The sequence below is a fragment of the Peromyscus californicus genome, unplaced genomic scaffold (genome assembly GCF_007827085.1).
Source record: "Peromyscus californicus insignis strain IS unplaced genomic scaffold, ASM782708v3 Scaffold_23__1_contigs__length_62951481, whole genome shotgun sequence".
Lineage (NCBI taxonomy): Eukaryota > Metazoa > Chordata > Mammalia > Rodentia > Cricetidae > Peromyscus > Peromyscus californicus.
The window spans coordinates 3,481,993-3,615,729 of record NW_026294534.1 but is presented as its reverse complement, the minus strand read 5'-3'; the positions used below and the strand labels follow the sequence as shown (position 1 = coordinate 3,615,729).

Sequence of the window (133,737 nt, the reverse complement as noted above, 5' to 3'; positions counted from 1 at the left end):
TTCTGAGACTCAAAGCAATCTCTTAATTATCACCCCCTGTGAAATCAAAAGGCAAATTACATACTTTCAACATGAAGTGGCACAGAATCTACATTATTGTTCCAAAAGGGAGGAATGGGGGCATTATGAAGAAATACTGGACCAAAGCAAGGCAAAAACCCAGCAGTCAAATCCCAAATCCTGTAGCTCCGTGTCTGATGTCAAAAGGCTTAGATGGCTCTCCCTTAGGCTAGTTCCTTAACAGACGTCCCACAGCTCTCCAGGGCATCACAGGTTTCACTTTCACAGCCTCATGCAATGGCCTCTCAGCACCTCTTGCTCTCAGGTTTTCATACAAGGACACCACTGCCATATCCGTCTTGTCATTGGCAGCCCTCTGAAGCCATGGGGAAAGATCCCATGACCCCTTCTCTTTTATGACTCTAAAACTAGCACCATGTGGACAAAACTGCTGGATTCAGCTACCAATTTGGGATGGACCCAGGCTCCTTTGAATCACGTTAGCATCAGCTTTGGATGGCGGCTGCTTTTCAGGAGCAGAAAATGCCTTCTGCTGTCTTTCAAGAGCTCAGCTAGGTGGGATCTTCCCCTGAGGGTGCCTTCCCTTCTATTCTTATGTAGATCAGTACTTTGTTTATGGGTGACAATATTCTCACAGTCACAGTCTCTCCTTCAACGCAAGCTTCCCTGTAACACCAAGCTTGCCAGTGTTCTTTCCTTCAAAACTGTCTGTATGTTTTCATTTCTTTCTGCCCCAATTGTACTTTTTCATTGTAGACCTGCATAAGAGCGATCACTAATAAACACATAGCAAAGTCCCTATTACGGCATCTTAGGATCTCTTCTGCCAAAGATATTAGTCCATTACTTTTAATTTTTTAAGAAAGGGTCTATTTCATTCTAGGAGTATGGGTGTTTTGTATGTATGTGTGTATATGTGTGTGCCTGTTGCCAGTTGGAGGTCAGAGGAAGGTGTTGAGTCCCCTAGGACTGGAATTACGGTTCCCATGTAGGTGCTGGGAACTGAATCCAGTTTTGAATCTCTGTAGAGACAAGTGCTTTTAAGTGCTGAGCCATCTCCCCAGCCCCTAGTTCAATATCATTACATTTAGCCTCAGGTAAGTTCTTAGGACATGAGTGGAAAGCAGCCACAATCTTTGTCAAAAATACCACAGAACGGGTCTCTAACACACTTGCTAGCTGATATTGCTTCTCTCTGAACCCTCTTGAGCGGAGTCTCCACAGTCAGAATTGTCCTAGGCACTCACTCCCAGGCTTCCATTAGGATGTCCCATTAAGTCCTGCTTTCCTAGTCCAAAGACCCAAAGTCTTCCCCATTCCCAAGTCAAAAGCAGCACAGCCAGGTCTGTCACCACAACAGTTCCACTCCTGCTACCAACTTCTGTCTTAGTTACTTTTTGTTGATCCACAACCAAGGCGACTTAGAGAAGGAAAGGCTGATTTGGGATGCAGCTGCAGAGGATCAGAGTCTACAAATGGTGGAACAAGACACGGCAGCGGGAACGGGCTAAGGTGAGGGCTCACTCCTTGAACCACAGGCAGGAGAGTGAACTGGGAATGGTGCATGTCTCTAAACTCTCAAGGTCCAGTGACACACTTCCTTCAGCAAGGCCACACCTCTTAAGACTTCCCATGCAAGAGCACTAACTATTGACCAAATGTTTACATGCCTAAGACTATGGGCACGTAACTACCCACAAGCCGTCAAACAGATTTTGAAAATAATGCTCAAATTTACCCTCATCGAGAAAATATACAACTAGGTTGAGCCATCTGATGTCTCACTCATCTACTCAGGGGAAAAAAAAATCCAAGTTGGACAACCTGCTGCTCAGACCAGCTGTGGGAAGGGTGGTATGGTCTTGGGCTGGCTGGAGTGTCTAACCGTATTCCAAAGTGAAGTTGCCAGCTTGCACATCTACCAGATCTGCTGCAGGTACATCATCTGACTATCAGTGAGTCCTAGCAGTTCACAAGCACAAGGGCAGCTTTGACAGAAGAAAGCAAGAAAGATACGCAGTTAACGTTGGGAGGTTTAGCAAACAAAGCTGCAGGATTCCTAGTTAGTTTGAACCTCAGATAAATAACACAATGTTTTGGTATAAATATGTCTCATATATTGTTTAGACTCAATACAGTACTTGCAACATGATTACACTAGAAATAAATCATTGTTAATCTGGAGTCAAAATTGAGTGTTCTATAGTTTACCTGCGAAGTCTGTAAATGCCTAGAGCTGCCAAAAAGCATGGAGTCATGTAGCGGAGCATTATCATCCTGACAGCTTGATTTCAGGAAACCGATTACTTAGCAACTGCACGCTTTTTTTTTTTTTTTTTCCTCTATGTGATTCTGTGCACACTACCTGGAAAGTCCAGCTATTCGCGAAGAATAAATGGAAGAATTAAATGTCAGATTTTCCTTCCTGGACTTTGTTTACATGAGTGGGTGTGTCTGCACTCACAGGTTCTCACATGGCTTGTCACCTTCTGTGAATGCAGTGGTCTGGGTGACTTCCCTATAACCAAGCCCCAGGTCAGCAGAAGCCCAGAGGAATAACAGCAGGCCTTGTTTGTTCTGGCTGGTGAGATCCTTGATCACAGTCACCAGAACACAGAAAGAGCGAGCTTTGGTGGGGTCAAGAGCCCCCAAGCTTCCTCCGAGCCCAACCAAGTAGGTTGCCTTACTTAGGTTTTAAATCCTATGTTGAAAAGTCTGCTTTGTGGTGAGCACAGTGGCTTGCAGCCAAAAGTAGGCTCTGTCTTTGTTGTTTTTGTGGTTTTCTTCTCCTTTATTTGTCTATTTGGGCACAAGTGAGTCAGACTAGACTCAGCCCTGGTTCAAACACTGGTGAACTGTGAGCAAAACCTGTCTGTTCTATGTTGAGTTTTAATACACTATGCACGCTTCTATTGAATGGAAAAAATACCATTCACTTACCCAAGCAGAGTAAGGCAGGTGTGATGGCAGTATTGTGATGGGTGTAGTGACTCCAGGCAGTAGGGTCTGCAGCAGAGAGAGAGGGCTTAACTTCAGGCGCAGCAAGGAAAAGTGGGGGGACTGTGAGTCAAGAAGATAGGCGTAGGAAGAAAAGTAGAAAATGCTGTAGCAAAACCTCCTAAACGTGGAGGGCAACATGAGCAAGGTGCAAAATATGCACATGAAAATGTAACAGTAAAACCTCTCTTTTGTATAATTTCTACAAAAACAAACAAACAAGCCTCAAGGGAGCGCAGGCTCTCCTTTGCCACACGAGGAGGACACAGCCTAAGTCACCATCTCTGATGCCTGTTCTCAACAGACATTGCATCTGCCGGTCCCTTGATCCTGGACTCCCCAGCCCCCACAACAGTGAGCAAAACACTTTTAGTACTGATAATTCCTATTTGAGGCAGGGCGCACTGTGTGGCCCTGACTAGCCTGGAACTCAGTGTGGAGACCACACGTGCCTCAAACCCACAGAGATCTGTCTGCCTCTACCTCCCAAGCATTGGAGTAAAGATGTGAACCACCACATTTGGCAGATAAGTATTTCAAAGGACAGAGATCTGTACCTAAGGAGCAGAGTAAAGGTTAATGGGGAGAAAATGACCAAGACAAGGCTTGAGAGGCAGGGGGATGCAGCTAGATCTGTGTGACAGGATTCATGCTAAAGGCAGGCTACCTGGCCTATAGTCCAAGGGGAGGACTATATCTCCTCAAATGCTCTCTTAGTCAGGGTTTCTGTTGCTGTGAAGAGACACCATGACCACAATAACTCTTACAAAAGAAAATATTTAACTGGAGCTGGCTTACAGTTCAGAGGTTTAGTCCATTATCATCATGGCAGGAAGCATGGAGGCATGAAGCATTTATCTAAATTTTTTATTATTAATAAAAACGCGGGAGTCAAATATCGGGGCAAAAGCCTGATTGACCAGAGAAGCGGCAAAGAAGTGACCAGTGACCTCTTCTCACCTTCATTGATCCAAAAGGGCCCAAAAATATTTCTAAACTCCTCCCTACTACTTCCTGTGTCTCTCTACACATATCCTGGGTCCTCCAAAATCTCTATGGCTAATTCTGATCTACTACTTGCCAATGCTGCCCACTGATTTCGGTGGTTTGAAAGGAAATGGCCTAGCAAGGGAGTGGCACTATTAGGAGATGTGGCCTTGTTGGAGGAAGTGTGTCACTGAAGGGGCTGGCTGTGAGGTTTCTTTTTCTCAAGCTTTCCTCAGTGTGATTGTCAGTCGACTTCCTAATGCCACTGAGTCAAGATGTAAGCACTCTCAGCTCCAGCGCTACATCTGCTTGCATGCTGCCATGTTCCCCGCCATGATGATAATTGACTGAGCCTCTGAAACTGTAAGCAAGCCACACAGATGAAATTCTAAACCGTTTTATTAAATAAGAAACACAGAGACAAATACAGATTTAAAAGCCCAAGAGGTCAGAGCACTAGCGAATAGCCTTTAGCTTACCACTCGCTGCCACCCTTTCCCTGAGAGAGAGAGACCTTCTCCCTGTGACCTGTCTTTTTATTGCCTTTCTGTTCTACCTTCTCATTGGCTTTAAACCCAACCACATGATTTCCTCGTCACTGCCTGTCTATACAGACCTCAAGGTCTCTATGGTTCGTACTGAGATTAAAGGTTCAGGTCACCGCTTGGCTATGTCCTTCAACACACAGCCATTCTGCCTGCCATGTGATCGGATTAAAGGCATATGCCACCACCAATGCCGGACTTCTGCTAAATGGCTTGCTTTTAGTTCTGACTCCCAGGCAACTTTATTTATTAACATGCAAATAATATCACATTTCAGCACAAATAAAATATCACCATATTTCCCCCTTCTATTCTAATAAAAAGAAAAAAGAAAAAAAGTTATAACTAATATAAGAAAAACTATATACAATAAGTATAATAACTATATACAATATATATAAGCAATAAATACTTAAACAATGTCTAGTCCACTTGCATTTGACAAACTCAGAGAAAATAATTCCATTATCTATCCTATTTTGGTAAGTCCAAAATGTACCTAATTCACTTTCTATCCTAACTTATATTACTAACAGAGAACTATCTTACAATGTCTTTCAAATTTATACACTTTATACCTCTTTAGTGAGTTTCTTTTCTGAAATTCTTAACAAGGAAAACTATAACTATCTAATCTTTAACTATAACTGTAACTATAACTATCTAATCTTCAACTCCCTGAGAGACCCAAGAAGCAAATAATATTACCTAAAAAAAAAAAAAATTGGACGTGCACGCAAGTGACTTCCAAAAAAATTGTGAGTTGACAGAAACAGCCAGCTGCCTGGACAGTCACCTGAGTTTCTCTTCAACGTTGGGGCATCATCTTCAGCCTATAGGCTTAGCGTATCCAACAGACTCATTTGTGAAGTAGGATGTACACAAGGCCAACAGTTTGACTTCACATTTGGTGAGAGCAGTCCAGAAACACCTGAATTCCACCAGTGTCCTGTCATGATTCAGGGTTTTAAATTCTAGAAATTATTGATGTTTTTTAATTCAGCTGCCCTTTCTTCTTGGCTTGTAGGTGGCTTCATCTCTTTTATTAAATGCCAGTCTACCATTGACAGGTTAGACTCTGTCAGCTTAGTTACTCTTTCAAAAATAACTGTTTCAGCTGCTGTTCAGCTGAGATAACTCCAACTACAAAGCCACCTCAATTAAATGTTTATAAGAGTTGCTGTGGTCATGATGTCTCCTCACAGCAATAGTAAACCCTGACTATGACATTAATTCAAGGTTAAACTTTATTAACAATCTCTCAGTGTCACTGTTCAATCAAATTTCCTGCAACTGTGGCATGCAGGCAGACATGGTGCTGGACAGGAAGTTGAGAGTTCTACATCCAGATGGGCAGGCAGCAGGAAGAGAGTGAGACACTGGGCCTAGCTTGAGCATCTGAAACTTCAAAGTCTACCCCCAGTTGCACACTTCCTCCAACAAGGTCACACCTCTTAATAGAGCTACTCCCTGTTGGGGAATATTTTTTTTTTTTTTTGAGACAAGGTTTCTCCGTGTAGTTTTAGTGCCTGTCCTAGATCTCGTTCTGAAGACCAGGCTGGCCTCAAACTCACAGAGATCCGCCTGGCTCTGCCTCCCGAGTGCTGGAATTAAAGGCATGTGCCACCGCCACCTGGCTGCGGAATATTATTCTAAAGTGTGTTACTTTTGCTTATGTTGCATTTGTTTAACTCTGTGAAGCTGGGTTACTGTGCGTGTCTAGAACATCTGATGGTCTAATAAAGAGCTGAATAGTATCGAGGCAGGAGAAAGGATGGGCAGGGCTGCCTAGAAAGCATTAGTAGAAGGAAAAAACTGGGAAAAGAGAGATCTAGGAGCAGGAGGAGGAGGATATCAGGGGCCAGGCACTCAGCTACACAGCAAGCCATGGAGTAAGAAACAAAGAAAGATATACAGGAATAGAAAGAGATAAGAGCCCAGAGGCCAAAGACAAATGGGATAATTTAAGGAAAGCTGGCTAGAAATAAGCCAAGCTAAGGCTGGGCATTAATAATTAAGAATAAGCCTCTGTGTGTGATATATTTGAGAGCTGGGTGGACCCCACCCAAAAGAGTAATAAACAACAACAACAACTCCCTATGGGCCTGTGGGGGCCATTTTCATGCAAACCACCACAGATACCCAGGGTGACCGAATAATAAAGGGTGGGGCTACTAGGGCTAAGCTGACTTGTCAGCATTGGAAAATGTAGAAAATAATGCAAAGGCCCCAAAATCAAGTCCCCAGTATGAAAGAACAGTCCAGAAGAGCTTGTTGAAGTTGGCTTAGGCTAGGAAAGGATCTTTATCCACACACTCATCCCATTCGGAGGTCCTTATAAAGGCAGATCTTTCTTTAGTTTAGTGTTTGATTGATTAATTGGTTAAGACAACAGCTCCTTATATAGCCCAGACTGACTCCTAACTTGCCATTCTCCTGACTCCCTATAAGGTATGTCTACGTTGAGACTGTCCTACCCACATCATCTTTGCTGTGTAGGAACATATCTGAACTCAGTCACAAAGCACATAAATACACAAAACAAGGCCCGAAGACTCAGATTCAATGACAAGCTGTTTAGAGTCTGGTAGGGAAATGGAAGATTGTAATGAGAAGAGAGAGCAGGCAATAACCACAAATTACCAAGCCACTACCTTTGTGGGCAGCTGGGACCTCATACTGCAAGAGGGACTAGGAAGTAACAAAACTTACCTGGGAGTCACCCACCCGAGGGAGGCAGGGAAGAGCAACAAGCTTGGAGCCCAGCATGCTTGTAGGACAGGGCTCTTCCCAAGCTGAGGATGTCATCCTGGCAGGATAGTAGAGTGTGGGCTGAGACACAGAGGCTGTATTTAGAGACCACTGGGCCTCAGTGAAGAACCTTGGATTAAAGAGAGCTGGCCGCTAGGGAGGGCTTCATAAATAAGGAATAATGTCCCATTCTAGGATGGAAAGAGAGAGCATGGAGAGAAATCAAGGGGGAAAATCAGTTTAAAGAAAGAACAAACAGGTTCAGGGCCACTTATGAGTACAGATTTTGGTTGAAAATAACCAAAGACATGACTCAAAATGCTTCATATGGCACACATATGCACAGACATTTGTCATAAGGTCTCAGGGTTGTGGTAGCATTTATGTTCACACAGTGGCTGAGTCAGTGGTTCAGCAATGCGATCAGAGACGAAGGGACAGGGGCAGGGGCAGGCCCATGGAACCTTGTGTTCAAAAGGCCGGCACTTGTCTTAAAGCTCATGAGCTCATCCAAGCTTAGTGACGCATTCCTTTAATTACAGCACTCAGGAGGCAGAGTCAGACAGATCCCTGTGAATTTAAGAGCAGCCTGGTCTACATAGTGAGTTCCAGGCTGGCCAAGGCTGCACAGTGAGACCCTGTCTCAAAAACACTAACAAGCAAATACTGCATGTGCTTCCCTCCTGATAGTGTTCTTTGGGGGTGTTGGGGGGGGGGGGGGAGACGAAAAAACAGCGTTTCTCTATGTGGCCCTGGCTATCCTGGAATTACCTTTGTAGTCCACGTTGGCCTCAAACTCAGAGCGCACCTCTGCCTCCTGGGATTAGAGTGGGGGGCAGAGGCAGAAGGACCCATTCATTGTTCATGACCAGCCAGGATCACAACAGCCAGATGCCAGAACACCATCACCGCCATACAAGGTTAGCCCTGTGAGCATGGACAGCAGAGGAGACTAAGAAATAGCATCAGTGTTCTTAATGAATGACAGCTATGTAGCATTTTAATAATAGTGAGACAGAACATAATCGAAGGATTGAGACTGCATGCGTTTTTACTTCACTCTGTCCTAGGTGGCTGTGTGTGCCACAAAAACTTCCTCTCAGATACCTGTTGGTTGTAAATCCAGTCTAGAATCCCTAACATTTTGATTGGCACATTTGCAGGAAGAAACAAAAATCATAGTTCTGTAAAGGCCTTGGGGAGCCCACCGAGGACAACCCTTCATCTTGCAGTTGAGGAAATTAAGGGCTCCAGAGGTGTAACACCTCAGTCAGAACCCCAGGCTGGGTGCTGCAAGGCCTGTCTATCATCTCAGTGTTCAGGAGACACATGCAGGATGGTTCTGCTTTTGAGGCCAGCCTACATACCAAGTTTGAGATCAGTCTAGGTGCCACCCAGGGCTCCACAGTGACACCCTGTCTCAAAAAAGAAAAACAAAAACAAAAACAATAAAGGGGCTGGCGAGGCAGCTTAGCAGTTAAGAGCACTGGCTACTTTCCAGAAGACCTGAGTTCGATTCCCAGAAACCACCCTCTCTAAGTCCTGGCCTCTCAGAGTATGTGGGGCACAGACATACATGCAAGCAGACACTCTTACGTATAAAATAAGAATAAATAAATGCTTTAGTTAGGGTTTTTTTTTCTGTGAAGAGACACCATGACCACAGCAACTCTTATAAAGGAAAACATTTCACGGGGTTCAGAGGGTTTTGTTGTTGCTGTTTTTATTAAGTAATTAATTTCTTCCCAGTCCAATCACAGTTTCTCCTTCCTTCCTTCTCTCCTCTCAGCACCTCTCCCTGGCAGTGCCCCTCCCACCACACCCCATCCACTCCTTCTCCTTTCCCTTCAGAGAAAAGCAGCCCTCCCATGGGTATCAGACAGCCATGGCATGTCAAGTTGCAGTAAGACCAGGCTCCTCCTCTCCTATTAAGGCTGGATGAGGCAACCCAGCAGGAGAAAGGGTCCCCAAAGCAGGTAACAGAGTCTGAGACAGCCCCTGCTCCCTCTGTTAAGTCCCACGAGAGGACCGAGCCTCACAACTAGAACATACGTACAGAGGGCCTACCTAGGTCAGCCCCATGCAGGTTCTCTGATTGGCAGAGTCTCTGTGAGGCCAGGTTGGTTGATTCTGTGGGTTTTCTTGTGGTGTCCTTGGTCCCTCTGTCTCTACAATCCTTGCCCCCTGTCTTGGTTAGGGTTTCTAATGCTGTGAATGGACACCATGACCACGGCAATTCTTATAAAGGAAAACATTTAATTGAGGTTAACAGAGGTTCAGTCCATTATCATCATGACAGGGAGCATGGCAACATGCAGGCAGACATGGTGCTCACGACATCTTGATCAGAAGGCAACAGGAAGTGGACTGTCTCAATGGGAGTAGCTACAGCATAGGAGACCTCGAAGCCCACACTCACAGTGACACACTTCCTCCAACAAAGCCACACCTCCTAATAGTGTCACTCCCCTTGGGGGCCACTTTCTTTCCAACTATCACTTTCAAACTCCCTGTTCCACAGGATTCCCTGAGGTCCACCTAATGTTTGGCTGTGGGTCTCTGCATCTGTTTCCATCAGTTGCTGGGTGAAACCTCTCTGATGACAATTGGGCTGGGCAACCATCTGTGAGTATAGCAGAATATCGTTACTAGTCATTTAATTACCTTTTTTCTTTTTTACCAGTCGTGTTTGGTTCTATCTCAGGTCTCTGGGCTGTCCAGCCTCTGGGTCCTGGCCCTCTAGGCAGTGTCAGGAATGGGCTCCCTCTAATGGTCTGGGTCTCAAGCTGGACCAGTCATTGGTTGGCCACTCCCATAATTTCTCTGCCACCTTTGTTCCAGCGTTTCTTGTAGGCAGGGCAAATTGTACGTCTGAAGTTTTGTGGCTAGGTTGGAGTCCCAATCCCTCTTTTAGAAGTCTTGCCAAGTTACATGAGATGGCTGGTTCAGGCTCCATATCCCTCCTTGCTAGGAGTGTTATCTAAGGTCACCCTCATTGATTCCTGGGAGTTTCCACTGCACTAGAGCTCATCCCAGAGATTCCCCCATTCCAGTTGTCTTTCCCAGGACTCTCCCTCCATCCTCCTGCTACCTGATCCCTCCTGTTCCCATGCCCACCCCTCAATCCAGACCTCTCCTCTCATCCACCTGTGATGTCCATTCTATTTTCCCTTCACGGTGAGATTCATGTGTCCCCCCTTGAGCCCTCCTTGTTACTTAGTTTCTCTGGGTCTGTGGATTGTAGCCTGGTTATCCTTTACTATATGGCTAATATCCACCTGTAAGTGAGTACATACCATTTTATCTTTCTGGGTCTAGGTTACTTTGCTCTAAGTCTAGTTCCATCCATTTGCCAGCAAATTTCATGATGTCATTGTTTTTAACAGATGAGTAATACTCCATTGTATATACAGTTCAGAGGTTTAGTTCATTATTGTCATGGCAGGAAGCATGCTGGCATGCAGGCAGACATGGTGGTGGAGAGTAGCTGAGAGTCCTACATCTTGATCCTCCAGCAGCAGGAAGTGAACTATGAGCCACTAGGCATGGCTTGAGCATTTTAGACCTCAAAGCCTAGTGATACACTTCCTCCGACAAAACCACACCTACTTCAACAAGGCCACACCTCCTAATAAGTATCACTCCCTACGGACCAAGTATTCAAACACATGAGTCTATGGGGGACATTCCTTTTCACACCACCACAATAAACAAAGTTAAAGGCCACCTGCAGGTACAGCTGATAAACACAGCTGGAATTTTAGACGGTGTAGACTGCCAGACATATGGCTGAAAACACCAGCAACTGGTCAAGGTACCCTGCCCCTTCTGCTTCCTGCCATCTGGTTTCCCCAGCTGAGCCCCAGACACTGTAGGGCAGAGGCCAGCCCCTCAAACTATGATCTGCCTGAATACCTGCCCCACATCCTGCATAATGAAATGACTGTTCTCTGCCAATCAGTTTTGTGATGACTTTCAATTCCGAAGTAGGAACAGGAAGTGATTTGTATTTCTTCCTATTTCAGACTTTTGGATGGTGAGCTAGCAAGAAAAATCCATTCCCAGTCTTATTTTATCCTCACTCAAGGCCAAGGAGTGCCCAAATTCTGTGTTTGATTTGAAAAAAAGAAACGAAATAAAACCCGGTTCTGAGTTTTAAACGGCTGCAGCACAGGCTCTTTGAGCAGCAAACACTTGGCAACCTCAGCAGGATTTGTTAAATGTCATAAAGTTTCAGAGGATGATAAACACTTGCTTAGTAACACAGTTCCTCAGTGAAAATCTTGGTAATTAATCACACTCATCTCTTCTTTCTGCCTCATATACAACATTTTCCCCCTTAGAGGACAATTTTTTGTTGTTGTTGTTAAAAATTCAAATATGACCAAAAAAAACGTTATGTATAAAAATGCTAATATTTTTAAGTTCTTTTAAAAATAAAAGTAAGTCATGTGTTTCTCTAAAGACCAACATGGTTAGTTCACTTTCAGGGTGTCTTAGCTCTGCACTACACCCCCAGCCTTACAGTTTAGATGTAGAATGTCCCCCAGGGGCCCTTGTGTTGAAGGCTTCCTCCCAAGATTGATGTACCTAAGAGATGGTGGAAGCTTTAGGAGGTGGGGTCTAGCAAAAGGCATTAAGATCATTAGGGGGTGCACCCTCGGGGGATTATGTGACCCATGCACCTCCTCCTCCTCACTGTATGGTCCTAAGTTGAGCAGTTTCTCTGTTATGTACCCTGCACTGATGTTTGTGAGTCCCATCTTACCCAAGCAACAGGACTAACAACCATGGGCTACAACCTCTAACACACATTTTCTCTGTAAACTGATTCTCTCTCGGGTACTTGCTATAACCATGGGAAGCTCGCTGTCATAGTTAGGGTGACCATTGCTGCAATGAAACACCATGACCAAAATCACAGTTCCATATAAGAGTTCATCATCAAAAAGCAGCAAGGTCATAAACTCACACAGGGCAGAACCTGGGGGCAGGAGCTGATGCAGAGGCCATGGAGGGGTGCTGCTTACTGGCGTGCTCCTCATGGCTTGCTCACCCTGTTTTCTTAAGGAACCCAGGATCACCAACCCAGCAGAGGCACCACCCACATGGGCTGGGCCCTCCCCTGGCCATCACTAATTAAGAAAACGCCCTGCAGGCTTGCCTACAGCCCAGTTTTATGGAGACCTTTTCTTTTTTCTTTCTTTCTTTCTCTCTCTCTCTTTTTTTTTTTTTACTGGAACTCACTTTGTAGACCAGGCTTGTGGTGATATTGTGTTCCCCAAAATATTGTGCACCCTAATAAACTTATCTGGGGTCAGAGAACAGAACAGCCACTAGATACAGTGGCCAGAAAATGGTGGCACACACGCCTTTAATCCTAGCATTCCAGAGACAGAAATCCATCTGGATCTCTGTGAGTTCAAGGTCACATTGGAAACAGCCAGGCATGTGACACACGCCTTTAATCCCAGAAAGTGATGGCAGGAAGCAGAAAGGAATTTAAGGCGTGAGGACAAGGAACTAGTGCTGGTTAAGTTTTTAGGCTTTTGAGCAGCAGTTCAGCTGAGATTCATTCTGGATGAGGACTCAGAGGCTGCCAGTCTGAGGAAACAGGACCAGCTGAGGAACTGGCAAGGTGAGGTGGCTGTGGCTTGTTCTGCTTCTCTGATCTTCTAGAGTTGACCCTAGTACCTGGCTCTGGGTTTGTTTTTTATTAATAAGAACTTCTAAGATTCATGCTACACAGGCTTGCCTTGAACTCACAGAGCTCTGCCTGCCTACTGGGATTACCAGTGTGAACCACAAGTGCCAGGTTTGGAGACATTTTCTTAATTGAGGTTCCCTCTTCTCAGATGACTTTAGCTAGTGTCAAGTTGACATAAACTATCATAGTAAACATTATTGCTACTTTTAAAAACTTATTTTGTGTATGGGTGTTTTTCCTGCATGTATATCTGTCTGTATCTGTCTTCTTGGTGCCCAAAGAAGCCAGATGGAATTGGATCTCCTGGAACTGGAGTTACAGACAGTTGTGAGCTGCCATGTCGGTGCTGGGAATTGAACTCGGGTCCTCTGGAAGAGTAGCCAGTGCTCTTATCCACTGAGCCATCTCTCTCTCCAGGCCTGATGTTATTATCACCAGCATCATTTTATCTAATGGCTCATAAGCCCAACAGCAAGGTGGGATGAAGGCTGGCTTTAACCTGAAGTGATCTGGTCTATTAATAAGTGGGCTGACCTCACAAACAGAAACAGACAAAACCTCTCCCCGGGGTTCCATGTTAAATGGCTTCATTCATTTCCTGGCGTTTCTATGACATGTTTCCTCAAATTCAAAACAAATGTAATTGATTATATGTATCATCTCAGCCATGGATGGTAGAAATCCTAACCCCAGGTGTCTGTGGAGTCAGGCTTTCTCCTGTGGTTCCTGGCTCCTTCATTGTCCTGGCCAGATTCTGGTGCTGGCCAGCAGTCTCAATGGGCTTTGGCTGGCTTGTAGCTGACTCATCCCAATCCACCTCAGTCCCCACGTGGTACTTCCCTCCATACGTGTCTGTGTCTCTTTCCTATATGGATGCCTGCCATGTTGGAGAAGAATCTCTATTCAGTTATGACTCAACAGTTTAACTTGACAGGATCTCTATCTCAAAAGACTTTGTTTCCATATAAGAATACATTCATGAATACCAAAGGTTAGCACATCTTTCTGGGAGGCAAAAGTCACAAGATGATAAACAGAGGTCTAAATTAAAGTTTATGGTTTGGGAGAGGAGACAGTAAGCATCCCCAGAGCATGCTCTCTGCTTCCTCCTGTGTAATCTTGAAAGTGCAGATTTCACTAGTGACTAATTGGGACTCAGGGTCAGCCTCTTCTGTAGATGAAATTCTAAACTGTCTTATTAAATAAAAAACACAGAGCCAAATACAGAGTTAAAAGCCCAAGAGATCAGAGCACTATCGAATAGCCTTGAGCTTATCACTCACTGCTGTGCTTCCCCTCAGAAAGAGACCTCCTGTGTGACCTTTTTATTGTCTTTCTGTTCTACCTTCTCATTGGCTCTAAACCCAACCACATGATTTCCTGGTCACTGCCTGTCTATACAGACCTCCAGGTCTCTATGGTTCGTACTGGGATTAAATGTTTGGGTCACCCTTGCCTGTGTCCTTGACCACACAGAGACTCTGCCTGCCATGTTTAAGGGCGTGTGCCACCACTGATGCCAGACTTCTGCTAAATGGCTCACTTTTAGCTCTGACCCCCAGGCAACTTTATTTATTAACATACAAATAAAATCACATTTCAGCACAAATAAAATATCACCATAGGACAAGGTCAATATGACAAAAAGCCTACAGAATGGGAAAAGACCTTCACCAACCCCACATCTGACAGAGGGCTGATCTCCAAAGTATATAAAGAACTCAAGAAACTAGACTTCAAAATACCGAACAATCCAATTAAAAAATGGATTCTCAACAGAAGAATCTCAAATGGTTGAAAGACATTTAAAGAAATGCTCAACATCCTTAGTCATCAGAGAAATGCAAATCAAAACAACTCTGAGATATCACCTTACACCTGTCAGAATGGCTATGATCAAAAACACTAATGACAGTCTATGTTGGAGAGGATGTGGAGCAAAGGGAACACTCCTCCACTCTTGGTGGGAATGCAAACTTGTACAACCACTGTGGAAATCAGTATGGCGGTTTCTCAGAAAATTGGGAATTGATCTACCTCAAGACCCAGCCATACCACTCTTGGGCATATACCCAAGGAATGCTCAATCATACCACAAAGATACATGTTCAACTATGTTCATAGCAGCACTATTTGTAATAGCCAGAACCTGGAAACAACCTAGATTCCCATCAACTGAAGAATGGATTAAGAAAGACAATGTGGTACATATATACAATGGAGTACTACTCAGCAGAGAAAAATAATAACATCATGAAATTTGCAGGCAAATGGATGGAACTAGAAAATATCACCCTGAGTGAGGTAACCCAAACCCAGAAGGACAAACATGGAATGTACTCACTCATAAGTGGACACTAGGTATAAAGCAAAGGACAATCAGACTGCAACCCACAGATCCAGGGAGGCTACCTAGCAGGGGAGACCCTAGGATGACTGTGGCTTATAATAAGTTTTGGTTTTGCCCAATCACTGGGCAAGCTTTAGTGAAACATTTCACTATTAGGATAAGAATTTTTACTGTATCAAGCTGATGAAAGAAAATGCTGGCTGACTTTTAGGAGGGAGGCTAAAATATTTTTAGATTATGGATTAGCCTATAGAAAAATGTCTGTTGAAGATCAAACAGTGAAGGGGAAGATTGAATCTCACTTACACAACTTATGTAAAACACAGCTCTCTGAACAGAGGAAGATAGGTTTCTTCTGTATCCCAGAATCCAATCCATATTTATATGTATAATTCAGCTATCATTTGGCTTAAAAGGGCTTATTGGGAAATGTTATCATTTTTACTATTTTCTATAGAGAAAATATTTTCCAGTTTCAAATAACTCTGGACTTTGGAATTATAATCTGTTTTTATGTTAAAAAAAATTTAAGTGGAAAATGCTGAAGGACCACTTAACTCGATGTTGTATTTACATATCTATATCTGTATAAAATAATCATTATAAATGTTTGTTTAAAAAGGTGAAATGCAAGCCGGGCGGTGGTGGCGCACGCCTTTAATCCTAGCACTCGGGAGGCAGAGGCAGGAGGATCTCTGTGAGTTCCGAGGCCAGCCACAAAGTGAGTTCCAGGAAAGGCGCAAAACTACAGAGAAACCCTGTCTCGAAAAACCAAAAAAAAAAAAAAAAAAAAAAAAAAAAAAAAAAGGTGAAATGCAAATATGAATTTAACAAGGAGTTGTAAATTTTCAACACTGTACACAAACTTCTTTGTTACAATATTTATGCTTCATTAAAAAAAAAGAGAAAGAAAAAGGTGGTCCTTTGGAGACGGCTCAATGGGTTAAAAAAATGTGGGACCTTAGCCCACTTCAATCCCAGCACTCAGGAGGCAGGGGCAGGCAGAGCTCTGAGTTTGAGGTCAACCTGGAGTTCAGGACTGTTTTGGAGAGAAACTGTGTCTCAAAAATCCAAAAGAAGGAGTGGGGCCGGGGTGGCTTTTCGGAAGAAATTAAGGGGGGGGGGGGCTTCAAAAATGGGATTAGTTCTTAAGGTGTTGCTGGGGAATGCTTGTCTTTAAAGTCCGTTCACTCCTCCTAAGGCTACAGCTCTATGGTCTCCTGTTGGAAGCCCATGCAGACCCACTACTCAACAGAGTACTTCTCAGCCTCCAAAAGTGTGGGAAACAACTTTCTTCTGGGTATAAAATAACGAGTTATTGATATCTTGTTGAAGAGCTCAAAAGCTAAAAGACCCTCATGAGACAAGTCTTTACTTTCCCTTGTCTTTCCCTAGTCCCCTGGGGCTAGGCCTGCAGCTCACTATGGCGCCCCGGCTGGCCATGAAGTTTTTGAAAATCCACAGTAAGGTAACCTTTTAAATAAAACTTTAAAGTATTTAATTAGCTCTAACACATACATCCCGAGGGTAATTTGGGACCTCCTCCGGGAATTGCTCTAATTTTGTGGTTGGCATATATATGCTATGCATATATGCATAGTCTTTATGCGTGTGTATAAATACGTGTATTAAGTATGTATCCCCAGCTGGCCTCCAATTTACTACATAGACAAGGCTGACCTTGAACTGCTGATCCTCAGGCCTCCACCTTCCGAGGGGAACGATTATGTGCTTGTACCACCACCCACCACATTGGGTAGCAATGGGTAAACTCTCAGTGTTGACTAAGGAAACAACACGCGTGTCCCACTTACACCGGCCTTATTCTGCCTTTCAGGCAAGGCTCATCGTAAGTATTTTTTTTCTTTTTTTCGAGACAGGGTTTCTCTGTAGTTTGGGTGCCTGTCCTGGATCTCACTCTGTAGCCCAGACTGGCCTCGAACTCACAGAGATCTGCCTGGCTCTGCCTCCCAGTGCAGGGATAAAAGGCGTGCACCACCACTGTCCGGGATAAAAGGCGTGCGCCGCCACCGCTAACTCTTCAGTTTCCTTGTGAATCTTGCTGAGGTGGTAGTCGAGGAAAAACCTAAAGGTGGCCCGGAACTACCGGCTCTTGCTTACCGCGCAGTGGCGGAAGGAGCCGAGCGCGCTCGGCAGCACTCGCAGGCCCGCCTCGGCGACGTCGCCGGGGGGGCGGGGCTCACGCAGGCACGCTCGGCGCAGGGCATTGTGGGCAAGGCGGCCGGTGCTTGCCGCAGCTGCCATCTTAGGGACTCCGGGCCGGGCCTGGTAGGCCTTCCCGGCGGCGGCGGCCGTGTGCGCGGCGGGTGCGCTCAGGGGCGAGGCGGAGGGTCCGTGGGCGGGGGGCCGAGCGTCCCGGCGGCGAAGGGCGGCCTGCGGCGGGCAGCGGGTGACAGGCGGCGGGCGCCGCGCGGCGCGAGGATGGGCCGGTCGCGGAGCCGGAGCTCGTCCCGCTCCAAGCACACCAAGAGCTCCAAGCACAACAAGAAGCGCAGCCGCTCGCGCTCGCGCTCGCGGGACAAGGAGCGGGTGCGGAAGCGCTCCAAGTCCCGGGAGAGCAAACGGAACCGGCGGCGGGAGTCGCGCTCGCGCTCGCGCTCCACCAACGCGGCGGCGTCCCGGCGCGAGCGGGAGCGCGCCTCGTCCCCGCCCGACCGCATCGACATCTTCGGGCGCACGGTGAGCAAGCGCAGCAGCCTGGACGAGAAGCAGAAGCGGGAGGAGGAGGAGAAGAAGGCGGAGTTCGAGCGGCAGCGAAAAATGTGAGCGGGCCCGCCGGCGCGCGGCCGGGAGGCGCGGGGACGCGCGGGGGCGGCGGGGCCGGGAGGACCGGGGGCGGGGGGAGCGGAGGGAGAAGCCGCGGGGCGGGAGCGCCGGCCCGGAAGTCGGAGCGGAGGAGGGCGCGAGGCGGGAGGTTGGCGGGGCCGCGCACCGCCGGGCCCGAGGCGTTGGAGCGGAGGGCACCTGAGTGCGGGTCCTTCCGCCTCCGTGACCGAGCCGTAGGAGGACAGACGGACGCACAGACCTTCCCGCCAACGCCCGGGTCGCCGCGGTCCCCTCTCCTCTTTTTTTTTTGGTCCTGGCCTCAGCCCCTCTGAGTGAGCATGCTTGAACCTGCTCTTCCCCGCCTCAATGTTGGGCTGTCCCAGTTCTCCGGACCGAGTTTTCACGCAGAGTGAAGTCGGTTACCGTCAGGGGACTTAACTTGAAATTGGGCAGAGATCATGTGGTTTTGAGGCAGGCGCCTCTGGATGTAAAAAAAAAAAAAAAAAAAGTAGGTGTGGATCATCCAGCCAGGGTGAACTTTATGTACGACGCGTGTACTTTTAAAAGGTGTGCTCATCCCCCCCACCACCCTCCAACCACGTGGAACAATAGTGCTGAGCGTACGCGTGTGTGCTCCGAGTTTAGCCAGCCATCTTTTCAGAGTTCTTCGTGAAGACTGGAGACGTGTTAGGAAGCAGGAACTTTGGGTAGTTTTTGTACGCGGGCTTGTGTAGGGGTTTCTGTTTTCTGCGTGTGAGTTCGTGTTAGGCAGATTTTTCCAGAAGCAGTCCTTGGGAGGTAATGCTGTCGGTGGAACTGCCTTGGGCTGTCAGATTGTGTCTCAGTACACCTTGGCCACGTGGAATCTTGTTAGGGTGTGGAACCAGCCGGTAGCCTTGAAGATGTAGCTCTGACAACTCCCAGTAGGACATAGGAAAGTTACCTGTGACAATTGAGGTAATTCTCCATGTGAAAGCAGAGGAACCTTGATATGCTAATTAAAATCATTAGTACTCTCCACATGGGCAACCCAGGGTGAAATGATGGGCATAGAGCATTTGAGAAGGGACGGGGCTGGCAGCCACCTTATATGAAATTCTGTGTATATTAGACAGTTCTCTAGTGTGTCCTAGTCTTGCAGAGAGTACACCGAACATAGGTGATGGAGCCTTGGGAGTGAGGGAAGTAGTTGGTCTGTTTACAGATGCCTGTTAGCTTGTTTATTGAGCTAGCTGCTAGTATTTATTGAGCCTTTAATACGTGCCAGGAGCTGTGGTAGGTGCTGTTGATAGAAAGATGATTGGCTCCTTCTGAGATCTTGATGTAGCTCAGACAGATGATAGGTAATAATAAAGTAGTGTACCACCAGGAGTGGAGGGTAGGAGATGGTAAGACTCTCAGGCTACATACAGAGCGTATGTGGACCACAGGAGTAAGCTGTCTTCCTGAATCCCTGAGAGAAGAGAATGGAGAGGAGTCTTAAAGTTATTCACGGTGGTGTTGGCTCTAGGAGTGACTAGAGAGGTGACTAGAGGCTGGGGATTATAGATGGGCTCTTGTATGCATATGATTTAATCCATCTAGGATCAGGAAGTTCTGAGAAGGGAAATGCAATGGCACCCTTTAAAAGACCACTTATTGTTGAAAAGGATGCTTTGTAGGATGTCCACTAAGCAGCAGATAGGGTCAGGAGAGGGAGTGGGAGAGAGCAGTTAGAGTGGAAGAGGAACCGATAGCAGCGGTCGGTGTCTAGGGTGCATGCAGCTGAAAGTAGGACATGGAAAGACGGCATTGGCTGTTGTTTGGAGTGCCATCACTACAACTTGGCACTCCTAGGGTCTGGTTGTGTATAACTCAGCTGAGCTCACTAAGGTCGGTGATAGGACTTTACTTGTGTCTCTAAAACCTGGGGAATAGAAAGAATGCCCTGGGGACTGTGTAAAGAGCGACGAGCAGTTGGTTCCAAGGATTGAAAACCCCCAGGGAATGTGTATTTGCAGTAAAAAGCCCAAGGTGGAACAAGATGCTGCTAAAAGTACATGGGTGTGCAGTGTGTTTCATGGGGTCTGGGGTTAGCCGAGTGGAGACCAGTTAAGTCTGATAATTGAGACCGATTGCTTTCCTCTTTAAAATCTGAGGCCTTAAATCATCTGTGTATGTGAAATGGAGGTCCATTTTATTGTGAAGATTGGAGATGCTATCAAGTACTTAGTGTTTGGCCATAGAGTGTGTCAGTAAATGTTACTGAGTATAACTTAACATGCTTCCGGGCACAGCCTGCTGAATAACTTAGAGAGGAGTCCGGTAATTATTTTAATTCATTACAATAATTCAAAAAATGATGAAAAGGTAGGCCTTTACATTTATTCACATTTTTAAAGAGCTAATTTACATGGCTCCAAATTGAATCAGATCTCCTTGTGCTTGGGTCCCAGGCATGTCATGTGATTCCTCATCCCTGAATTGTACCAATATTAACATTCCTTAGGTATTCTTTTAAGTTGTATTAACTGCTGAAAAAAAATAGGTAGCTGGAACAACCTGTAGCAAGTCATATCATTGGCCTAGTAACTTCCTCCAGGCAGTGACATCTGAGATTTTATATCTTAGTGTTAACTGCATTACAAATCAGGAGCCTAAGAGTATCCAATATGAATTGGAATTCATATAAGTGATTCTTAGAAAAATAAATAGAGCTCATAGTGAGGGTAAAGAGCTTCATGACTGAATTTGCTCTGCAGAACTGTGTATTTCTGGAGCTTTAAGACAGTGGTGGATCGAGCACAAAGACCTGCAGTTGCTGAGAGTGTACTTTTTCAGTCACTTTGGTACTGGTTCTGTCCCCATCCTTTGTCCTGGAGAAACTGCAGAGTAGCAGGAGATTTAAGGCCATTAGCTTCAGGGTCTGTCAAAGGGTCATTCCTTCACTGCAGCATTCACTGTGGCCCAGTGTTTAGCACTTTTAGGTATAAAGTAATTAGTGTTTACTAGTAATTACTAAGCAATTCCTAGAAGTTCCACGAAGTGAGTTCCCTTGTTTTAAGGATGGATGTTTTAAACTATGGCATCAGCTTTGTATAGCAAGCCATGTCCTCACTGCACCCTCCCTGGTTTGTGTAGCCAGTTACCGTGGGCTCAGCAGAGAAAATGAGACAAACGAGATAGAGCCATGTCCCGTGTCCCCCCCCCCCCCCGCCCGCCCCCCCCCCATGTATTTAGGCTTAGATTTAAGAAGCTAGAGCCTTCTATCCCAGGGTGGCTCAGGAACCTGTAAGCAGGACATCCTGGCACTCACCCGAGAGAGAATTCTGTGTGATTCTTAAGATGATGACCAGAAGTGATTTGGTTCCCTCTTGAAGAAAGTTCATTGTTTTTAATGGAAGGGTTGGCCATGGTGTTGTTATTGGTTTCCTGTTAACTTTGGCCATCAGGGAAGGTGTACTGGTGCTTAAATCAGTAGTTGTCTATGTGCCTGTTGGTTTTCTGAATTGTATGTGGAAGGGGGACAAGATGACATGGTTGGGCCTCAAGGTTTTTGCTACAGATTGTAGAAACAGATTAAAAAATTGTCCCTGGATCCTGAAGATACCTTTTTAATAGTATTGAGAATAACAACCAAAATGATGTTCCTGTAAGGCTTGTAATAGTACAGCTGTGTGCCCAGATCTTGCCTGCCCCTCACTTAGGGTGCATAAATAAGGCTATTGGAGGCATCCTGGGCTGCCCTGCTGTTCTTCCAGGAGCAGAGGGAGATGATACGGGGCAGGCTGGGTCTCGTCCTGGAGTCTCTGCCTCACCTCTTCTCTCCCTTAGACTGCAAACCCCTGAGCTGCAGTTAGACACTTTACTCCTGTCATCTTCTCTTGGGTTGGTGTCACCACTGGGGTGAAGACTGCCAGAGCGGACAGTTAAGGCTGGTTTCTCTGGCTGTAGTAAGTAGAAAGATGAATTGGTTTGGCTCATTTCCCCGTTACTGTCTAAGTCTGTGGGTGACACTGCTGGCTAGCTGTTGCTATATTGATGGCTCGACTGCCTGACCCAAATCCTGAGTACTATGAGTCTCTTTCACTTTACTGGGTACCTCAAGTGAGAGCTTTGCTGCTGACTGATGAGCTTTCCTAGGGTCTTTTCTTATTTCCCTCCCTTTCTACTCACAGGAAGTCTCATTATCTCTTTTGTACTTAATGCTCTGTTCTGTCTGACACTGATAATTAAAAGTTAAGTTTTTGAAAATGTAAATGCTGAGTTTCTTGGGTGTTGCTGTATCTAACTGATTTTCCTAAAAAAAAATAGCTGAAAATTTCCCTTTGGGTGGATAGAAAACCATTCTGTATATAATTGCCATTGAATGGAGTTATCTGTTCAGTGTTGTCATGTTCATGGTAGGTAGTTTATCACTTTGGAGGTATCTGCTGTGTCTTACTAAGTGGCTGTTGACAAAGGCCTACTCTTTATTTGATGGGAATTTGGAAAGAAAGGGATGTGTTGAGTCTTAAGCTCTCATATACTGTTGGAACATTGTAGTTGGGAAGGAAGTATTAAAGATGCAGACAAGTCCTCACAGCATTGGAAATAGCTAGAACCTTGAGAAAAACCAAATTTACTGCCCTGTCTTTTGCCGTTTTGGTAGAAAGAAGTCAAGGATAAGTGTAGAAATGGAAACACAGATTGAGCTGAAAGTGAAAGCCCCTGGGTGGGAATTGAGTTGAAATGTCTTAGAGTGGTTAAAGGTCACACCAAACTAGAAGGTCTTTACTAAGCAAACCAGTTGATTGACCATAGATTCTAAAGATAAAAGTTACAGGTTTTGTTAATTTGATAGTTTGGGAGGAAGTATTAATAAATTGGCCTCTTTGAATTTAAATAAAGAACTTTTGAATTCATTCATTCTGCAGAAAATAATGCTTAGCCTGCTGCTAGGTAGAAACGTAATATGAGTGAAATGTACATCAATACTTTCTAGTACCAATATTTAAAGACCAGTGTAGTCTATCCAAAATACTGTCATTTAACATTTAACCAAATAAAATGAAAGAACATTTTAGGTTGGTAGCACTTTGATAAATGTTCTTAGACAAAATTTTGTTTCCAGTCAAAAAACTAATTGTGTCAATGAGATTAAAATGAGAACAGTAACATGCTTCGTTCAGCCTTGATAATACAATATAGTTTTAACTTTCTATCCTGTCAAATCTAGAACAACTTTTAAATAAAATCAAATATTAAACGGAGGGAAAGGGGGAGCTGGAGAGATGGCTCAGCAGTTAAGAGCACTGACTGTCTTCCAGTGGACCCAGGTTCAATTCCCAGCACCCACATGACTGCTCACAACTGTCTGTAACTCCAAGATCTGACACACTTTTGCACAGACATACATGCAGACAAAACACCAATGCACATAAAATAGAAATAAATTATTAAAAAATAAAAGGAGGAAAAGACACAACAGGATAAGTTCAGAACCCAGAGTAAAGCCAACAAAGCAACAGCGCCGTTGTCTGTTCTTTACTTGAGGAGGGAGGAGGTGAATGCACTTGTGCACCTCAGCCTTGGACAGCATGACTAAGTGCCTCACCAACTGGGTAACAGAAGTAGATTCCTGTTCATGTTGACAGTTCCTAAATAAACCTAATGAATTAGGTTCTTGTTACACACCAGCTTTGTGTATTGAGAGTGCATGTGCCCCCCCTTAAAGATTTCATATTCATTTGAATTTCTGTATTACTATCCTGACTGCTGTTCTTTGCTGAATGTGATGTGAGAGTACGCTATAAAATTAACGGATATAAGGAATCATACTTACTAAGTAGGCTTAAATTAATTTTAATTCTTAGGTTAAAATGTTGTCTTTTCTACTTTTATTTGCTAGTCGGCAGCAGGAAATAGAAGAAAAACTCATTGAGGAAGAAACAGCACGAAGAGTGGAAGAATTGGTAGCAAAGAGGGTAGAAGAAGAATTGGAGAAAAGGAAGGATGAAATTGAGCGAGAAGTCCTCCGAAGGGTGGAAGAGGCCAAACGCATCATGGAAAAGCAGTTGCTCGAAGAACTCGAGCGACAGAGACAAGCTGAGCTTGCAGCACAAAAAGCCAGAGAGGTAACGCTCGGTCGTTTGGAAAGTAGAGACAGTCCATGGCAAAACTTTCAGTGTCGGGTGTGCCTCCTGCTCAGTCCAGAACGAGATGGAATGCGACTACCTAGTCCTTTCTCATCTAAACATACGTGGCTGCGAAAGATAATTTTTTAGCCAGAAGTGCTGACTGGTACTTAAAAGTTACTTTCTTAAAACTTATTCAAGGATATTTTTTTTGATCTAACGGAACTGGCTTATGTATTTGAGAAGTGTTTGAAACTTTTGCCATGGCTGCAGGACTACATTCTTTTTTGGGAGGGTAGGGGGAAGCCAGGGAGTGGAAGAGGGAAAAGGCTAAAAAATCCACCGGCGGTTGCATCTTCTCTGCTGTTACCTCTCTGTTACCTAGACTGTGAGAGGCTTTTGCCTTCAGTCAGATAAAGAGCAGGGCCTGACGTGAGTGACAGCGCCTGCTTTTGATACATAGGTTTTCTCGCTCCTCTTTTTTTCCTTCTGTTCTCCCTCATCCCCTCCCTAAATCCTTTCAACACAGTGGACTAATTCTAGCATTTTGATTATAAGGCCCTCCATTTTCGTAATGTGTTTCAAGGAATCTTTTAAGGAAAAAATGTCCAGATTGTTCATCCTTTTTTTTTTCTTTCTTTTTTTTTTTTTTAAAGTACCTACTAACAACTCCTTTTTTTCTCTAGAGAGTTATGAAGGAACAGGTTGTCCTTGTCTGGAGTCAAGCTAAACACATGATTTGTTTTATCAGCAGCTGGAGCAGAAGTTGAAAATGTCTTTCTGTGAGACAGTAATTTGCTACTGAAGCTTTATGGCTTGTTTGCACTGATTACTCCAGGATCGTAAAGTGTGGCCAAAGTCACAGAAACACTCAAGGCAAACTGCTGCACAGCACTGAGTGTCCATCCACAGTTTGATAATGAACAAATGAATCCCATTGTGTGACACGGGAAATCTGTAGTTACATTTTCTTGAACATAAATTTATAACTATTCGGCTTCAATCATGACTTGCTGTCATTTCTCATCCTGGCGTTACTGTGGACAAGTTGACGTTGTGTTAAGTCTGCTTTCTAGTGAGCTTTGCTTGTACGGTGCACTCCCCATGTCCTGTCCTAACGACATAGACCATCTGTTGGTAGTTGGTTCACAGACTAAAATTCAGTGTATGGTATTTTTATTTATATCAGTGCCTTTAATAATGGAGATATTTTTGGAGTAATTGTGCTATCTTGTAGCGAGTTATTAATCATAGCAAGATTTTTTTCTCTTCATTTGCTTTTTGTTTCATATTAACATTTTTTTTTTAACACGGACACAATCCTCTGACAGTCTTTCCAAATACTAAAATCATTTGAGTATGTGTGCTGTGATCTGAACACTGCCCAAACCCATCAAGCAATCTTCATATAGTTTGCATTATAAAACTTCATTAAATTCTCCAAGAAAAAAAATGACAGAACTTTATTTCCTGACTGTGCATCCCCCGGATTCCTGAATTTCAGTGCAGATTGTAGATGACAATATAAGCTGCCTTTAGTGATTGTCAACATCTGATGTTAAGTCCATGCCCCATGGAAGCAGTCCTTAGTATGGATTACCATTTGTATTTTTCACTAACAGTAAATGTATTTTTCTTATTAATTGTTTGCCTTAGGAATGATGAATTACATTTTTTGTTCCTTCTTACCATAAACATCTGCATTCCTCAGCTCAGCCTTCCTTGTATGTTGTTTCTTTATAAATGGTTGAGCTGCTGATGCAGGTATTGCCAAGCTAACAGTACAAATCATTTTAAAGAGGAAGCTGGCGCGTATGGCAGCCGAGGAGCACACTCTGCAGGACACTGGACAAGACAGTAAATACTCAACTTTTAATGCTGATTAAAGGAGTATAGGTAAAGAATACGTAGGTATCCATAATTGGTGAGACAAATATTCACTTTATTTATATTTTATATATATTTTTAATTTGGTAAATACTATCCAGTTTTGTAGTTGTCCTTGTTGATTTGTGTGATATTAAAGTATTAGTAATAATTGCCAGGAGACTATTAGGGAGGGTTTAGTCGGTTGCTGTTTTGGACTGGGAGGGATGATTTAAATCTAGTGTTAGAAACCAATTTTTTAGTGGCTGCACAGTTTATCATTTGTCAGACAGAAAGGTAGCTGTACAGCTGCCCTGTAAGTCAGATCCAACAGAGTTGAGAGGAAGATTAGTAAATATTTGCTGGTAGAGCTAAACACTTTATTTTTCTAACGTCGTAACATGTCCTCCCCTTTAGGAGGAAGAGCGAGCAAAGCGTGAGGAACTGGAGCGGATATTAGAAGAAAATAACCGGAAAATCGCAGAAGCACAGGCCAAACTGGTGAGTGCTGTGTATTTGGGAGGCATCATGCAGGGTCTTCCAGATTGTGTGGATTTGTGCTGAGTAATTGGACTTTGAGGAGATTCTCAAGGCTACTTTAAGGATCTTGAGGTTGAGGTAAAAGTGGTAGAATTATAAAATTTTCAGTGGTTTAGAACATTTCCTAGGGGAGGTATACTTTCTCCTGTGTGTAGCGTCTTTAGTCTTGACCATACTCACATTTCTTAGGCCTGGAAATAACACCAGGGAAAAGGCAGAACACCCAACTTCTTCAGATAGCTGACACAGTAGCACCCCATTCCTAGACAGAAGGAAGACTCTACATTTGAGCAGTCTCCTGGGTCCCCTCCCCCACTCCCACCATAGATCTCGTATAACCTAGGCTGGCCTTGAGTTCCTGATCCTCCTGCCTCTACTTTCTCTATGCTGGAATTGCAGGTATACTCCATGGCAGCTCACACATTTATCTCTTATTTCTAACTTACAATCTAAACAGAAGTACAGAGACTAAACTAATTGTATCATAGAGCTGTGAAAGGTATAGGTCAGTTAAAAATATAGTCAGCCAACATAAGGAGAGACTATGACTATAAGTAGTTCAAGACCCCCAGACAGTAACCCATGCGTGTAGACAACCGGGAGAGGGTCTAAGAGAGTCTGATTTGATTGCAGTAGCAGTATCAAGACAGGAAAAGTATTTGATGCTAAGACTTGCTGTTTAGGAGGAAGAGCAAGTTGTGTCACTTAATTTCTCCTTAAAAACTGACTACTCAGAAGAACACAGAGGGTAGTTGGTCTTAGAGCATGGGTGGGTTAAGTGTATGTCCCACTGCAGGTAGAAGAAAGACAATCTAATTCAGGTTCGGAGGATTGAACTTTGAAAGGTAAATACAGTTTGTGATAGACAAACATTTCAGAAGAGAATATGACTGTGAACTAGGTCTATAAGGACACGGTAAAAGGATCGGATGGATGGCTGCGTTAGGTTTGACTTGTGGGTGCCTTGATACTCCTCACGTCGGTGTGGCTCTACCCATATCAGTTACTAGTTTACCCATATGAAGAGTACAGTTTTCTCTTTTGTGGGGGTGGGAGGCGGAAAGATGGTGATCACAATATAGAGGGACATTTCTCAAGCAGTGGTTAATGGCCAGCTTTTGTTTTTTATCCTGTTTTCCTCTCACCTCTACTTTGTAAAATGCTATTACATGAGTTGTAAGAAAATGAGGTCAGTTTTATGTAAGCCCTCTAGTGCTTTGTTTTTTTTAAAAAAAGCCTGGATATATGTATCCCATTTGTGGTCATTGCAGTAAAGTTGGGATCTTAAGACATGGCTGGTGTTGAAGAAAATGTTGTTTGTGGAAAGTGGAATGTCCTTTGTGAGTGAGTCAGAAGATTACTTGTATATGCAGATGATGGCTCTTTTGATGTTGTTGTTCCTCTCCCTTGCTCTTTGGTTTGAGTGCTGCTCTTCGTTTACTGAGAAATCTGATATAAAACATTGAAATTCAGTCAAATTAAGGACTAGTACAAGGGAAAGAGAAGCGATAGTATATTGTAGACACCACAATTTGCCCAGGTGCTGTGGTGCTTGCCTGGCTGAACCAGCAGTTGTATGTGCTGGATATTGTAATGAATATGTTTGTTCATAAGCTGTAGAAAACAAGAAATAGGGAACATTTTCCATGAGGAGTGGCCAAAGGTAACCATGCAACAAAATCTGTGTTGACAAAAGTCATTTAGAAAGTAGGTAAAGAATTATATTCTTGTAAATAATTTAACGTATTTATTGTATAGACTTGGATGATTCCAAGAAAAGTTAATAATATAGGAATGTTGAAGTGGTGTGGATGTTAGGGTATAATTGACCTAATTGTGATTGAGTGGGTACAAAGGCCTTCCAAGAGATGGCTCTTTGAATTAGGCCTCAGATAGAAGGCACATGAGAGTATGAAGAAATGAAATGGCCAAGGCCTTGAGGTGAGTTAGGGAACAGCGTGCATGTGGAATCGAGCCTCTGGGGCACTGGGGAAATACTAGTGGTGAGCGAACCTGGTGCATGGCAAGAAAGATGTGTTGGAGAGCAGAGACAGGCCAAGAGAGATGCCCTGAGGACATGGTGCGCCTGCTCCTTACAGTTCTCAAAGAATAGCAACAGAGAGTTGATAAATACCAGCTTCCGGATGAGAGCCCCGAAACATACGGAATTCTTGACATATGGCATGATAAATAGCTACTGTAATATAATGGAAAATAGGTCCTAACTTCTGTAGAAATCATTTTTCCCTCCCATTGAGGTCCAGTTCCAGTTAGTTTTCCATTCTTCAGGAAGTACCTGTGTTGAGAAAGACACAGTGTGATGAAAGCACTCCCGTGTGGTCCTGCGGAGTCAGATGGGAGTAGCAAGTTTCAGAAACTATCTGTGTAGACCCTGTACCTTAAATTCTGCTTCTGCAAATGTATTTTATACAATCTACTCATGTGAAACTCCCATTTGCACAGCATACTTTCTCTTACAGTCACTTAAGAGTGACAGCTGTCCAGCCAGGGGAGTTTTTTGCAGACCAAGAACTTCTGAACAGGAGACATGATGAACAAAATAGCCAGATAAAAACTGTTGTCCATTAGAGGTGGACATTTACTCACCTTATAAGTCAGTGAGTTAAAAATCATTATCTTTAGCTAGTATTTCCAGTATAACTTTACACCTTTCTTCAGTGTATACGTGGTTTATAAGGGTGGATGCTACATTCCGTTTTTATGGCCGTGTAAAGAAAGCCAGCAAAGCTGGGCACTGAAGTCGTCCTCTGACTCACTCACTTCAGTGGCCCTGTCAGGATAACAGCTAAACACGGAGCCGAGTGCGGACTGACAAGGAAGATCGGGTCAGTGAGAGTGTGTGAAGGTCACTGTTAACTCTGTGCATAGCTCTTGCTCATATCTGTTCCAAATGATGTGTCAAGATATGTTTCTCTCTAAGATGACCGAACAGTTAACACATACAAATTTGATTGTAAAATCACATAAGCCACATGTGGCCTGGCTTCATTGAGAAGATACACTCCTAGTTTTTAAACTTGAATTGACAACCAAGTGCCTTAAAATAGTTGAAGAATTACTAATGCAGAATTTTAGTTTCCTCTTCGTTGTGTTTGTGATGTGTATGCACATGTGCTGGCCTATGTGTGCACACACATGGGGGACCTCAAGTTGGTGTCCAGTGTTTCCCTCAGTCACTTTCACTCTTTTTTTTTTTTTTGAGATGTAGTTTCACTGAACCTGGATAGCATTTCAGCAGACTGACTGGCTCTTGGGATCCACCTGTCTCCGCCCTCACTCTGTTTGAGTTCACAAGTTGCAGGTGTATGCATCCCAACAGGACCCACTTTTACATGGATACTAGAGATCTGGACTCCAGTCCTAATGCTGCCAGCCAGTACCTTACCACACTGAGCCCAGCCCATTTACTTGTTTTAAAGAAGCACTTAATTTTTGAGGGTGTTTTCTCCAGGTTTTGTATGCTGTGCCTTTGAAAATGTCAGGTATTGTGTAGAAGTATATGAATCATGAAAAGGAAGCAGAATTTTGTGTTTCGGTTTTGGTCATTTTGAGTTGGGTCTGGGCTTTGTAGTCCAGGCTTCCTTAGTACTCCTGGTAACCCTTCTGCTCTACCTCCCATATGCAGTGTTACAGGCATGTTGCCACCAGTAGAGTTTAGATAATGCTGTGGAGGGATGTGTTCTGACTAGTTACCAGTAAAAAGCACAGCCTCCACCTATGTCCTGCCTAGTGTCCATGCAGTGTAGAGATTCACCTGAGCCATCTCAAGATCACTGGAACTAGGAGTCATTATTAGGAGATGGATGGATTTTGAGTAGGTGGGTGTTCAAGGTGTGAAGGCAGTGCAAAGTGCAAGTTGACAGATACGTCTAATATTGAAATAGGTCACCACTTACATGTGAGTTTTATCACTGAGAGATTAAAAATGCCCCGTGTGAAAGTTAAAAGGTGCATACTTAAGTACAAATTAGTGGACAGTTTGCAGTGAAGAGATAGTTCTGAAAAGAGTTCTAAGGAAATTGTAGGGGGGTTGTTGTTTTTAAGTACACTTGGTGTAGTAGACTGAGCAGTTTACTCCCCCTGCCCCCAGTTCCTAGAATTTTCAGCTGTTGCTTTATATGGTCAAAAAAGTGAGGAGTGCTCTTTTGCAGGTATGATTGAGTTGTCTTGAGAAGGAGACTTTAATCTCATTTATCTGTTGTGTATCATCATTACATGTGTCCTTTTAAGAGTAAGATAGAGGGAGATTTTTCTTAACTTCATAACATAAATCAGAGAAGCTCAAGTAAGAACAGAGCAGAATGAGATTTCAAATGTTTGTTTCCCCAGGCATGGGGGTGTACATCTTTAATCCTAGCACGAGTGGAGGTTAGCCTGGTGTACATAGCACATTCCAGGACAGCCAGAACTGTGTATGAGAGAGACCTTGTCTCAAAGGGAAGATTGATTGTGGTCAGAAGACGCACTCCGTGGAGGCACCTGAAGCCAGCAGTATTCAAGGGAGCCGAGCCCTGCTACTGCGCTGAGTTCAGACTTTTAGGCTCCAGAATAAAGTTTTGCTTTGAGCTTCCTTAGTGATCATGGGTTTGAAATTGAGCAGAAACTGGAAGATGTTGAGGCACGTGACAGAAAATATATCGTTAAATACATAATTAAAACTTCAGGAATGTGGATTATTTTCGGGTGCTTCTTTAGCATTCAGAAGCACATTAAAACATGTTGTTTGAATGTGGAGGGAAGATGATCCATAGCTAGCCAAGTTCTGCCCTGCTGCTGTGTGAAAGGTAGGACTCAAGGATTCTAATCAAGTGTAGGACTTCTCAGTCTCTGTAATGAAACAGCAAAGAGGCTGAAGAATAAAATCAATTTAAAAGGAGCTAGCACACTTGGTTATTTAGATTGCAGAAGATAATCACAGAAGGGCCTGGAAGAGTTGGCTCGGTGGTTAAGAGCCCTTGCATTTGCAGAGATCTAGGTTCGGTTCCTGGCAGCTTCCAGTTCTCTGTCACTGCAATCCTAGGAGATCCCTCTCCGAGCTCTGGGTACCAAATACTTACGGCACACATACATTTGTGCTAACCAAACACTCATAGACATAAAACTATTGCATCTTGCAAAGACACAGAAGAACTTGATCTAAAATGAAGGTGTGGCATCTAGACATTTTTTTGAATGTAACACACAGGTCCCTGGCTACCTCAGCCTTGCTCAGGAATGAAAATTGTCTAGAAAAGGTGATGGGGAGGGTCCCAGTATGGTGATTTACATTGGAGACTATTGTTTGAATGCTTCTTTTCAGTGAAGCACTTCACAGATTGGCTCTGGTCTTGGCAGGTAGAAACTCTTAAGAAGTACTTAGGCCTTGAGGGCTCCCGCTTTGTACCACTTGTGAAAGGCTTGAGGTTGAGTCCATCTTATTCTCTCATAGCAAATGCTGCCATGCTGTGCAGTGTGTCCTTTGCTATTATGTAGTTGGGCCACTCACTAGATGGCCAGCATCTTGAATTGAGAAGTAAAATCCTTCTCTATGTGTACCCAGTCTTCATTGTCCTGCAGGAAGGGACTAGCATTCATAGTCTGAGGGAGGCCTGGACTGAAAAGGAAGATGAACAGATTTGATGATACTGGCCTTAAAGTCAGTGTTGTGTCCACGAGCCAGCCCTGGCAGCTCTGGAGTGGAACAGTCTCACTCTTGCCAGAGGCTCAAGACTTTCCAGCAGTCTTGATTTTGCCCAGGTGGTGCTGACTGAAGACCTGCCTTCACAGTATACTTCTTTAAACATACAGTCTGCGGTGGTTTTTTTTTTCTTTCAAAAATTTTTCTTACAGTAGGCACATGAAATTACAGTTGGAAAGAACACAGGGCACCCTTTAAGGAGTGAGTATATATAGGTTAAAATGTTCCAGTACTTAGAATAGGTAATAGTGCTGTAATACACATCTCAGGAGGTGACACCAGATGTGTAAGTAGTTTAGTGTGAAGTGACTAGGAAATCAGCATGAGGGATGGGTTTCCTCTGAGGGGTTGTTCCTTGTATGTTAGGGAAGAAAACACTGATTTGTGACCTTATATTACTGTATTTGGGAAAACAGTATAAAAAGCAGATGTTTGGCTCTTGCTCTCTGTGTTGACATTGCAGAGAGTGGCTTGAACAGAAACAAAACGTGAGAAGATGTGCTTGTATCCACAAAGTAGCAGTTAGATGCTTTAGAGAGGATTGATAAACTTGCTGAGTGGGGCATAGAGGGAGCAAGAAGGGGAAAGACCTTCTAAGTATGATTGTGCCAGGGAACCAGTGCCTGGGAGCTCTAGGCATTGAAGGAAACTGCAGCCATTCAAAGGGAAATGAATGAACAATACGTGCAAACATGTCCCCCCAAGAGAAAGAATTTGGGGCATAGAAGATCAAAAGCCTCATTCATGTGTGTGTGTAGTATAGTTTTTTTCTTTTTAAATGTGAAATTGTATCTTTTAATCTTTTATTTAGATTTGTTCATCTTTTGTATGCATGTGTCTGTGTGTACATGTGTGCTTGGTGTCTGGAGTCAAAAGAGGGTTTTAGATTCCCTCCCCAGAACTGACTTACCTTTATAAAGGGTTGAGAACCATCATGTGGGTGCTGGGAATCAAACCTGGTCCTCTACAAGAGTAACAAGCAAGTGCTCTTAACTGTTGAGCCATTTCTCCAGCCCTTAATTTGAAATTTTAGAACATAAAATCAGAAGGAAACCCTGAAGCTGTGAGACAGTGTTCCTTAAATCCGACACCTAACCCTCATTTTAGGCAGTACAAAATATCCTCAAGTATCTAAAATTGAAGTTTGAAAATGATTTAGGAGTTTTTAAATAATTAAAATTGAGAAGAAAAGGTAGTAAAAGCAATGGACATAAAATTCTCTTTAGATGATAATAAGTGATACTCTGTAGAGTAGATAGATTTGGTACATGTTTTCCTCAGGAAGATAAAGTTAGCATAACTTGGATACTTGTGTCTTCTTACCTTGTATGCAGGCTGGCTTTGAGCTTGCAATTCTGCAGTTTTACCTCAGCTTCCTAAATACTGGGATTATAAGTATGTGTCACCCAATACCCACTTGTGTTTTTTGTTTTGTCTTTTTTTTTTCCTTTAAATTTTGTACATGAAAACAAGAGAAAAGTATAATCAGGTTTGACCAGCACATTGACTTTTAAAACATCTTTAGTTTGTATGTTTTTGAGGCAGGGTCTAGTAGCTGAGGATGACCTTGCATTCATGATTCTCTTGTCTCTACCTCGTAAGTGCTAGGTGTGCCCTTCTGTGCATGGCACTAATTCCTTTTAAAACATTTCCTCCTTGTCAAGAATAAGGTCTGCATTAGTATATATGTTCCAGGAAGGAAAATAAATTAAGTCACTAGAGTTACAGGTGGTGGCAGAGCCAGTCAAAGCTTTGTGCCTTAGAGGGCTTAAAGTGGAGTCCACATCTGAGCAGTGGCATGGCGTCTGTTGGTGCCGTTCTCCATTTTCCCCTTGTCCTTTCAGTCACTGCCATAAAGTGTTTTCTTCCTCTCAGTTGTTAGAGTGTTCAGACAGTCCAAGGAGGAGAATGCTAATTATGTTGCAGTGGGCTCTGGTAAACAAGATGGAGCAGCCAGGCCCTACACTGAGAAAGACCTTTAGTTTTCTGATTCCTTTTCACCAGCCACTCTAGGCATGAGATGCTGAGTTCTAGACATAATGGCCAGAAGCAGTGGTCTTAATGACCTCACTGTAGTAGACACTAATCTTGTTGGCCTCTCAGGTGTCCACAGAATAACCCTTATGAATAAGGTGACTGTGGTGCTCTTCTCTTCCCCATGCAGATACTCGAGTTCTCATTACACGGGGCACAAGAAAAGGAGGGGACAAGTGGCCTCAACTGGGGAGGGAAGTCAGGGCTTAGGAAAGTACCTAGTAAGTGAGGGATTGGCATGGCACCAGGTTCAGATACACTAGATGACAAAACTCATCACTGGGGAGCCTGGGTATTAAAAGTGAGAGGTCACTGAAGTTTGTGTTTGAGGATTCCACTTGTGAAGAAGTGTGAAGCTAGCTGCACTAGCATAAAGAACAAATGGACGCATGGGTAGGGCCTTCGCCTGTTTGGCTTATGTGCTAATTCACTGAAAAGTCAAGGCTTGTCACTGTCTGCTTCTAGCGCTAGAGGTTAATCCCATTACTAGGTTATAGCAGAGACAGGGCAGCCCTTGTAGTGCAGCAGTTCCTGAGTGCGGCTTATGTATACTGTGAGTGAACTGCAGCTGAGACTTGAGCTCAGTGCAGCATTTGAAGCAGACTTTTGCTCCTGGATTTAAAGTCTTGTTTTGTTTGGTTATTAAGCAGAGCTAATTTCCTGTCTTACCTCATTTGTCTGCTTCCCATCCTCCACCTTCAAAGGAGACATTCGGTTATGGTTTTGTTTTTCCAGAGTTCTTGAGTTGCATGTTCAAGCATATATAAATATGTTGTGTTTTTGTTCTCCCCTGATCACACAGAAGTAAGACCCTCTGCTTACTATTTGCTAGTTTGCCTTTCCACCTAATATATATCGAAGAGTCCTGCTTCAGAATGTACTGGCCTTTTTTTTTCTTTCCCTGGATATTGTTTTTCTTTTTGGGGGGCGGGGGGAGCACGCTCGGAGCACACATGAATGCCAGAGGTAGACACTGGGTGTCGGTAAGTCTTTCCTATCATTTTGAGACAAGGTCACTTGGTAAACCTGGTGCTAACTATTTCAGATAGTCTGTGACTGCCCAGTGAACTTCAGAGATCTTTTAGCTCCTCTTCATGGTGCCCGCCGGATGTGGGCCAGTCACTGAAGCCAGCTTTTGAGAGGCTCCGACCCTGTGTTTGCACAGCAAGCACATTGCCCCAGAACCTCCTCCCGAGCTGTTTGTTGTTGCTTTTGAAAATAGTCTGTTTGTGTGATTATTTAATGCATGTCTGTACACCATATGGGTTGAGTGTGCAAGGAGAACAGAAGACTTATAGGTGGTTGTGAGTCACCATGTAGGCGCTGGGAATTGAACCTGGGTCCTCTGAAAAGTAGCCACTGCTCTAAACTAAGCCACCTTTCCAGCCACCTGTTTTGTTTTTTCATAAGTATGCAGTATTGTTTTACAGATCTTTATAGACTCTTTAGCCTTCATCACTTCCTTTTCCAAACTGTTACAGTAAATAGCCCCGTAGAACTATGAATCTGGGAGTCCAGGAAGATGGCTTAGTCAAACAAGAGCTTGCTGTGTAAGTGTGAAGACTTGAATGTTATCTGAAGCACACGTGTTCTGCAGCACAAGCTTGTAATCCCAGCCAGGGTAGATGGGTTTAAAGAGTGTCCTTGGGTCTGTTGGCTAGCCATGGTAGTCCAGCCTCTAGCTACAGGCACAGTGAGAGGCAGTTCCAAAAGCAAGGTGAAAAAGCAATTGAGGAGAGGATCATGGCTTACCTGGCTTGTACATACAGTAATTGTACATTTTGCATGTTTATAGTTGTATTTTTAAAGGAAATTCCAGAAACTGAAATTGTTGAGTAAATTTATTATAAAGGTAATTTTGATGAATTAAGCTGCTCTTCAGTAAGTATATGAATCAGACATTAATGGTATTGAAAATTATATCTGACTTTAATGACTTTTCATGTATGGGAGGCTGACCTTTTGACTTTCACTCAGAAGATCCCAATGGTTTACTAGGGTCAAGTAGGATAAGGTTTCCCAAGTGTGCATGCACTTTGGTTCAGTATCTAGTGCTGGCACCCCAGATCCGTGATTTGATGTAGATAGTTGGCATAAAGTTTTTTTTGTCTGTTTGGTGTTTTTTTTTTGTGTGTGTGTGTGTGTGTGTGTGTGTGTGTTTTCGAGATAGGGTTTCTCTGTGTAGCCCTGGCTGCCCTGAGAGACTCATTTTGGTAGACCAGACTGGCCTCAAACTTAAGGATCCACCTGCCTCTGCCTCACAAATGCTGGGATTAAAGGCGAGTACTACTGCCACACGGCTGGCTTATGGTTTTAAGGGTGATTAGTGTGTGTGTGTGTGTGTGTGTGCGCGCGCGCGCGCGCGCGCGCATGTACACAGGCTTGTACACATGTAAAGGTCAAGTTAACATGGGATGTCCTTTCAATCTCTTGACTTCACTCTGTGAACCAGGAGCTCACCGATTTTCACCTATTCAAGCTAGGCAGCTTGCAGCAGCGATTGCCTCCACACCTGCGTGGCATTTATGTGTGGGTTCAGATGATCTGAATTGCAATCCTTATCAAGGGTTTTTAATCTGTGGAGCCTCTGACCAGCCGCAGGCACATCATTCTCTCTGTGCTGTGATCACTAGTAAGGCTAGAGAAGATGGCAGGTTGAATGAATTCCTATGTGGGCAGGATTTTCGTGGCGGTCTCACCGCTTGCAGGGCACAGTCATTTTGGAAGTTCAGCTGGAATTTTCTTTTTCCGTAGAAATACTGGAAATTTGAAGGCAAAGGAGAGGTGTCTTAGTACAGTGCACAGTGGGAGCAGTCTACCAGTTTAGGTGTACATGAAGTGTGTAACCTTTACCAGGTGTGGTGACAGCAGATTTGAAAATGTTCTAAAAGCTGAAGAGAGAATAAAAGACCAGACAGCGTGGTCGTGAGCAGCTGATGGACTGTTTCAGGGGGAGAACAGGGCGGGACAGAGCTTAGGAGTGCTCCCAGCAGACTACCTGAGTTTGAGGTCAGGCTCTGCTATGGTGTGAGACTCTCAAGTAAATAGGAAAAAAAAAAGTGGCCAGAAGTTGGCTCAATGGGTTAAAGGTGCTTGCCTCAAGACTGATGCCCTGAGTTTGTCCATCTCTAGAACCGACATGATGGAAAGAAAAAACTGACTCCTTTAACTTGTCTTCTGGCTTCTACAATCATGCTGTTGTGTTCCTCCATCCACTAAATGAATGACTGAATGAATGAATGAATGAATGATTTTTAAGATTAGAAAAGGGAACAGAAGAACTTGGCCCTTAGAAAGGATGTACTTATTTTCAGAAAGGGGAGAATAATTTAAATCTAAAACCTGTACAGTTTGGAGTGCTGTTGGATCTTGTTAGTACATTTTTACCAGGCTGCTGCAAAGGTTGCTTAGAAAGAAGACAAAGAATGGGGTGGCCATCAGTGCTCTGGAGTTTTACCTGGCCCTCTGCCAGGGTGCTACTCAGTCCCTCCCAGTTCCCTCTTGGAGCCGGGCTTGCAGGGCTCTGGACTGTGCCACCACCTGTCTGCCTTTCTGTCCCAAGAGTTGTCCATTTTGATACCCACATGACCTAACTTCACATTTTGTGTCCTGTAACATTAATAATAGTCCATTACCTTTATCATCTTTGCCAAAGGCCTCCAGCCTAGCCACATTGCATTTTACTTTAAAAACCAATGAAAGGAGACCAGAGACGGGGTGATGGGTAGAGTGTTAACTGTTTGTGTGACTATGTGGAAGAGGACGTTAGAGACAGGAAGAAACAAAGTTGTATTCAAAAAACGGGATATCGCTGGTTTTATTCTTGATTACCGTCTTAAAAAGTTTTAAGTAAAATAAGGCAGAAGCAGTGACTTCAAATGTAGCTTTGAATGGGAAGGCAGCTCTTAGGACAAAGTGCAAACGTGGGAGACTGTGGTGACGGATGGAGACATGGAAGGGTTAAAGCAGCCTCTCTTACTCCTGACACTGTGGAGGTTGAGGGTGGATGGTTCTCTGCTGTCATGCTGTCTACCCTCTGGGTGCTGTTCCATTCTCATGTCCAGAGTCATCAGCTAATTGATGACTAATGTCCTTTAGGAGAAGGGCAAAGGTGACCCGTGAGAATTGAGGCGGTGAAAGTGGCCTTTGGAAAGTTAGGAGGAAAGTCCTGATGAAGGAGTTGTGAGAATAGCTTTACTTTTCATGGTACCAAGGGCTGTCTCCTCTGGAGAGGAAGTTATAATCAGTTGCTTAAGATTGAAGGTGTAAAAGGCACCTCGGGCCTTGACACTGTAGCTGATGTGAAATTAGATAGCATTTTATAATCAGGTCTAAACGTTTGCTACTTTTTTTCTCTCCAAGAAATTGGGTCTTAGAAAAATTCATTTTTAATTTTCTGAGACAGGGTTTCTCTGTGTAGTCCTGGCTATCCTGGTACTCACTCTGTAAACCAGGCTCACCTTGAACTCAGAGGTCCACCTGCCTTTGCCTCCTGAGTACTGGGATCACAGACATGCACCACTACACCCGGGTAAATTCTTGGTTACTTATTGAGTATATAGTATAGAGGCACAGTGGGAATGTTTAACTACAAGGCTTATGTATGTCTAATTATATTATAAATATAGTAATTGGGTAGATAAGATACTCTGGGACTAAGTCTGTGTCTTTGCTTTAGATAACTGTTAATCTTGATAATATAAAGATAGAACCGAGTCTATGCTCAACACATGAAGTCCATAAAATTCATTATTCATAAACTTGAAATAGAGAAAATATGTAGGTATAATTATAAGTAAAGAATTCTTTTCTCAATTATTTTTTCCTCTACTGATCTCTGTATGTTTTTGTAGGTTATCACTTGGTAGCCAAAAGATCCTGAGAGAAGGGAATAATGACAGATCTCATTCTTATTTAACTTTCAGGCTGAAGAACAGTTGAGAATTGTTGAAGAACAAAGAAAGATTCATGAGGAAAGGATGAAACTAGAACAAGAGCGACAGCGTCAACAAAAAGAAGAACAAAAAATTATCCTGGGCAAGGGGAAGTCCAGGCCAAAGCTGTCCTTCTCATTAAAGACCCAGGATTGAATGGCAAACTGAACTTTTTACAAAGAAAAATGAAAAACTTTGTATTGTAGCTTCATGTTGAAGTGGTTTTTTGTTTTTGTTTGTTTTTTTCTTTTTTTTTTTTTTAATTTGGAAAATCTGGAAAGTTAGCTTGTTCTAATAGGGGCTATGCTCTGCAATCCCTTTATTTTCCCCCTTTTCCTCCATGACATCGAATCCTTATCAGATCATTGCTGTCTTCTAGAAGTGGTGTATTTTTCACCTTTGGGATTCTGTACTGTTTGGTGGTCTGCTAAGAGCAGGTCACTTGGTGACTAGCTGGTCTGGTAAGGTGTTCACTGACCACTGTTTACTACGTCATAATGCTGGTTTTGCTGACTTTTTGTTTTTTTATACATTTATAAAAAAAGAAAAAGTTGGTGATTGCATTACAAAATTCCCAGGGTTTTGCTGGCCTGTGTGTGGTGTGTTGTTACAGCAGTGTCCTTGTGGCACTGTGGCCCTTGGTGTTCCCGAGAACAGGTAAGGATAACAGGTGGTTGCCTGCTACAGAAGCACCTGCAGTGCAGTACTGTCTCTGTTGGACTTTTGTTTCTTTATTGACAAAATCAAACCAGCATTCCCCACTGTAAATAAATGATTTTGCTGAATAAAGTAAAGTCTTAAATTCATATGTTTAAGCAATTTTTTTTTAAAGTTCTGTTAAATCTGAAGTGTGGTTTACTTTTAGAAGCCTTAGAACTGTACTAAATTTCCTCCGGTTTATATTTTCACAGGGTTTCTATGTACACTAACTCTACTTGTGAATTAGTACTACTAGCTATTTTTACAGACACTACTTTATGCTGATAAGAGTTAAAACATCAAGTATTATCTTTGAAAAAATTCTAAACCTGTGCCTCTGTTATAGAAAATAAGGATTATTGCCACAAATTATACTTACTAAACACTAGAAAGTATGTTTTTAAAATTTATGGAATATTAAGTCACTTTCAGAGAAGGTGGACCATCAGATAGAACTTGGCTTTGTTCAAAATGGCTAAAATAATCTTCATCTTTGCATGTTTATTTTTGGGATAAACATTTAAATTCAGTCAGTCTTTGGTTTGGGGGTTTTGTTTGGGTATTTTTGCATGTGGAAACTTAGAGATAACCATGGATTTTATACAGTAGAATCTGCCTCATTTAATCTTTTTATTTGTTGAAGTTTACTAATGTTAAAACACTCAAGAAAAGGCTATAAAATGGTATCGAAAGCGCATAGGCATGGCGTAGTGGAGAACCCGGTCCCTGGCTACAGAACAGTCATATCATTGTTTAACATTGAAAATGTTACTTGAGAAGATTAAATGATAGATTATTTTGTGTTTGCATGCTATGGAAAATGCTGCTGCTTTAGTTTCAACTCTTCGATATGATAAAGAAGAATGATAGAATTTTAAGTAGGCATGAGGTCTATATAGTGAGGTTTTAGTAAACAGGATAACCTAACACTCTGAATACACATTCACTTCTACCTGAATAGATATAATACTTAATCTCATAAGTTAGCTCAAATTATTTCCTGATTCCTATACTTTATTCCTTTGATGTAATTTTTCCATTCAGATTCATTGTCCTCGGTTGTATATAAAGGTTTTGGAAGTGTTCATTAAAAGTTGCTTTTGCTCTACTGGTGTTCTAAGCACTGTATCTGAAGAGTAACCTGGGCTTCTAATACTTGAGATCAGCCTTTTCGTGCCTTTTATTCCCGTCATTGAGTTTCTTCTGCTACATGTGAAAAGAAATCAATTGCTAAATGACACATCTCGGTGTCTACTGTTGGAGACTCCTAGATACTAAATTGTTCCCGTGCTTAGTAACTCATTACTGTTGTCCACTAGGCTATAGGAAAGAGGATGTCATTGTTAGTAATATGCACCCACCTTTTACTGTGCCACAACAATGCAGTAACTTGTTTTCCTCAGTTGTTCCACTGCTTTTGTGTACGTACTATAAGAGCTAAGAATCTTTTTCACAATCTATTAGCAGTTCAGATGTTCCCCTAATTTACTAAATATGCCTTTAATTCCCAGTTTTGTTTTCTTGAGTTATTTGAAATTTTTGATGCATTATAGAATTAATTATTGACTGTTTATTTTTATTACAGTATTTAAAGTTTGTAGTTATTGCCATTAATATTGTGGAGTTTGCAGAATTCTCGACTGTATAAACTAAACCTTTGAATTAGCTTGGTGTGAGGACTCTTTAATGCTTCAAGTAGGGGAAGGGAACCCCTAGGCAAGGACTGTAGTTTCCCTTAGGACGTAGCAAATGAGCCTGTTCCTGTGCCGAGTAACAACTCAATCACTTAATTGTACTAGTGTACGTCCCCAGCATGCCTCTGTGTGTGTGTGTGTCTGTCTGTCTGTCTGTGTGCCTGCATGCACACATGTGCTGTCCTGCCTGTGTCTGTGTGGTCACCTTTCCTAGATAAAGTAGGATCCTCAGTTTGTCACTTAATGAACATTTTCCATGCTGCAATTAGTTTGAGCTTCTGGTGTTCAGTTGTGTCAAATTCTGTTGCTTCTACCCAGAGCATCTGTGCACTTTGCATTACTGGCCATGAGACTGCTGACGATGGGAGTTACCACCTGCTACAGGAGTCACGTGAATACTTGATATTAGGTTTACTATCTGGAAAGGACCTGAAGGTATTGCTGAAGGCCAAAGACAGAGATATGGATAACGGTGTTCACCAATGGTAGACAGCTTAGCTTTCCATTTGTTGGACTGCCATTTAACTGGTCTTGATTCCTTTGCCATCTGTGACATGTGTTGATGGTTTTAGAAGTGAGCTGTCCTGGGGAGGGTCATAAGGACCCTAATGTCCGTTGCGTTGGCTGATGCACAGCACCATACATTGTGTAGCTAGTTGCCATTTGCTTGGCATGGTTGGGATGCTTTCCTTCTGGAAACCAGTGAGGTTATGGTGACGAGAATAAGTGGTTTGTGGAACAGCAACAGAGCTGGCTAGAGTCCAGAGGATTCACGGTGTGGTGAGAGCCTCTCCCTCCATTCTTTTTGACACAAATCCCAGTGCCTGTTTTCTATGTGTTGGAGTGCTCTGCAAATTAGAGGTACATCTATGCTCCAGTCCTTGTTAAATTGACAGACACTTTGAAAAGATCATTGCTCTTTCCCCAATCCTCAGGTCAAAAAACTCTTGTGATTGAAACCAGTGAATTGAAGAGCGATGCATGTTGATGATCCAGCAGTTTCACACAGCTGGATTGTTTACTTAAAAAGGTCAGTTTAGTACCTGCCAGATTAGAATGAAAGATGTTCTCTCATACATGTGACTGGTTATGGTTTTCATTCGGCAAATGGCCCTTCACTTTGGTTAGTTGACAGATAAGGAATTAAGAACTACGGGACTGGTTTGTTGTAGGTCTCGAGCTTTTTGTAACATGTAAGAGGGCAAAAGGATTTGTGAGCTAAAAGTAGAAGCTTTTATTACCTTGTCTCAGTGATTCCACTTGTCCATTTGACTGTTGATGTTCTTAACCAAATGTCTAATCAGTTCATGAAGCAGAGATCTTGTCTAGAGTAAGGCTAGCTGTGTATTTCCTTGTCTGTCGTAATACCTGGCCAGTTGGATGGATGGACCTCCACAGGTCCGTCAGGAAACAGGGTTCATTTCCTAGTATCTGCTGCTTACTGTCACCGCTGTTTCCCTCCATACCGACCCTTCGGTCAAGGATCAAGTTACAGAAGAGTCTGAAGACCAAACTGCTCAGCATTGGGTATAAGGCTTGGTGTGAGGTACATTTTTGCTGGCAAATGGATTGGTCACTGAAACTCAGCTTCTCTGCCTCCCTCTAAGGAATCATTTATATTTACTTTTATAATAGATTGCACTTTTAAAACCCCCAGGTCTTTATTGACTTTGAGAAACTTCCTTAGCTATGGAAATCAGTAACTTCCTCCGCTGAAGTACCTGTTCTTTGGCATAGAGTTGTATCATATTTTCAAAACAACCCAAGAATTTATTTGTAAAATGAGGTCCCAGGGCAGAGGCAATTACACTGATTGGTGTGGCCATGCTTTAGAATTTCTTTTGTACACAGTCCTATGGCATTTTTTGCCTGGGATTATGATAGATGTACCTACCATTAGATACAAATGGCTTAAGGTTATGTTTTAATTTCCAAAATGACTAGATAAGCAGTTGAGGACCCGAATGTTAAGTTTGCAATGACTGGGTCTTTGTGACCAAAGGTATCTATCTGCTCACCAAAGTTAAGTCCAAACCCTTGGAAAGCCACACAGTAGGACTGTTTCATGTGTGACTTTTTAAAAAAGTGTATTTACATTGTTCTCAAGGTGAACTGCTTTGGGTGTCAGAATATGTGGCTTACTGAAAATGGTATTTTTGGAAACTGGGTTATTTTCAGACATTACAAATTTCCTTTCTTTAGTTTACCCGAGAGAGGATGTAAGGGGAGCTAAGAGGTCACAACTTAAATTTCATAACACATACTGAACATCCGTTCAGACCATGACTTACAGCGTTAACTTCACACTAATTTCTATGAATTCCTTAAGTAAAATCTTGAAAACAAGTACTTTTTATCTCAAAGTTCAAATAGCAGCGCCTGCTAGTTTCTCAGTCTTGGGAATCATCAGGAAGTTAAACAATGACTCCCAGGGCGCTGAGTGGGTGAGTCCCTTGCCCAGCGTGCGTCCCTGGTTTCAGACCTCAGTACCCCACCCCCAGTCATTTTGCAGGCTTACTTAAAAATAGTAATTACAAAAAAGACTTTCTTAAAGCTGTATTTGGGAGAGTGAGCCCATTCCATACTTTGGGTGCTTTAGTGTTAGGCCAGTCTTTCCAAACCAACTCCAGTTGCGGTACACGTCTGTTGAGATTTTTGAAAGCACTTTTTAAAAGTTCCGAATTTGTAATGAAGGATGAAGTGTGTGTGTGTGTGTGGGGGGGGGGGGGGGTGGAGTGGATAGACGGTAACAAAACCAGGTATATGTAACTGAGTGGGAATTGTGTTAAATAGGTGTGAAAACTGGTTCCGTTTGCAGGGATTCTGGTATTGACAGCATTTAAGAGCACGTGGAACTGTGCCTTCTGCCTGCCCTGCTGAGGGGCACCTTAAGCAAGTGTTTTTGAGATGGGAAGTATCTCAATCCATTCCTTAGATACTGATCTTCAGCGGGTAGGCTTGTTCTTAAATACAGAGAGGCAAAAGTGGGCGCTAGTGGGCGCTGTGGCTCCGTGGAAGTCACCGACGTGCAGGTTCTCAAACCGGTCTTGGGCAAGCACCAGAGGCTCAAAGAACTGCTGCCACTTCTGCTCTGACTGATAGTCGTCTGGGTCACCCCTAACTTCCCGGCCACTGTGGGGTCGCGGGGTCTCCCTGGAGCTAGTGAAGGGAAATGCACTCAGACATCAGCAGCGGAGCTTTGGAGGCGCTGTTCTTGTGGGTGGTGGGCGGGAAGCGGGAAAGGGGAGCTGCAGGGAGAGAGGACCCGAAATGGGTAGCAGGCAAACGAAGATAGGCGCGGGACGCACACAGTAGGGCGCGGGGTCGGGATGCGCGGCAGACGGGCTCGCACTGCCGGTGGGCTGCGAAGGTTCGCGCTGCCTCGGGAGAGAGATCTGACTTGTGTCGGGCCGGGCCCGATCACTTGGTGCCAGAATCAAGCGAGGAGGCTTTCTCCAAGGGCCTCGGCGCCGCACGCCCGGGGCAGCGCCGCACGGAGGAACGCTTCGTTCACGGACCCTCGCTCTCCCAAGCTAGAGCAGGAAGCCAGAACTCGCCAGCCCAGGCGCGCTGCGGGGCGAGGCGACCCTGCGGGCGCGGGCACGACTGACTCGGAGGCGGCTGACCCTGCGCCCTGCGCCGCACGGGGCCACTCGTGCGCGGTCCGCGGCGCCCAGCGCGGCTCATCCCGGGGGCGGGGCTCACCTGTCAGCGGCGCCCCACCTCGCGGGGCCCAGGGTCGGGTGGGCGGCGGACGGACGGGCGCGCTGCCCAATCCGTGCGCGTTCGCAGAGCGGCGGGCCAATGGGCTGCGTGCGACTGGGCGGGGCCCCACGTTTATAGTGCTCTGACAGCGCGCCCGGCGCGCTGACTCTCCGCGGCAGGGACGGCGGCGCCGGTCGGATTGCGGAGCTGCGCGCATAGCGGGTCCCGGCGCCCTCCCCGCACACAAAGGCCCGCGCGCGTCCGGCGCCCGCGGGGGTCCCAGTGCCCTCCTTCCTGCCTGCTCGGCGGGCCGCGAGCTGCGAGGATTCAGGAGGCGCCCTCTCTTCTCTCTGCGCTCCGGGACATGGAACTGCGCCGACGCGGCGCCCACTTGCCCGGGCCGCTGCCCGCTGCCCTGGATCTATAGTCAAGCGGCCCCTCTCAGGGAGCAGCACCCGCCACCCCACGCCGACTCGCCTCTCCGCTGCGGGCCTTTGTCCCAGCCCTGCGCCCTCGCCGCGCCCGCCCTCCGCGGCTGGCCCGGCACCCTGGAGCCGCACGGGAGCCGGCCGTCCCAGCTGCGTCCGGCGCGGCGCCCCGGAGCCCCGAGTCCGCCGAGCCGCCGCGCCCCGCGCGTTCGACCCCACCCCGCGCGCTGAGGGCCGCGCAGGGCGAGCGCACCTGGCCTCCGCGACCGCTGGAGCGGTGCGGCGCGTCCACCCCGGAGGATTGGGGATCGCGGCCCGTGGCCGGTCCCATCGCGTCCCGGTGTGCGCAGAACTGGGAGCGGCTTGGCCATGGCCATGGCCCGGTCCAGGAGGGACTCCGTGTGGAAGTACTGTTGGGGACTTTTGATGGTTTTATGCAGAACTGCGATCTCCAGATCGATAGTTTTAGAGCCTATCTACTGGAATTCCTCGAACTCCAAGTAAGTGGCGTCCACGATCCCTTCCTCTTCCCCGGCGCCCGGGCCGATCCCCGGGGGTACGCCGTAAGGTCCGGGCGGGAGGCGGCCTCGGAGCCTGTTTCTAGAACCTGAGGCTCCTGTTCCCCAGCCCCCACCCCGCCACATTTCTCTAGGTGGGGACCGGCTGGACTTGCTTGCGAGCGCGGGCTCCAAGGGGCTCTTCCTGGGGTTCCAACCTCAAGTGCTCGAGGGTGCCCAAAGCCCTGGCGACTCGGGTGGCACGTCGGGAAAGGTGTCGGATGGCGCTACCCGGCCCTCCCTTCTTTTTTGGAGAACGGAGGACGTCGCCAGTAAAGGGGCTCCAGGCGCACAGCGACTGGCGGGCTCCGGAGACAGGCAGAGATGCTGCGCTCTCGAGGAGCGCGGGAGCCCCCGGCCGGGGCCCCGGCGGGAAGGCGGCAGAAATCGGGGGTCTGGGGCAGTGGAACGTCCCTTTGGGGAGGGGACACTGGGCCTGCAGCGTCCGGGAGCCGGCGTGGCTCCGAGTCGGCTTGCTAGCCCGAACGTGCGCGGGGAGCTCGCTGGCTGGGCCGGAGAACTCGGGCTGCCAGCCCTCGGCACGTCGGCCTCTCCCTTCGCGTCGGAACCGGTGGCCTAGCCCTGGTGCGGTCCGGGTAGCTGGCTCAATTTTAACGACGCTTTTTGGAAAAGCTCAGGGCCCTGCCCAGTCAACGCTGCAGCCTTTGCACTCGGGGAGTCGAGAGTCTCTTGATCAGACTTGCTTTTAGCAAAGCGCACAGCCGGGAGAAAGCCAGGCCTGATGAGACTAACTTTCAGGTCTGGGCTCCCAGGGTGCGCTCGGGGTTTAGAAAATGCAAGCCATCCTTTGGTATACGCGGCCGGCCATGGTCCCGGTAACCGCACCTGGGTGCTACCTATTACCTCATCTTCCAACTACGGCCAGAAAGTGCTGTGAGGAATTCTGGACTCAGCCCTGGAAGAGTGTGGAGACGCTGGCTGGCTCCTGGCTGGAGGCAGACCTTTGAGATTAGAAGCAAAATCAATGGCCTAATTGGAGTTGAGCGTATGAGTAAAGATGAACGAATTGATTTAGAAATTACCCCCATAAGCAAAGAATTGCATCTACTCTCTTGAAAGTGGTCAATTTCAAATTCACCAATATAACTGACCAAACAGGTTCCCCTTCGAAAGGGAAAAAAAAAAAAAAATCTCCGGTTGTAAATGACCCGAAGCAGACATTTTTTGCGTGTTTGCCAGGAGGCCCCCTTGTTTTAAAGTTATTGGGGCCGCCTTTGATGTAGTCTGGTCGGGTATAGAATTTTTTTTTTGTTTTGATTTTTAATGTAAGGTGTTGTATCTGCTCCCCCGGAGTTCCATGGTTGCAGCCACACGGGATCTGCAGGCACCTGGTGGTGCCGGAAGGCGCCTGGCTGGGACCTGAGCGCCGCCGCCGCCGCCGCTCGGACTGGGGCCCTGGTGGTGGCTGCTGCTGACGCTCGTTCGCGGTGCCTACAGAGGTCACCCTTCCCTGCCGAATGCTAGCGACGGGCGCGCCCCTCCCCCGCCTCCCCGGGCTGCCTGCCTCTTTCCACTTTGCGCTTTCACTCGCCGCCTCTTTCAGAGGCTGTCTTCCTCTTCTTCTCTCCCCACGCCCCACACCCCCGGTCTGGATTTAATATTTATATTTAAATCTAGCTTAAAGAAATTCCCACGAAACCCTTCAGAGCAACAGAGAGACCTAAGTGTTTTTTTGTGTGTGTTCGTAGTGACCACTAGACTTGGGTGTGCAGCAGGGAGGATCAGAAATACTGACTTGTATGGAAAAAAAAAAACCAGCATTATGCATGCTTAGCATCTGGAGAATCCTGTCTTCTGTTTGTTACGTGTTAGGGAGGGAGTGGTATCTTACATTTACTCACTATTTTGATCTTTAACAGTATAGTTTTCTGAGCTGCCGCCACAGAATTAGAGAGAGCTGCTAAGGGCCTGCATTTAGGAGGAGCAGGCCTCCCTGAGTGGCTGTTAGTGTGACTGCTCCCTGGCCTCCACGGTAAAATGTCTTACAGTTCGCCTGAGGATGGCTTGAAGTCTTTGGAAAGCATGTGGCGGAATGCTATCTGTGGGATCAGAAAGATCTCTTCCTCGAAGAGCAACACAAAAGGGCCTTTTAGTTTTTAGTGCCTGGGGTTGCCTCCCTTATTCACTTTTCCAGAGGAAAGTTTCAGTGGATAAGATGTGGCAGGCAGGTAATCAGAGGCTTGGAAGTTTCACTTCACTTTGCATGAACTGTGGGACAAGTCACTTGTCCTAAAACGGGCATCAGTAATTAGATTTGTTTCATGCGGGGGTCAGCCTTTTTAGCAGGTGGTCCACACAGGGAGCATGCAGCAGCTGTGTGCGCATAGGGCCCAGAAAATCCTTTGTAAACTGGAATCTCCATCACTACTTTAGTCACACTGCCTGCCATCTCGTCCTGGAGAGTTTATGTAATAATCAGAAGTTCTGTGTACTCAGAGATTAGTGGCCGCCCTCTTAGATTCGCCACATTGTATCTGTAGATGCTGGTACTGTTTAGGTCATTTTTCAACTATTTTTAAGTTCTGGAAAGAACAGCAAAGCAAGTCATTTCTAATTAACAGTTCAGTAGAATCCCCCTTTCCAGCATAGTGTTTTTTGCCAAAATAAAGTGGCGTCTGGTTTTTTCTGTTGTTGCTTGTTTTGATGAATAATAGTTTCACTTTAGGACTAACAATGCTACACTCGCATAGTATTCTAGAATAAATTACACCTTTGAAAATTTCATTCCAGTATTAATTTATGTCTGGAGGTTTTATTTATTACATACTAGTTACTTCACAAAGCATTGTGCTTTTCCCATGTAATTTTTCCTCCCATACGTAACACTGAATTCCTGAAATTGATTGGCTTGATACAAAAGAATGGCTGAATAATATCCAGATAACCTGAAACACACGGGCCTCCCCTCCAGGTCAGGCCCTGAATAAATACGGGCCTGTCAAATTGATAAACTAAACTACAATGGATAGAACTGTTTAAATAGCCGCTCAATAACACATACATGCCAGCCTACCTTCTATTGTGTCTGAAATTCCTATTTTTGTAGATAAACAAATGCAGATTCAGCCTTGACTGAATAGCACCTTGAACTATGCGTATGCTCCACAGTTTGCACGTTGTCAGTTTTAATAGAAAGAAAAAGCACTGGGGTGGAGTTGGTACTGTTTCATGTCCACGTTCCTCACATTTTTGTCAGGGTGATCAACTGTAGGTAGCGGGGTTGTCCCTGTTCCACAGCTGAGCCCGGCAGAGCACAAAGACAAACGTGGCAACCACTTCAGATGAGGGTCTGAGCGTCCCGGGACTGCACTTCTTAACCTCTGCACTTACAGCTGCCAGCCCCAGAAAAGAGGGCCAGGTTAGGATGGTTTGCTGGGCACTTGGTTCTGAAGCGTTCACGAAGCTTAGCTGTTGACACTTGTCCTACCCATGCAAAGACATGCAAATGGCCCCAGCATTCCACTTCGGTTCTGACTCGGTGGCCGGAGCTGTAGACAGGCAGAATTAGCCACCCCCTGGGACTACCTAAAAACCAGGCCTTGGAATGGTTTCCCTAGTCTGCTGGAGGAGAACTGGTGGATTTAATTAGCTTTCCTAGAACCTCTTCGCATTGACTGAGATGAACCCTGTTGGTGGGTCCACATGAAAACCTCCTTCAACCAGCGTGGGCCCTGGAGTAAACTAAATCTTTGCTGTCTAATCTTCAGCTGAAATATTTCGGGTTGCTCCCAAGGAACTTAATGTGTCACCTAACTTGGATCGGCATTTCAAAGCACATTCACAGAACGGGAGACTGTTCCCGATCCCAGCATGACTGCGGGGCAGCGTCATAGAAGTGGGAGTGGCAGAGGCCGGGAAAATATGGACTGTAGACCCTGGGGAAAGAATCATTTTAAGGGACAGTATTTCCTTGACGTTCCAATGCAAACTTTATTCTTAAAATATCTAACTGCAAACTGGATGCTAAGATGCCTCCCTTCTCCAAAAGATGATTAAAATGTCTCTCGTCACTGCCTGCCTTTGCTACAGACATAAAGAACCTGTTTTTCAGGTCACTTAAACATCTGCATAGATTTGCTTATGAGATCACCCTTTGTTAAAGAGAAGTGTTGGACTGTTTAAAATATTTTGATTAAAATATGCAGATCCTGTAGAACTGCAAGCTTCCTGAGAGGGGTTAGCTCTCTCTAGGTAGCGCCCCCCCCCCCCCCCCCCGCCCCGTAAAGGGGAGGATTAGAAGGGGGCCGGTGCGGAATAAGAACAACCGAAAAGGAAGGATAGCAAATGAGACATGTTCCGAACAGCTTGGAAAAACTCCTGTGGCTTCATTGTCTCCATAAAGCCGAAGAATACAAAAGCAAGCAGTCAGCCCTTCTCCCGTGATGGGAGATGCAAACCGTTGACATGGCTCCCCTGTTTAACTTGTTTAATTCTCGTTTTAAATTCGGCACTATAACAGCCGTGTGAACTCTGAAGATTTCTTTAGTAACCCATTTTGTAGTTCGGAGTCAGAAACAAAGTGGAAGGGGCCTGACACAATTTGCTTTTATTTTTAGGCAAATCAACCCTGGTCATAGTTAATAAGGGGATTACAACCCAGACTACGTCTTTACAGATGTAAAGTAAATCAAGGGCGGCGCATAAAGAAACTGATCCCTTTTGATTGAAGTATGGTAAAAAGGCATAGAGGAGCCAGCAGCAGTAATCTGATTGTATGGCAATAAAACCACCATTTTCTGTCTTTCAGATAAAAATAATGTGGTAAATCCATGCAGTTCGTAAGATGTAAAGGCAGATAAAGGAGAAGCCATGGCAACATATAGATTAGCTTGATGTTAGAAATGACACGTCCCTGAAAAGGGTGTAGGGCGAAGGCCCTTGCTCCAGGCTGTTGGGTATTATGTGAGAGCCACACAGACTTGGGAACTCGGATTAAGAATCATGAAAGCCCCACTTGTGGTCTGGGATGGCTGAAGCCGTGGAGGAAAGCTGTACAGTTCTTGCTCATTGGTGGAAGATAATATGGCCAAGGTAGCTTTCATTGACGGCCTTTTTATAGACTGGGATGGAGGCTGATTAAACGCACAGCTCTCTGCAGTCGTTAGGGCCTGGAAGCTTTTCCTGCTTAACTCTTGGCCTGACAGAGGCAGCCATTCTGTAGGATTAGCCGCCCTTCGCTGCCCTTGCCTTCATCTATTTGGGCTTCAGGCAGAGACCTGCTGGGCAGCGACGGAGACCAGAGGGAGATAGGTAGGGCCCGAATTATCTGAAAAGAAAACAGAGGCCTTTTGATTTCAGGCTTCCCCCAGGGCCCTTCACGTCCCGGTACTGCCTGTGGAAGAGGGGAAGGAAGGCTGGGGCTGTTGGCCCTTACCTGGGCCCCTAGCTCTTCTGTGAGGTTGGTCTTTCCTTCCCTGGGGAAATTTAAGAAAAAGGAAAAATAGCAGGTGACAATGTTGGAAAGAGGGGGATTTAGTTTAATTCAAATACTCCATCTGGTATGTCAAAACCCATGAACCTTGTGATTCCAGGGGCTCCTGGCTTTCCTGACCGCTGTGATTGGTAATCTTTGAGTTGGACGAGATGGGTTTCCCGGTGGAAATTACAGGATTCCAAAGTGATAGTGCTGACATACACTGAAGGCAAAAACAAAAACTCTTGGTGTTGCTGACTGGTTACTGCCCTCTGTCCCTGGGTAAGGGAACTGGAGTTCAGTGCTGGTCTTCCACACTTTCCATGTCAGTCATTAAACAGAGTGAGCCATTGACTCCATCCCGGGTTAGGTGCAGAGTGACACCCACAATTGGTTTAAGCCACCAGAAAGGAAATATTTTCTTTATTGTCATCTTTTGGAATTTTAGGCAAGTCTGACTGTTTCTTCAGGACAAGGGGCTTTCTTCATGGAGTGGGTCTTGGATGTATGTGGCGTACACAAGGGGCCTGGGAGCTCTTTTAATAGGAACAGGAGGGTGTCTAGTCTCTCCTGCTTCTGTACACAGATGATAAAGACATCATTAAGCCCTAAATGTTCTCTTTAGACCCATTTTCTTGACTTTCTTCCTAGTTCTCACGCTGGATCATAGTTTGGGGGCTGTAGACACGTCGCTTCTGTGATCTGTTTTTTTTCTCTGTACTGTGAGAATTATGAAAGACGGTACAGTTGCACACCGCTCCTCATGCCCAAACACCTGCCACTTTGTGCCTTCCTTTCCGTCTTAATTCTGAATCTATACCAAAATATCCATTTCATTTGTCGAGATTCATCAAAGAGGAGGGACACTCTCTCATTTACAGGCTGGTCACATCCTAACACCTTTCATTCCCCATTTGACAATGATTGCTAATGGCCCATTCAGCTAAAGTATTTGCTTGTTAACGGGGAACAGAGAATGATAAATGTCCAGCAAGCTTGCCGCCTCCTTCAGCTTTTCACACACAGACTGGCGCATATTTATGGCCGGCAAATGACAAAGGGAGACGCTGAATCGCCTTGGCCTCCAGCTTTCCGTTAGGAACAGGGTTAAAGTGATTCAAGAGCTATGCAAGAAAGCCCTGCATGTGTTTACTAACTGTCCAGTGGTGAGCTCTTCTTCGCGCCTTTTCTGGACCCTCCATTCCATGGAGCATATCTGGGCGATATATTTTAGAAACAGCCTCTGTTTCTAAAGGGGAGGGGGAGGAGTAGACAGTAACAAAACCAGGAAAGTCGTGAGGAGATGGTAATGGGTTACCAGGATTCCCAGTGTAGCAGCGTTCAAAGCAGACCTGCTTCTGGGGTTGCAACACGGAATCAGCAGTGGCTCATTCTCAAATAGTTTCCTTCAGTGTACAAATTCAAATACTTGCTGATTTCAGATTTTAAAACCACAGTGGCAAAAGGCTCTCTTAAAGAAAGTGGGTTCTGTCTGCCCAGAGTAATTCTCTAAACAAAACAGGAAGAGCAAATGGGTTCTAGTGAAGAAGGTAGAGTTCCATCCTCCACAGCGGGAGTAGGAACTACCCAGGGGGAGCACTTTCCAAATGCTGTGGATGGGCCACTGGTGATCTACACATTCAGAAAACATCCTATTCATCAGGGTTGTAAATAGATGCTCTACAGGATGGTTAAAGAACCCAGTTCATTTTCTCCATCGAAATTCAGTTTGTCTAATTTTAATTACATTATTTATAGCACTTCTCTGGTACTGAAGCCCCTGTTGCCACCAAGACATACACTGATACTTTTTGTGGACACTCACCTTGAATCTCCCTAGAACATGTGAGTGCTGTTCCTAGGTTCAGCATATCTGTGTTAGAAGGGAGTGATTTTAATGAGGCCTCATCCTGACTGAGGTATGCGTGTTGTAGGGCACAGCTTGCTTCTTCCCGTTTGCCTGGGCTGTTTCCTCGCCTATGTGTATTTCATGGAGTTTCTGTCCTTCAAAGGCAGAGACGTCTTTGAGATGACCTCTTCCATTTACTCAGGGGATAGCAGATGAGCCTGAGGCACAGTGTGGTTGGTCACACCTCCTGACAAAACCCTTCAGTCCTTGCCTTTTCCCCACTTATGTTTCCTTACTGTGTCCCTAGAGCATTCATCCTCAGTCAGAATTGCCCACAGAAAACAGATCATTAGGAAAGACCCTAGATGCATTCTCTTCTGTGATGATGGAGATCTCTGTCCAGTTTTCCTTTGCAAGCCTATAGACCTGGCAGTTAACTCCAGGTCTCTATATGCAGGGCTGCTTCCAGGGTGCCCAGAACCCCAGATCTCTCTCTGTGTGCAGGGCCACTTCCAGGCATGCCCAGAACCCCAGGTCTCTATGCCCAGAACCCCAGGTCTCTATGTGCAGGGCCACTTACAGGCATACCCAGAACCCGAGGTCTCTATGCCCAGAACCCCAGGTCTCTATGTGCAGGGCCACTTACAGGCATACCCAGAACCCGAGGTCTCTATGCCCAGAACCCCTGGTCTCTATGTGCAGGACTACTTCCAGGCATACCTAGAACCCCAGGTCTCTATGTGCAGGGCTGCTTCCAGGCATGCTCAGAACCTCAGGTCTCTAGGTGCAGAGCTGCTTCCAGGCATGCTCAGGTGCTCTCCCCTTGCCTTTTTGGCAAAGCAAGGGACAGACACTGCCTTATTTCTTCCAACAGTTCACTCACTTCTGACTCTTGTGGGTATCCAATAAGTATCTGTGGGATGTGGAGGCACAACCCAGATTAATGCTGTTGGCTGCCTGTGTTCTTATCATTGGCTGTCAGAGATCCAAGATCCACCCTCCAGATCCAAGGCTCCTGAACTGAAGGGCACCAAAGTCATCTTCGGGGATTGTGGAAACTGGTATCTGATTCCTGGGGGCTAAGGAGGGACTGGGAGATACACACTTAAGCAGGCTCCCGAGATGTCGCCAGTTGCTGGTGTTGGTGGGAAAGCAAATCCAAGAGAACTGTTACCTTGGGTCAGCCTTTTGTGGGACAGAAATCTAGCAGTCTCCCTACTTTCAAAGGCTGTTTAGGGCCCTCGAGGAAATCTGGCCTTTAACCTGCCCCCACACCCCGTTCTTCCTTTTATAGGTCACAAGGGCCCAAGACAATTGGCAGTTGTAACTTGATTAATTCAATAAGTGTTTATTAATGGCCAGGTCCATTACTCTGAGAATAAAGTCAAGGCAGAAAAATCTCTTTCCTTGAGATTTAAATGCCAAGTAGAAACTGGAATATTCCATGCTGGGATGCCATGGCATTGTATGTAGAGGTGATAGGGGAAGACCAGAAGGTGGTCAGTCCTGGGTAGGGGTTCAATCCAGGTGAGAAGAAACTTGAGTTTTTAAAGACAGTAGTTTCTCTAAGCAAAGTCATGGTAGATTGCTGAAATATAGTAGTGCGCAAGCCAGAAGTCTCTTATTTTAGCGTAGGGTAGTGTCTATAATGTGCCTCTGAGTGGCCATAGCACAGAGTCAAGTCCCACAGAGTGGAACAGACAGGCCCTGTGGAAGAGCAGCTCATTGATTTCAGCAGCCTTTCTGATGTGGGGATTGTCAAGGACCCATTGTTTTAAACATGAGTGTCATCATGGCCAGGTCAGGCCATTGATTTCTCCAGGGCAGTGGCTTGGTTTGATCAAGGGCACAGACTTTGGAGTTCACCTGTGTGAGCCAATCCCTCCGTGTTGCTCATTTGTCCAGCTTTAAATTAGAGACAGTCACATAGCAGTGCTGAGTGAGAAAGTCATAAAACGGTGGTCAGGATGAAATGTGTTTAAGGGGCCTAGCTCTGAGCTTGGCACAACAAACCAGTAAATGTCAGCTACTGTTAATAAAATTCACTGGCTGTCCACCGAATACCATCCCCATACAAAGAAAAAAATGAAAACACTCTGTTAAAGAAGATGAACACTAATATTTTAAGCTCTCTGGTGTTATTTTGTTTTTGCTTGCCTGTCATTGCTGCTGATTCTTTAAGATTCTCTGGTCCATGAAGCACCTTTTAATTCCCCATCCACTGTCAGTCTAGACCTTCTTCCTCTGCTTCCCTGTTCCAGTGCTTTCTCAGAACACAAGTGTGTGAACAAGCCTTGGACATTCTTGTTAAACTGTTCAGCTGTGCATTAAGAGTAGGTTCTAGCCTGGTGGTGGAGGCGCACGCCTTTAATCCCAGCACTTGGGAGGCAGAGCCAGGCGGATCTCTGTGAGTTCGAGGCCAGTCTGGACTACCAAGTGAGCTCCAGGAAAGGCGCAAAGCTACACAGAGAAACCCTGTCTCGAAAAACCAAAAAAAAAAAAAAAAAAAAAAAGAAGGTTCTTTGGCCAAACCTGTTCTGTGTATCTTAGTAAAAGATGTTTGTCCTCGAGTGAATACATGAATCCAGCCTGGGTTCAGGGATGGGCAGTGTGGCAGTTTTGGGTTTTTTGTTGTTGTTTTTGGTTTTTGTTTTTTTTTTCATTTAGAACCCCTACTTCCTATTGGACCCTGTTTTATGTAATAGCAATCGTATACAGGGCTTACCACATACCAGCTGCTGCTCCAACTGCTGGATACATACCTTTTAAACCTTCTTTCTATAATTTATTTATTTTTATCTTATGTGCATTGGTGTTTTGCATGCATGTATGTCTGTGTGGGGGTGTCAAATCTTGGAGTTACAGACAGTTGTGAGCTGTCATGTGGGTGCTGGGATTTGAACCTGGGTCCTCTAGAAGAGCAGTCAATACTCTTAACCGCTGAGCCATCTCCCCAGTCCTCCATCATTAAATCTTCTTGCAGCCACCAGTGGGAAATATTTTTGTTATCCTCTTAACACTAGTGGAAAAATTGGGGCCAAATTGATTAACCAAGTTACCCAAGGTCCTCAGAAGCTAAGAAGTGGATTTGAACTGAAGTGCTTTGGTTTCGCTCTCTGGCTGTTAGGTTCTCTGCCCTTCTTTTGTGTTGTCGCAAGAAGAGGTTGGCTGTGGGTAAGTTAAGTGTGCATTTGCTCAAAGCAGTCCACACAAGGTAGAGAAAAGAGAGGCGTTGAATGCGATCTTCCCTTGTTCGTTTGAACGTTGAGCAGCCCTCATTTCTGCTGGGTGTCCGGTTCTAAGGGATCCTTTGAAGCTTAGATCTGACAAGACCATACCCACTGGAAGCAGTCATCATCAGACCGTCTGAAGGATGACTAGGCGGTTTTTACAGTATATAATATTAATGCATTTATTGTGTATGACTCCTTTGACTATCAACATTTTCCTTTTAAGAATTTAAGTGATTGGTCAGTTCCCCCTGGGAGAAAGTCAAGCTTCCAGAGTCACCTCCAGATTGCTGCTGAGTGTGTGTCAGGAGCTAAGGAGATAGTATGACATCTTTTTTAGAGTCTAGTCACAATTAAATGCCATTTTATTTTGGATTGTGGGAACTGTGCCAGCTTCCAGCTTGTCAGAGCTGAGAAGACTCAAATCAAGCCCAGGCCTATTTCTACAGCAAACGGGGAGTCTGGCTTCTTGCCTGTGGATTCATTCAGTTCAGCCCATCTGGCTTTTGATGTTCTGCGAGTTTGGAGCAGTTTGTTTAAGGAAGCCGGGCGGAGAATATTGGTGGGCCTGGGGTTCTGTGGACTCCACAGTGTCGCCTCTGGATTTGCATTTCCTCCACTCCGGCATCTGCCTACCTGCAGCACAAGCTTCCGGAGAAGGCAACCATGTCTTCACTTCCCTTGGAACTGAGACTCTAAAAGTGCCACCGCATGGCATCCGCTCAGCTAGCTCTTCCCTGCCCAGTTCTCTCTGTTCCATGTCAGCCTGCTGGAGTCACTGTTAGGACCTAACTCTGGAGCTGTTTTGTGATTTGGCCAGGGAAGAGAATTACCGCAGAGCACCATTCGTTCATATTTCCATCATGTGACGTGGTCCTGGGTGACGTGTATCAATCAGTAGCCAATTCCACTCCTCCTTTCTGCTGGTGCAGTTTTGTTACCCAATGGGTTTCTCTTCCCCCTCTTCCCCTATCCCACTGGTTGTGACCGGAGGAAGGTAACTCCTACCACACCCACGGGGACCTGTGCCTGACCCCTCCCCTGGAGCCTGGGAAGGAGGAAGTGCTGGGAACCAGCCATTTAGGGGCTTGTAAAGCCATGGCACACACAGCCTTGTAAACTGTTTGCTAGGCCTATTAAGCTTGCCTGTCACGGAGACTCCCTGCTCAGACCCAGAAAGCTGAGTGTCACGGTCCCTTCCGTCTGTTGTGGACTTACTCCTACTTCTGTTGCAGACGCACCTGTTGGCGTGCTGCTCTGTGGGGGGAAAGGAGGGGGCAGGCATGTGGCGGGGGAGTGGGGTTCTGTTGGTTGGACACCTGGCCAAAGGGAAAGGCTTTCATCTTAGTAGGGACAAGAGTGAATTGTGTTCCACAAAGGCAGGACACTTTGAAATGAAGAAACATGGTGGTGGGGAGGAAGAGGATGGAGGGCTGAAGGGACAGTGTGCACGGCCAGGACTGCCCCTGGATGCCTGGTCTTGGAGTGTTGAGGAGGCCGACCACTCAGTCCTCGTTAAATTTGCATGTGGCTCTCACCCCTGTGGCTTCACCACTCAGGTAAATGAGCAAATGGCTCCGGAACAACAGAGAGCCAGCTGGAGGTGCCCTTTGGACCCTTTCTCTGTGAGAGCCATCTTCCTCTCTAGGGCCTGGCCTACAAATAACATGGGTCCCACCTTCCTTTATAGACTCTTGCTAAAAGCACGGCTGGGAACATGACCGTGCAGGTGCTAACAAATTACAGTTGAGAAAGAGGGCTGCAATGCCTCCTGTCACTGGGGTTATGAAATCGGGGTTTCAATCAGGGAGCCTGCCTGGTCGGCTTGCCAGAGGGGCTGTCTGGCATGTACCATCGCTCTTCTTGCTTGCTCACTGCGTACTCCGTACTCCCCACCCCTCCAGCTTCATGCTGTAGCCCTTGAATCTTGCCTTGGCTGGCCACAGAATTTGTGTAGAGCAGGCAAAGAATGTTCTTTGGTCCACTACGTCAACGAAACCTTAGTTTTGTTCTTAATTCCATAGCAGATTTAAATAGTGCCTGTTAACTTGTGAAAAGACAGCTATGGCGTCTGCCTCACGCAGGTGAAGTCTGACTTGGAAACGATTAATAGGAGATACGTGTTTCAACCTTAGCCTGTTACAGGTGTGCGAGTGAAGGTGTTGAGGCGGCAAAGACAATTACATGGATAGAACTGAAGTAAATACCTGCACTGTTTTCCCTGGAGGGGGACCCAAACCGTTTAAACTGTGGGAATATTATCTTTGAGCATCTCAAAGTGAAACCTCCTTTAGTGACCAGCGTTTTCTAGCATCGTATCACAAACACACAGGAAAACAAAACAGGAAAACGCCGAAAGACGTCAGTTTCTGTGCAGTTGTGCAGCCACGTAAGTTGTGACGTTCGGTGTCCTTTTGACCCACTGGGAACTGTAGGAAGGCAGAGGGGAACGATGGATTTGAAGAAATGTGTTCCTCGTGGTGTGACTGTGGAAAGCAAGCTGAGGCCGTCAGGCCGGAGGCCCTCCACCATCACGGGGGTGCTCGGTGAGCAGAACTTTCTTCGGGCTGTAGATGGGTCCCTTCCTTCCTTCCTTCGGTGCCCAGCCCAGCTCCTCACCTGGTGGAGTTGCTGAACTGGTTCCTGGGGCTGTGTCGTCTCCAGACGCTTGGATTTCTGTGCTTCTCATCTTTCAGCTCTTGAAAAGGTTTGGCTTGCGGTTGGTGTGAAGTTTGAAATGCTCACCCCCCCCACCCCCTCGATGTCTCGCATTTAGAACACTTTAATGGTCCCCAATTGTACAGCCTGCTTTTAGGTCCCCTTTCTTATCCTTGAATAAATCGGGTTCAAGTTGCACGGAGTATTTGTTTTAGAAAACTGAAAGAAAGGGGCACCTGTGAAAACAGGCCACTGTTCCAACACACACACACATTCGAATTAAAGCAGAAAATGTCAGTTAGAGCCTCCAATTACTACTCACTTCTTGGAGGTTTGAAGCTGTTGAGAAGATAGCGGTGTGCTTGCTGGAAGTTTCAGGGTAATTACTTGTTACTCTAAGCATGGTATCTGGTAACCTAGTTCTGTGTGAACCTGACACCCTATAGCTAGCTACACCCCACTATTTCTCTGGTTTCAGAATAAGTCTGTGTAGAAACTTGTTCTGATGTTAAAATGCCAAAGGGGGCAGTAAAGTGCTGTTCACTAAAAAGGGGGAAAAGTGTTTCCCAAGTATTTCTTCTGGAGCTATTGCCTTGTCTGTCCTGGGTGCTACTCCTTCACTTATTCATCTTGTAACAGGTGCTTCTGTGGGGCGGGTGGGGGGTGGGGGCACTTCTAGAGCAGCTGATTAAGCTACTGCAGCACTCTAGTAGGAAATGGAGGTAACGTGAAATGGAATATTCTGCCTGTTTATATCAAGTCCACACACCCATGATGTGAAGCCTTTCTCCCAACTGCATGGAACATTCCAGAAAGGAATGTGTGGTGCTAGTTAGCCTAGCTGCATACGGACATCAGAGGCGTTGCAGAGTTGAAGGCCAGGGAATGGCCTGATCCTGAGGGGTTCTAGTGTCCACTTTCAGTGGGGGATGAACTCACTCACACATTGTCGTCCCCCCCCCCCCCCTCCACCTTCCCTGTGGCCTTTACCACTGAATTAAAGTAACAATACAAGCATTTTATGGAGAAAAGTCTGTTTCCCAAAATGTGGCAAATCTCAAGTGTCCTTGATATACAGTGCTGGCTCAGGAATAATCTGGTGTGTGAATGTGATTTGAGGTTTTCTACCTTCTAGGATGACCCAATTTGTAAAACTCATTCCTTAAAAATGTCAGCCCACTTCCTGATTTGCTCAGTGATGAAATCTAATTCTATTTAATCTCTTATTTCTCATTTTTTGGACAAATATCTGTTCTACGTTTGTCAACTAGGGGGCTGTTTAGTGCGTAGACCACCCTGTGCATTCTAGGGCATTGCATCAGAAAGTTAAAAGATCTATAAGCCTTAAATATTTAAAATGCTTTCAAAATTAAAGCTAAGAAAGCTAGTTCAAAAAGCTAGCTCAGGTTTCTATGTTTGTTCACTGTTTGAACTTTTGGAGTCCTGGGGGTTGAACCTAACCACGTACATGACAGGCAAGTGCTCTGACTCTAAGCTATCTCCTCAGTTCTTTCTCTGCGTTTTATTTTGAGACATGGTCTCACTGAGTTGCCCAGCCTGGCCTTGAACTCACTCTGTAGTGCAGGCAGGCCTCAGGACTGTGACCCTCTTGCCCTAGCCTCCTGTGGAGCTGGGGTTACAGATCTGTGCCTCCAGGCCCAGCAGGTTTGGTTTTTGAAGCTGTATGTTGAAAAGTAGTGCCCAACCTGCTCACAGAGTCTGCTTACTGAAGAGAACTTTGAAGCCCACTGACACCTAAAAGTCAGCATAGCCCCAGATGGTTACAGGTAACCAACCATTGATGGCACGGTTGTCCGTGTGTGCTGGTCTCTGTGGTCAGTCCAGTACACACCACATGTTTTACAGAGGTATCTATTTCCAGCTCGAGTAAGTCATCTGTGTGCAGTGGTCATACACACTCCTGGGTTGCCTAACAGTGAGGCCTCTTCAGGGGATGTGTCTTTAGATGGGTCTGGGCTGTATGAACAGCTCAGTGTTTACTCACCCAGACTAAGATAGCTACAGGACCACCTTTCCATATGCAGTCCGCGGTTGACCAAAATGACGTTGTCAATTGTGCAACTGTACTAGCTGCCATTTTAAATGAAAGGAAGCCTAGGATTTTCAGTAGGGTGTGCCGTGTATTTGCTTATGCATCTGACTTTGCAGTGTTCTGCAGGTAGGAAAACTTACTGTCTCCCGTCTTCCCCTTCAGTTTTCTGTGGCTGCATCGTCTTCTCTGTGAGCTCTGGGGACATACTTCATAGACGCTTTGTCCCTGACCTGATGGTGCAGAAATAGGAAACAGTTAAATCGATTTTTCTGTGTGAACCGTGTTAGGTAGCAGCTGACATTTTCTCCTCAGAAGCTGTTGCTCAGCATTTCTAAGCCTGCGCCGTCCCCCTCTCTGGAGGGGGCTCTACCTGGCCCAATTCCCTAGACACAGGAACTGGTCATTGCTTTGTGTTGCTGACTTCACCTGTGTGGTCACAGACAGCATCAGCATCCGGTAGCTGTGCGGTAATTTCTAAGATAGCCTTTGCGTTTTGCCCCTGTGAGGAAACACATAGGATGTAAGGAGGCGTCTGCACAGAGGTCCATACAGTGGAACTAGAAGAAGAGCAGGGGAAATTGAGATTTCCCTGATGAGAGAGAGGTGATGGAGTGGAACTTTAGGTCCACAGCTCTGTCACCCACCAAAGTATCTCATCTCCTATGACACAGGGTAAAGGTCAGAGGTGAATCTGGCAACAGTTGCCTCCATCTGCTCCCAGGCTTCTGGTGACATGGTGTGTTGCACCCACAAAAATCGTGTTTCCAACTCCATCAGCTGATCTGTGTGTTCCCTGTGTTATTGCAGCATTTTAAACCAGCCTGGGTTCACACACAGGCTTAGGTTTCCTCCTCTGCTCCTCGTTAATTCTACTATGTTCTCAGCTATGAACATGAAAGAATATTAAGTTGTGTGATGTTAATAGAGGTTTTTACAATGAGAAGTATGAAGTTGAGGTGTCTAATTTAAGTTATTAGAGATCTAATTTAGATTACTAAACATTAGTGTCTACTGTATAGATCATTAGAGTTACTCAAAGTATCCTGTGTGGAGCACTTTTGTGAGAGTCTAGTTTGGCAAATGCCTTTTTCAAACCTGAGTTAAATCAATAGGCAACCCGCAGGTAAAAATAGATTCTGGCGTCAAATCCTTTTTACACCAGGCCTCTGGCTTTGGAAACCCTACTTCGGAGTTGCCTGTTTTGTCCCGGTTCCGTTCTCTCTCTACCTGAGTCAAAGTCATGGAATCTATTGTCTGCTTGGAAATGATTCACTGGGGAAAACCAGAGGAGTGTCCTGTTTCTGCTCAGGGTTCCCCTGTAAGCCCCTGGGAGCTCCCCAGGGAAAGTGAATGGAGCTAGGGGGCAGTGCTTAGGCTGCCATGGGGTGGTCCATGCTCCTGGCACGCAGCCAGCAGAGTGCTGATACTCAGTAGGCAACACGGAGAGAAAATGTCCGACTCTGCTCTGTTCTGGCGAGGCCCATTGTCCCGGGCCTTAAACGCCCTGCTCCTCTGTAGGAACAGTGTGAGTGGTGGGTGGCTGGTTTTGGTTGCGAGGTGATCCTTACCTGAATATGCCAAAACAAGCCAGAGTGTGGCTCCCACCATGGGTTACCACCAGTAATTTAACATCAACGGGTTGTTGTCACCGTAACTTTTGGAGCACTTTCTCCTGGTCACCCCTTGTCAATGTATTATTGTTGAGTGTTGCCTACTATTCTAGGCACAGATGTGTGTGTATGAGGTCTGACTCTCCCAGGATACGCCAAGGAAAACAAATGCAAACCCATAGCTTCAAAAAGGGCTCTGTTTACTGACTTGACTATCTATAACAGATTTTATGGCCTTGTGTTCCTCTAAAAGGTGATTGAGAAGCACCCCGTTTGCCGTTGATAAACACTGTCTGCCTGGAATATTTGGAGTTTGTCTGTAACTTTACATCTAAAATACAAATTCTAGGTGGTGGGCCCATTTCTCTCTCACCTTTTGGTTCTTGGCCTCCTAGAGCAAGGGATGGATGCCAGGTGGCCTCCTCAGAAGGCCCTGATTGGCCCAGCTATCGTACACAGGGCAGGCAGCTAGATTTCCATAGCTCTTCGTGGGATTCTTGCAAGGCTGAGTGTGTATTGACTTTCTTTCTCTTCCCCTTAACTTCATAGCTTATCTATGGAAAACTTGATCTAGGAAAACATGTATTTCACAAAACCAGATTTAGATACTAATACGATACAGTGGGAACTGAGAAGGGCAGGGAAGGGCTTTTCCTGTTGGGTTTCATCACTCTCCCCGAGGGCTTTATTTCTTCCACAAGGTGTGCTTGTGTGGCTTAGACTATAGGGTGAGAGGTGAGGGGAGCAAGGCTCAGCTCTGCATCGGACAGGTAATGGTCTTGTGGTTAGCGGCCACTGGATGTGTGTGGCAGCCATCTTATGCTTTAAACAAGGAGGTTGGAGGTTGCCAGAGGCTGTGGAGACCCACAGAGTCAGGGTCAGAAACTGCCCAATGAGTCAGTGGAATGACACATTGGCTTGGTTCCGCTATGTGTTTGTCCCAGTGAAATGGCCTGTCTTCAGAGCTCCAATCTTACCTGTGACCTGCCATCAGTTTGGGGCACATGATGTGACTTCAGCATGTGTCGCCGCTGTTAGCTTGTGTTTGCTCACTCCTGTTCTCCCACTAGGACATAATTTTGTTGAGCGTTTTTTGGGATCACACACGTGTGGGAGCAGCCCTCCTTTGGGGAGCAGAGTTGTGAGCTCCTGAAGACCCAGTCTTCATCTCTTAACATCACTCAGAACATCTAGAACAATATGCAACTTGCTGGACATGCACATTTGTAATCCCAGCCCTTGGGCAGTGGAGGCAGGGGGATCAGCAGTTTAGGCTAGCCTCACATAGTAAGTTCCCGGCCAGCCTGGGATATAGGAGACTGTGTCATGGGAACTCTTTCCCTGGGAAGATGTAAGCAAATGCCTACTCCGTCCTCATAGGACACCAACAACGAACCAAAGTATGATTCCGTCAAAGTCCAACTTGGGGAACCGATGAGTATTTTGGGCTCCTTTGCAGAGCAGGCTGAGGAATTGCCTACAAGACCATGGGTGACCCGAAAGTAGCCACACCACTGAATAGTCTCACGCCGGCATGGATGGCAACTTCCCCGTAGCTGCATCGATGGACTTTGCCTTCAGTAACCTTTCACAGTTTGTAAATGCTAGCACCTCTAGAGCATACAAGGCCATGTAATACAGAATTGCATACAGCTAGCTGGCAGGTGATGTCAGAGTCCGAAGGTGCATTGGTCCTCCCCGCCCCTTCTTTCCATGAGGAAATGTCAGCAGGCAACAGGCCCGGTCCAGGGACTCTTGGAAGCAGTCGCAGCTGTCCGGATGAAACGATGGTTGTGCGTGGAGGACAGCACTCCCCTGTCCCCGTCTCACAGCAAAGCCCCAGTGTGGTCGTTGTGTTGCGTTACTCTGGCTCTGGGAAGGGGAAGGCGCTCTAGAGGTCTGCTCTGAGAGTCTGTGGTGGTGTGCTGACCCTCCACAGACAGACTTCAAACAGTCTCGGTGGAGCCCTTAGTGTGGAGTCCTTGCCTGTGGATTGCCATGCAGAGGCTTCCCTCTTTCTTTCATGAACACTTGCAACAGCAACTTTTTCTGGGAAAAAGATCAAATTCCGGTATTTATCTTCCTTGAAGCTTTAGAAACAGTAGGTTTGGCCCGAACTATATCATACACATGTACTTAAAACTTAAGATCCAACCCCTCCAACTGTGTGTTCACAGGTTACCATGCTGCTCCGTCACCAAACTGCACACACTGAATTAAAACTGATTTGCAAGATGAATCAAAAACTCATTAAATTATTTATGTGATTTGTTCCTCCTGAAAATGATCATAAAAACCACAGCAGTTCTTGAAGCCACACCAGCTGATGTGCTCAGTGTTCCTGACCTCAGTTCATCAGCACCAGTGTTGGGACTGGGGCCTGGTGACCTGGTGATAGAAGAGACTGCTGGGTCGTGACTTATCTGAGTAGAGGGGACCACCTGTGTGATGCCAGAGTTAAGCAGCAAGCAGCGAAAGAACTGTCCTCATAGAGACCTTGGGAAAAATTTGAATGAAGAGAGAGCTTAATGAGCCAGACTTCAGACCTAAGGGATACTACGGCATGGGTGGGTAGGGGTGGATGGGGGAGTGTCCCCAAGACTTGCACAGATATACTGGTCAGCTTAAAGAACTGAATGGGAAGATGAGAACACACACCTCAGTTAGAAAGACCCCGGATTGTCGAGGTCAGGGAGCCATCCCCTCCCACTGCAAGATGACGAAAGTTCTGGCCTGAAGGACTGACAGACTTCTGTTTTTATATAGGAGACATGTACCAAGGCTAGGTGGCACGTTACATGGTGTCCCACTGTGCCGGCTACACCAACTGCAGAAGGAACGGATTAGGGAAAGGGAAAGTGTGAAGCAGGACAGGAAGCCTCAGGTGGGAATTGGCCCCGGTGTTTGCTGGTTGGTTTGTGTGAGCCTTACGGATTTCCTTTAAAGGTCGAGGAGTAAGAAGAACCAGGAGGGAGAGCCATTTAATGTTCCTGGAATTTAGTGTAGTACCTATTGCCCCCCATCTTGTCCTGCTACAGCCACAGGACACCTCAGAATCACTTTGGGGAAAAGGAGGAGAGGGTGATACATGGGCCCCGTGGAACTTTGTTGAGTTTTATCCAGCAAGAAGAACCCACCTAGAAAGAAAGAGTTGTGTGTAGGGAAGCCTTTTAGTCCCTGGAGTTGTATTTTCCCAAAGTCTCCTGATAATTGTGGGAAATGACGGAGAGGCCACTTCAATAGTTCTCTCAGTTTGTTAAGAGTTATAGAGAATTCTTCAGCAATATACACATGGATGTTTTAAATTCATTACAATTTATAAATTCATTTTGAATTCTGTCTCACAGAAAGATTTCATTATTAATTGATCCTGTTCACCATTAAATACACACACAAACACACACACACCCATTTGTATATCCAGGGGAGGGCTAGTGCAGGTGGCAGTGTGCTCTACAAGTCAGAACGACAACTTGGAGGACGCTTCTTCCACCAAGTGGGTCCCTGGGATTGAACTCAGGTCATCAGGCTTGGTTGCAAGCCCCTTTACCCACTATGCCATCCTGCCTGTCCTACTTTTGTGTTTAAGTGAGTGAACAGTAAATATCATATGTTCTTGCTAAAGGGACTAATTTAATTAAACAATAAAAAAAAAAACCTGATGTCAGTGGACCACCCTCTCTTTGAGGTTGTATAAGAACACCCAAGGAAGTAACAACAGGCAACCTTGTGCATATGCAGTGTGTGTGTGTGTGTGTGTGTGTGTGCGCACGCACGCGCATGCCTTAAAAAAGTTTCAGGGAGTTGTTTTATTTATTTATTCATTTTTTAAGACATGGAGCTGTGAAAGAAATGTATGTTTTGGTGGGGAGGAGCAGTGGGACCTGGAGGGAAGGAATAGGGCATGTTTAGGACCAAGATACATTGTATACATGTACAAATATTTTTAAAAATTAAAGTATCAGTTTTGAATATGAGTCTGAAATGTAAGTTGTGCCTTCTGCTACTTTGTAACCGAATAATACACTGGCTGAGAACTGGCGGCTTGTTACATAAATCACGATAGTTGGTGTGGATTTGAACTTTGGGAGTCCCATCATCCTTTCCTTATCTGTTGCTGCATCCTGGCCCCAAGGGTCATCAAGGCTGGTGGGCATCTCTGGCTAAATAATGCCAGAGTCCAGGCTGGAAGGATTGGGAGGCAATGCTTTGTTCGGGAGCTTTAATATTTTAATGAGCCTGCAGGCTTGGCCGCTCTCTCTGAGTGTGTTGTTAATGTTAGCACTCACAGAGGATGTTCATTAGGAAGCTCTTGTTTCAGTGTCTCAGAGAAACTCCCCATTAGGGAAGATCTTTCAGCAACATGGCCAGCAAGAAAGGAAAGGAGGAGAGCTTTTAGCTGGGAGCATCCAAGGGATTTTGTATCAGTAGTCTTAGTTCTAAAGATTTGTCGAAGAATTAATTGGAGCAAATACATCTCAAGGGAGGCGGGGAAGGGAGATTTGTAGACCAAGGAGGTACTTGTTGTCCTCATGAGGAGAGGGCTCTTCATCTTGCAGCTGAATCAATACGACGCTAATTATTTCTGGTTATCTTTTATGGGTTTGTAAGACATTTCTTTTGTTCTGTGTAATAAAAAACTCATTGTTTGATCAGTGACTGACTAATTATGATAAGTAATTCGAAACATTCTTGATGAAACTTGTCTATTAATTAATATCAACAGCACATGGAAACTACCAGGACAACAAAGGTTCTGTGCATGCGCTGTTCCTGGAATTGATGGGATCTCTCTGGCATGCCCAATAAACCGCGATGCCAATGGTTAAAAAATAACAAACAGGTGGGAAGGTCTGACTCACCACCAGGGAAGAGTTGTTATAAAGTTGCACAAAAGAGTATTGGAATATTACAAGGGCGGGGGTGAGAACCAAGTGTCAGTAGGCCGCTGGGCCTGATGGTTCAAAGAAAGGATAGTTCATCCTTTTGTTTTCTGAGGTTAATTCCTCAAAGCATTTGTTCCCTGAAGATACCATTGTTGAATCAGAGTGTGGTGCTGAGATGTCCGTGGTTGGGGGTGATGGGTAGCGTCTGGTTCTTTGATGCCTGTCATTAAGAACGTTCACTTTTATCAACTCAGTGGCTTTTCTTTTATGCTTTTTAGATTTCTACCCGGACAAGGCCTGGTACTATACCCACAGATAGGAGACAAATTGGATATTATTTGCCCCAAAGTGGACTCTAAAACTGTTGGCCAGTATGAATATTATAAAGTTTATATGGTTGATAAAGACCAAGCAGACAGATGCACTATTAAGAAGGAAAACACGCCCCTGCTCAACTGTGCCAAACCAGACCAAGATGTGAAATTCACCATCAAGTTTCAAGAATTCAGCCCTAACCTCTGGGGTCTAGAATTTCAGAAGAACAAAGATTACTACATTATATGTAAGTATAGTTCTCTCTCTTTGTTTCGTAGGAATTAGGATAAGCTAACTAGGTTTGTATTGATTTCTGTTTCCTTTAAATTACCCTGATAAATAATTTGCTGAGAAGCTTTGTTCATTTTTTTTTTCCAAAAAAAAAATTGATTGAAATTTGGGACCCTGTAGTAACAGTATTAATTAAATATAAATACTCATTGGGGCGAACCTGCCAGGATTCTTATGGTGTTGAAATAAGTAAATTATATGAAGGGACTCAGCATTTCTACTAACAAAACCATCTTTAAGGACCTTTGGTGAGGTTTTGATAGGTAAATCTGTGTGATGCTTTTTCTCTCCATCCAGCCATCTGTCCATCCATCCATCCATCCATCCATCCATCCATCCATCCATCCACTCATTCATTTAGTGTGCAATTCTGTTCCAAGAACTGTGTTTCAAAGCTAGGACTCAATAGAGCAAAGTGTAATAGTGGTACGCTTCGCGAGGACACTATCACTCCAGACAGGAGGAGCTCAGAGCTTAGAAGCATGGGGCTTACAGACAAGTGCCAGTCCAAGTGGTCATGTTGAGTCCTGACTAAAAGCCTAGGTGTGCTGCCTGAATGACACCCCTGTATCTGTCATAATGGAGGATAGATATTCACTGGGGGTAGATCTGAAGTGCATTTGTGAGCTGTACCCATTGTGACACATGCCTACTGTGTACACCAACCAACTCTCCTGGTCCCAGTGTCATGGGTCTTGGTACAGCTGCTCACATGGTTCAAACAATGAGATTCTGGTTAATTTGTTTGTTTTCATGGTATACTTTTTACGGGCTTTTTGTAGTTGTTTTAAATTGTAGTATTTAGGATGAAACTCCCAATTCATGTAGGCAAGTACTTGACCACTGACCTACATCCCCAGCCCTCAAGTTACCCTCCTTCCTCTGTTTCCCTAGACTTCAGCTCCTTGTACTACAGTTGGCCTCTGGCTTGGCTCCCTTAGCACCGTATCATTAGATTGGAAGTCTGGCTTTCTCGAGTTACGACCTGCTCTTTATATTACAGAAGCAGCAATTCACTGTATATTCATCTAGAGTTCCTTGGTGTGTATTTTTTACATTAGTAATTAAAGCAAAGGTGGTCACAGGCAGTAATTATCTTGTCTGTTGCTTCAAATGCCACCGAGACTGAGAACCGGTTTTTGAAGCTAACATGATACATACAAAATAGATTTCTAAGAATAACAAACAAAAAAAAGGGGAGAGCGTGGTTCAGTTAGATATTTGATGGAATAATCACCATAAACTGAAAATAAAAACATTGTAAGATGAAACAAGGCAGATGGGATGGTAGATAATAGGGCCATCTTTGAAGATATGAAGTAGTTACAAGGTAAAATACATGGAAGCTAAGCTTTTGGAAACACACGTACATACGAATAAGGACTTAACAGATGCCATGATCTAGCATGACTTTTGGAGAAAATGAAACTGACCCCAGATTAGTCCCCTTCAGAAGGTTACTGCTCCAGGTGAGTGGAGAAAGAAGGTTGAGCATGTGCTTGAGCTGTTCACAAGATGGGAGATGCCTGACCCTGAAAATGCTGTCAAAGGAAGTCCTAGGGCTCCTACATTTGGGTGGGGAGCATAGTTCTCTACATAGGCCTGCATAGTTCTCTCCTTGATCTTAACCTTAGATTTCAAAAAGATGGCATTGAAAATCCCAGCTTCCTGTGGAGGGCAAGGGGAAGCTTGGTAAACACTAAAGAGTGAACCTGTCATAACTGCTCTTCAATGTGTGGGAGGTTTGGTTTGGACTTGCACATACAATTTAATCTGTAGTTAATAGCAATCTACCCAATAATGGCACCTGTTGGTTTTCTTGTTTTTTTTCTTTTGGAGAATCCATTAGGCCGTGTTAACAGGTTTATGATATGCTTCTCATTCCTCTGGCCCCCGGAACCATCCCTAGAGTTAGGGTTTGCCATGTCAAAGCATGGGATGGCTTGTTGTAATTCAGGAGGCTGAAGCAAGATGACCTCAAGCTGAAAGCCAGGCTACTCTACACGCAAGGTTCTCCCGTGCACCCAGTAACTAGAAAGCGTCTTCAAAGCAACACCTTGGCTGTCGAGCAGTGAGGCGCTGTGAGAACACTGTTTGCAGCAAGATGTTCCCAGGCCTGTGAGTGGGACTTTTCCAGGAAGCCCAGTGCAGCAAGGTTGAAAGGCTTCCCCCACGTCACAGGCAGAAGAGGATATTCAAATACTTAGCAACATGCAGAAGTCAGTTTCTCACACACCCCATAGCAGCGTCCCCTGCAGTACGAGTTCCGTTGAAAGGAGGGAAGTGATAAGATCAAATTTTAAAATAGTATCAAAACAGTCAAGGGATTTGAGAAAGTCACCAAGTCCCCTATCAAACACGTGTCCAGGATGCACACACACACACACACACACACACACACACACACACACACACACACACACACAAGTCCCATTCCTTTTTTTTTTTTTTTCCAGAAGGAAAGTCTGTGCAGGCAATAATCTTTATACCAGTGCATTCATGAAGATGGCTGGGTAGCACAATAGGAAGCGCCCAGACTCATAGGTACATTTTCATGCTGCGAAGCATTGATTCAGTTTTGAGGTTGTAAATGATGGTGTGTTTGCTGACTCCAAGACTTAGCAGCTGGCTGCTGGGCACTTTCACCCCAGTCTATGTCAGGAGCATCATATGCTAGTCCCGTCCCGGGGGCAGAGGAGCAGCTGTGGTTTGGAGGAGTGCTTGGCATGCCCCTGTGGGGATGTACACATGGCTTCGCCGGTGTTTGGCTGTCTCCTGGGAGTCCAGAGCCTTATGTCTTACTTATGTTGCCTGAGCTTAATGAGGAACTCACTTTAATTTCCTTCTCTAGAACATTATTTTATCACCGTTGTCCAGACTGTGATGGTCAGACATACAGACCCACTGATGTGTCCACGATATTTCCCGGTTAAAGCCAGCAGGATCTGGCCCCAATTTTTTTTTTTTAACAAGGATTTTTTTTTTATTTGACTTTTCATGTTACCCAGCTTAAAGCCACTGCATCTTTGGGTTTTATAGTAAACATAAATGTGTAATTGGAACTGTATTTTATACCCCCCATTTCTCCCCTGAGTTCTCTTAAGAAGTAACGTGCTACAGCGATAGGCCTCCTCATTAATCCTCCTCCGCAATGATTCTTTGCTTTGACATGTGGCAAAATGATATATATGGGGTTTCTTCGTGTTTAGAATTGACTTTTCAAGCGACCTATTTCAGTAATTAGCCTTGGGCTTAATTTGCATAACTAATAAACTCTTCTAATTGCGAGTGATCTGACGATGGGGATATTGTGACCGTGTGGTCTGAGAACCCCCTGCTCTTTCGTTACGTTCGGATCCTAAATGGCCTCAGAGACAGAGCTGGCTTAGATTTGGCCTGTAGTTATTCTTACTGTGTCTTTCATTTCATTGTTTATGGAATAACTGTATCTTCTGATATTACCCGTTTGCAATAGAAGCTCGCTGTTGGATGTAGTTTTATAAACAAGCTGTCCAGTTTGTATTGGGAAAGCATCCGTCCTCTGCGTGCCCCAGTTTTCTTAGAGAAACTGTCCTTGCTTCTTTCGGGCTGAGTCAGCAAGCTCCTTGTGTTGGCCTATAAACTCTGTCCTGAGGCAGGTGCTGTGGCTGATACCAAACCTGAGATGAAACCTTGCAAAGTTACACAGAGTGACTGCCTGAGTGAGGGGTGGAAGCAGCTGCCTCGTATTCTTACACTTCGGGTGAACAAGGGGCCACCCCAGAGCTGTAGACGGGCTTCATGCTGTACCTTGCCTTTTGTTTTATGTAGTTTCTGTATTGTTTTATTGTATACCCCCTAGGCAGGTCATAGCCTTCCAGCATCATCTAGAAGTCACCATTTCCAAAGATCGTTTGATTGTTACTGAATCCACAGAGTGTGTCTCTGTGACTCTCCATGTCCAGTCCGCCTTGCTGAGCCATCAAGTCTGGGGGTGCCTCCATTTCTTAGGCCTCTTTAATGAAAGTGTGCAAAACTGGTAGGCTCCACAGACACTTAATTTTTGTAAAGCATACATTTCACTTTAGAGCAAAAAAAAAATCACAAAATAAAGAGAAATAATTGCACAACCCCCACCCCAAATAACAGTATTAAAGAGCCAAAACAATAGTTCATTCTTTACTTGGTTGAACATATGCTGCATTTTCTTTTCTGGCTTTGTTTTGCTCATTCTGGGTGGTGAGTGTGGCAAGTTACACTAACATATATTGAGTGTCTTGTAATATCTCTTTGGAAAAATACTAAATCTCAAAGCAGCTTTCAGATGCCCCTTGACATGAAGATAGCTTTTAGAACATGTAAGAACACACGACAGCCATAAAGAGATTATGAGGTTTGTTTGATGGGTTATTTATGTATAAGTAGCAGCCAGCCACACTCCCTTCATTACATACTAGATACTAGGTATCTTGATGATACAGAAACCACGTCCTGTCTTCCTGACCCCTGTCTTGGTGGTAAGATTTGTGTCTGATACCTTCTTTGCCCTCAGTTGCTGAGTTGAGGCATTTAAGCCCATTTCTAGTTTTCTCTATAGCTGTTCTTTTTGTGATGGACTCTTGCCAGAGACCATACAGTCGAAGGCACAGAGGACGAGTACAAACCACACTTAGAAACACAAGTTAGCATAGGAGTTGTGAGTCCACATCTGGCCACCCTGGACTTTATGTGCCAACAGACGAGTAACTCAGGCTGATTTCTTGCCTAGGTCTTCTCGTCTCTAAAGTGGGCATCATGAGAATACTTGCTCATGAGGTAGATGTGAATTCCTATGAGGAAAAGTGTGTCAGGTGGCTTGTGACTGTGTGTGCAGCCCCCAACCAAGTACAAGTGAACATCGGAACAGGGAGGAAGTGAGAGGCTGGAGGCTGAAGGCAAAGCTGGGCTTCATTGTGAGATGGAGCGCCTGGGAAGTTTGGGTACCGAAAGCATCCTTGGCTTGTAGTCTGGGCATAGATGGAACCACAGAGAGTTGCCAGCCTCAGTTACTCTGGGCAGCTCCACTCATTAGATCTTCCCAGTTTGTCTTCTTTGACTGTCCTTACAGTCCTTTGGGTTCCCTTGACCTGGAAGCACACACTTACGTGTGGTGAATTCTGGAATTGCCTGAGCTTGCTAGCAGGTTCTTTGAGAGACCCTAAAGACTCAGACAGGGAGGAGTCTTGACACACCCACAGTTGTGGTTCTTACTTTCCAGTTCACCAGCCTCGCACATGCCGTGGCTCCCCAGGACACGGAAGATTCTTCCTTTATCAATCAGAATGCTAGGGGTGCCTCATGGGCTCCATCTGTAGGGAAGCCTCTCCCAGGGTAGATCAGGAGGATCCATATTGAATTTAATATAAAGGAAGCTCGGCTTTGCTTCTGCCTGTCTTGTGATGCACCAAGACACTCTGCTTTCTTGAGTTTAGTAGAGTCATGGCCACCTGGATGCTAGCCTGGGTGGTGCAGAGGGGAGCAGAGGATGCGGCTGCCCTTGGCATCTCCTTGGGGAACAGGGACAGCATATCTCATGTAAACCACATAGATGTAGACCTGCCATTGCTACTCCCTGCTCTGAAAGTAACCAATGATAAGATGAGATGACGGATTCCCAGAGCGAGGCGCAAAGATTGGGGAAGAATAAGCACCATAATATAAAAGAAGTAAGATGAAAAATAAAGATCTTAACATAGCCAAGAAATTATTCGGGAGTTATTCAGAATAAAAATGTCTTTATTATTTCATAAAATTCATCTTTGTATCTCTACCCTTGTATTTACAGCTTGTGAACATTCACATAGATTTATAAATAATTGAACAATACGAGAGACCTAGTGGATAAAAGGGGACACGTTTCCTTCTTAACAGCCCTTAAATATTCATCATGAAGATGAAATTTTAAAGCAAAATAAAACACTTAAAAAAATAGCCAAGAGGCACAGACAGACATTTAGGGGAAGAAAAAAGAAGATTGTGTTGAGAAGAACTAAGTTATATAGTTTTTAAGGTGCACGAATTTATCCCTAAAGCTCTGAGTCTGGGTGTGTTTGATCCTTGGGGAGATGCCGTGGCCTTCACGCTCATCTTACTTTCAAGTCTAGTAGCACAGGGAACAGAACAATTTTTACTGCTGTGAGGAAACCCAGACAGTGTGGTTTAGAACACTTGACACACCATGAAATGTCAGGGGCAAAACCCAATGCAGGGCGGCCAAGCCCTTAGCCCATCATTGTAAGTGTGTGGCTGTGGCTCCTGGGCCGTGTGTGCACTGTGGGGAGAACACACAGAAATGCATGGTGTGTGTGGAGGGGTAGCAAACAGAGTGTGTATAGAAAATAATAGCGGCTGTAATGTACAAACATGCAAAGCACACACGTGACAGTGCGGAGAGTCAGACACATTGGAGCACGCACTCATGGACGCATGCACACATGCATGTACATACATAGGGAGGGTAAGGACAGGAGACAGGCACAATGCATGCATATTGCATGTGGAACTGCGTTAAGCTCGTGCAATATAAATGACAAAATGTTTCTGTCGAACATGTTTGCTAGTGATGCCCCATCAAACATATAACATATAACTGACTTCATTAAAAACCCCCAGAGCTTGACTAAGAAAATCCTACTAGGGTAAAGGTAAGCTGGGCACCCAGAAGACCAAGTTCAGGAGTTGAACGCTAACCTGGGCAACACAGCAATACCTACAGGGTAGAAAGACGGGAGAGATGCCCTTGTTAATACTTCAAACTTTCTCTTTTTTTAAAAAATCTCCTAATAGATCTAAAAATCTGTGGTTTTTTTTTCAATATGGTTATACTAGATTTATTTTAGGACATTAGCAAGTACTTTGAGCCCATCAACAGAAAGTTGCTAAATAATAATGTAATTAAAATAAAGTTAGTCCAGTATAGAAACAGAGACATTAAGAGATGTTAACTTTCCGTAGCTAAGTGCGAGTGCTGCACATGTGTGGGTGGGTGGTGGGTGGTGAGTGATCCGATGAGTGGGAATATGCATGGTGGATAAGAAGATAGGTAGATGGCAGGGATATAGATGGGTAGATAAATGGATGGTGAGTGGATGGATGGATGGATGGATGGATGGATGGATGGATGGATGGATGGATGGTGGGTGGATAGCAGGATAAAGACTGATAGATCAGCCTAGCCTTGGGCAAGAGCATAATTGATCGCATTATAGAGGATGTGTTGCCGAGTGACAGCTCTGCTTTGAAAGTCACTTTGCATTAGTGAATTAGCCCAGTTTTGCTGTTCCTACTGTTAAAGTATGGAGGGAAGTTATTCTTTTACTGAAATAAACATTTGGGAAATCACCTTGGATTCCTTGAATAAAGAATGTGTGTCCTGCATGGGGTAAGGATCACACGTAGGCCGGATTTAAACAGGGGTACTTTCTCTTTGGAGTTACTGCTGGTCTCTCAGTGGTCAAAGCAAATAATTTCAGGACCATCTAAACTGTTGTGCCTCAAGAGTAACGCTGCCACTTCTGCGGCGTTCCATCCTACGCTGTCAGTGGACATCAGTTCAGCCACTGCAGAAGTCGCAACCACCTAGCCATGAACTCCACTCGGATGGATGCTTTCCACTTCACTGCTGCTCTTTCTGTAATTACTGGGTCATTAATATCATTGCCTGCAATTAGTGACAGTCGGGTGAACAAGAGGATTGTGGGATGTCCTTACCCATCCCCTCTGCCCGTGAACTTTTACTCCAACCCTTTCCTAGCTAGATGATTCCATTTGGCCACTAAGATATTTTTAAAAACCAGAGAGAGCCGGGCGGTGGTGGCGCACGCCTTTAATCCCAGCACTCGGGAGGCAGAGCCAGGCGGATCTCTGTGAGTTCGAGGCCAGTCTGGTCTACCAAGTGAGTTCCAGGAGAGGCGCAAAGCTACACAGAGAAACCCTGTCTCGAAAAACCAAAAAAAAAAAAAAAAAAAAAAAAAAAAAAAAACCAGAGAGTATGTGCTACAAATAGTCCACTCAACTGTATGAGGCTCAGGATTGGGGGTATTTTCGTGAGATGTTATCACTGGCTTGAACAGGAAGTTTGTATTTTTAAAATCTGGGGTTTTAAGTTAAGCTAATAGACAATAGAGAATTATGTTTTATCTTTAGAACTATTATACCTCTTTTTTTTCACTGTGAGTTCAGTCATTACTATTGAAATGGTCATCTGGCAACCTATTTTTAAGACACAATTCTCTTAGTAGTTTTAGCTCGTGCTGATGGTGACTCCTGTGTAGAGGTAATTATTTCTTTACTGTTGAACATACTATCCTCACTTCCGTGGCTGTCTCTGAGTCATTGTAGCAATATCAAAACACCTGGAAGTGTCTAAATAGGAAAAGGATTTTTTAAATGAAATTATGTTAAAAATTATTACAATTATGTACCTAATGAGAAGTCCTGCCTGCATAAGTCACCACAGAGTTAGCAATAAAATCTTAGACTAGAAAGCAACATTTCCCTCAGTAGAACCCGTTCAGAAATCAAGAGACCCAAATTGGCACAAGCAACATTTTGAGGGAAAATACACAGCTTCACAACTGATCTCCCATGTTTTAAGCATCTCTTGAACGAAAACAGGACCAGAGGTAGTTTACGACCAGTAGTACTGCTTTTACCTTTCTCAGAATAGTGTCAGGGGCCTAGACTGAGCCCAGGGGGTCACAGGCTGAACAGCCCTGATCTGAAACACAGAGTCCAGAACCTGAAACTTGTGCTAACAACTCTGCAAGTGTCCACTATCCCAAAACACCCAGACTAGCCTGGAAGTCACTATGTAGACCAGGCTAACCCCTAACTCACAGAGATCCAACTGTTTCTGCCTCCTGAGTGCCAGGATAAAAGGCATGTGCCACTGTATCTGGCCCTCAGTCTTTTTTCTTCATGTATGCTCTCACATGTACATACACACATGCACACTCACTCATGCACACTCACTCATGCACACTCACTCACATCTCTGTAGACACATGGTCCACTAACAAGCATGTGTCTGCTATGTATTCCTGCTTCACTTTCAGCCATTCACTTTTGAGGGTCATTAACTGACTCTTACCACCATCCAGGATGGTCACGTCCTTAATCTTTGTGTAATTTTCAATGGTCAAAAGGTTTTAGGAGTAACCCCTGATAAATCTTATGTTTCAGAATGACAGTCATGACTAGATATTGTGGATGTCCTCACAAAGGATTGCTATCCCTTGGGGTTAAAGTCTTGTTTACTCTGCTGGCCCTTGCACACTATCAGTAGAGTGTCCTCAGCTCCTAAAAGTGGCCGAGTGGCTGATGCCATGAAAGTCTTCCCAGTATACATCCATATAAAAACAACTTGCTAGGAGATATGTCCAAGTGGCTACATTTTTAAAGACTTCTGTTTCTGAGCTATTGATGAATTACCCTATCTTAGTTCATATAGAATACTTGAGCTCAGAAAATAAAGTTAAGACATCCCTCCAAAACACACACACACACACACACACACACACACACACACACACACACACACACACACACACACACAAAATCTCTTTGTTCTTAAGTCATGGATTCAGTCCTTCTTCAATGCTGGAAGGGAAGAGGTGTGATCTAGGTTGTGATTTTTTTTTTTTTATGTTCTTTTTCCAAGTCACTCTGCCCAGTGCAGAAGCTGACTGATGATTGCCTTATGTGAAAGCTCCTGGGGCAGCTGTTCTCTGTGCATGATTGGCTGCTTGGAGATTTTGAAATACAGTAACAGCGACACCATTTTAATAGGAGTGATTGTTCCTGTGAGTTGGGCCTGTGTTCCCTTGGATGACAGATGCATGTGTCCTTTATCCCTGCTGGTCTGTGATGTTTAAGAGTGGATGGTCTTCTTCCTGCAAAGAAAGTTGATCAAATGTGAGTGGGAGCCCAACCAGGAGACACATTGGGTTGTTTCACTGTTGTGTACTTGTTTATGTTTTGTTGAATGAGTGTTTCTCTTTGAAAATCTTTTGCTTTGTGTTTTTGTTTCTTCATGAGACCCTTTGAGGGATGTGCCATGGTGCTTCTGCCCAAGGACAAGGCAAGCTTGGCCTTATGGAATGAGGTGCTCTGAGACAAGGAAGGCTGGACTCTTGCTGGTTAGCCAGTTTCCCATGAGCTCCTGGGAAGTCAGGGGGATGCGTTCCACTCTTTCCCTGAGAAGCCACAGTGGGAAACACAGGAAAAGACATGAATTTCCCCTCTACTTCATCGTGCTTTGAACTGACATTTGTTTAGGACGTTTTCTCATTTTCTTTTTTAAAAACAGGCATTGATTTTTGGCTTTTCCTGGACATTATTCTTTCTGTTTAGGACTTTTCTCCATCTGTGTCAGTTATCTTGAGAATGACCCTGCTAACCAAGACATAAAAACACTGGGCTCTGGAGATTGAATCCGTCTCTGTGGTACATACTCTGAATCTGTATTGTGTTTTTGGAACGGATACCAAGCTACGTTGGAAGATCTCAGCTCCCCAGCTTGAATGTTGACATTAAACAACTGTATCTTAATCAGCATCCTTGTGTCTCCACTGACATACCTCACTCTAAATGTCTTTTATTTTGTTGGCACTCAGAGGTGCTCCCCTGGTGGGAGAACACAGCAGCCTGGTCCTGTGTGTTGGGGTGACTTGAAAGTCATGTGTCTCTCTGGATGATGCTTTTTCAATTTACCAGCTAGGCTGATGCTTTTCCTCAGATGTCTGTGCTCAGCTTGGGGGAATGGTGTGTAGAAAGTCTCACCCAAGAAAGCAGAGTTAGTGTGGCTGGCATGTGATACATGCTGGGCAAGGACAGGATGGATAGATAGAATTTGGTGTTGGCAGAGATTCTCATAAAATGCTGTTTGGTAATCAAAGGTGTTCCATCAAGGTCAGCCCTATGTAAGGCCAGAGCTTCTGTGGTTTCCTGACCTTATATACTTACCATGTGTCTCTTTTGGTGAACTTGTTTTCATTAATTGGTATGCTTACTTTCAAATCTCTGCCCTCATGGCTCTCATGGCCACTTAAAAATAGTTTGGCCTGTCCTCCACAGTGTGAGTAGGCATTCATACACCGTTTTACCCACAGGACCCAAAGCTGTGTCCTTTGTGGGATGGTACTGAGCCACAGAACATTTCCCTGGTCTCTTTGGGAACAAGGCCCACATGTGAGCTTTTTCACCCTCCATCCGATGAGCCCACGCTTACTCACTGGACTCCATCCAGCTGCAGCTGCAGCTTGGCCTTCTAGGAGCAGAGAAGAGCACGCTGTGTTCCTCTCTCTATCGGGAATATTCTGTCTGTGTTGTCTCTTTTTCCGGCTCCCACCTCTCTGTCTCTGTTTGTGCTCATCTAGCCAGTGTACTGTCCCGTAGGAGCTGCCGATCATAACTCAGGCATCTCAAACTCTGAACATTTGTTTTGTTGTTTTTGTTTTAAGAAAGAGTCTTCCTAAGTTTCTTGCACTGACCTCAAACCCTCAACCCTCACGTCTTAGTCTTCTGAGCGCTAGGATTGCAGATATGTTTACCACACGCAGTCAGGGTGCTTTTCTGCTGAGCAGAGATTTTTGCTCACTCCAGAGAGGAGTATGGGGACGACTGGACAGTGTAGTGATGCTGTATATGCCCCGAGATACAAAAACTTTTAATACATCTTGTTGTTATTGTTATTGTTGTTGTTTGAGACAGGGTTTCTCTGTGTAGTTTTGGTGCCTGTCCTGGATCTCGCTCTGTAGACCAGGCTGGCCTTGAATTCACAGAGATCCGCCTGCCTCTGCCTCCCGAATGCTGGGATTAAAGGCAATGCTTCACCGACGCCGCCGGGCTGCAAAAGCTTTAAAAGCCAGTTGTAAAATAACATGTATCTTTATTAAACCTACCTCCCCATGGATGGAGAAACTTTTAAGTAATTTTTAATTTTATAAAGTCTATTTCCCTCCCAACTAGGCCAGGGGAGAAAAATGTCTGGACACCAAATAGAAGCTTAGGTGTAACAATGTTATTTTCCTGTCTCTCGGTGATTAAATGCAGTTTTTACCCACTGGGTAATACAATGGTTGTGGCCACATTAGACAATGCTGGTAGAGTGATGCAGAGGGAAACTAAACATAATGAGGTCACGTTTATTTTTACTCTCTAAGTTAAAAGTCCCCTGGGACGATCAAATGAACAATAGGAATAGTTGCAAAACTTTCTAATGAAATGGAAATAGATTTTATTCCTGAGTATTAGCAATTTTCTTGTGATGTTTCAAAGTCAGTGCTGAGCTTTTTAAAGCTTCTAGGTTCCAGGTCAATGGGGGAATATCAGAATGCTAGTCTCGTGAGGTATTTCAGTAGTTCATGGCCAGGAAGGAGGTTCAATCAGGACAAAACATGGGGGGCGGGACATTGTTCCGGCAGGGGCGGGTCCTCTGGAGTAAGAATTACTCTACCTGTTGAGGACATGTGGAAAACCGAATTTGCATCAGATCTAAGGCTCATATCTCATATAAGGCTTTTCTCTACCATGCTGCACTCCGGAAGATTACAACCTTCTGAAGTTTCTGTTGGTGCGGACATCTGAAAATGGGTTTTTCCATGACACGTCGTTCCTAGCCATATCCGTTACTTACCCAGGCTGTTGCGGTGGCAGACGCGGCTCAAAGGAGGAAGGGCTGCTTTGGGCTTGCAGTTTATGGGGACCCAGGCTGCTGCGGTGGCAGCCGGTCCCCTGCCACTTGCAGCGTGTCACTGCTTGCTCACCTGAAGCAGTGAAAGGGCCAGACCTCAGCAGCTTTCTCATTTCACTGTCAGGGACCCCAGCCCCAGGCCCTGGATGGGACCGCCCACAGGTAGCACAGATCCAATGCCTCAGTGGTCTCTGACACACTTTGAGTGTGTCACAAATGTCCTACAAGTTTCCTGACCCACACTTCCTTGGGACCACGACCTTTAATGGTGGTCCTTGGAACAGTATCATACAGTTTGCCTAGCAGCAGTTGGTAATGAGTTCTTCCCCGGCTCTCCCGCAGGCTTCCACAACTGTTGTTCAGAATGCTGTGTTTGCCCCCGTCTTTTCCACTCTTCCCACCAAAGTGACACAGCACTCCTTCCCCCACCTCCATTTTCACCCTCCCTTCCTCTCTCTCTCTCTCTCTCTCTCTTTTCTTTCTTCCTTTCTCTCTTTCTTTGGTTAATCAAGTGGGGGTGGGGGGAACACTTCAGCTTTTAAAGCTGTGAAGTGGTTTCCATTTTATGCAACCCTGTCTCCCTCCCACAGTTCTCTGGTCTCTAGATGCTAAAACACAGATTGAAATTTAGTTCGAAATCCTTTAGAGAACTTTATATCTGGGGGGTAGTTTGGACATCCCCTGGGGAGCTCAACACAAATGTTCTCGCTTAAAAGAGGCACTGGCCTACAAGTTAAAATATATATAAATATAAATAGTGAGTGTGTGTGTGTGTGTGTGTGTGTGTGTGTGTGTGTGTGTGTGTGTGTTCCACTCCGTGCCTTCCACATGGTGGAATTCAGCAGGGACCCTGCAGATACAGATGCTTGCTTGCAGTTGATGGAGCTTCCTGGCCTGCCTTCCTTTTGGTAATCTTTTCTGTTTGAATCTGATTTTTTCCCTTTAAGATTAAATCAAAGAAATATGTAGCCCTCCCCACCCCCTGCTCAGCATTCAGTTACCACTGTCCTTTGTCAGATGAGTACTCAAACTTTTAGCAAGGAAAAAAAAAAGTTGTTTATTTAACTTTCAATAGGATGTGCTTTTAGCATGAAGTGCCTCATGGGTTTGTGAGTCTAAAGGAATTATCCTCGAATTAAGTAAACTAGACACTTGACCGGTAGTTTCACGAAACAGATCACTTTTCTGCTCTTTTCTATATGGAGACGTATCCTAATTCCTGAAAAATGAAGTGAGAAAACCCTAAGCAGAAACTGAAGATTCAGCACTGCCCTAGACCACTCCAGAAACAGTGCCCAGAGAACCCCACACTGTGAGAAGACTTAGGAGAGAGGCTCGGAGGCTGAGCCACTTCCCACCCACCCCCAATCCCACCCCCCCCCCAAGGTAGAGGAAGGTGTGGGAAAGTTGGAACAATAACAACAAAGGCCCCTTTTTAGACTCTCAGAAACACAGTCTCTCTAGACAGTTATTTTGACTTATCTGACAAGCATTTTCTCCACAGTCTGTGAGTGGATACTGTTTAGCTTACTGCAACTCCCCAACAAAGTTATGATGGCAACTGTTACCTGTTTTCCCAGAAAACCCTACAGTGTCGGCAACAGCCAAAAAGAGATGCAGTTATGAGACCCAATGTTAAGTACACTCTCAGATAAGCAGCGAGATATTTATTATACGCAGAAGAGGCACCCTTTGTTTTCAGGAAAATAATGAGAGCAGGGGTTGATAATTCCAGAACACAGAAGCGAATTCATGTCTAGTTTTTTCAGTTACAAACTTCTACTAACCGCGAAGGCCTTTGGAGCTGTTTGGTGATGGTGTGCTCGGAAAACAAAGCAAAACAACCGTGTTGAAAGAAGTTGCCAGAGCACCTGTCCCTTCTTGGTTCTCTTCCGAGTATGGTGTTAGTGGACAGGACTTTGACAATCAGAGTGGACGCTGATTGAAGTCACAGGCGTGTATATGAAACACTTCTGTTCCTTGCCCCTTGAACTCAAGGGGTAGCAGTGTCCGGCACGTTCCACCCTCTCTCCCACTCAAACTTGAGCTGTAATTGAAAGCCTGCTCCTCATTACGTGGCCTGACATCCCATCTCTTTGCAGCTTTCGTTGCAAAGCCATTTAGAGAACTCACTGGCCTAAGGACAAACAGCAGTGTGTGTAGATAGAACATAGCTGCTTTGACAGACAGAAACACGTTGGGAGAAGGGATGTGCCTCTTCTGGCCGCTCACTGTTAAGGTGGGAAGGGAATCCAGTGGGCCAATGTGGGGCAAGGTGGTTGGCCCCACCTGGTTGTATCCAAGATGTTGTAAGGCCCAGACAAGGAAAGGGGTGTGCTAACCGTCTGTCCAGCTGGAGTTTTCCCCAGCAGGAAACTTGGCTGAAGTGGCTGATGGGGGTTGCTAGAAACACGTGCTTGCACGAACTTACACAGTGATGAGAAGGCAGACTCTGAAGACCTGAGTTCTAGGATGTTGCTTCAGCACATTTCAGGCTAGAGAAGGGAGCAAGGGGGTGTCAGAAGGCTCCCCTGTTAGCGTTTGCAGAACTTGGATGCCTGACAAGCCCAGCATCAAGTTAATTGTTCTTGGAGCAGGAAGTCTGGAGTGGAGGAAGCAGGTGTTGGGGGAAGATTACCAAGTTTTGAAATTACCAGGCTTGCTCTCTTGCACTTTCTAGTTTGGCCCCCTAGGAGTCCGTGGGTATTTTGGAAGGTGCTGTCCCTTTTACCTGTCGAGTAATACTAAATCATATGTGTACAGGAGGGCATGTTTAAGTGCATTTGGAAGCAGGTAGCCTACATGTAGCCAGTGTTTCCAGGATCCATTTCTCTTTGTTTATTTTTCTGTTTCTTTTTGGCTTTCGGCATCTCATACATTCAGAAAACCTGTGACAAAGAGTGAATTCTTATTTTTCAAATTGTTTTCAGACATTTCATGTTCATGTAATCTTGGCCTATTGATTTCCTGATTTTTTCTTTATTTTTTTGTTTTGTCCATTTTATTTTTAATCAGCTACATCAAATGGGTCTTTGGAGGGCCTGGATAACCAGGAGGGAGGGGTGTGCCAGACAAGAGCCATGAAGATCCTCATGAAAGTTGGACAAGGTAAAGATCGTCTGCTGCTTTGTGAAGCCACTGTGACCTGGTGTAGCCCCCAGCTAGCGTGGCGCCGAGGGCGAGGCTCACTGTCACCCCTCTTCTTAGTTTTGAAGGCAGACCCTCCTCTGCACTTTGAACCACTGGCAGAGTCCCCCAAGGTGATATCCTCTGCTTTCCTTATTGAAGATCTCTCTAAAAGTTCAGGTCAGCGAGACAGAGCATCTGTGTGTGGCCACAGATACGTATATTTCTCTTTACAATGCAGAACGCCTCTTTGATTGAACAAAATCAAAGTGTCCCAGCATGTAAACACTGGCTCTGCAGCTTTGTTTCATTTTCAAATCTGGACAACCCAAGAGCCGCGTTTTCATGTAGACTAACCTATTGTGCAGAAAGAAAGAATTATTCTTCTAATTAGAGACCGGTATAGTAGTCAATCAACTTGCTCAGTTAAATTGAAATGTCATCTGCAATGCTTTGGCTGCCAAACGCAAGAATCCCTATAGTTTCCACAGATGGCCTCCTAATCTAAGCCTCCAAAATAACGAGGATAACCGTTTTGATTAAAAAGGAAGGTTATATTCTTGTATTTCACAGTGCTTTGCATAAAGAGTCTTATGTTCATTGCTATTCGTGCCTCTTGAGATATCTGTGCAAACTCCTGACACTTGCTGTTGTCAGATGTCTGTGCCACGATTAATCACTTGCCCTTCATATAGATGCAAGTTCTGCTGGATCAACCAGGAACAATGATCCAACGAGACGTCCGGAGCTAGAAGCTGGTACAAACGGGAGAAGTTCAACAACAAGTCCTTTTGTGAAACCAAACCCAGGTACAGCCCTGTGGTGTGCGTGTGTCCATTTATGGGGTGTATTTTCTTAGAACTCCAAGAGGCAGAGAAGCCTCTCACAAGGCTTCCGGACCAGCAGGATTCACTCCTGGGCGCAGATGCCTGGGATCTTTGCTCTCAGTGAGTCGGTATTAACTCTGCCACTAAGACAGACTAATTCATTCCAGTCAAAGTCTTACAGTCACAATAGCAGAGCTCGCCAGATGGGTCAGTCGCCAGTGATGTCCCACCAGACGAGTTTTCATTGGCTGATGCTGTATCCTGCTCATTGTCGACGCCATCCCAAAGCTGATGTTAATGTATATATAATTTGTGCCCTAATCCCTGTCTAATTACATCTAATCCACAAAGAGCCTCGCCGATCCTTTTCTGAATCTTGGAAAACGTTGCCTAATGGCATACTTTCCAGGTGGCTTGTTCTTAATGTTTTTTTTCATTCTCTGTGTAAAATAAAATAGTAAAGGGCCCACTGACCAAAGTACAGGGTGCCATAGGAAATGGGCTCATTTTCTCGACAGTCCTGGTCCGTTGTGCTGGTGCCATTTCGCGAAATAGCTGGTGCATACACACCAGCACTTCTGTATTAGGGATCTCTGTGTTGGTTTGGAGGTGGTGAGAATCCGTATCTACCATAATATTATGTTCTCTTTCCAAGAGTCAAGGAAGTTTTTTTTTTTTCCCTCTAACTTTCAATGACAAGATGTGTCAAATTCTTGTGACAAATTGATAAATGGATAGGATAATCGTGCCAGGCAATTCTTTAGTGCTAACATTTGGGTTAGCAGTCTGTTCAGTGCCAGAGCGTCTGCTGCCTTCCAAATATATTTTAAGTGTAAATCAAATAATACAACCGAGTTTCAGTTGAACCCTTTCCTAGGCCCCATCACTCCTTCCTTTCTGGCACATCTCTTCTAGTAGGCAGGGCTGTCTTCAGAAGGCAGGGCTCTCCTTGGAAGGCAGGCGGTGGAAGATACACGACTTCTACAGTGAGGGAAGAACGGGCCAGAGCAAGGACACACCGGGCTCTGGAGAAGCAGCAGGTGCCTTTCTTCCCACTGGGCCTGGTGCACCCTGAAGTGCTAGGGACGCCCGCGGCTGTCTGTCTGTCTGTCTCTGCTGCATGTGACGCAGACAAGCAAGAGCCTGGGGGTGGTGCGTGATTGCTGGACCTCTGAGCTCCTTCACCTCATCTGGTGACCTCTGTCAAGTCCGCCCCGGGAGTTGAGCGTTGACCATGCTTTGACTGTTGCATTTCGAGGGCCCTGCAAGCAACAGGGCAGTCCCAGGACCGCAGTAACGGGCTCTTCTTGCTCCTGTCTGTGCAGGTTCCTCCAGCACCGACGGCAACAGCGCGGGGCATTCCGGGAACAACCTCCTGGGTTCCGAAGTGGCCTTATTCGCAGGGATCGCATCAGGATGCATTATCTTCATCGTCATCATCATCACCTTGGTGGTACTGCTGCTCAAGTACCGCAGGAGGCACCGCAAACACTCTCCACAGCACACGACCACGCTGTCACTCAGCACACTGGCCACACCCAAGCGAGGTGGCAACAATAACGGCTCGGAACCCAGTGACGTTATCATACCGCTAAGGACTGCAGACAGCGTCTTCTGCCCGCACTATGAGAAGGTCAGCGGGGACTATGGGCACCCAGTGTACATCGTGCAGGAGATGCCCCCACAGAGTCCTGCCAATATTTACTACAAGGTCTGAGGCCTGGGACCTGCGCCTGCCTCCCAAGGGAACTCGCGCCTTGTTGGGCGCGCAGGGACTGCCTGAGCCTTGGCTGTGGGGGCGGGATGCCTCCTGGAAGAGCCTGGAGCTGGACAGTTTTGTAGTCTGTAGCTTTTCGGCCTTGGGGAACCACAGACCCTCCCCGGAAGCTGGAAGACTGCTAGGAGATCCCCACTTGGACTGCCGCGTTCCCGCGCGGTCCTCCAAGCCATGCACCCAGCTGCCACTCAGGCCTCTGCAGAGCCCAGGGAGGACACGGTGGGCTGTGGATGACGCAGCAGCATCTTAGGAGAAGGTTGTGCACCAGGCCGGCCTCTGCCTCCAAGTTTCCTGCCGTGCACACTGGACTTACCACTCGGACCTCGGGCTCAGTAAGGTTTTTCAAAGATCTCTAGCGTTTAGTCCTCACTCATTCCTGTTGCCAGGGCTCTCCTGGCACCTCCCCAGCCCCTCACTCCACATCCTGCATCATTAAGGGACACTCACCACAGAGTCCCAGCTCCACCCTTGACACCAAGATCAAATGAGATGGGTATTAGGTACAGAATCCTGCTTTCCTGGAGGCTGGGTCAGCCGGGAGGCCTGGGGGTGTGGAGGAATGAATGTGGAAGGCAGGGCTGCCACTGCTGCTGCCCCTGGGGGGAGCAAGAGGGAAACAATAGATAGGGCTGAGAGGGCAGAGGCCAGTGGGAGAAGACAGACAGACAGACGTGGTGAGTGGTGGGGAGCTCACTATCACACAGCTATGCAGCAGGGAATCAAAAAGTCCCTCTCCTGCAGTGGAACAAAAGGGCCCTTGTGGAGGGACCAGCCAGAGCAGAGAGGGAGGGAGAGGACAGGCCTCTGGCAAAGCGCTGGGGCAGGACTGTTGAGGTACTGGCAATAAAAAGCGCAGCCCTGGAGCTGTGGGAGAGAGTCCGTCTGCTTTGGGAGATGTTTTAAGCAGACTCAGCTGCTATATTACCACATTTTTTATTAAACACAGGGAAAGCATTTAGGAGAATAGCAGAGAGCCAAATCTGACCTAGAAGTTGAAAAGCCAAAGGTCAAACAGGCTGTAAGTCCATCACCACTGAGGTTATTGGGGAATTCTCATTAGGAAAGGTAGGTCAGATCCCCCAGTCCCCGTAAGTGCCCCTCCCCCTCCCCGATTGAGCCTTACACTTTGGTTTTTGGTTTATGGCCGTGCTGTCCGGGCTGTGAGGCTGTACCGGGCTCCATGTCAAAGCGAAGCACACGTGGCCCACCTCTAAGAGTCCTTAAGATAGAAGTAAGTTATGATGTCGAGGGGAAGGAGGGAGATAGGACATATTTATAATAGGTGTATAGAACACAAGGGATATAAAATGAAAGATTTTTACTAATATATATTTTAAGATTACACACAATACACACCAGGAGATGTGGAATTCATTTGTTACGGCGATTAAAGCGATCCCAGCCCTTTAGTGCTTTACAAAGTAAGCGATTGGCTAGCTAACAAAATGTTATCGACAATGAGAAAAGTATCAGTAATGAGAGCAAATGACAAAAATAACAAAGTCCCGCTGACATCTCACAGAACCGTAGACTAGGAATGCCAGCCCCCAAACACCAGGACACCGATGTGACTGCACCCTGTGTCAGACAATGACAAGATGTGCTGGCATTTACTCTGTTGGGTTTTCCCTTGCCTTGTGGGCTGAAGTGTTCTCTGGAATCCAGCAGGCCACACTGAGGGGGTTACAGTTGAAAGTTTAGCCGTGGGTCCCTCCTCCTCTCCTGCCCTTATCCCTGCCCTTCCAGAAGAGTAAACAGGAAGCAGGAAGCCTACTTTTTTTTTATGTACTATGCAAAATAGACATCTTTAAGAGTCCTGTTACTATGGTAACATTTTGCTTTCTGAATTGGGAGGAAAAAAAAATTGTAACGACAGCATTTGAAGGTTCTCAGACCTCCAGTGAGTACCTGCAAAAATGAGTTGTCACAGAAATTATTCCCTACTTCCCAAACCTGAAAAAATGATGTTGGTTCAATGTATGTGTATGTGTGAGTGGGTGTGTGGTACACGTGTGTACATATATGTATAATATATATCTCCAGTATATATTATATATATCTATATCATATTTCTGTGGAGGGTTGCCATAGTGATCAGCCACAGTACATATGTAATTCTTTCCATCACCCCAACCTCTCCTGTGCATTCACACAAGATTTCCTTGTAAGCCATCAGAAGTTGTAGGAAGGGGGAGAGGGACGAGGAGGGGAGACATGGGAAACCGTCTGATTTTAATGAAATCGAATGTCTGTGTCATCGGTTGGCCACATTTTGGTTCTAAACTGTGAAAAATCAGATGAACTGGTGAAGAGTTACCTGCAACCGACTGAGAGGTGTCCTGTGCGTCTGTTTTGTGTCTGGTGCAGAAAATGACAATCTACCAACTGTCCCCTTACCTGGAGTTGGTTCAGCTTTGGAAAGTTACTGTAAATGCCTTGCTCGTGTTATCGTCCCTAGTCACGTGACTTCGGCGCTTGCACCATCCTGTCTAAGTGGAGGTACTGTAAATAGATAGGTTCAGATCTTACCGTCTATGGATTCGGGGTGTTACAGTAGCCTTATTCACCTTTTTAATAAAAATACACATTGAAAACAAGACAGAAAATGGCTTTTCTTACCCAGATTGTGTACATAGAGCAACGTTGGTTTTTTATAAAGTCTAAGCAAGATGTTTTGTATAAAATCTGAATTTTGCAATGTATTTAGCTACAGCTTGTTTAACGGCAGTGTCTCCCCCTTTGCACTGTAATGAGGAAAAAAAAATGGTATAAAAGGTTGCCAAATTGCTGCATATTTGTGCCGTAATTATGTACCATGAATATTTATTTAATTTCGTTGTCCAATTTGTAAGTAACACAGTATTATGCTTGAGTTATAAATATTTTTTTCTTTGTTTTATTTTAATAGCCTGTCCTAGGTTTTAAATCTGCTTTAGTTCCACATTGACAGTTAGCCCCAGAAAATGAGATCCGAGCAGTCACATTCCACGTCTGTTTCAAACTGAATTTGTTCTTAAAAAAATAAAATATTTTTTTCCTATGGAAAAAGCGCCTTCAACGTATTTTCCTTTGCTTTTTATTTTTTTTTCTTTTCATTTTCTTTATTTTTCTGTTTTGTATTTTGATTTCCTCCCTTTAATTCTATCCAAAGTCACAATTACCCAGAGACTTCTGCTCCTGGATCCTTTTATGCCCATGTCTCAAGACAAGTCATGCATGTATTATAACTAAAGTTTGATTAAAGCCCTGACATCCCACGCAGGAAAAGCCTCTGCTTGCACCTGTATACACAGTGGGAATGGTCAGCCACGCAGTGAACCCTCAAAGAAAGGAGGAAACCATGTCTTCTACTTAATTGCAGATGGATTACATTTCTGTGTCAGCCAAGCACTCTGGCAGGATGGCGCCGAGATAAAGGCAGATGTGAAATGTTCTTCATAAAGTTTTACCTTGAGGAAAACGTGTTATAAAATTGGATTAAGGCAAGCCAGAGGCCAGCAATGAGATTAAAAATTCAAGGCTGGGGAGATGCTTCAGCCAGTAACCGGCCATGGAAACAGGAGATCTGATACCCTGAACCCCAAAACTGAGTGTGTTGACCTTTAACCCCCTGGGGAAAGACTATCTAATTAGTTTCATGGAATTCTCAGAGAATAAAGGTGGGTAGTCACCAAAGGAAGACAGCCGATGTCAACCTCTGGCTGCATGGGCATGTGCTCAGTAAACCTATGCACACATCTACACTTACAAATATATATAACACATTTTTGAAAAATGAAACACATTGTGCCTTCAACTACCCGGGGGGTTGGGAGTATTTTCCAGGCTTATTGTGGACTTTGGGGTCTTAATCTTTGCACTCCAAGGAAACTTTTTAAGCAGTGAGAATCCAACCCACAGGGGGTTAGAGTTATTGCTAAAATCAGTTGCTATCCCACCTCACTTCAGTTAATCCTTGGCCCAAAGAGTGATATAGCTTAGGTCGGGTGAAAAGAAAAGTCCCCCTGAGGTCAGTCAACAAGACAGAGACTTCCCAGATCTGACTGCTGTGTTCAAGATCACAGCCCCAGCAAGTGAAAGAAGTCTAACGTAGGTGTGAGAGTCCACCACCCCCACCCTCTCCCTGCATGCAAGCGATAGGGATGAAAACCTAGTGTGGAAATCTGTGACGCTTCAGGCTAGCCAGGACTGGTAGAAGTGAATGTTTGGTGAGTAAATGCTCAGTTACAGACCGGCAGAGAACCCCCTGGGAGGCACAGCCGTAGTTGAGTCTTGAGAGTTTTATCTCCAGCCATTTTCCCTTCAGCTCCTGAGTTGCTGTTACTTGCAAGTTTCTTGACACCAGTTAGGCCACGCCACTAAACTGGACCCTCAACCCTGCATACCAAGGTTAGTTTGACTTAAGGTGGGCAGAAGGTAACAAGGAGAGGTGCCACTTTTCCGACTTTGGACTCCGTGGCTTGTGTGCTCACGTACACAGTATCATCACTTCCCACCTTTCTTCTGAGACAATTCCCCACATTGAGTTAGCCAGGGTCAGTGAAGAAAGGACTAAGATGTGTCGAGGTGGTTTTCTTTTCTACTGGGGAGAAAGATTTGCACGAACCAGAAGCATCTCACAGGATGGCATTAGCAGGTGTTCTTCCAGTCTGAAAGAGTGAGCTTGCTATGGGGAATCCCCAACTCCATCAGCCACCACCCAGTCTGCAAGTGCTTTCAGAGCAGTTCTCACCACCAACTTCTTGTTTCTTTTTTTCAACCTGAGAGTTTCTCATTCAAACACTGGTAGAGGTTTGCAATGGAAAGGAGAAAGGTTCTTGAGAAAATGCTGCCCACTTAGGAAGTGCTGGTCAGCCCTGTCAGATTCCAGAGCCAGCTGAGATAAGAGAAAGCAAGTGAATGCTACTACTACTACTACTAATGATGATGAAATTCAGAATGGTCACTTCAGCTGTGTGTAAAGATGGACAACTGCCTTACTTTCTGGTTGGGTTAGATCTTCAGATGGCTCACAAGAGACAAAACTTCCACTATGGACACAAAACCTGAGAACATCTGCAAGCTTCGGAAATGCTCTACCACTGAGCCACATCTCCATCCCTTGCCACATTCCTCAACGCCCTTGTTTGATGAGAGTGCTTTGTGGCCAGGCCTTGTGGTAAGTGGTGGTGGTGGTGGTGGGGGGCTCCCTTCCGCCAACTCTTGTAGCTCGCCTCCCCTTGCTTTCTTTCCAGACTTGAGCTTAATTCGATCTGTGTTTCTTCTCGTGGCCGTGTCAGAAACACACCCTTTACCTTCTTTATTATTTATACCTCTGGGTCGACAGTCTGCTACAGAAAACTCTGTCACTGAAATTTTAGTTGATAATAGAGCTGTTATTGCCTGACTAAGTATCATTCATTCCTAATAAAGAGATTAGAAGGTCTGGATATGTGTGTGCTGTTATTGTTAGAGGCATAAGGACTTTTTTTTTTTTAAGTCCAAGAATAGTACAGGAGATAGATGTCTTCAAAGAAAATTGCTTCAAACCAACTGGGATCTTTAAACGCTACAAAATCCCTCTTCAGTCCTGTCATTTTTATTTTATTTTATTTTTGTGCAGCAGCATTGTGAAGGCACCATTAAAGGAAGTAAAAAAAAAAAGTGAAATTCATATGTAACTCTAGGATCCATGGAGTGGAGAAAGAAGGATCAAGGGGAGGGCTTCTAGTTCCGTGCATCTGCATTTATCTGGTCTCTTCAGTGTTTGGCTACTGACTGTGTATTCATTCAAGACGTGAAAGGTATGAGATGAGTCAGCAAGTTGCAACTTGCCGAGACTGAGGACCTGAGTTTGATCCTCAGAACCCACAGGGTGGGAGGAAAGAACTGACTCCTACAGGTTGTCTTCTGACCTCCACATACATATGCAATGTGGCATGTGTAGCTACACACACACACACACACACACACACACACACACACACACACACACAAATCATCATCATGGTAATAATAATAATGTTTTTAAAAAGACGTGAGATTCCTACAGCCGTAATCCCAAATTTCTCTGATTTACGCAGGTAGTCCTTCCATGAAGCCTCGCTTGACCCTCAGGAAGGAAAAGTTTCTGGGGCATCAGGTGATGTCTGCAGCCACTGCCTTGTCCTGTCACCCGGACAGTCAGTGTGACTGCTCTTATACTCCCACATACCCACACTGGGACTCCCTGTGGGAGGCTCTAATTTGAAGCCAGGTTGATAAAACAACAAAGTCAAAGTAGCATTTCTAGCTCAGGTCGAGACACTTGGCAGGTTAGCAGAGAGCACAGACTTTGACCATCCTCACATGAGTGTAGTTAGACTGGCCCAAGATGCTGGAAATTAACCTACATGTGTAAGTGGACTTTTGCTTATCTACAAGTCTAGAAGTCTCTGTATGATGATCTCTCTCTCTTTCCCTCTCTCTCTCTTACACACACACACACACACACACACACACACACACACACACACACACACCCTAATCTGTTCACTTATACAACATGTATTTATTATCCCTTATTATATGCTAGATAGTGTGCAAAATATTGGCTATTGCAACATGAAAGACAGGCATCCTCCTATTAGGCAATTCAGAGTTCAGTCAGCAATTCAGAAACTTCCATGAATAACAATTAGGCATCTCAGATGCTGGTAAGGAAGGAAATGATAAGGCTGGTAACCACTGTGTTTACTTTCCCTCAGCATCTTTTAAAAAATGTATTCGTCTATTAGTTCTCTTCTTGTCATCCATCTCTGCCTTCTCTGTCTGTGGTTGAATTTCTTTCGTTTTAAATCTTTCATTACACAGATGCCAACTGGCTGTTAGGATGCTAAATTTAGTCCGACTGTTCTGTTCTTTCCAACGTCTTAGGAGTATGCCTTAAGAGCCTGCCTCTGGCCTTAAAGGACAAGTAAGAGCATTTGCAGTTGGTTTCCAGCCCATGTTAAATGTGGATATGTATTTGAAAGGGTGTTTCTTGGCTACACTTGGTGTTCTTGGTTCTGTGTAAAGAACTACAGACAGTGTCTACTACCAACAGTTAGTACTGAGCTCAAGAGAGAGAGGGGGGAGGGGGAAGGGAAAGGGAGAAAGAGGGACAGGGAGGGAGAAAATGGATGAATGGATGGTGGGATGGATGGATGGATGGATGGATGGATGGATAGATAGATAGATAGATAGATAGATAGATAGATAGATAGATAGATAGATAGATAGATAGATAGAGCTATCGATCTGGGTTGTGTGCCAGTGACCCTTTAGCTCTGTACCACCCCAGCCTTTCAGCTAGGTGCCTCCTACCTTGCCCCATCCTGTGCTACCTGCCCTCCTGGTTAAGAGGGCTGGAAAGACCAGGGTTTCCTCCCAGTTCCCAAAATAGACACAGTATGGACACCTTCACTCACACACTGCTAGCTGGGTGTGAGGAAAAAACAAAGACACCCCCACTTTCCAGGGACACATAGTTAGGGATGCAGGCTGTTTCTTACAGTATGTGAATTTGCACAGCATGGGCTGGATGGAGAGGAGCCCTTATGACCACCTCCAAAGAGGAAGGTACACCAGACCTTGGAAGATGTGGCTGCTTGGTGCTCTCACCCATCTCTTGCGCCATACTGCAGAGGCAGTCTCACTCAGGGCTTGCTGGGAGAGTGGGAGATGTTGTTTGTGTACAGCCCAGCACACGGGCTCATAAATGCTCCAGTCCTGATCACTATCAAATGGGAGTGACCACTGTTCCCTGGAGGGTCTTCTGCGAGAGCAACAGGCAGAAACATACTTTGACCTTGAATCACCCATCCCCTCAAGGACCCAGAGAGTGTGGATGATAAGTCACATGGCTTTTCACCGTAATGCTCCTAAGACTCATTTATGTTAGCCCTGAGAACAGCTTCTGGGAGAATAAATGTTTGAAATGTAACAATAGAATTATTTAAGTGGCACTACCAGCAATGCCGATATGGGGATGGTGGTGGTGGTGGAACTCTGGAAGAAGCCTGCCCAGCGTAATCAGGCCTCCCAGCCTTTGCTCAGCTTTTTGTGAGTTCTTTGAGAATTACATGCAGTGTATTTTGAGTCCCTTCCCCCTCCATGCCAGGATGTTAACTTGGCTTCATCTTGTGCGGGTCTTGTGTAGGCAACCACAGCTGCTTCCGGTTCATGAGAACCATGGTCCTGTCATATCCGGAAAACACCCGTTAGCTCCAATCCCCCAGATCTCCGGCTCTTTGCCGTCTTTCCATCCTGTCTTCCCGATGGTGCTGGAGGCTTGTGGAGGGTGTGGCACAAATGTCCCCTTGGTGGCTGAGGTGACAATTGTTCTCTGTGCTCTCCTCAGTTGTGCCTCCCAACTCCTCAAAGCCAAGAGCAGACAAACCCTTTCTCAAAGACGTCTCCAGCATGGCTGCTTCTGAACTTTCCCCAGAGCACAGTAGAAAGACTCTCTCTGTGTCCCAGTTCCGTGACGCTTATCTTTTGTTTCTCTAGCCTTTTACTTTGAAAAAGTTTCAACTGCAACAAAAAATTGAAAAACATCTAGATCCCAACTCTCTGCGTCAACGATGTGTGAAGCATGAATGCATAGTCTGTGTGCTAACACACTTATACAGGTGTGTGTGTGTGTGTGTGTGTGTGTGTGTGTGTGTGTGTGTGTGTGTACCCACTTACATGTTTTACACGCAAACTTTGACTCTTCTCTCTATCCCAGCATCTCAGGAAAAGGGACCTTCCCATATGAGCACAATGTCACTTATACCTGGCAGACATCCAAAAGCACTTCATAATATGACCAACGTATGAAACTCATCTTTGTAGTTAAAAGGTTTGTTTCGGTAAAGATCTACTGTAAGATTGTGTTTCCTAGAAATGACAGGGAAGCCATGCCCGTGAGACCTCAACAATATGGCCGCCCAAACGAGACCTGACCAGTGACACCAATAGTCTTTCCCAGGGATGAGCCCCTAATGTACTGTTGAATATCAAATAGTCCCAAAATCCTATACATACAAGTAATGTTAAACAGACTCAGCAGGGTGTATTTGTGCATGCATGTGTGTGTGTGTGTGTGTGTGTGTGTGTGTGTGTGTGTGTGTAACAATAATAATCAATGAAAAAAAACATGAGTTTAAGAGGGAGTGAGGGTGGGGGTCGTGGAAGGCATTGGAGTGAGTAAAGTGATGTAATTATAATTTAATTAAAAAGAAGTGTGCATGCACACACTTGCATATGCATGCACGTACTTTTTACAGACTGGTCACTCTAAAGATCAAAGTTTTATGCTTCTAGTATATAACATTAGAAAAATATAATATTTCTAAATACTGTATCTAGATCTCTTTCCTTACCAGCATATTCAGATCAATTCACTTAAATCATCAATTCCTAGCAGGATCTGGCTTTCAAGCTGCCTCACACCACATCTCACATAGACAGACACCTTTGGTTTGTGGGATACAGTGGGGTTGACTGGGTGGCTGAGGTATTCCCCACTTTCCCCTGCTTACAGTAAGGTTGGGAGAGGGGTCATAGCTGGGAGTCGGAGGGAAGCAGGCAGGAGCAGATATCGGTTCCGTACCTTCCCCATCTCTTTGAGGTACTGAGTGAGGCTGGTACTAGCGTCAGAGGGTGCAGATCCAAGATGGAGACTTGGTCAAGCTGGTCCCTAGGTGACTGTGTGGACCAGCGGCTCCTACCAACCAGAGACACTGAGCTCTAAAGTAAGGAAAATGAGTTAGTGAAATTGGAAGGAGTTGGGGAGCCTTCCCTCTCATACACGCATCTCAAGGTACCTCTGTACGCAGCTCCCCATGTGAAAGCCTATGGTGGAACTGCTGTGTGAAAGGACATCCATGACCTTTGGAGCTTTACAAAGACACTGCTGGGCTGCCTTCCAATTTCCTTTCGTTGGCATCTCAGGTTTGACTATGCAATTCCTACTCCACCTTGTTCACAATTTGTACCGAGAGTGTCCCCTAAAAATCTACAAGAAGCAAATAGAATGCAAAAGCACCCTCTCTCCTTTATTTCCTTATTGCATTTACTTATATAGTGTATGTGTGTATGTGTACATGCGCATGCGCATGCACACACACACACACACACACACACACACACACACACACAATGGGTACCCATGTGCCACAGCGTGAGTGTGGAGATCAAAGAATAACTAAGGGTAGTCAGTTCTCTCCTTCCACCATGTGGGTCCTCGAGCTTGCATTCAGGTTGTCAGGCTCATTGGCAAAATACCTTCTTCACACACTGAGCCATGTCACCGGCTCCTGATGGGCCACCTCTTTCGAGGTCACGGTTGTTAAGCCAGTATGTAGCATTTTGGCAGCAGCTTATAGAATGTTGACATAGTCATATACATCATAAAAATATCAAAAGCCTCAAGACCACTTTCTGTCACAGCTTTCTTCCCTCTGCTTCGTAGCTCGGGACACATAAGAGTTTATTCATCAGTGTATTTGCTGCTAGTACAGGACCTGCTACGTGCTTGTGAGTGCAGAGCCTACGGCCCTGAGCTAGAGCCCGACACAAAGACTTGTGTGTCTGCTTCTAACAGAAAAGGTGCCTGAGCCTAGTTCACTCTACTGCTGGGGCTTTCCGGCTGATGAGACAAAACCAAGTCTAAAGGAGAGAATAGAAATTAATCCAGTGATGCTCAGAGGGTTCAGAAACTTCACATACCCTCTTTGTGGTACCGTATCCTCACAGACCCACATCTGGAACCAGTAAAAAGAGGTTAGCAGCTAGACACATAAGCCTGGAGGCACAGGCATGGTCATATGGTTTGTATCTCCACTGGATGGGTCTCCATCTACTACACACTGTGAGGTCTTTTAGAGGGAGTCCCAGGGAACCCACAAGACATGTAATGCAACGTAAGCAGGAATCATGCTATACAATGTACAGGATTTTTTTTTTTTCTGAAAGGACTATGCATCTAAAGAACATATTTTGTTGTTATTTGGTTTTTAGAGACAGTGCCTCATGCTGAAGCCCAGGATGACTTAGAGTTTACTGTGTAGCCCAGGGTGACCTTGAATTTGTGCAATCCTCCTGCCTCAGCTTCCTGAGTACTGGGATTATAGGTACAAGGCATCTTGCCTGGCAATAATTTTTCTTTATTAGGAAAAATTAAATTTTAGAAAAATAAATCACTGTTTGAGAATTATAACTGTCTATAAAAGCAGTTCTATTAATGAGAGAGAGACAGAGAGAGAGAGAGAGACAGAGAGAGAGAGACAGAGAGAGAGACAGAGAGAGAGCCCTGTGCTTGAAGCCAGGTTCTGGTTCAGTAGTGCTGGGTGTGACACAGCACTTTTCCCAGCAAGCATAGAAGGTTGTTGGCATATAAACCACCCATAACAGCTTGGAGTTTTTTTTTCTTTTCCCATGAGAATAGTTTCCTTTTTAATAAGGCTCAGTCTCTTCAATTAAAGGATTTAAGAGCTAACATAATTTCACTTAGCAGCTAGGAGGAACAGGGTTAAGGATACACGTTTTTGTACATTCCTTCACTGTCTTTCCAAGTAACTCTGATCTGAGGCTGAACGTGGATTTACCCTCCTTAGACAGTGCCCCCCCCCCCATGCACCTGCCCACTTTGCCAGGGGTAAAACTGAGCTGCTATCAAATGACTTCGTTTACACAAACACCTACTCTGTGCCTCTTCACTGCCCTCCTGGCCCGGGTTTATGCATTCAGACTTCAAATGGCTTGAGATGAGGGATCAAGCTATAAATAAGGGTTCAGCAGGCAGACAGGCAGAGGATCTGCTCTGAGAAGCCTTTCCTCCAGGCCTCAGCAGCTGGTCCAGGGACCAGAGCATCTGGGAACTTCAGTTCCTCCCCGCGTCCTCAACCCTCATCACCAGACCACATTATGCTTGGGTATGGAGCACAGCCCTGAGTTTCCTAGTTGATATCTCAGATCTTCCACCTTCAAATTCTAAATGTCTAATAGGTTGGATGGCTTGACAGGGAGATTCAGGAAACTCATGGCCTACTGAAGTTCAACGTCCTGTTTTTCTCTTTCTTTCCAATGGCGCTGCAGCTCATAGAAAGTCAATACAGAAATATGCCTTCTGGCCAGGAAAACGTCTCTAACGTTTTAGCTCTGCAGCGTCTGCATCCAGATGTTGGACCGGCTTTGTCCGTGGCTTCCGAGGACAGGAAGTCGAAGCAAACTTTCTTTTCTTCCTTTTCACACCATGACCCTTCTTGTTTCTTTTTCTTTTTCCCCCTCCTTATAGGAATTGAGAAAGTTGGTGCCGCTTTTGATTATTTCGGTAAATACTGGCCATCAACAGCTCCTGATAAGGGAGGAAAAAGGGAAGTTGTCTGTTTGCTCTCAGATTCTCTTCCTTTCTTTCCTGCTAGTTTCCACCAGTGGGGAGATAGCTCACAGGGCTGGTTCTCTGTGGTGTGAACTGCAGGAGGCTTCCACAGCGTGCTGTGCAAACACATTAAGGGAAAATCCTGTTGTGAGGAAGAGTAGCGTGGGCCAGCCAGCACCATCTCCCCCTGTGCTAGGCATCCAGAGGTATGCAGCTCCCTGAGGGGCTGCACGTCCCCACCCCTCTCAGGCATCCCTCCCTGAACACAGTCTGCAAGTGAGAATCTTCTCCAAGCTGGTGCATCTGACAGGCGAAGGGTTTCTTTTAAGAAAGGCAACGCTACCCTGGGCCAGTTTTCATGACACATACCCAAGATGATTGTGCGTGTGCATGTGCATGCGTGTGTGTGTGTGTGTGTGTGTGTGTGTGTGTGTGTGTGTGTGTGTGTGTGTGTAGGCTGTGGTGCATACATGTGTATGTGTTCATGTGTGTCTTTAAATGTGTCTGTACATGTGTGTGAAGGCCTTAGGTCTCTACAAATGATTTCCTCTATTGGATGTCTTCCGTTGTTTTTTGTTTTTGTTTTTGAGACAGGACCTCTCACTAAATCTGGAGCTCACTGATTGGCTAGGCTGAACCTCTAACAAGCTCCAGGAATCCACCTGTCTCGGGCTCCCCAGTACTGGGGTTACAGGTGCATGCCGCCACACGTGGCTTTCACTCCAGCCTTCAGGCTTGTACCATGGTCACTTCACCCCCCATTCCCTCAGGGCCCCCAGGTGGTTTTCCATTGCTGATAATTCAGGGATGAGCCCCGGCCTGCTACTTACCAGCTATAATTTCTCAAGAAAGCCAGTTTGCCTGTTGGGACTTTGCTCTCTTCATGAAGGAAAATCGGCCTGTCAAGACCCACCTCGGAGAGCTCTTGTGAGGTCAGGACAGGCAGCCAGTGCAGATGTGTCTGCCAGGCAGTAAACACTCCCTGAGGACGCGAGGACCTCTGACCAGAGTCTGTACTTCCTGCAGCTCACCCCGAGGCCTGGCTTGACGAAGGACCTTACTGCTGACCACCGGTTGCTGGCAATAGATTCTCACAGCTGCATGTCTCTAGTGGACGTGTAGACATTAAATGACAACATTGTAATTTCCACACAGAATCTTCTGAGATCTCTAAATGACAAGGACACCACTCTCATTTTCCTTTCCCAGGGTGAAAAGGGCAAATGTTCTATATTCCTGGTGCCAGTACACCCTTCACACTAACATGCCTCTGACTCACACCCAAGCTAAGATCTGGTTTTTCCTGGTTTGTACAATAAACCAATGGTTACAGTAGCTATGACAATGTAAAAACATACAAAGAATGCACCTCTGTGGAGTACAGCAGCTAGTCAGCAGTTTCGAGACAGCAGGATGTTTGCAGGGTGGGTAAGGGCTCAGGGCAGGGCTTGGGCTGTCCACTGACAGCCACCAGCCTCCAGTCTTAAGGGACGTCAATGTATCTGCTCTGGCTACAGTCACAGTAGCATGGTTTTGACAGGTGACCTTCTCAGAATATTCAACGAGTATGCAAATCCCCCTGTATCCAAAGTTGTGGGCTGGATCAAGTACCCCCAAATTCAGGTGTTCAAATCCAGACCCTGAGTGCTTTCGGAGTGTGGTTATTCACAGTGTTTACAAAGAAACTGAGGTGAAAAGGAAGCCTCCATAGTAGACCCTAACTCAGTATGAACAAGTTAGAGCACAGGAGGGCAGACAGGAAGTGGGACATGGTGGTTCCTGCCTGTATTTCTAACACCGTAGGAAGCGGCATCCAACCTTCTGGCTTCTCTGGCCCACATTAGATGAAAAAGAATTGCCTCGGGCCACATGTAGAGACCGAGGCAGGTGGATTGCTGCAAGTTTTAGGCCTTTCTGGGGCTATCCAGTGAGTTCCAAGCTTACTTGAGTTGCAGAGTAAGACCCGGTCTCGAACAAGAACATAAGGAGACACACACAAACATGGCAGATGGGGGTCTTCTATGCCAGGGAGAGAGGAACCAGCTCTGTCTAAGGACACCTTGGCCTTGCACGTTTGTCCTCCAGAGCTGTGCCCTGTGAGAGAGCAGACTCCTGTTGTCAAGTCACTCTTCGACCAAGCCTTGCACGCTCACACTCCCAGCATCCCCTTCACTGCCATCCTGAAAGGTGTGCTCTGCGTCTCTTTGCTCAGCACACAAAACACCAAGCGGTTTTTCGGGTGGAAGGAGAAATTTGTGCTTCCATAGAAAATTAGGTTTAGTAAAAGGAAGACAGAGAGTTTCATCAAGGGCCTGGTAAGACCCAGGTCAAGCTTTGTGGGCCCCTAGTGCTCACTCTGCCTTGGTGTCACGGGCGTGTGTGTGTGGGGGGGGGGGGAGGGGAGACGGACAAAGTCCACATGTAAATGGCATGGAACAGGGTCCCGCACTTCCCTGACAGAAACTCAGGGGCCCCAGACCCGTATCTTCCAGGTTCTATGACTCATATCTTCTGTGGTTTTAGATTGAGAATTCTAAAGTCTATAGACTACAGACAGCAGTGTCTGAAGACAGCTGTGAGCTTTGTCTGGAGGGAGGCATTCGATGAACTTTCCTGTCACTGTGGAACAAGCTGGGTGTTTGCACTTTGATTTCCATATTCCCAGTATTAAAAAAAACTGAAGGCGCAAAGCTACACAGAGAAACCCTGTCTCAAAAAACCAAAACCAAAACCAAAACCAAAAAAAAAAAAAAAAAAAAAAAATCGGCCTGGCCTCCATTTGTCTCTCATTATTATTTATTTATTTTGAGACAGTATCTCGAAATGAAGCCCAGGTTGGCCTCAAACTGCCAGCAATCCTTCTGCCTCAGCCTCCTGAGTGCTGGGATTGCGGGCATGGACCTGGTTGTATCTTCCTTTAGTCTGGTTGTTGCATTTAACTAGTTCCCTCATTGAAGAGTTAAGTAGGGCTGGCGGTATAGCTCAGGACTAGAGCACTTGCTTAGAGGGCACATAAGGCTCTTGGTCTGCTCTACAGCACCACAAACTAAGTAACCTCTCTCTCTAGCATTGTCTTCATTTTCTCACTGACATGAGAGTCATGATTCGCCCTGGGTGAGGAAATTATCCTTCAGCACCATGCAAAAGAGACACCATGAGCGAAATACAACAGTGGCTACCCTGTCATGGGGAAGCATGAGAAGCACATGCGTGAGGCAGGAGACAGCCTGCTTTCAAGGTGGGTAGGCAGACAATGTCTTTCCTCTGGACTCCTGGGTGACAGCCAGCTAGCTCAGAGGTGAACGGTAAGGCCTCAGATTCCACAGCTTTTGGTTTGCATTTCTGACCTGACCATTCTGCTTCATGACTTTGGGCTTTTTTCCAAACTGTGGGGCCTAAATATTTTCTGTGCAAAGTAGGGTTGGTGGTAGTTCCTGCCTCCTGAGAGGGCAGTCAATGATAACAGTGCCTGTGGATGGGCCACGGTGCTCCACTGCTCACAGAGCAACGACTGATTGAATGAGAGCGGTTATTCCTGCGAAGGCAAGAATGAAAGCCGAGATCTGGGGAGGGTGAGTGACAGGCAAAGGCAAGGCACTGTCGACGCGGACTTTTGTGTGGCTCAGCATTTGGTTTTAGAGAGAACTCTCAGCCCTCGGTGGCCTCCCAGCTTCACAACACCCAGACGCTTCCTGGACCGTCTTCTGCCCATGGTTCACGGTTCCGAAGTGTACGATGAGTAGCTAACAAAGGCACACACTGTAAAGCTGTTTGCACAGAGGGTTGGTGCTGGGGATCTGTCAAGCACCTGCTGGGTCCCGCACAGCACAGCCTGAGAAGATTCTTGATCCGGAGGAAGTATCAGGATCCTATTGTCACTTGAGGCTGAGAGAGGAGGCTTGAGTGGGCAGGTACCTCTTCCTCAGGACTGCTTCTGTGTTCACTGGGTCCTAAAGTATGTGCCCGGTACCAAGGTACCAACGTTTAGTACATTTCTCTGAAGAAACGGTTACAGTTTCAAACTGTACAAGTTCAAACGATGTTTCATTCAAAATATCCCTGATATGTTCACTGTGAATAGTACACAAGGTGTGCCTGTATCTAAACATCTGAACATTGTGCTGCCTCATAAATACATACAATTTTGATTCTTTTTTTTGTATCAGTCAAAAATATATTTATATAAAATACAATTCATGTAAAAATGCCGGTACACACCAAAAACAGTGCCCCTCAAGCGTCACAAATGTTTAGTGATCTGCATCTGGTCATGACAAATACAAAGACAGGAAGTTTGGCCCTCTGAATGTCTGAATTCTAACCCAAGAGATGGAGAGGAAGGGCCTGCCTCCACCAGCCTGTGCCTCCTGGCCGGGTTAGCGTAAGTCACTCCAGGCCAGATAGACACGGAGGCCTCTGCCTTCCTCCTTCCTGTGGACTGTGGGGGCGAGGCCTCCATTTCTCCTTGTCTGTGCTTTGTCTGGCCCGGAAGCTAACACTGCACCAGGAGGGAGCCTGATTGAGGGCTGTATTGTGCTCAAAAGCCAGGTGATAAGATTGATTCTAGATAAGGTTAAGGGACCAGTTCCGCATTCTCAGGTGGGGTCAGTTAACCCAAGCCCAAAGTCATGCTGCCCTGCCCAGTTGGGGTGGGGAGGTGTTTGTAGAATTCTTATGATTACAACCCAGCTATGTATGTGTTATGATTATAACCCACTTTTGTGTTACACAGTGCATGCACTCGCGCGCACGCGCACACGCACACACACACACACACACACACACACACATGTGTTAAGGAATTCATTGCATTTATTTCATGACACTTTTCCACTTTCAGCAGGTCAAACCCCACAGTCCGAAGCCTGGCAAAGCAGCCATAGGATTCTCACCAAAGCAGTTATTGGATGTCACATGGCAGCCGAAAGCATGCTCTTGCCTCCATCTGGTGACATATTTTAAGATGGCCTAGGACTCATTATGGAGCAAAGAGTGGCTTTGAACTCATGGCAATCCTGCTGCCTCAGTCTCTCACGATTATAGGTGTGTGCCACCATGCCTCACTCCTATGAGAATCTTCGTTTTTAACTTGAAAAAAATTTTTTTTTCCTATGAAAATCAGAACTCATGGGCCAGTGAGATGGCTCAGTGGGAAAAGGCGTTTTCCTCCAAGCCTGGTGACCTGAATTTGATTCCCAGAGCCCATGTGGTGGAAGAAGAGAGCATGGGCTGTCATAAAGTGTCCTCTGACACCCACACATGCTGTGGTACCTACCTGTGCCCACAAACACACAAATAAACAAGTAGAAAGAAGGTTTATAACTCTCCACTCAGAGCACATTCCACCGCTGATCCTGTACCCCAGTGTCCTCCTCTGTAAAGCCAGTAACTAATACTCCAATCTCATGGGGCGGTCACAACGGCTGCGTGTGTTAATAAAACCCACGTCCGCCTGTGGCTGGCTTCTGGGCCTGCCGTTGTAGCATTGAATGGATAAACATATGGCTTTAAAATGTGATTATTTAAGTTTAAAACCCGCACCTGAGGATAGATGCCTCCTCTTACCCGCCATGCCAGGGCAGGAGGAAGAATGATTGTTAAAAAAAAAAAAAAAAAAAAAAAAAAAAAAAACAAGCACAAATCATCAGCCCTTGTGGAGTTTAGCTTAATTATTACTCCTACAATCCACCAATGCAAAGAATATCCGCAGCACCCTTGGCCAACCTGGACAACAGCCACAGTGACATCACTGTTCACAAGGATGTCTCAGGTGGGGACCTAATTGGTCCTTTAACTCCTGGAGATAGCAACCTGGGCCGCAGGCCCCTATGGACAAGAAGAAACACGGTGACTCAGTCTTGTGGTCCTGGGAATACCTCACCGGATAAGCTCTGCCCTGACTGGGAATCTTACAAGAACCCCTTGCCATTGCCACAGGAAGTTGTCCTTTATAAACTTCACAAGAACCGACCACACAGCTCTGTACGATAGGGTGGGTGAGCTTGGAAGGCAGAGTTCCTGGAAGAATGCTAGGAGCCTTTTTCACCTGGGACCAGTTTGCAGGCAAAGGGAATGAGCCTTTCCTCCCTTCTTATCCCCAGCAGTGACCTGGAATCTGATAGCTTTGTGGTTGTTATTCAGGTCTGTGAACTCAGACAAGAAACACAAGCAAACCCCAAACCTGCCTCCTCATCTGTACACCTCTTCCTCAGCTTCCCATCTTATGCCCTCACGAAGAGAAGCAAGTTGTTCTCAGCTGCTTCCTATGAGCCCACATTGAGTCCACCTGACTCAGGGAGGGCGTGATTCTGTCGAGTCAAGATACTGGGAAGTGGGGACAAGTGGGTGTGGTCAACCAGGTGGCTCCTTCAGAAGAACCCGGGGGTGTGCGTGGTTACCCCAGGAAGCTGAGTCAGAGCAGGATGAAAGTCCAGAGTGAGAGAGTGAGAGAGGCCTGGAGCCCACACAGTGTGGGAGATAAGCAGAGATGAGGGAGCCTGGAGTTTGTAAAGTGGAGTGAGTCTACCTGCCCCGCCTGCTCCTTCCAGCTCCTGGGGCATGGATGACTCAGAACTGGGCAGGGCTGCCTGCCTGGTGAACCCACGCTGCCCCAGGAACTGCTGGTCCCCACCCTCAGCCTCAAGTGCCACTGTCGCTGCTCAGTGAGGCAACCCTCCTTCAGAAAGTAGAAGTGTTTGTTGCATCTATGAAGAGTGTGTCATAGTGAAGTAGCCAAGAAGGAACTCTTGATAAATTTGGTGGTCGAGGACCCTTTTTGCAGTTTGGTAAGTCATGGGCATCCTCCTTTTTGATGATACTAATTTAGAATCCATGAAATAAAGTATCACATCACAAAGTAGCACATCACAAAGCCAACTATGTTGAAACTGTTCCCAAATATCCTGAAATCTGTTCATCAAATATTATATTTGTGATCATGTAAGACACGTGTCTCTTTCACATTCATCTAGTAACTAGGTACCCCTTAACGTAGTAGTGAGGAGTACAATGGCCTGCCTTTCTTTTTTATTGTGGCGGTAGAACCCAGGCCATAGGGATGCTAAACAGGTGGTATCCCGCAGAACTACAGTCCCATCCTACAGGAACATTTCAAAGTTCTGCCACAGATCTTGATCTGTGATGCTCAAGTGGCATCTGTGCTACAAACAAATGTAATGTCTCTCATGAAGCAGTACGGAAACAGCATGATGCCCGTGGAGTTGGACAATGGGAGGGAGGCTCCCTAAAAGGAATCACTCACTGATGCTGCTTATGAATCCATGAAGGCCAAACAGTCAAGTTTTCAAATAATTGCCGTCTGGGATGAGGAGGCATGTTCAGATGGTGGAGCACATTGCTGTGGCCAGACGGTGATGAACGCACCCTGGCCCAGCCCTCCTCTCCTTCTTTTCCTTTGCTGGCCTTCACTTCCTACTCTGTCGGAACTGTTCCCTCAGGGCACGAGGCTGTGTGCCAAGGCTTGCGGCCTGTTGTGGACCTCAAGCTGCCCTCCCGAAAGTTTTCACCATTTCCTTTATTATGACGGGACAAAGACTTAGGGGTTGTAGCTTCGAGGCCTGGCGGTGCCAACCTGTTGTCTCAGCTATGGGGGGTGATGTGATAGGAGGATCCTTGGGTTACAAAAGTAAGTTTAAGGCCAGCCTAGGTCACTTAGCAAAAATCTGTCTCATAACATAAAGCAAAAAGAGGACTGGAATATAGTTCAGTGGTAGAATGCTTGCCTAGCATGTGTGAGGCCCTGTGTTCAATTCCCAGCACACACACACACACACACACACACACACACACACACACACACACACAAATAGATAATCAATTCCGATATGAGCCTCTTATGTCAGTGGCTATAACCACGCTATTAAAATGTCAAGAGAGAACAGGAGAATGGGGACAGCAAGGACTGTCCTTATTAAACCTCAGAGGGGTCACTTTTGCACACAACCTAGGTGTGGTAGTTTGCATGGAATTGGCCCCATAAACTCACAGGGAGTGGCACTATTAGGAGGTGTGGCTTTGTTGGGGTGGGTGTGGCCTTGTTGAAGGAAGTGTGTCACTGTGGGGGTGGGCTTTGAGGTTTCCTATGCTCAGGATACCGCCCAGTGTCTCAGTCGATTTCCTGTTGCCTGCAAGATGTAGGAGTCTCAGCTCCTTCTCCAGGGTCATGTCTGTCTTCCCACCATGATGATAATGGACTGAACCTCTGAAGTGTAAGCTGTCACCCCAATGAAATGTTTTCCTTATAAGAGTCACTGTGGTCATTGAGTCTCTCCACAGCAATAGAAATCTTGACTAAGACACGGGGAAAGTGATGGATTGTTTGGGGCCAACACACAGTAATGTCAAGCAGAGGAGGCTCCTCAGCACCCGGAAGGAAGGGAAGCTGCTCTCTGAGAACATTTTCTCTGGAGATAGGACAAGAGTGAGAAGATGATGTGGTGACTAAGTCATCAAACTCAAAATGAAAGCGTTTGCCCCCAAGTGTCTTCAAAGTGGTTCAGATGAAAAACAGCTTGGTGCCCACAGTGGGATCCTGGTGTTCTGAGCTTTCCTGTGTGAGGTCTTTGGTGTCAGCGCATCTAAAACCGGGAGCACCATGGGACATGGAGATGTTCTTACTTCAAAAAAGTAAATAATTGTTTTTGTGGTAGATAACATTTTTTTTTAACATAGTCCTGGTTGGCCTGGAACTTCCTATGTTGACCAGGCTACCCCTAGACTCACAGATCCATGGCCACTGCCTCCCCAGTTCTGGGAACAAAGTCGTGAGCCACATGCTGCCTTAAATAGTTACACAAGCCGTGTAGCGGTGAGGACGTGTGGTTAAAATGAACCCTTAACCCGACGCAGCAGCAGCCACAGGATGTTCCTCTCAGGTCTCTCAGGTCTCCTGTGTCTCTCGAACCCACAGTGAGACTCCGAGAGCTTCCTGCACCGACAGAGACTCTGATTTCACTGTTTCAGTCTAGAAGCAAAATGAGAAGATTCACGTACATACATCATGATGACCGGAGCCCGTACACACCAGGGCCGGTTATTTATCCAGTTTTCACCCATCACCCCCACTTTGCCACGGGTCTTATGTGTCAGTAGTACTTGGAGAGGTCACAAGGCTTTGGGAGCCCTGTCTGGATGTCTTCTCTGGGCATACAGATATAGACACATACACACATACATATAAACACATATACGTACATATGCACACACACATACATATATGATGCTTCGTGTGGGTCATGGATGAAGAGCTGTCGCCTTTCACACACCAACAAGGACAATCCCAGCGTGAGGCACCGCAACTGCTGCACACGTGCGAAACATTCTGTCTCTGGATGGAACCTGGAAGATTTTTTCTTCATCATGAGTTCATATGTGACACCCGAAGTGCTTCCCCACAGGACTGGCTGGAAAGTGCAGCTGCGACATGTAAGTCAGGATAGTTTTTAAAAAAGTCTTTAATGAGTTTGTGTTAATTATAGACAAGAACAGGGTTCATGTGACATTTGCATACATGATGTATTCTGGTTCTATCACTCCCACCTCTCTCTTTTTTCTTTTCTCTTAAAAAATTTTACTTAGTGTGTGCACGTATGTGTGTATTCATATGTGTGTGCATGTATATTATGTGTGTGTGTATATGTTCATGTGTGTGTATGAATGTATGTGCATGTGTGTATGTATATGTATGTATGTATGTGTGTTGGTACGTATGTGTGTATGTCTATATGTGTGTGCATGTATGTGTGTATGTGCATGTGTATGTGTGTGCTGTCTCACGCGTGTGGAGGTCAGAGAACAACTTTCCTGGTGCGAGCCAGCAAGGCTGGGCAGGTCAATGTGCAGAGTGAGAGGCCGGCACCACCCACTGCCCTCCTCTGCCTCCTCGGGGCTGAAGGACAATACCATCTGTCAAGGCTTCGGACCCAGAACCCCAGAACGGAGGACAGGACAGGCTCGCCCATCTTCACACTCACAAGGGAGGCCTGACGTGTGCTCGGGAGCCCGCAGGTTGGCGTGTGCCCAACAGCTCCTGAAAACTCAGCGTTTGCCTGACCATCCCGGGGCCTCGCACCCTGTCAAAGGAAACGCTGGGGTGCTGGGCCACCCGGCCAGGGAGGGCTCCGGGTAGACCGGGTAGGCCGTTCAGGGGAGTGTTAGGAGCTCGGCCCGGAGCCCCGGCTTGCACTCAAGCTGGACTTCCAAAAGAGCAGCTCTCAGAGGCCCCAGGGAAGGGTAAGGCGGCCTCCCCGCAGAGGGGAGGTGGCGGCCTGGCAAAGGGCAGGTCAGAGGGTGGCCGGAGATAATGCGGTGTCACTCAGGCCGCTCCGGAGCTGTCAGGCCCGGACACGCTGCAGGGGGAGGCCGCCGCAGCGCCCAACAATCCCACGTCCGAGGATAATGAAACGATGAGTCTATTCCGCACAATAGGGCCTGTCAAGAGAGGAGAGTGGAAAGCCGTCCTTACGGGTCTTCAAAGTGTCCGCTTCCAGGTGCTAAGTGGTAATTAAAGTCAGCAAGTCATGGTGGCGTTCGGTGAAATGAGATTGTGTCGGAGGCAGCGCGGAGACCCGGGATGGGCCTCGCTGGTTCGCAGGGGACAAAACATTCCAGCCTGGGAGATACTACCACGCTGGGCGAGCGTCTACTCTCAAAGGGGAAATTCATTTTATATCCAGTCAAAATTCTCCCTGGAGAGAAAGGCCGGTTTATTTATCCTTAATATGCAAAAAGGAAAAAAAAATAGTGCCTAGCTATAAAGATGTTTCCCGGCAAACCTTTCTTCTCAGCACTTCAGAGCCTGTGTTGCTGTTTGGCTGGACGGAGAGGCAGTTTTGCCTCAGAAACCACTGAGCTGACTTGCAGCCAGTGCGAGCACCTCGCCCTTTGCTGGGGCTGCCCCAGCAGTGGATGCCGGCCTCTGTCAGGATGCTCAGAAAAGTTTGAAGCCGCACTGAAGCGACTAGGCTTCATCTTTTTTGTTACTACCTTTTAAAGTTACCAAACAAAGTAACGGGTTTGATTATGATGTTTTCACACAGATGCGTCTCTTTGCCTTGCTCATATCCTCTCTGTCCTGACTATTCCTCCTTCTTCTTCCCCTTCATGCTTGAATGCTGCTCAGGTAGATCCTCATATCTGGAATTTACATATGAGGAAGCCCATGGGATGGGGTTCCCTCAGAATTCTCTCTTTTCTGCTCACTCTCTGGAGACTCACTCCCTTCCTCAGGAGCCCTCTTTTTAAAAAAACACAATCTTTCCCACCTTAGTCACTGCTCTATCGCTACTTTGTTTCAACCTTGTTATAGTCCGAGCATTTCTCCCTATTGTTTGCTTCAGAAGGACTAAAGCTGACAGAAGCTGGGCCTCCGCCTCTGAGCGGCTGCTGCAGTTCCTACTAGGTGGCCCCTCTGAGAACCTGTAGAAGGGAGGGAAGGTCACGGGGCCAGTGGACAAGGCTAGGGCTGCCGGGAGGGTGTTTGTTTTATGAAAGAGCCTAAGAGGAGTGAGCGATGAAAGGCAGAGGCAGGCAGGGAGCCGAGGTCGCCTTCTAAGAGAGGTGACCTATGCATCAAGCCGGAGTGACAAGGGGAGGTATAAACAGAGATTAAACCCGGAGTGCAGTAGCAAGGGATGCTGAAGAGATGGAGCAAGGACCCAGGTGCAGGGTTAGGGACGCTTGGCAATCGGTGATAAAACGTCGCAACTGTGAGCATCCAAGGGGGTTTCTTTAATGTGAACTATTGTTTGTCTCCTGGGTCTGAGAGGGGGTTAGTTTCTTAGCGGAGCCAAAGTAGGGCAGTGAACATTTGTTAAACATCTTTATCATAACCTGTCGGAGACAAGGCTGCCTGAGGGATCTGTGCAGGGCTGGAGTGGCCACATGGTTCTCCATGGGTGGACAGAGCCCCTCTGCTCCTCCTGCTGAATCCATCAAATAAACGCAGCCGGCAGGTGCCTGAAGGAAGGAGCGTTGGGGGTCATGAGAAAGGGATTATTCTAACTAACTGTGTTTTAGTTTCATGAAACAAACAAACCCCCAAACAAACAGGAACAATAAACACACATACAACAAAACCAACATAAATGTGCTTCATGTACAGCTCCATTGACTACAGGTTGTCATCTCGGAAGTAGAGAGCAGAGCTGGCACAGCCCAAGTTCGAGGCTGGTTTTGGCCACCTGCTGGTTGCTGGACCTTGGACAAGTGTATGTGGTCAGCCGGGACCTCCTTCCTCTCTGACTTCCTCTTTGCCAGTACCACGCCTGCGGTTTCAGCCGGACCAGGAGGCACTGTTCCGTAGCTGGGGTATGGTTTGCCCGAGGCTCTCCTAGCTGGAGAGTAAACACGGTCCTTTTCTGAGTGCCCCTTTCACACAGTACCACGATTCCATGTTAGGGGAACTTAACAAATACTATTGTTTGAGACGTATGACTGAATTTCCAGAGTGTTGGGCGATTCCTCTTTATGTTCTCTGTGTTTTACTGTCTCCCACTCTAGAGTACCAAGACACCTAATTGTGAACGAATGTAATTTCCCCCTGTTTCCAATTCCTCATGTTCTAATCAGACTGTTTTCTTAAATAACTCCAAGGCATACATCCTCATCATTTTTATGCACTTTACTGGTTTCTTTAAAAGCATTTCCAGCTGTTTATTTTGTGAAATATAGTCCCAAAATAACTAGCCAAAAATACCTTCAGTATTACTATTTATGTTATTTTATAAATAGATGACAATTTAAAACTAAACATTAAAAGTAAGGATGACATGATATCATGGAAAGAATATTCTTTTTAAAAACATACAACTAAAAAATATAGTTGCAATCACAGACATCAGGAGTGCCCAAGCTGGACCACATACCATAGTAACTCAGTTTCCAAACTTATTCCTAGAGGGATAGTGAGTTAAAGTTGAGGATCAGAATTAGTTTAGAAGTCCCTTGAGTATCTTAATCCTTCTTTTAAAAAGATTTAAATTGCCGGGCGGTGGTGGCACATGCCTTTAATCCCAGCACTCAGGAGGCAGAGCCAGGCGGATCTCTGTGAGTTCGAGGCCAGCTTGGGCTACAGAGTGAGTTCTAGGAAAGGCTCCAAAGCTACATAGAGAAACCCTGTCTCGAAAAACCAAAAAACAAACAAACAAACAAACAAGATTTAAATTACATTTATTTATGTGTGCACATGTGCATGAGCTCCATTATGCAATGAAGAGCGTGCAGGGTCAGAGGACAACTCATGGTAGTTGATTCTTTCCTTCTACCACCCGGGCCCAGGGACTGAACTCAGGGCATCAGCCTTGGCATCAAGCACCTTTACCCACTGAACCATTTCCCCAACCCCTTAATCCCCTTTCCAAGTAATAGTAAATAAAAGCTAAATTACAAAAATCCTGTCCTATTTTTAATTATATAAAAAAAGCAACAAAAAAGAGACACAACCCAGTGCAGTGTGGTATTCAGAGAGAACAAGCACCCGTCTGTCCCAAAACCACAGGCTCTAGTTCCTGAGTTTTAAGAAGGAAGGTTTTGCAGATATTCAGATGGTTTCTTGTTTTTCATATGAATTAGAAGGCTGGGTTTCTCCTGTTTCATTCTGCAGCAACATGTAGCATGGGTATGTATGTAACATGGTTGGAGATACATGTTGTTTAGTATGCATGTAACATGGTTGGAGATACATGTTGTATTTGTATGTAACATGGTTGGAGATACATGTTGCGTTAGTATGTGGGTAACATGTTTGAAGAGACATATAGTGTTATTATGTGTGTAACGTGGTTGGGGATACATGTACATTGTACACTTCCTACAGTGTACAATGGTTGTCCTTAAGCAAAAAGGAATCACAGAGGTTCTTGATTTATGGTTTAAAAAAAAGTTCATCACTCATTCAGCACTAACACAGTCTTGGAAACACGTTTTCTCAGTGCACGCAGCTGCTGACTTAACTCACAGCAAGCTTCGCCATAGCTGCTGCTGTCCTCTGGCCTCTTCATTTTGTAGCTCTGTCTGAGTCAGGATAAGCAAGGTTGTGATGCCGTAACAAATGGCCACACCACCTCAGTGCATGCCAACTGCATCATTTTGCATTTCATTCCAGTTTGATGCCATCCTGATGTTGGCTGCCTCTCGGGCTCCTGTCACCTTCTCACTGAGAGTTGCACCATGATGCCCTCTTTCAGAAAAATTACCGGGCCAAGGTAAGCCACAGACATGGAGAGCCCCATCCTGGCTTGTGAAACTTCTGCTTCCAAGTGACACGTCACATTCTTACTTCCTTGGCAAAAGCGCACAGGAACCAGGAGAGGTACTTGGCATTTCCCTAGTGGTCATCGTGACACGGGAACTGCCTCCAAGAGGGTTGTCTGAGCACTCAGCCAGTGGTAATACAATCAGCATCAAGTACCGAAGCTTTGTGTGAGGTTTTCTCTCATCTAGACCCATCATTCACAAAACCGCTTGTCTAAATTGCCAGGCAACCATACAGTTTAGCCAAGTGAATGGCCAATTTTGCTTTTGTTAGGGGGAAAAAAAAGGCTTGATGTATTTTGTTGGAATTATAGATTGGCTAAATAACTTCAGGGAGCTCAGTAGTCATTGTTCCATGCCAGATGTGGTTCCAGGCATCAATCCCAGACAAATGCACATTGATGCAGGAGGTCTTCATGGCAGCACCATGAATGGCCTGAAAATGTTACATCGATACCACACAGTTAAAAATGAGGATGCAATAGCCACAATGAGGAAGCTGGATGTGCACCTATACAGTGAAGCAGAATGAGTCCATGATGGCTAAGGTCAGACAGATGTGTACCAAACCCTACAGATGTAAAAATACGTACTACTAGACCTCAAGCAGCAAGATGCAGAGTTATGTGGTATGGTACCACACACAGTATCCACGCACACTTTAGAGGGACTAATATGTAGTTGTGGATGTGACGTGGTCAGTACACACACATGAAGTTCTCATAATGGTTACCCCTGAGGAGGTGGAACAGGACTGGAGTCAGGAAAAGAGGACAGTCCACCCTATCAAAGAAGTTTTACTGTCTTTCTTTCTAAAAATTACAAAAATGAAGGGCGGGGAGGACCAGGAGAGATGGCTTCATGGAAAAAGGTGCTTAGTGCCCCCCCCCCCCCCCCCCCCCCCCCCCCCCCGCCCTGCCACTACCTAAGTTTGTCCCAGGAACTCATGTGGGAAGATGGATGTGGTGGTGCACATCTGTGATCCCAACACCTCTGTGGTGAGATGGGAAGTGGAGACAGGAGAAGCTGGAAGTTCCTGAGGCCAGCTAACCTGGAGTACGCCGCCCAGCAGCAGAAACAAGAAAGACTCAGCAAGCAGAAGGTGAGAACCTGTTTCCAAAAGTTACCCTCTGACCTCATGTCTGTATACACCCATACACACAGAAATTTAAGAGAATGAACAAAATATTTAGATTTATTTTGTCTGGGCAGTCACTTTACCAGTGTGTATGTGGTTATTTTTCTGGACGTTTTCAACACAGAAAGCGAAGTACCCTGTTTGCAGGCACCCTACAAGTTTTGTAGCATTGTTGTGTCTTGTGTGTTTTCTCTTTTGCCTGACATTTTTTTTCAAAGCACGCAGCGTGTTTTCCTTCGCAATCACAGCTGTTCATCTGGGTATTGTCCATGAACTGGATCACAATCACTACCCAGACTAGATCTCCCACTTCCTTTTCCACGGTCTGAAACTTCAGCTTCCACCCATGGTCAGGGCGAGCAAATTCTCATGTCCTCACCTGGTATCTTCACGATGCCGTTCTCAAATGGGAGGCATTTAGCTCCAAATCCAAGCAAACCTGTACTTTGGGCCAGAAGACGGACACTGAGGATGGGCCGACATCTTTATCCACGGGTTGAGTAAAGACGTCTTTTTATGCCTTGTTCACACATCAAGCTTCTACACTTTCCACCGTCCCAAATGTCTTCCCAACCATACTTGGTCCAGGAAGACTCTGAAACTCATGGCAAGAAAGCAGCCTTTGACTGACAAAGCCTCATCAGCTTTACAGGCAGCCCAAGCCGTGCTGGAGCCAAGGAGGAGGCTGTGTGCCACTTGCTGCCTTGATTAAACTCAACATTTCTCACCTTTGTGTAGGTTTGCTAATAGTGGTCTGTCTTTAATCAGTCTCTGGGTTTTTTCATTGAGTCCTGTGGGATGAGTCACCTGAAGGGCTTTCTTTGTCCTGTTGGATGGCTCTTAGCAGACCATCAACCCGTTGAAGTACGATTCTCAACCTTTCGGCTTTGACGTTTCTATTGCAATGTTACAGGTAGTGGTTTGCTGCTATAAGAAATCCAGACAGGCAGAAGGCATAGGAAAGACGTAAATATGAAGTTACTTCTCCCATGATGGCTCCTGTGGGCAAAAAGAGAAGCATGAGTTGTTGACTCAGTCAGAATAATTTCTCCCTAACTTCCTCTTTCTTGTCTCCCAGTAAGCCTGGCTGCATTAGCAACATTCACTCAACATTGGCTGTGTCTTGGACAACCTCTATTCACTGCTGACACCCAGAAGAACAGCTGTAATCGTGAAGAAAAACATGGGTTTCTGCTTTGAAAAAAGTCAGGTGAAGGAGGGCCCAAACAGGAAACAATACAGCTATAAACGTCTGTGGGGCCCTTGCAAGTAGGGTAGTTTGCTTTCTCTGTTAGAAAAGTCCAGGAAATAACCAAATAACATCCCTGGGGGTTCTGAACTCTGGAAGTCTCCACGGCCATGTGTCTTCCTGCATGGCACTTGGGAATTCTGCCATTCACTGCTTGTTACCACAGATGGAGCTTGAGATGATGAGTTCAGCCAAGTGTCCGGAACTTCAAACGTCTGGGTCAGACTCCCCGAAACATCTCCATCTTACATCCCCACAGATAGCTTCAATTTCCAAGAGTCCCAAAACTCACTTTTAATAAACCAAACTTGGCTCTGAGTTGTCCTCTGCCTCTGGCCAACCTCAAAGACCAGTGGTTCACTCCCATGCCTTCCTCCCACCTTCAGGAGCACACTTGATGATTGTATTTCCTAAAATACAACGTGCACTTTGGCTACCCTCCCTTTCTGACTACTCATGAAGCAGACCCTGTCTGCCTCCTTAACCTTACCCCTCTGGTAGTCTTAATAATTTAATTAACACTCACATCTACCCACAGCATGAGTTCTCAGGACTCTTGTGGGTCAGAGGCTAGAGCTTGCAGTTGTTAGCATGTCAAGAAATTCCCAATAACATCTCACTCTGAGAGACACCACTTCATTCAGAAGGTCCCCCCAGACCTGTGGCTATACATGGAGACCCCCCTCTTTCTTTTCTTTTTCCTTTAACCTCCCATGGTTAATGGTCATTTCCTTATTTTTCCCTTCAAAATAAAAGTTGTCAAACATTTTCTGTCTTCCAAGTTGCAACATTTCTCCCTCATGTTAAATTCCTAGCATTTCCTAATAATGGCGTACACTCTTCCTGAAGAGCCATGGCTTCTGCCATCCTCTTTTCTCTACTTGACCCCCACTCAAACCCCACGTGCTAAATATGTGTGGATCCCCTGTGCACCCCCACCACAGCACAGATATCAGGCTTCATCCACAGCAGCACAAGATCCCACAGCGCCCAAACTGAAGCTGGGCCAGCATTCCTCACACACAATAATTCAAGCGTAGCATAATAACAGGCTAGCCCGAGGGCCTCTGGCCATGGAGGCCTAACTGCATCATGAGAGATAATTATCATGCACTCCGTCTTTCATCTTCTCATATCTTTTGAAAATCCTGCTAAGTTTGGTCTGTAACGTTTTAAAGGCACAGAGACTCTTTCTTCTCAAGTTTTGTGGTCAGCTTGTTGGGAAGAAACACTTTTGCGAAGGTAAGCCTGTGGAAACCATGACTGGGAGGCTGTTTGCTTGCCTTCACTGTGACACACACCGCTGCTGTCCAGATGGTTTGGGAGGGAAGCGCTTTCACCGCTGGGGCTTGGGGGTTGGGGCTGTGTCCTCCTGCAGAAGAAGTCCTTGTTCCTGGTGCAGAGGAAACACAGTTTAGCAGAGGTCGACAGGTCAAGAGGAGGAGATTTTTTTTTTGAAGATTTATTTAATGTCTATGAGTGCTCTATTGACCTTATGTCAAAAGAGGGCATCGGATCCTACTAGAGATAGTCATGAGCCACCATGGTGGTTGCTGGGACTTGAACTCAGGACCTCCGGAAGAACAGCCGGGGTTCTTAACCACTGAGCCATCTCTCTAGCCCCAAGATGAGGTGATTAAGGTGAGTCCCAATATCATATGACTGGAGTCTCTTTTTTTTTTTTGGCAAAGATGAAATAAGGACAAAGACGCAGAGGGAAAGCCACGTGACCAGAGAGTCAGGGACTTGAGTGACATGTCCATAAGCAAGGATGGTCTTAGAGGCATTGAGAAGACACAATCCTCATGTTACTCATTTCATTAATGTGAGAGAGTTGCTGAGGATAGAGGCTAGAGTCAACAGATGAGAAGTCGTGTGATTTTTCATTCATTCATTCATTCAACAAATAACCCTCACTGGGTTTATTAATTATTAATAAGCAATTATTTATTAATTATTAATAAGAAATTAATAGTAATTTTCTCTGCTTCCCTCTCTTTTAAGAGTGTAGGTGTCTGTGGTCTGGAAACAGTGAGGGAAAAGTACAGAAAAGCTGCATGCCTCAAGTGAAGAGGGGAAAATCCTTCCATGTAGAAAGTGACAAGATAGATGCCCCAGTATTAAGTTTGAAGGAAAGCAGGCTTGGATTATATGGCACCACAAGGTATTTAGTGCTAAGAAAGAGAAGTTTCTGGAAATGCTCTGCTGAGAAAGACATGATGAAAGTCAGTCTTATCTGTCCTAGCTGCTGTAGGCATTGTGTGTCCTGTAAAAAAATACAAATATAGGCTGAAATGCCTTTAGGTAGAGGTGTTAATTTCTACAATAATCATAGTTCTTAGAGCTGAAAGAACTAGTCTTCTCTCAGAACAGAGCTAATCAGAGCTGAAGCTTTTTCCACAGTCTCTGTCCCTACCCACCAGGCTCCTCAGAATCAATGCTCCCCACAGAGAGGACTGTTCATCACAGTGGGTGACCCCTCAGAGTCTGTATCCACATCAAGGTCCATTTTGGGTGGAGTATGTTCATGAGATTGTGTGTGTGTGTGCGTGTGTGCACACGCGCGTGCATATAAGCATATGTATATGCATGTGTGTGTAAGTGTGTGCATTTGTGTACATGATTGGAGACCAGAGGTCAACCTTGGATGTAGTTTCTAAGGGACCACCCACTTTGTAGAGACAGGGTCTTTCACTGGCCTGGAACTCACTGAGCAGGTTAGGTTGGTCAGTAGAGAGGCTCAGGGATCCACCTGTCTCCACCTTCCCGCAGTGTACCACTACATCTGTCTTTTTTTTCATGTGGGTTCTGGGGACCTGACTGTCACTCTCATGCGTGTGTGGCAGGCACCTCGCCTGCTGAGCCATTTGCCAGTCACTACATTCTGTGGCTTTTGACCAGTGAGACACATCCTTCCTCACACAGAACATGTTCACTGCCACAAGACTCCTCCTCACGCTCAGATGGTCCATCTCCCACCCACCAACCCCTGTCGATCACTGAGAATTTTTTAGTGCCTCTGTGGTTTTATCTTTTCTATTAGCAAGAAAAGTGAAGATGACCACAGAACTTGATCACGGGAACAAACCAGCATTTGCTTAATTTCTGTGCACATGAAGCTCCTGTGGTAGAGGCTAACAATGCCACATGAGGAACAGACGGGGATTACACATTGTTTATCTCTACGGCTAACGAGGATGTATTTCTTTCCCTAATTATCTGAAACAAACTTATTTAGAAATACCACATTTGTGACAAAGAAATTCAAAGCTTTCTAAAATTTCTGGACACTTGAGTTTGTGCTCTGTTAATTCAAGACATCTGTACACACCCTTACTTCTGAGTTGTTAAATAAGTATTTGTTGTGCAGGACTATCATCCAGGAGTTCAGCTGGCCCTGATCCCCCAAAAATCACCGCAGCTGAGCCTGTGGCTATTTAGAGGCAGAGGGAGGAGGGCCTTGGTACCGCGCTGGAGGGTCCCCCATCCCAAACAATTGTATGCAATTCTGCCCTAATTTCACATGGCCTTGGGGGAGGGTCTAGTGTGGTGGTATTGTGTTCCCCGAAATATTGTGCACCCTAATAAACTTATCTGGGGTCAGAGACAGAACAGCCACAATATTAAAAATAGAGGATAGGCAGTTGTAGGTAGAGTTTTCCTGCCTGGCCCACAGTCAGGACAAATCTCTCTCACCCGCCAGTCCCACAGCTGCTCAGACCGGACCAAGTAAACACAGAGACTTACATTGGTTACAAACCGTATGGCTGTGGCAGACTTCTTGCTAACTGTTCTTACAGCTTAAATTAATCCATTTCCATTAATCTATACCTTGCCACATGGCTCGTGGCTTACCGGCATCTTCACATGCTGTTTGTCATCATGGCGGTTGGCAGTGTCTCTCTGCCTCAGCCTTCCACTTCCCATCTTTTTTCTCCTCCTTGTCCCGCCTACACTTCCTGCCTAGCCAATGGCCAATCAGTGTTTTATTTATTGACCAATCAGAGCAACACATTTGCCATACAGAACATCCCACAGCAGGCAGTGGTAGTACACACTTTTAATCCTAGCATTCCAGAGGCAGAAATCCATGTATTCAAGGATACAGCCAAGCATGGTGACTCACGCCTTTAATCCCAGAAAGCGAGCCTTTAATCCCAGGGAGTGATGGTAGAAGGCAGAAAGGTATATAAGGCATGAAAACCAGAAACAGAAGCATTTGGCTAGTTAAGCTTTTAGGCTTCTAGCAGCAGTTCAGCTGAGACCCATTGGGATGAGGACTCAGAAGCTTCCAGTATGACGAAACAGGATCAGCTGAGGAACTGTCGAGGTGAGGAAGCTGTGGCTTGTTCTGCTTCTCTGATCTTCCAGCGTTCACCCCAATATCTGGCCCAGGTTTGATTTTATTAATAAGACCTGTTAAGATTTCTGCTACAGTCTAGAGGATATAGGCAGACAAGGATGAGGGGAGAAGATTCATCTGTGCAGCCGTGGGGAAGCCATCATCCCCATGAGGTACAGGCCTTCCAGTGTGGCAGTGTTGAGAGTGAGTTCATTGGTTATCCCGGGTAAACTTTGGTGGGATAGTGCCTCGGTTTGCCATTAGGACCTTAGGAAGAGGGTTACATGGTGCTCACATCTCTCCCAGGGAGGGAATTTCAGCAATAATGTTACTTAGTCTTTCTGATTTGGGGATTTCTACTCAGTTTTTATTTTTAGATACCAGCATAGATATCGGTCACCTCTATAGCTACTTAATAAAAATTAAAGTTAAAATTTGAATCTTGGAATAGTTTCATTACTAAAAAAGAACATGAGGGCAATAGAAATTTATGAAATAGATATTGACTTTAGGGAAGTCAAAATATAAGAATTTTTGTTCAGGGTGGACTAGTGTGATCATCTCCACGTTTCCTTAACTGGGCAAACAAATAGTGATTTGGGTTTTCTGTCTTCCTGATTGCCTTGTTTACCGTACAAGAGTAGTAGCCTACATCCTAATGGTGGAGAAGTTCCTTACCTGAAGGGCTGGCAAGATTCCTCAGTGGGTAGGTGCTTGCTGTCAAACCCGACAACCAGCTACCCACATGGAGGAAGGAGAGGACCAACTCCAAGTTCCTCTGACCTCCACATGTGCGCCGTGGTGTGGTGTGTGTTTGTGTGTGTGTGTGTGTGTGTGTGTGTGTGTGTGTGTGTGTGTGTGTGAGAGAGAGAGAGAGAGAGAGAGAGAGAAAGAGAGAGAGAGAGAGAGAGAATATGTGCGTGAGTGAGAAAACTCACCTTTTATACATTAAATAAATGTAACAAAAATTAAGAACAAAATAAAATATGCATACATAGTAACACTCAGTTTAATTAGACACGAGATGGCAGGTAAGTGCGTTTTATTGTGGATGAAATATGATTAGAGCCGACATTCTGACTTACTTTCAAAAACTTCTATGGGCACCTTTCTCTGGGCACAGTTGATCACAGTGATGCCACTGTGGCAAACTGATGTTATTTCCTCTATTTATCCGTTCTCGGAAAAAATGAGGGCAAACTAAGTGATTGGTTGTTATAACAAGATGTGTTGGACTCAGGGCATAGGAGGATTTTTGTTGTTGTTGTTTTTTTCTTGTTTGCTTGCATGTTTTGGTTTATTTCATTACAAGGTCATGTTATGTAGTTCAGGCTAGGCTTGAACTCACAGCTACCCTCTTACCTCAGCCTCCGAGTGTTGGGGTGACAGCAAGTGCCACCATGCATGGCCCACATGAGTTTTGGTTTCAATAATGCTGCTTTTGAACATCATTCCTGGGACATGTCTTCCAGTTTATGCTTCTCCAACTGTGCACGTCTGATAGCCCCAAAGCTTATGAATATAAATCATTTGTCACAGATGTACCGAATGCCTGAAAAGCTAAACAAAAGTGCTTTTATGCCAGAGGATGCATTCTACTAAAACATTCCTTAATTGTTGTATTTTCCAATCGTCTATTAATGTGTTTAATGGAACATTATCAAATTAGAATGTTATCATAGGGTTTGGCTGAAAAAATAAGTAAAATAATAAACAGCCAAGTATTCAGGCATAAGGATATTTTCCAGCTTTTCAGCTGATAAAATAAGTAAGCTGGAAAGTAGATTAAGAAAATAATCAAGAGTGTAAAGATAACAATGCCCATATGTAAAGAATTAAACATTCCTGGGCCATTACAGACTTTGATTTTAACAGCTCTCCAGCATGAAAGAAAAACTATGGGGCTGACGAGCGATGTGAGCAACCATTTCATCACTGCAGCGCTCAGCTCCCAAAGTCTGCAGCAATGAAATTATTACACCTTGCAAAACAAGCCTGTCATTTTCCAGAGTAAACCAGCATTTCGGCTTAACCTTGCTCCGTGTGTGTCTAACACTGATGCCCAGGTGCCCGGGGCAAGACAGCTTAATTATTCTTTAATTATCCCAAGCTCCGAAATTTGGGTAAACCACCACTTCCCAAGCAACTCTGAAAAAAACCTAATGACCATCGAAATTATTATGTACTACAACATGCTTTTATACTTAGAAGGAATTTTATAGCCTCCTATTATCTCCCCTGGCAGCCCTGCAGCAGCCAGAGAAACTTCCACTTGGTAGAAAAGTTGAGAAAACTGAACACAAAGGAATTCCCCCATGTGCTCAGGGTTTTGGTTCAGGAACGATCTGGGTTATAGAAGGGGCCCCACAGCACTAGGCTCTGAGGTCCAGGTAAAAGAGAGAGAGTGGAGATGGTCCTCGTCATTTCATGGAAGTGGGGGTCACTGCCAAACAATCCATAATGATCTGAAGGCTGAGGGTGTTCCAGCTAATCCCACTATATGTGAGACCAGAGCTTTCCCACCCTGACAGCAGAGAAGGCTTTGTAGCTAGGAGTTATTTAAGGAGGAGGACCCCACCCTGGAGTATCTCAGACCTGTTGGGAGTGGAGAGAAGGCATGCTTCATCTTGGATTCACCAGCTGCTTTGGACAAGACTCTTCCTGTCCACTTCCATGTGCCTGCTGACTCCCCCAGAATGCCTCTCTCAGCAATTGACAGGTCTCTCGCTCTGGCTGTGGGGGGCAAACAGCAAACAAGCCCTGGAGGACTGGCGAGGAGGAACAAATGTTTCCTTAAGCTTTCTAGTTGAGCACAGGATGAGGCTGTTATGGTCCAAAAGTTTGTGTCCCTCTCCAAATCCAGAGATTGCAGTCCTCACCTGGGGTGCTAGCATAGAAAGAAAAGCTTTTTAGGATGTATCTACATCCTTGGGCAGTCCTTGTGCCTGGCAGTACTCTCTCTCAGAAGTGTAACGTCAAAAGGATCCCACCCTTCCCTCAACAGAAGGTCGGGATGAGAAGACAGTGACACACAAAGAAGTCTCACCAACCCGGCTCCTGATCTGTTAGTGTCTTGATCTTGGATTTTTGGGGAACTGTGAGAGATTCATTTCCATTATGTATAACACTCCCCGTCTGTGGGGTTGTGTTAGATCATACAGAGACGGAGAGAGTGACTTGTGTGTCTGGTTTGGAGAAAGACTCATGGGCCAAGTCAGCACCCAGGCAAGATAGGCCAGGAGGCTTCCTTTGCTATCCTGTTCCTTCCTAGTGGGTGTACAAAGCTTGCAGGATGAGCACATGACCAAGCTGGTATCTGAACACCTCCATCTGCTGACATATGAAAGTCACCTGCAACATGGTCTCGCCTTACACGAGACTGCCTTCTCCTCTTTGCCAACTTTTCTAACATCCCTTCAACTTGCTCAAGTGATCTCTACCAATAGCTTGAAGTAGAGCATTTCCCTGAATCTCTTGAGGTATTAGAGGTTTCAAAAGAAAGATCTTGTCCCTATAAACCATGTATACAATGAGGAAATGGATAGCCATAAAAGCCCCCAAAAGCAAAATTGAAAAATGTGATATAATGACCAGAAGAGAGTAGCACAGCCCTGTGGAGTGATGAAATGGGTGGGCAGATAGCGGGGCCCTTTTCATCTCTGCTGCATTGGCCAGGCTGTCTCTGCAGCAAGCCAGGTCTTGCAGCAGATGATAGTCTTGTCTGTAGAAATCTCATAAAGGTCTTACAAAGACAGAGAAAACTTGGCTTTTAGCTCAAGGGAGGAGCCTGAGAAAAACATTTTCCCTGGTCTGCTCCTCCACGCCAGAGGGAAGACTTACCTGTGTTTTTGGAGGTTGCTGGGGAAGACACTTAAGTTCTACTCGGGTGTCTTGGAGGCCTTTCAGATTCAGCGTGTGGAAATAACTCAGTCTCGGTGAATGAGATAAGTCAGGGTGAATAGTCCACCTGCACGGTCCTCTCTCCCTGATGCTGCTCTCCATTCCCTTTGTCCCACCATGGCCACTGCCGTGATCCCAGCCCCACCCTCCCTCTCCGGAACCTGCTACGGGCTCCTCATGGTTTCCTTGAGGGGGAAGCCTCCTTCATTTCTTCCTTTTTAATTTTAAAATTGCTCAACCGTTTCCACACATTTGGATAGTGAAGTTTTGTTACTCATGCACCTAGTTTCCCTGTCTCGCCTGCTGGGATCTTCCTTTTCAACAAGCCTCCCACCCAGTTTCCTGTCTTCCTTCTGTGTGCAGCCCACTGAGTTTAATTAGTTTCTTGGCTGGGGGTGGGTTGGAGGGTGGGTCTGGGAGCAAGGATAACTTATTGAAGAAAATGGCACCTCCTCCCCCAACCACTGTTACTTGCCAATAGTCTCTCTGGGAGAAGTGGGGCCCCACGGACCCCCCCCCACACACACTCACGATGAAACGTGGACAGGTCCACTCCTTGCAGATAACGGTAGCTGCAGCAAGGCCATGGGTGCCTTGGCCATGTTACACCCAGAAGACATCTTTTGACTCCTGTTCTCTGGCTGTTATATTATTTCTGTCCCCTTTTCCTTGATGTTCCTGGAGTCTTGGAGGAAGTTCTATAGACGTCCCACTTAGGGCTTCCCTGATGAGGGCCAGATATAGCACTCGTCTCAAATGCTGGACCCCCAGAGCTGGGTCCACAGCAATCTGATGACATCACTCAGCTCAGACCTCCCTGTGGTTTTCTGTAGCTCCCAAGAATGGCCCACCTGTCTCTGAGTCACCTCCCTGGCTTCCTCTAGGCTCTTCTTGTCTCAGTTGCTTGGTAACGGTACTCCTCCTGCTGCAAACCTGTCTCTCAGCCCAAGCCCACCTGCTCCAGTCCCTCCTGTTAGGGTGATTGATAAATGGTTTCAGGGAAATCTTCTCTTAGACCAGGTCAAGACTTCCTCTTGTATTTGTATATGCATGTATGTATGCATGCATATGTATTTGTGTATATATATATATATATATATATACACATACATATATATGTTATTTATGGCAATTCTCTTGGCTCATCAGTGTATGTGTGTAACCATTGATTGATATGAGTTTACCCAGCAGGCTGGGCTCTGTCTATCCAGGACTCATCGTCATGGAAGGTTCAGAAACAGTTTTTCTTTCCTTCACCCCTCCCTCCATCTCTTTGTCCCACCTTTCTTCTGAATTTGTATGGCAATGGGGAGGCTTGGACTGGATATAAATTAAAGTTAGGGTTAAAGATGGAGCTATGGAAAGCCCACCCAGGAAAGGACTCCGTGGGAATCCTGGTGTGGAAACAGTGGCTAGCAGGTAGACATCTCAGAGAACACTGATTGTCCCTCTGCCCTGGGAGGGAACAGCAAACAGCCGAACACCCCACCCCAGCCCTTGGGCTGCCTGTTCTCAGCCATGCTTGGCAGGAGATGCAGGAGTGGATCCTACCGTCTTTTGTGAAACCACACGAGTGTGCTCAAAACAGATTAAGCTCAAAACAAACTCACGATTCAGGGTCGAAGCACACAGCGTTTTATGTTTTTGTAGTTCTGAGAAAGACGAGCGTTACAGGTTCCGAGGGCTTAAGAGAAAAGCTGCCCTGGACTTTTGTCTCCAAAGCCAATGATTCACTTTTTTTTTTTTTAAGGTCTTTTAATTTTATTACACTGGATTACATGAGGCCAGTTTCATGGAAGTATAAAATGTACTTTGAGCAGTTCCCGTCCTGCCCTCTGTCCCCTTTCTCACTCTATTAACCTCCTTTGTTCCCCCAGAGAGTCTTGATTCTACTTTCATGTCATCTGTATGTATTTGATTTTATGTGTCTATAAAGACTAGAACCCAAAGCGAGAGAAAGGTGGCGTTTGGTTTTCTGAGACTGACTTAATTTGCTTAATATGATTATTTCCAGTTGCATCCACATTCGTATGTAAGACACAACATCTTTACTCTTTGTATGTCTGCACTTGCGTATGTGCATGCCTACGTGTGGGCATGTGGACATATGTACGCTCACACATGTCACATGTGGGGCCAGAGGTTAATGCTAGGACACTCCTTCAGTGGCTTCTTCCTTTATTTTTTTGAGACGGAAGGTTTGAACCTGGAGCTTGCCGGTTAGCTAGGCTGGCTGGCCAGCAAGCCCCTGAGACCCTCTTGTCTCTGCCTCTCTAGGACTGGCATTACAGAGTCATGCCACTGCTTCTTATTTGGATGCTGGGGATCTGAACTCAGGGCCTCATGCTGGCACAGTAAGCAGTTTCCTGACTGAGCCATCCCTCCAGCTCCAACGTCTCTCATTGCTCTGGCCGAATCAAACTCTGTTGTGCACATATACTACATTTTCTCTAGCAGTTCCTCTGCTGAGGGGCACCCAGGTTGGTTCTGTGAACTTCGCTCTTACAAACAGTGACTTAACAAATACTGGTGTGGGGGGTGTCTGTGGGGTGTGTTGACTTGGAGTCCTTTGGGTCAACACCCAGAAGTGAGATACATAGTAGGTCTAGCTTTAGCTTGCTGAGGACACTCTACACAGCTCTGTGGTGGCTGTATGAGTGTGCATTCGCAGCAACGTTGTATAAAGATTCTTCTTGTCCACATTCTTTCTGCATCGTCCCTTGCTTTCCTGTTTGCTGTCATTCTAACTGGGGTGAGACGGAATCTCAATGTAGTTTTTAATTTGCCTTTCTCTGATGGCTACTGGTCTTGAATGTTTCTGTGTGTTCTTATGGGCCATGGTTGGAAGGCATCTAGTCTGTCACGGTGGGAAAGGCAACAGGAGTTTGCTTGCATTTGGGTGAGTGAAAAAGCAGGTAGAGAGAGCCCGGAGTCTACTTCTTCCAGCCTAAAGGTTCCACAACCTTCTAAAACAGCCACCAGCTGGGACCAACTGTTCTAACCTTTGGGCCTATTGGGGGGACATTTCACATCCTAACCATAGCACAGTCCACCACCCAGCAGGAGAGAAAGCTTATCCACAGAGGGATCATCGGCCACAGTGGGAGGGAACAGACTTTTCTCATACCAGGAAACACAATGAATGCCCGAGACACCTCCTGGAAATGTGCTCTTGAGGGACTGGTGTGGCTTTCCCGACAGTGTGCAGCCATCCATATACGTTGTCCTTTTATGATTCTCACAGGCTGCAGACTTACAGGAACAAATATGAAATCAAAGAGACCAACACGAAGCAGATGACCTTAGTCCATTTGGGCTGCTGGAGCGGAAAGTCTGCAGAGCAAGTGTTGTATTAACACCTGCCACATACTCTCCATTGCGCTGGAAGCTGAGAGCCTAGACTGAGGCACCAGCAGACTTAGGGTCTAGTGAGAGCTTCCTGGTTCATAGATAGCACCATTCCACGGTATCCTCATGGCTGGAAAGGGTAAGAGGGCAAAAGTGGTGTGTGTGTGTGTGTGTGTGTGTGTGTGTGTGTGTGTGTGTGTGTGTGTACATGTGCACGCAGTAGTCCTGTTCATGTTGGCCCTTGCTTTTGATTTAATCATTTCCAGAGACTCCCCTAATGCCATCACATTAGGTCCCACAAGCACACATTAAATGTACAGCCTAAGCAAGCAACAAAATCAGACACGTGCATGTTGTGCTAAACTAAAGAGAAATAAAATGTGATCAGGAAGGCCAGTGAGTGGACTGAGGTTGGAGCCTGCCTTTAGTGTGCGCTCCTACAATGTCCAGGCTTTCCATCCCTCTAACCTTAGCCCCCCCCCCCATCTCTCCCACTCATCCTTCACAGTCTGATTTAGATTTTTACCCTGTCATCGTTCCTCACAGTCCTACAAAGTCTCTTTCCCTTCTGGGCCCTCTCTCGCTGTGTTCTGTCATGGTACCCATCCTCTCATAACTCTTAGTGTCTTCTCGCATGTAGACAATGAGCATCCTGTCTCCTGCCATGGTCCAGGTCAGCACCAAGGACTGAACACCTGCTCAGGGAAGGAATGACTCGTCAGGGATGGTGCAAGCAAAGTATCTGCTCACTCATCCAAAATATGGATAATAATACTCTCCGTCTCCTGGTGCCTCTTGGGCATGAAATACTTACATAAAGGCCTTTGTGCTCCTGGAGTAAACAGGAACAAGGCTATCATTATAGAACAGAGCCAAGCACACTTCGTCACTGAACCAAGCAGTCAGAGCAGGCGTCATGTTCCCGTCCTGACCTCTCAAGTTCTTAGTTTTAGCGCTCTTTGAAAGGAATTTCTATATTTATGTGTTTATTCACCATGGTGTCAAATTTGTATTTTTGTGTTGAGTTTCAGCGAGAAATTCCACGTATTGTCCTCAGAGAGTTGGCTTTTGTGCACGGTTAGTTTTGTCGACTGTATCTGGCAGGTTTCACAATGCTACCTACAGTTCCGAGAACGTAGAAGGCCGACGGACTGGTGCTCAGCATTGGATGAGATCACACACCTCGGGGTTGGGACTGCAGGTCTGCCATTCGGTTTGTGAATGGATAATTTTCTCTCCTCGTCAGCAATAGCAGCACTGAGCGCTCCGAGGGCTGATCTTGAGTATGTAGAGCTGCTGTCTCGTTGAGGTCCTGTTGAGCGTCTTTCTTTGCCATGATGGTTCGCCCTCTAGAACACTGTGAATGTTGAGCCTCACGCTGAAGTGCCCGGGAGGACCATAATTAAATAAGGTCGCAGAAGCAGATACCGGAGGGGGGCAACACACGGGGTTAATGAGTGGGATTCAGAGAGAGACATACCATTCAGAGTCAGCTCTGAATCCCCGTTCCAAGGGTAGTCTGGCTGTCCTTGGCATATTAATTACACTTTCCTCAACAGTGAGAGAGACAATGCTTGCCATCTCACACGTTGTTCTGAGAACTAAAGTAAATAATGAATTTAATACTGTACCTAGGGTTTAATAAATGCCTGGTAAAGGTTATGTAGAATTATTAATGTAACTATGGAGGATACCATTGTCTTCAGCTCTGAGGCATCACATCACTAGCTAGTCACACATGCAGGAAGGTTGGTGGCCGATGTTATGGGATGCTTTTTTTTTTTAATTTATTTTTATTTTTTTTTACTTTGAGAGAGGGTCACTCTGGATGTCCTGGAACTCACTATGTAGACCAGGCTGACCTTGAACTCTGAGATCCTCCTGCCTCTGCCTCCTCAGTGCTGAGATCAAAGGTGTGTCCCACCACACCCAGCTGGGATGCCATTTTTGCGGTTAGGTTGTGACTTCTATCTTGGGCATCTTCTATCTCAAATTGTTCACCAGGCAGAACTATCTCCACTTCTGAGGTCTGTCTGTGAGAGTGACCTTGAAACACATCCCTTCATTCCTCCCTAGTGTCCCTGTACTCAGACTGACTTCAACTTCAAGCTGGGGCCAAGGGCAAGCAGGTGAACCACACCTGGATTCCTGCCCACTGAAACTGAACTAACAGGTGTTTGCTGTTAGGATGAGGAACAAGGGTAACTCGGTAGGCAGCCGTCAACAGCTGCTCTGCTCCGGCACCCTTCTGGAGCTCTCTGGAGCTCACTGTCACCCGTCTGGCCCCTGCTGTGGGAGAAAGTAGGAAGGGGGGGATGGAGAGAGAGCTGTAACACATCCCACATTCTGAAGGAGTCTGAGGACTGTAGCCATGACCCCTGTGATGCATGCCTCCTCCCAGATAACCTTCCAGAACCTCAGCTACACTCTCTTCACTCTGCAAATGTGCTGTCATGTCTGCGTGGAACTCTCTCCAACATTCTCTGATGGGATCTCAGGCCCCCTACTACAGATACTTAGCTGTGCACCCCACAGATCTGCTGTGGCAGGCTGTGAGTCCTGGTAACTCACTTGTGAAGCATGTCTGGTGTGATTCCCTCCACGAACTATGAGTTTATTCAAGGACTGTGTCTCCTAAAGGCACCTGAACCACTAAATAAACTCACAGCTGACCAATAGGTACTCTGTGCATGTCTTTCCAGTGACCGAAGGGACAACAGCTGCTCTCAGGTGGCCGCGTTTCCTGAATCCACCCTCTTAGGAAGAGCAAATATGCTTTGCTTTGTTCTCTGAAGTGACTGGGGGCTTGTGTCTGCACTATAAATAGATCTGAAAAGAAGAGAAAGAAATGCTTCTTTACCCACTGGGAAGCAGGCAGGCAGAGCGCTTGTAGAGATCTGTCGGCAATGTGGGGATGGGATGGACGTGCCTCACAGTCAAGTCAACTGTGAGCAGAGGCCTGGGGAACACGGGGGTTAGACCCACTCTGGCCTGATTAACCTGGAGAGGAGAAAGAGAAAAGTCATCCCTTTCTTCCCTTTCCCCTGAGTCTGGATAGTTCCTGGTGTAGACTCTGGAAATTTAAGGAATGGTTGTGACATGTGTCTCCGGGTTGAGACAAGTCTTATCCTAGACACATTGGACCTATACCTGAGGTGAGCCAAGGGGCAAATCATACTAGTATGACAACTGCCCAATTTTCATGTCTCTATCACTCTCCAAGTGAGCCAGAGTGGAAACACACTCAGTCCTAGGTTCCATGTTTGGTCCTCAGTTTACCATGTAAGGGGGGCATTTTAAATGGGCCTGGGGAAATGAGTCAGCTGGTAAAATGCTTGCCACACAAACAGCAGGGTCTGTGTTCAGGTTCCCAGAACCCACATAAAGGGCAAAGCTAAGCAACGTGCACTTGTGATCCTAGCACTGGAGAGTTGAGGAAAGGAGGATCTGGGGGTCTTCCTGACCAGTCAGTCTAGACAACCAGTGAGCTCCGAGTGCAGGCAGAGACTGTGTCTCTGCGTGTGATGTGGAGAACCACCGAGGAGGATAACTGCTATCAACCTGTGGTTTCTACCCTTGCAAATGTGCACACGAGTGTCCCATGCACCCCCACACACATGAGCACACACATAGGAACACACAGATGTACATGCATGCCCCCTACCCCACACAGGGGGACCCTCTGCAAAACTACTAAATTAATACCATAGTAGTGTTTCCCCTCTCCCTGTTCAAATGTGTGATGACAAGACAATACTACAAGGCACTTAGGTGAACGGTTATAGCAAAGACTTAACTGTAGCAGAATTAGTTAGGAGTCTTGGTCCCAAAGTGTCCCCACTATTGACACCGACTGAAGCCAGTTTTCTAAGATGGTAAAGAAAAACTAAGTGTTAAGCTTTATGATGAAAATGGACTTGGAAATTTGATGAATGTCTGTGATTTCTACGATGCATGAGACCGAGTTACGGATTTTTTGTGGATCAAACCAATAGAAATCAGTTGTTTTGTTTTCAAGAATGGTAGCAAACTGTGATTTCTAGGGAAAGTGGAGAAGTAGGGGAGGAGAGCATGGGAGGAGCTGCATTACATTTAGTAGACCGCTAAAAGTTTTCTGGATCCAATAGTGTGAGATCCTTAACTGTCTGTCCCACTGGGAGCTACGTGCTCACTTCCAACCAATTTAGAATTTAGATCACGCGCCGAACAAATCTACTTTAGAATATTATTTGCAATTTATATCTTATGAGAGTATGACATCAGATTTCACGGTCTTAGCCTATTCTTGTGCGTGGTCCTGGGTTGCCGTGGTAACAGAGTTGCCATGGATTACCCGGCAGGAGTTACAAGGGTCAGCAAAGACCAGAGCCCTGCCATTCTTCATTCAAAGGTAATTGTCCCTGCAAAATGTGACTTGCTTCAATATTTAAGACCTGAGTGCTGATATTAAAGTGGAATGATACTTCAGTTAAAAACCAATAATTAACCTTGTCCTCAACTCTAGGTCACATTTTAATAGCAATTTCATAAAGTGGACATTCCTCTGTCTTTTATTCTTGAAGTCCCCAGACAGGATTTACATAATCCATCTCCTGGAAAAGCGCACGGGTAATCGTTGCAATTTATTTCACGTCATTATCTAGGCCCTTGAGACCTCCCAACTCCAGTTCTTCTCTAAGAGGTAATTGAGCACATCTTGGGAATCTCGGAGGTTCCAGACACCCTCCCCTTGAAAGGATCTACAGACTAGAGGGACTTCTGTCCCCAGGCCTTTTTTTTTTCTTTCCAAAATTTACTTTTAGATAAGCACACATCAGTTTTCATTCTAGCAAGCACCTTTCCTGATGATTAGTCCTTGACATCACAGGTTGACCATGGTTATCCTGCAGAGTGGTTCTGGTGTCCATGTGGATATTGTACATCTGGCTTTTGCTATGCCTCAGCCCTTCAAATTATGAATTAAGAGCATCCTTGAGATATGAGGATGCCAATCTTTCCTTGACACTTGTTTTTCTCACTGAGTTGTTTTAAATTACGACAGCCAGTGCCTACACAGCATGCTGTAGACCGTGCTTAAATACCAGTGGTGTGAGAGTCCAGCCCTCATCATAAGGGACAGGTAAAATGTTCCTCTCTTGCAACATAGGCATTTTGCATTTCTTGGCATTTTACATTATTTGAAAAAGTTATTTTAAAAATAGCTATTTTTAAGTATCAAAGACAAAGTTGAAACACATTTTTCATTCACATATATACAGACATATATGTATATATAAATTCCAGGAGAATCCAAACGTATTTGAAACTTCATATTAAAATATAAATTCTAAAATTTTAATTGTTTAAAATCTAAGAAATTAAGTATTTTTTAATAACAAAAAGTTATAATAGTCTAAATATGCTGTGTTCAAATTCTTCCTTTGTTAATTTTTAAAAAAACCAAAAAAAAACAAAAATAGCCTTTCTTGATTGCCAGTTTTGGTTCTAATGATTGACCCAATCGAATGTGATGGCACATTCCTTCGTTTTAGCTAGGGAAGGAAATAATACCAATTCACTCAGTTATTAAATACATTGATTATATGACAGAACATTGCTTTCTCCAAGAAGAGAAATTTTATTCTTTCTGTGGAGTACAGAGGAACTCTGGGCAAGATGTTTGATTCATTTTAGTGTCTATTTATAATTGAAAACTCTGTGTGTGAGTTACACTGATATTAACCTGATTTTTGGGGTTGAATCCATATTTCAGCAAGAGGAGACAGAGGAGATGAACTTTGGAAGTTTAGTGTCAAGTTCACTACTGAGCACTGTCTCCCTTGTGCTGGCCTGCCTCAGAGCCCTTTCCCTGTTCAACAGAGCTAAAATGAAGACAGCCAGTGACATTCTGTTCACTAGCCAACAAATGACCCAACCCATTGTTTAGAATTATCAAAATGGTCTTTGCTGTGCACTCATCTGG

At 45.5% G+C, this 133,737-nt stretch overlaps 2 protein-coding genes across 3 annotated transcripts; both read left to right on the top strand.

The window, feature by feature from the left end:
* Positions 1 to 17,599: 17,599 nt before the first annotated feature.
* Arglu1 (arginine and glutamate rich 1) lies at positions 17,600 to 41,119 on the top strand. Its single transcript, XM_052751625.1, has 4 exons — positions 17,600 to 18,141; positions 24,015 to 24,240; positions 26,524 to 26,607; positions 39,304 to 41,119. Exons 1-4 carry the CDS (start codon positions 17,801 to 17,803, stop codon positions 39,466 to 39,468), a joined length of 816 nt encoding a protein of 271 aa, XP_052607585.1. The 5' UTR covers positions 17,600 to 17,800; the 3' UTR covers positions 39,469 to 41,119.
* Positions 41,120 to 46,072: 4,953 nt separating this feature from the next.
* Positions 46,073 to 90,225, top strand: Efnb2 (ephrin B2). 2 transcript variants are annotated; one of them, XM_052751623.1, is made up of 5 exons: positions 46,081 to 46,338; positions 68,394 to 68,677; positions 84,449 to 84,541; positions 85,255 to 85,368; positions 86,712 to 90,225. In XM_052751623.1, exons 1-5 carry the CDS (start codon positions 46,208 to 46,210, stop codon positions 87,101 to 87,103), a joined length of 1,014 nt encoding a protein of 337 aa, XP_052607583.1. In that variant the 5' UTR covers positions 46,081 to 46,207; the 3' UTR covers positions 87,104 to 90,225. The 2 variants fall into 2 exon arrangements, with proteins under 2 accessions (XP_052607584.1, XP_052607583.1); XM_052751624.1 differs by lacking the exon at positions 84,449 to 84,541 and having other exon boundaries at positions 46,073 to 46,338.
* The last annotated feature ends 43,512 nt before the right edge of the window (positions 90,226 to 133,737 follow it).

What these genes read in the sequence shown, in the direction of transcription:
- Arglu1 (XM_052751625.1), top strand. Translation starts at nt 17,801, where the DNA reads ATGGGCCGGTCGCGGAGCCGGAGCTCGTCCCGCTCCAAGCACACCAAG. An exon ending in TTCGAGCGGCAGCGAAAAAT is followed by an intron (nt 18,142 to 24,014) that starts GTGAGCGGGCCC and finishes TTTATTTGCTAG; the next exon opens with TCGGCAGCAGGAAATAGAAG. An exon ending in CAGCACAAAAAGCCAGAGAG is followed by an intron (nt 24,241 to 26,523) that starts GTAACGCTCGGT and finishes CCTCCCCTTTAG; the next exon opens with GAGGAAGAGCGAGCAAAGCG.
- Efnb2 (XM_052751623.1), top strand. Translation starts at nt 46,208, where the DNA reads ATGGCCATGGCCCGGTCCAGGAGGGACTCCGTGTGGAAGTACTGTTGG. An exon ending in CCTCATGAAAGTTGGACAAG is followed by an intron (nt 84,542 to 85,254) that starts GTAAAGATCGTC and finishes CCCTTCATATAG; the next exon opens with ATGCAAGTTCTGCTGGATCA. An exon ending in TTTTGTGAAACCAAACCCAG is followed by an intron (nt 85,369 to 86,711) that starts GTACAGCCCTGT and finishes CTGTCTGTGCAG; the next exon opens with GTTCCTCCAGCACCGACGGC.